The 126,212-nt window shown below is 34.4% G+C and overlaps 2 protein-coding genes across 6 annotated transcripts; both read left to right on the forward strand.

Annotated features, from left to right (window-relative positions):
* The first annotated feature begins 2,181 nt into the window (after nucleotides 1-2,181).
* On the forward strand, nucleotides 2,182-41,934 carry Gpo1 (glycerophosphate oxidase 1). Of its 4 annotated transcripts, XM_089239218.1 has the most exons (18): nucleotides 2,290-2,332; nucleotides 3,034-3,112; nucleotides 5,817-5,927; nucleotides 13,945-14,107; nucleotides 16,938-17,062; nucleotides 19,959-20,056; nucleotides 21,293-21,456; nucleotides 24,674-24,835; nucleotides 25,066-25,210; nucleotides 25,468-25,553; nucleotides 27,153-27,260; nucleotides 27,387-27,521; nucleotides 29,105-29,283; nucleotides 31,035-31,166; nucleotides 31,252-31,410; nucleotides 32,346-32,534; nucleotides 38,932-39,030; nucleotides 40,464-41,097. In XM_089239218.1, the coding sequence occupies exons 3-18, from the start codon at nucleotides 5,832-5,834 to the stop codon at nucleotides 40,575-40,577; spliced, it is 2,154 nt and encodes a 717-aa protein (XP_089095344.1). In that variant the 5' UTR covers nucleotides 2,290-2,332; nucleotides 3,034-3,112; nucleotides 5,817-5,831; the 3' UTR covers nucleotides 40,578-41,097. The 4 variants fall into 4 exon arrangements, with proteins under 4 accessions (XP_089095343.1, XP_089095346.1, XP_089095344.1 ...); XM_089239217.1 differs by lacking the exon at nucleotides 3,034-3,112 and having other exon boundaries at nucleotides 2,182-2,332; nucleotides 40,464-41,934; XM_089239220.1 differs by lacking the exons at nucleotides 3,034-3,112; nucleotides 5,817-5,927 and having other exon boundaries at nucleotides 2,248-2,332.
* An 11,756-nt stretch (nucleotides 41,935-53,690) lies between these two features.
* LOC149080182 (chitin synthase chs-2-like) lies at nucleotides 53,691-97,458 on the forward strand. 2 transcript variants are annotated; one of them, XM_089239222.1, is made up of 17 exons: nucleotides 53,691-53,893; nucleotides 71,754-71,884; nucleotides 77,362-77,603; nucleotides 78,451-78,623; nucleotides 80,705-81,678; nucleotides 83,224-83,317; nucleotides 84,233-84,435; nucleotides 84,535-84,614; nucleotides 84,711-84,822; nucleotides 90,690-90,843; nucleotides 90,996-91,206; nucleotides 92,244-92,444; nucleotides 92,532-92,926; nucleotides 93,210-93,374; nucleotides 94,061-94,616; nucleotides 95,269-96,030; nucleotides 96,648-97,458. In XM_089239222.1, the coding sequence occupies exons 2-17, from the start codon at nucleotides 71,781-71,783 to the stop codon at nucleotides 97,007-97,009; spliced, it is 4,788 nt and encodes a 1,595-aa protein (XP_089095348.1). In that variant the 5' UTR covers nucleotides 53,691-53,893; nucleotides 71,754-71,780; the 3' UTR covers nucleotides 97,010-97,458. The 2 variants fall into 2 exon arrangements, with proteins under 2 accessions (XP_089095348.1, XP_089095347.1); XM_089239221.1 differs by lacking the exon at nucleotides 53,691-53,893 and adding an exon at nucleotides 71,032-71,490.
* The last annotated feature ends 28,754 nt before the right edge of the window (nucleotides 97,459-126,212 follow it).

The following is a 126,212-nucleotide window of genomic DNA, read 5'->3' on the forward strand; positions in this document are numbered from 1 at the left end:
TCTAAATATTGTGTTTTAAAGATTAAAAAAAAGGACAGAGTACTCATCTAAAGATGAAGAAAGATTAAATTATTTATTTCATTAATACTGGAATAATTTCTTTCATTAATGTTGGAATAATTTTTTTCGTTAATGCTGAAAAATTTCTTTCATCAATTCTTGAATTTTCCTTCATTAATTCGGAATTTTCCTTCATTAATTCTGAATTTTCCTTCATTAATACTGGAATTTTCCTTCATTAATTCTGGAATTATTTCCTTCATTAATACTGGAATTTTCCTTCATTAATTCTGGAATTATTTCCTTCATTAATACTGGAATTTTCCTTCATTAATTCTGGAATTATTTCCTTCATTAATACTGGAATTTTCCTTCATTACTTCTGAAGTAATTGCTTTCATCAATTCTGGATTTGTTTCTTTCATTGATTCTGAAATTATATCTCATTAATTCTGGAATTATCACTTTCATTAATTCTGGAATTATCACTTTCATTAATTTTGAAATTATCACTTTCATTAATTTTGAAATTATCACTCTCATTAATTTGGAAATTATCACTTTCATTAATTTTGAAATTATCACTTTCATTAATTTTGAAATTACCACTTTCATTAATTTTGAAATTATGAATTTCGTCATTGATGAAAGTATCTTTCATTAATTCTGGAATTATCTTTAATTATTCTCATGAAAGGAATGCCACATGCGACTCATGAAAGGAACATATCTAAATTAAAGAAACAGAAATGAATCGATCTGCCTGTTTTTGCTTCAAAAAATGTTTGATTAAAGCTGCGGAATTTCTTCAATGTAATTTATATGGATCCATAATTAATTTCAAAACATCCTAAACCAGCGGTTCTCAACCTTTTTTGACTCGCGGAGCCCTTTTAAATAAAAAAATTCTATGGTGGAGCCCCTTAGGCCAATTTTTTAATTATTTATCAAAGTTACTGATTCATTTTTACTATTTAAAAATATTTATAACTATTTTTTTAAATTTTACTGGTTTTTTTTTATTTTCCTTGAATGGCCGCGGAGCCCCTGGAGAGTGCACGAGCACCGGTTTAGAACCGCTGTCCTAAACTATATGGATTGATGCAAGTGGATAATATAAAACAATGCGGAGACATTAATTTTCATTTTCGTGCTTGAGAACATATAAATAAAAAGTTAAAATCAATGTTATTGCATGGATATCCACCTCAAAAGTGGGTCTGGCTCATTATTTTATGTTTAATTTTCTGGGCTTCGTATCCTTAGAGAAGAAATATATTTCTTCTCGATGTTCGTATCTCTAAGCGAACTCAATATTTCGAAAATCAAAAATTGAATTCAGTTTTTAAAATTATTGATGTGGCGGAAAACCCTACTAAATTACCGATTTCTATGCTAAAATCGGCAATTTTAACATTGTTCTCTATGGAGATCGTGTTTGTTTGCACCGAGTCACGTGATCTTCGGGGGACACCGTTCTTAGAACTCCTTAATACGTATATGAAGGCGTCTTAACCGTTCTCAGCACTGTCAAGTGGGGAGACCGCTGACGTCATACTCCCTCCAGTAATATAAGCTCTGTGGAAATTTACGTATTTTTCCTCACATTTGATCATCTCGACTTTTTAGAGAAAAAAATGTCCCTTTTTTTTCAATTACTATATTGGATTTGTGATCTTTACTTAAATGAAAATCTTACTTTCTTGAATGAAGATAATTTTATAATTTATAAATTACTCTATGACAGTCAAGAGTATAAATATAAATTTGCATCACACATATTTGTCACGTTCAAAGTTTTTCGTGAAATACACTGCGACTTGCAATCACTGAGCTATAAGTAGCTTAGAAGAGTTGATCCACTTTGCCCAAGAATATTTAGAAGACACCAACGAATAAGGCAAATACACAAAAAATACAATTTTTTTTTTGACTTTTATTATTTTTTGTGTATTTGCCTTATTCGTTGGTGTCTTCTAAATATAAGTAGCTTTTACTTGTAGCTCAGTGCTTGCAGTAATTTACAGCGAATCCTATCTCCGAGTTAATTTTTTCGAGTTTTCGGTAACATTTGAAAAATTTCCATAAAACTTGAAATTACCTGAACACAACCATTTTTTTGCAATAGAAGAAATATTTGACAGTAAAAATGAATTTTTTAATCTAATCTTCATTTTCCTGGATTATTGTTGGAATGACCTTGAATGAGGTAAAACTATGAAACAACAACTACTACCATCAAAGGGCACTTTACTACTGTTTGTAAACTAAAAATATTGTTTGTGTAGCTGCCGGTTTCTTTCAGTGCGTTGTTTCTCCGTGAAGTTATTGAGTGAGTTTCTCCGTTTCAGCTTATATTTTCAATTTTATTATTATTATTACATTTTTGCTTAATTTAAACGAATGAATATATTTATAGGTTCAATGAATTTTCATTATTGCATTTTTCAACAAAAGAATGTTTTCCTTATAGTAATAGGTTTTCGTTCCTTGTATTTTATTTTCCGTCCGGTTGAATTTTTTCATTTTTAATCTTAGTTATACGATTTGTTGGAGCAATTATCTATTGGCATATCTGAATTGAATCCTTTTAGTTATGCAATACGTCTGTAAAGCTTTTGAATAATTAATTTGCTTAAGGCAGCGGTTCTCAACTTTTTTTGACTCGCGGAGCCCTTTCAAGTAAAAAAATTCTATGGCGGAGCCCCGTAGGCCAATTTTTTAATTACTTATCAAAGTTACTGATTTATTTTTACTATTTAAAAATATTTACAATTATTTTTTTTAATTTTCTTCGAGCGGCCGCGGAGCCCCTGGAGAGTGCACAAGGAGCCCCAAGGGCTCCGCGGAGCACCGGTTGAGAACCGCTGGCTTAAGGTATCCAGCTACCTTTCTCAGCACTTTTCTATAAAATGTGGAAAAGTGTGGTTATCTATGGAAAAATCCCTTGATGTCAAATTGTAAGCAAAATTCATGTGGTATTCGAAACATGATTGCAAAAAATTCTATAAATGAAATATTTTGTTTTCACAGTAAAGTGGTGATGCAGATTATGAATCAAAATGTAAAGGATTGTATGGTATGCCCATAATTTACACCCAAACCTGTTGATGTACGTGCATATTTTTTGAAATTTCATTTGACGTATCATGTATAAAACTCTGTTAATTAGCCAAGTTCATATGTCAGACCTTAAATTTTGGTTTATAACTTTGACACAGCTTGGCAAATCCCAGGTACCACGTCTCCTTGCAACCTGGAGGAGACAAATCACTTTGCCCCTGTGGGGGTCGAGTGGTAATAGTGATGGACATGCATAATAAGGACATGGGTTCAAACCCTACAGATCCCATAGTGGTGATTGGCTGAAGTTGGTTTTCTATTGTTCCAAATAACTTTGAAACTTTGAAGCACAAACACGAGCCGATCTCCCCATTAAAAAGTCTTGCCACAGAAAGCAACAGGCCTATAATTATAATTAGTCAATCATCCACTTGAAATCTAATTGCAACTATTAGCAATTCCTGTACTTGTGTAACAAGTGTAGGCGAAATAAATTTGAAATTTATCACACTGCACTCATAGTTTAAAAAATTGACGGCTGATGGCAGCACTACACATAACAAGCCCTACACAGAAACACACTTCACGTTAGGCTCACAACACATATACACAGTTTCCAGCATGGCTCAGATCTTTGACCGCCTGTTAAAATCTCTTCATTGAGACAGAGCGGTGGGCCATGATCTTGTTTGGGAGAAGATGGTCACCATGGCGATGGTCACCATTCGCTGCTGTGGTGGTCGAGTGGTCATAGTGATGGACTCGCATCGTGAGGATCCGGGTTCGAACCCCACTGGTGCCACAGTGGTGGTCGGCTGAAGTTGGTTTTCTGTGGTTTCCAACTTGAAGGCGTGAATGCGAGCCGATCTCCCTGTTAAAAAAGTCTCGCCACAGAGAGCAACAGGCCTACAACGTAACAAATATTCAATCGTTACACTTCACTCACAATTTGAAGTAGAGATGGCAGCACTGAAATATCAAGCACAACACTAGCTACACACTCAGACTGTTAGGTGCACTCACTTTGTTCCAGACTCTACCACGAAGCTGGGCTGGAAGAGATCTCGGCAATGGGATAAGTCTAGTGACAGAGCCTCTGGCGTTCATTCGGTCACCATGGCGATTAAGAAATTGATATTGGTGCCTAAAATTTTCTTTGTAGAGTTACTAAATTGCAAGCTGAAAGCAGCACAAAATGTTTGTAATTTATAGCAGCATATACAAATACAACGCCACAACAGGCAAAATGCCCAACGAGGTGGGTGAGAATGGTGCGAGGTGGTGCCAATATGATAGAGGGTCAGCACGCCCTGAAAAAGTTGAAAGAAACATTATTCTATATCGTTTTCTCTAAATAGAAATTTTTTTTTGGGCCCTCAAAATTTTTTCTGGCACTTAGATTTCTATGAGATTTGTTCCGCCCTCCTTTTAAAAGTACATGGCAAAACATCATATTGAAATTTTGTAATGATACAATGTATAGATTTTTAAAAATAATGTTTCAAACTGAAGTCGAATGTCAAAAATTACATTGCATTATTTGTAAAACATGTTTAAAGTTTTTATTCACAGATTACTTGATGTTAAAATGCAACACTAAAATGAGCTCAACTTTGGCTTTAAGTGTCACATAAACAAAACAAGTCCTGTTTCAGAATCACAAAAAATAGGCCTTTCATAAAAAATGAAAGTAAAAAAAATAAAATCTATATTTTCTTCCGAAATTACATTTTAAACATAGTGGTGTACCTTAAAAGTATATTTGCAGGTTACAGAGATACCTTGGCTAACAAAGATAATTCGTTTTGAATCACATTTTCTTATTGTAATCCTCATTAGCCCTAATGTGATTTTCCATTTTAAATCAATCAATTCGTTCTAGGTCGCCTACTGCCCAAAATTTAAAGGTAATGTTAAAAAGCTCTTTAAAAAACAATAGAGAAACTGACCATAGGCTGAGATGAACAACTTTACAGTTAAATGAAAGAGAATTTGAAGGAAGACAAAGCTGAAAATCTATTTAATTTTTTACACTACAAATCAGTTGTTCATAGCAATGCAATCGCCTTGTATATGATGTGGTTAGTCCATTTGTCTCTCTCATACATGCAGATGAGAAAAAAAAAACAAACACCTGGAATATCCAGACCATTCAGCCTGATGCTAAAAGTCTTACCATCTGCACTGAAAACATTTAAGTTAAACTCCCCTTCAGACTCCAGCTCTCTTTTTTAAAGGCATTTTCTCTCATTTCATCAAAATGATACATAATGGCTCAAAACCTTCCAGGATGAGAAATATAAAGGTATATCTGAAAAGAGTGATTCAGAGACCTACATAAATTAATTATGTTTAAGTTCCTAGCTGTAGTGAAGATGATTGGCACGAAAATTCAGCTCACAATGTGGCTGTGTTATGTTAATGCATACATCTATATCAACTAAAAAAAATTTATACTAGATATAAGTTACAGAAAACTGGCTATATAATATAGATGCTGGTTTTTTTGCAAAGAAAAATTCATCTCTGCCTCTATGGGGACTCGACCCCATGCCCTCTTGTATGCTGTATTATTTAAAAACTTTTAAAGACTACAAGCTGAAAAACTGTGAATAAACTTTGTTAGCTAAAAATTTGTAAACGGAGGTATATCACTGTATTTCTTCTGGCGTTATGCATTTTTTGTGTCTATAAAGACTGGTTATTTTAGAAACAAAGAAATTAATATTGTTATGCATGTGTGTGTATTTCAGGTCTCATACATAAATATGCGTGGTAGAAAGTGGCAAAAGATTGTTTTTGTGAGCAGTGGCAGTCTTTTAGCTGCTTATGGCTTGTACAAGTATGGAAGCCATAATAAACCGGTGATTCATTCATTATACTTTTCAATACTTTTATTGAAAGAACATTTCATACCTATAATGTATTTTTCCAGGATAAATGTTTACAGCTTTTTTATAGGCCTATAGGCAGAGTTGGATTTTTGATGCGACAAGTGTCAAAAACTGTCAAAAACCTATAATCAATGTGTTAAAATATTTTCTTTTGTCAAGTAGATATGTTGAATAACCATAAACATTTTTAGGGTGGCATGGACTTTAGATACCATTCAGAAAGTCGCCAAATGGGGCACCTTGGAAATGTTTATTTATCTGCTTGCCTGCCCCAACTGGATTATACTGCCTTCTTTGTTAGGGCTTTAAACCTGCTTGGTGAAATAATAGTGATAACAGGAGATGGGAATAGTAGCCGAAAACCCTGTATAATTACTATTGTATTGCAATATTAATAACGGGGCATTATAAAAAAAATTACATTTTCTTTCTGATTCAATCAAATGTGGTTCAGGTGTATCAAATTGACAATAATAATGGCTCGCAAAGCTGGGCCCTGCAATCATTTATTGATTCACAAATATTCCAATACATTTGCATTGCGATAAGCTGCAGCATTTCTTATTCATTTTTTTTATTATTTATCATTTGGGGGTTATTTATAGGGAGGTGTGTCATGACAAAGAAGCAAAATCTCATCTATGGTTACAGCTGTAGCAATTTTACTATGTTCCCTCTTATGACTTATTTGCATGCACCTATGCTAGCGATTGGACGAATCGTTTTCTGCGCTATTGCACTGTTGAATTTGGTCATTTCGCTTTCATTGCTTGTTGCTGCATTTCCTGCTCACAGTTCTGTTTCAGCACCGATTTTTTCCTATTGTTACGGTGTTAAATTGCTTCTGTTGGTCTGGCCTAGTGACATCAAACCCCACTGAATTTATTTTTCCGGTGAATTTTAATTTTGCATTTTTGAGATTTTTTAAAATTTGGTAGTACCAGTGTACTGTCCATCGATGCACATGTTGATTTAGCTTTATTACATGGATTATTACATGTGTACATGCCACAAGGATTATTCATATTTCTAACGGATTATTACAGTGTCGTGGAGGAAGGAGAAATAAAAAAAAAAGCTTTTTCATTTCCTTACATTATTCCTCAAGATGCTCTAGAGTTGCAACCTGAGGTCTTCGTGCCCATAGTGGTAACTTAATTCCATTTTCACTCATTTTTATGCTTTTTGACTTTTCCAGGTTTTCCAGTCAAGTTTTCGAAAAATTCCCGGTAATTTTTAAAGATTAATAATTAATAATAATTAATAATTTTTTAAGATAATAAAAAATTAAAAGAAAATAATTATAATCATAAAATTTATACAGTATATATATTAGTTATAAAATTAATATTTTAACTATCGTAACATCATAATCATAGATTATTAATTGTTGTATTTTTTATGCATGTATTTATGTTTTTCAAATCATCATCATCAACCATTTTCAATCTACTGCTGGATGAAGGTCTCCTCTAAATTTTTCCATGTTATTCTGTCTGATGCTTTAGCTATCCAGTTGATTCCAGCCACTTGATCTCGTCTATCCATCTTGTGTAGGGGGATGCCTTCTTGGATGTTTAACACTACAAGGAGTACCAACCCAGAATACTTGTGGTCCATCTGTTGTCCTGTCTTCTTGTAATATGTCCAGCCCATTTCCATTTTAAACGTTTAATTCTTTCCATGATATCATATACCTTGTGTGGCTGGTTTTAAATACACCTGATGGAAAAATGGAACACATTCAAGGAATGCAAGATTCCCCCTCTTCTGCAATATCACTGTCTGAAAACATTACCTTAAAAATATCTCTAATATCCTTAAATAATTATAGGATGAGTGAAACATCACTAATTTCAATATCCATAAGATCCTATACCTTCACTGTTTTTTCCTTTACGACAAAAGCGTCAAAGATGCAGTTGGTTTTGCTGCATCACAATTCTTTGCATTTAACTTTTACACTCTGCACTCTAGAGCCATTCGCTAGAATTATTCAACAATCTAGGGAAGATTGAGATCCTTGAAGTCCAGCAAGACTCCTCTGATTTCACATGCTTGGCATGGCTCTGAATAGCACCGCTGTGGTGGTCGCGTGGTCATAGTGACAGACCCTTGGCTCTTGAAATATTTGGTTGTCACCTAAATTTTTTCCAATTTATTAATCCCTGGTTTAAATTAAAAGGTGCAAAACAGAATCTTCTTAAAGGAAGAGAATAATGAATTATGTTCTAGTGCATACAATTTTAGCTGGGTGACTATATTCATAAAAAAATGGGACATTTTATTGATGGACAATTTGTGTTGCAACTATAAAAACATAATTTGAAGTTAGCATTAGAATAATTTGAAAGGAATACAGTAGAGTGGGGTTACTTCATGACTACAGGGGAAACTTTGTGACAAACTCATTTTTAAAATTCAAATTTGAAAATTTGGCATGAAAGGAGGTTTTTAAAATAAGTTTCTTCAACTTCATGTAGAGAATGATAAGTTTATAGATAAGCACAGTGTTTGGTGCCATTTTTTGAAAGATTTAGTTACCACTGTTAACATTGATAGCGGCTGATTGAGACACATCGTGCATCTGCAGCGAACTTCAACTTGCTGGGATCACTGAATGTTTCTTGCATCATGTGAGTATTAATTTTACTTGCCAAAATTACTGACAATGACATTTATAGCTTATTTTTGAAAATCCATTCATCATCGGAGGTATCACAGGTACTTAAGTAAAAAAACTTACAACTGTTGGGTAACTTTGTGATAAGTGTTTTCCAGACAATTGACAGTTTTGAACTTTTTCATTGCAGTGACAAGTAATGTTTCTGAGCATGACTTTGTAGTGGTGAATTGTGAGGATGACCTCTATCCAGGATAGCTGACTAAAATCAAGGCAAATGCTGATGAGCCAGCTGTCAATTGCATGGCAAAGAAAGAACGAACGCAGTGGGTTTGGCCTGCATGAAAAGATGAAATTGTTTTTTCAACTAGAGAACTTGTTATGACCATTAACTCTCCAAAATAAGTGGGGCATTGAGAAATTTTCCAGATTCCTGAATTAGAAGGAAGGTGATGAACATTGTATTTACCATAGATACATACTCTCTTTGTACATAATTTTTCCTCCTTCCTTTTTAATTGCATTTTGTGTTTTTATTGCAGTTAATGGGAGTACCTATTTTTCCTTTTGAATCTTTAAAAAATAAAAAATTATTCAGATAATGTGTGTGTTTCATTTTACACTTTTTTTTAAAATTCCTATGTGAAAAATGAAGAGAAAAAGTAGATAATTAGGTGGGAAAAATTAAGGTAGATTGCTTGTGGTATCTTTTTTTATAGTATGACATAATGCAAGGTAGCATTATGACAAAAAAATCAATGTGTTTTCCATGTGTGAAATAAGTCTGCCACACCAAGCTACCTGACTTATGGGGTAAAATTGTGGCAAAAAGGGAAATTTGTTATAACTTATAAATATATGTATCAACTTCAAAAATTTGTTTGTTCTAGAATTGAGATATAGAAGTATCAAAAAAAAAATTGTTTCCTATTTAAAAACCTATTTCAACGACTGAAAAAATTTCATAAATCAAAAACTTATTACAAAGTATTCCCATTCTATGGTAATACCACTTCCATGGGTGATATTGCTGACTAATTGAAATTTTCCAGGTGGTTAACTTATGCCATATCTGAGTAGTTTTTACATTAAATGTTTTATCTGCCATTACAGCAGACATCATCAGTGCTGATGACGGCAGGTATGTTATGGTGGTTCTTGATTGGTTGGGTGGGTTTTGGAGTCTTCAAATTCAAACCAGAGAGCAGAATTTGAAGATGTTAGTTTCGCTGCAATAGTGGACAAAGCATTTGCTGTAAAAATGACTAAAACATGGCACAACAACTTGAAATTTTCAATACGTTTGTAAACTCCAGTATTCAAAAAGCCTACCTTCTCTCTTCATTGATGTTATTGTCACCATATTTTTAGCAGAAAATCATAAGTTTTAGAAAATAAACTCGTGCAATGTGAAGCATCTAATGCTTTAAAACAAAAACAGAACTTTTTGGTTTCTATGTGTGTACTGTTCTATTTGTACATAGATATTAAGCTTAGTATAAACAATGATGAATCAGAGAATAGGGCCAACAAGTGGTTTCTTAAAAGATAATGTGTGAACATGTGCATGTGTAAAGTATCTGTACCTTTTTCATTGTACAATCCACAAGGATAGTTGGTAGTCAAATTCTTGCATTTTCATTCTTTTAATTTCTAATCTTGATTAACTGATTTTTAAAAAAACAACAAAATTCATGCAAAGAAATTGCATGGCTTGACATAGTTTAGCACAATGAATCTTTTCTAGCAGGCAGTGTTAATTTTTAATATATTCCTGTAATTGCCTATACCTTTGCCAAGTAGGTATGTGAAAAGACTGTTTTATGCATCATTTAGAACAATATCAGTGTTGTATTGGTTTTAACAAGGGGTGGTTTAAACTGATATATATTTAATATATCAGTCAATATTAATTTCGACCACTTCAAGCAATCGAAACTCAAACTTTATCAAATTTTTTCTCATTAATTCTTAGAACATAGTTACATGATACTGCTTTAATCTTTTGACAGTTTAATTAATTAGAAAAAAATATTTTTTGTTCATTAAAGCACTTGATTTTTTTCCTCTGAATTTGTGATATTCCAAATTCCTTAATTTACAGAATAAAAATTTTGATCCTTTTAACACATGATGGGTCGGGGGGAAAATGGTTCCAGTCCAAAAAAATCAAAATTAATGTTTTTATGGTTTTGTATAGCTTTTTCAACGATGTAAAACACCAGAGGCGAAAATGCTTTCAGTCCACTGTAATAAAGGAAGAAAGATACAGCACATGCACAGTAGAAACAAATTTGTGACATGTACAAAACACGGTATTTGAGTGTGTGTGTATTTGTTTTGCTTTACTGATGTGTAATTCGTGCTTTGTGCTTATGAATTTGAGGTTAGTTCATGTATAAAAAGTATCACTGAGTATAGATTTATGTTGTGTCCTAAACAAACAAGATTCCAGAGGAATGGATGCAAGTTATAAGAAACAGTCATGTTTATCTCCCTTCACAGTCATTGACTGTAAACAAGAAACTTTTAAAGCTTGCACAGATATTTTAAAGCCTATATACCAGTAAAAATACCCACTGCCGACAAGGCTAATCAGATGCCTTCATGTGGATAGATCTAAACCACGCTTAGAGTGTACCACCGTTACAGTTTCTTTGGTAGTTACACCAGCCATGAAGTTGCTGTTAAAAACAAGCAAAAAGCTAGAAAGGACCATCAACAAGAGAACATGCCTATTGAAGAATTGGAAATTTTGTACAAGGCCCCATTCTCTTGTGTGAAGTACAATGACCTATAACCTTTAACAAGGTTTCTCATCAATCCTGAAGATAAGAGCTTTCACAACAACTTGGCGTGGGATGGATGCGAGAGCCATGAGCAGCATGATAACGTATACTTGGAGTATATGAACAACAATGAGATGATTGAAGATAAACTTTTTTTTTCACTGAATATTTTTCTGCACTAACCACCAACAATTTTTCAATCTATTTTTAATTTAATTCATCCTACCATGATCAAATATCATAATTATTCAAATTTTATGCAATGTGATTGTGTGTTTGGTTTCAGAATTCTGCTCAAACTAGATGTTTGAGGGAGTGAAGCCAAGAAAAAAAAAATTTTTATATACAACCATTTTTTTATTTGCTTTTTAAAAATAGTTCGGTTTGAGTTTTACATAACTTGTACCATGATGTAAAATTAAAATAAAGTTTCTAAGATTGTAATTAAACCAGATTTTTAAAGAAAAACTTTGTTTTTCGGACTGAAAACATTTCCTCCCCCTCCCCCCCCCAACCCTTCATACACTATCAATTAATTAAATTTTTTTTAAACCACCTATTTTAAGGAAGAAAGAAATTTAATTTTTTTTTTTTTGTAATTTTAATGTTTCTTTTGACATGGGCAAGTCCAGAAAACATACAGGGGAATTTTTTTTTTCATTAATTTTTTGATTGATATGTTGAAACTAAAGGATCAGAAGGGGAAATAAAATTTTTTTTTTATAAAAATCTCTAAATCTGAATTTGTTAGAAGGTTAATAACTCAATTAAATTAATGGCTGAAAAAATAAAGTATAAATATTTAAATGTATATTAGTTAATTACATTTGAGTAAAGATTCAGTGATTATATATATTTGAGTAAATATTCAGTTAAGATTTAAACTAGAATGAAATTGAATTCAAGCCATTAAAAACAACCCAAATCCAAAATCAGAATGATCAATACAAATCAAGGTGGTTGTCATTATAGTAAAAACCAGAGTATATACACGACCCTTATATTCTAAACTGTCCAAAACCTTCACCTCATTACCATACATGAAAATATAATATGAAGTTAAAATATTTATAAGCAGATAAAAAATATTGTGAATTTTAAAAAAGAAAAGTTAATGTAAAGTTATATGATTAATATTAATTTATTATAGATTTTCTGCTTTAACCACCAGCTGGACAAAATGGCCAACAAAACATTAAGCACAAAAATCAAATGGTACTTCTATATAGGCAGATTTAAGATTTAGACAGTTGACTGCTTGTGGGGCTCTAATAAGTTAGTTTATGTGTTAGTATAGCATCAAGTCTAATTGGTTTTCACTTTGAGGGTTTGGACAGTCAAAAGTTCCTAGTTAACCATTCCTATTCAGAATAAAATTCAAGATTGATAAGCTCCCCTTAACAGGGAGGGTTGGCATTTTAAACCAGACACTGTCTAAAAGTGGTTTTAGCCGTCCTCTTGAAACTCTTTAAACGTTTCTCCTATTATTTTTATTTTATTAAAATAATCAGTAAATAATATTAAGCTAATCAAGTTATAATTAAGTGAATTTAAATAGGCCAATAGTTGTAGAGCCTGCTGTCAGAGCCACAACTATAAACAAAAATTTACTTTGTCACCGGGAGGCCAGAGTCTATTTTAGCATCCCCTTCCCACAATTTTGAATGGAAAAACAGTAAACTCAGTGCTCTTCCTGATCCAGTGCTATGAGCACTAGACCCCATGCCTTCTACTTGATGTGGCCTTGCCTGCTGTAGGAAGAAGGTGACATAATACTTTGACAGCTCTGTGAGAGAAACTACTCATTAAAAAATTAATAATGTTACAATATAGTCTTCAGTATTACTGTTTTAAATAGTTGGCATCTTAAAAATAACTAATTAAAAATGTGATCAATTGATTAAAATTTTTAAATTTTTTCATTAACCAGTTGAAAATTTCAATAAGTTCCTAGCCCCACTTGAAGGTGGTGCTGAAAATGGTCTCCTTCAACAGCCAATTTTTCAAAATTTTATAGTACTTTTCACAAAGTGACACTATTTATATGTTGAATCTCTTCAGCATCCAAATCTTTTTGCATTTTAGAACCTATTGAAGGCTAAAAGAGTAGAAAAATTAAACCAGCACAGCCAAATACTCAAAGATGCTTTATACTGAGGGATTCACAGCTCTTTACTTGGACACTTTGAGAAAAATGTTTCAGAATTTGCAAATGCATTCAAGTATGCTTGGGAGTCCACATTCAGCATTGATAATGAGCAGGTCTTGTTTTGCATCCTTAAATTTGAATGTATATAAATTTTCAAGTCATTTTCTCCATAGCACAAATTTAAAGGTGAAATCTCTAGGAAGAAACTCCCTGTATACAGTGGGTTTCACTTATAACTTTTTCCCATTGAGTATGACTTATTTTCATGGTCCCAGCTTTTACTAATGCTTTTTGAGATTTCCGGTTTACAGCATTTTCCCACTAACAATGTTTCTTCATGACAGGTTTTTGAAAAATGCAAGTGGGAACCACTGTATATAATAGTTTTAAATAGTGTGGATTGATTATTGATATTTACTTTTTTAGAAACTAGTTTATGCTGATAAAAGCATCAAAGATCAGCCGAAACTTCCTTTGCCGACACGAGATGAGAATTTGAAAGCTTTACAGACTACTCCTATGTTTGACTTGTTGGTAATTGGTGGTGGTGCAACTGGTTCTGGCATTGCCCTTGATTCAACATCAAGAGGTATGGATTTTAAATTTGTTGGTAATTTTTATTGGTTTTGTTTTTATATTATTTACAGTGGAACTTCAGTTAACAAACTTAATTCGTTCTGCTCAAGCTCGTTATCTGAATTATTCATATATTGAATCGAACTTCCCCATAGGAAATAATGGAAACTTGGATGATTCGTTACACAATTATTCATTCACACATAAAAATGACCAACAAAAACAGCATTCAGACAATAATGTAACACAATAATATAATGAATATTACAATTAAATACATATAATATAATAACTTTTTATAAATGAACATGCTGTACGATAATGTATACTTACTCTAAACGAGTCAATAAAGGAGGGATATCGTTTAGGAGGATTTATGGACTCAGTTGTTCGCATACTTATTCTTTTTGTGTCTTTGAAAAAGAACCTATCTACTGACACTTGCTTTTGTCTCCTTTTTAAGATTTCTCGGAAATGAGAAATTCCATTGCTGTTGTACAGATTTATTGCTTGCTTTGCTACAGCTTTATTTCATTAGTGCTTTTCTACAAAATTTTTCACAAATTCTCCCACATTCTAAACAACTTCCTAATCTGATTTGAAAAGTGAAGAATTTGTCCTCACTTCTTTCTTTCTCAGGTGGGACACCCTCCATAAACTCTTGCTGTTACGTGCAAAGATCCATCTACGGTCAACTCCAGGCTATGTTCTACCACTAGTTCTTGAATGTCATCCTCATGGACCTCCAGCCCCATGGTCTTCACCAAGGACCGAATCTCTTTGTCAAATGTTGGCTCCTGTTCATGAGCTAGGCCCCCTACCCAAAGTCATGTTTCAATAATGCCCACAGTTTTGTCGAAGCAGAATTTTTAAAAAAAAAACCGGTTGCAATGCTACATCTACTTTTTATCATAAACAGTCGTGCTCACACGTGTGTGTTAGTTTTTTGAGCAAGGCACGCTGACCGGAGACTGTATTAGAGAATATTACTCACAATTTCAAAGTACGCATAGATGAAAGAGAAAAGCCATCAGCTCAGTTGCGATAACGTGAAAATAAATAAACAAAGCTCAAATTTTTGCTCGTAATGTGAATCATCGTTTGTTAACCAAGTCAAAATTTGTTCACAATTTTTGCTTGTTATGTGAATGCTCGTTAACCAAAGTTCCACTGTACTTGAATTATTTTAGCTCTAGTCACTGGTTATTCAGAAAGTATCTGTATATGCATGTTGGATAATGCTTTTGTAATAATTTAGTGAAGCAATGGTGTATAGCTTTATAAGTGCATTTTTTTTCCTTGTGGCTAATTCAAAGTAGCCTATCCAATAACTTTTTCTATTGTTTTTTTGTAAACATTTTTTATTTGTACCAATACGGATAAGATCTTGCTGAGTTTCAACTAGGACAGAGAAAGACAGATATTCTCTCAAATGCTCTGAGATAGCTATGATTTGCTACAATGGTGTTGTGATTGAAACATCTTTCAATGATTTGTTTTCATTGGCGTACGCAAAGGGGGAGTTGGGGTTCTAACCCCCTCCCTCAAGCCGAAATTATAGTGTTATTTTTTGCAGGAAAAAAATGTAAAACACCCCCCCCCCCCCTTGAGAAAAAAAAAATCTAAACCCTCCTCCTTGAGAAAATTCTGCGTATGCCTGTGTTTGTATCTGCAGCCAAAAACTGAAAGCAGGAAAACAACCGTTTTGAAAATTTGTCTCCCCTTATCTTGTTAGTTTAATTATTCTACTTCATACAAAGAAAAGAGGAGGGGGTTGTTTTGTTCAGTCAGAGAGGCAGCATCTTTTACCATATTGAATGACTTTTTTTGAAAACTTTTAAAAGCCTCAATGCTTTCCACTGCTGTTCAAATATTTTGAATGAAAAGAAATTTTTCAAAAAGAAACTGTTCATATTGTAACGTTTCACATTCTGTATTTCTTTAATTTTTTTTTCCAATGATGGAGAGAATTATTTTCCTCCTCCCCACAATCTATCACCTTCTCCCTGGTACAACTTCTTGTGAAGAGAACTGTAATTACTGTTAAATTTTTGCAATAGTGACTTGCCTGCCTTGTTGGCAATGTTGGGTCTTGTTTAGTGTATAGGTAAATTGATCAAGGTATATGAATTCGTACAAAGAACATACAGATGCTCATTATGTTTGGATTGACAACCAGACATTAAAACAATATAAGCATTTTGGCGCGCAAGAGGCATGGGCGGACGGGCATGGGGGGCAATACCCCCCAGCATCACAGGTGGAGTTGACTGATCAAATCTATATGTGTATATATGAATTGACATCATCATGTCCCCCCGGACTTTCAGGTCTATCTTTGCCTATGACAGAAGAAAAAGCCCAGGGTAGATGCTTTAAAGACAAAATTCTCTCTCTTTTTTTTTTCCCCCTTCCTCTCAGGATTTTGGCTACACATAACTTTGATCCGTATAGATAGGCATCAATGAATGAAAGGTTCGCATTCTCTTGTGAGTGACAACAAGCCAATAATATCTACAAAGAACTTTAATTGCCACAAAATGATATCAGAAGACCTTGCCTGAAAGCGAATGTCTGGCCTGGTTTTGTATGTACACAAATTTCTAAGATTTGGTTAAAACTTGTAAATTTGCACATAGAACATTTAACTCCACCTAAGGATGAATACAGACATGTGTGATTTGACAACTGGATGATAAAAGATATAAATATTAAAGAATGCAGAGTATATATTGTGCTTATTTTTCTTTTATGAAAGATAATTTTTATTTTACTCTGTACATTGTTATTAAAATATATGTTCTGTCCTACTTGATTTAATAAAACCATTTCTCTCTTCTAAGGGCTAAAAACAGCTCTTATAGAGCTGGATGATTTCTCTTCTGGTACAAGTAGCCGCAGCACAAAGCTTATACATGGAGGCGTACGGTATTTACAAAAAGCCATTATGCATTTAGACTTGGAGCAGGTATCAATTCATATAAAACTTACACGTTGTATGTTGTTACATAAATGGATTTACCCAGAAATTCAATGGAATCAGAGATAAGTACATAGCCTATATGTAGCAGGGACATAATCTAAAAATTAAAATATATTGATTTTGAAATAAATTAATAAACATTGCAGAAATATATGGAAAGTTGAAACTTATCATATAAAGAATTTTTTTTCTAATAGACAAAGGGTAAAAAAACATTACATTTTAATGTGATTTCAAGTGATATCTAATTTCTTGCTTTCAAGCATCATTTAATTTCAGTAATTCCATCTATTTAGGAATTACAGCTCATCATTTTTCTAATGCTTCATAGCATACATGCTTATGCAAAACGTGAAAAAATTCATTATGTGTAACTTTTTCAATTCAGTTGAAGGCATTCAAATTTTCAGCTTGTATGTCATTCCTGTCAAATTTTAAAACTTTGTTTTTCTTTTTAATTATAGAATGATGTAGTGTTTATTCTGCAAATATCAAAAGCATTATTCAGTAAAGCTATATATAACAAGGTGTCTATAATTAAAGTTTGCATGTTCTGCACTGTCTACAGGGTGAACTAGCTATCAGAAAGCTATGAAACTTCGAGAACGTCATACTGAACAATGGCGGGGGGGGAATGATTAGAAAGAAATTAAGAGCAAATGAAATCAGTCCAAACCCTATCACTTCAGTTCATATATCCCTAGAATATTTTACACAAATTGTAGTGCACATGTTTATTTTTGTGCAAACATGTGACCAAACTGCTCAAGCATCATGACAGGCTATCTAAACATCTACAACAGAACCATTTCTATTTACATTTTTTAACAAAAGAATATGATATTGTTCTTGGCTGGTGAACTTTTTTTTCTTAAATATGAAAATATACAGATATATGTATGTATATAAATCACTATGTAAATATATATTTATCAGCATTAGAATTGAGAAATAAAAGTCACTGGTCCTACAGACTAGTGAATACAAACACATACTGGTTTACAGACATTGTGAGTGTTCTGCTAAACAAAATTTGCTCTGAATAATAGTTGAACATTCGATATTGAAGGACCAAACGCACCTCACTTTCCATCTCAAGGAGATATCAAAATGTTCCCGAAAGATGGGTGCATCCGGTATTTTATTAAATGAAGTATATATGTATATAAAGTAAAACCTCTTTTGCAGACACAGACGGGACAAAAATATTTATCCGTAAAAGAGGGGTGACTGCATCTGAAGGGTGTCTGTTGAAAGAGGTTTTACCGTATATTACATATCAATATAAATTTTTATAACAGAGTAATGTTACAAGAGTAAGGGGGGCCGTTCAAGTATTACGTCAGCAAATTTTTAAACATTTTTTACCTCCCACCTGTCAGCAAAATTTTGTCAGCTCTGCCCCTGCCTCCTAATGGTAGCATCAGAGATGTGAGGTGGCATAGGGTGACTCATGTTTCCCCCTCCCCCAGACAATCAAAAGTTTGTTTTAATGCAAAAAATATTTTAAAAATAAATTGAAATTTTGAAAGAAAATATCTTAATGTGTTATTTTAATCAATTTGTTAATTTCAATGCTATTTGAAGGCTAAGAACTCAAAATTTATTTTTAAAAACTCATTGTGACCCATCCTCTAAGCCATATATGCTGAACTCATGGACTGTGGACCACCACCTCAAACCTAATTTTGCAAATATTAACAAAGCGATCATTTACAGATTGCCTAACTGACCTTTATGGCACAATTACAGACCATTTAAGTGGTCCATAACACAATTCCAGAGCATTTAAGTGGCTCATGACACAGTTCCAAAACACTTAAGCGATGCATGACACATTTAAAGATCCCTTGAGTGACATGTGGTACAGTTTTAGAGCACTTAAATGGCCCCTCTGTGTGGTTATACATCACTCAAGTTACCCACAGCACATTCCCAGAGTACTTAGGTGATCCTCCATGGCATAATTACGAATCACTTGAGTGATGCATGGCTCAGTTCCAGAGCACTTGAGCTGCCCAGACACATTTCCAGATCAGTTGGATCCGCAAAACATTATGTCTCTGTAGGGGACTTATCAATAGGTAGAATGTTAGTTCAGGGGTACCCACAAACTAGCGAAAGGTTTTTCTTGTTTTTGATGTACCGAGTAAGATGCCATTAAGAATATTTCATATTTTTATAAAGGGTGGTTGATGACTTAAGCATCATCCAAATTCACCCTCCTTCCTTGTCATCAAAAGTCAGCAAATCAGAAGTCCTGCCCCCATCAATGCTTACACAATACTTCAATGACCCCTAATATATTACTTGTATTTTTTAGAAGAATGTGTCTGATATACCACCAAAGGGTGCAAAAACCATAAAAACAATTAGAGCTGCAGTCAATTGTTCGACGTATCAGCGATTCTCCCATAGGAGATCCTTCCGCTATCTATGTATCATCGCTGAAGGAGGGGAGGGGTGAAAATTTTCATTACTGGTTCCGCAGACCACCAGAATTTTTTTCTCAGTTGTCAGATTGTTTAATCAGTGGCCTGGGACCAGCGGACCACCTCATTTTGAATGCTGTATAAATATTTATATAGTGATTTTATACAAAAAGCTATGCTGAGATTTTCTGCCTTTAAAATGGTGTCAAAAATTCTCCCCACCTCCTCGTTAAAATGTTCCCAAAGTTTCCTAAGAGGTGCTCCAACTTCAGATACTGCGTATGTTATTTTAATTCAAAAATGCAACTTATCATTTATAATTACAATTTAATGGCTTCATAAAAGAGGATTACATGTAAGATAAGAGAATTTTCTGTGTTATGGATAAAATCATCAACGTAACATGCTATACATTGAAAAATTAACCTATTTCTGATTCAAAATTTCAGTACCGCATGGTAAAAGAAGCGCTACATGAAAGAGCAAACTTATTGGCTATTGCTCCTCATCTCTCATATCCACTTCCAATTATGCTGCCAATTTACAGGTTAGTTATAAACAATCCAACATATATCTGAGTAAATAACTTACTCATATTCAGTTAAAAATGCAAACATCACTCAAAATATGTGAAAACATTATTTTTTATTAGATACTGTGATGTTTGTGATTCCCCTTCCCTTCAGTCATTGGGATGAAGCAACATTATTCAATGTAAAGGGTACATCTAGAGCAGCCCCCCCCCCCCATAGATGTATCATAATGAAAATACATCAGATTAATATGTGTCAGGCACCAGTGCCTGAAGATAAAATAGTTATCCATATTCACACCACATTGATTCAAGACAAGCAAAATAACCTTTGTAACAGAATTTTTTTCACTCTTCGTTTGAAATAATAGTGATAATAAACTTTGAAGACTACTTTTTGTAACAGTCTGCAAGGTTTGCTCTTCAAAAACAACAAAAACTGAAATGCTTGTATAGTATAGCACTATTTTGCTGGGGTGGGGGGCAGTATCTCCGCCCATGGTTTTCTGATACTACAGCCTGTGGAAAACATTTGTAGCCACTTGTAACTGGCCATAATCTGTAGATTTCAGTCTAATTAGCTTTAATGAATGTATAAAATAACTGAGACATAACAAAGTGAATTTACAAATAAAAGGTGCTCCAAAAGGTCCAAAACAAAATTAATAAGTCAGTCTGAAATGAAAATCCATAATTCTCTAATTAAAGGTATCAATCATAACTATAACTATACTAGAGTGAGTGTATATAGTGTTTTCATTGACAGTAATATCTGTCTTCAGACATTGACCCATATTGAAGATCATGTTCCAGGCAGGGTCACAACTAGATACTTTTTCAGCCAGGGCAAAAACGCATTTTGGCACCCACACGTAATATAGAAGAAGCAACAGTTAAAGTGTGCATTTGGCACTCCCTTCCGTCCAGCACCCGGGGCATAAGACCCGCCTGCTCCCCCCTAGTTGCAGCCCTGGGTCCACCCCTTTTGCAATGTTTAGTTGCATTTGCATTATCTTATGCATTTGCATCTTAACTATGTACATGTTTCAGTGTAAAAATTACTTGTTTTGGTCTTCCATGACTTGCCCTTGTACTTTCTCCAAGACTTGAGCCTGTCTGTGTGTGCATGAGTGCACCACAATAGTAATTTATAATGGATGGTAATAATGTGTACATTGTACATAATTACATAGATATCATGTGTGTGTGGTATGACTTGAGTTATTTAGGTGAATTACTTTTTTTATACAGGTGGTGGCAGGTTCCATATTATTGGGTAGGAATCAAGGCATATGACTTTGTTGCTGGACGGCAACAAGTAAAATCAAGTTATTTTTTATCTCGAGATAAAGCTCTTGAACTTTTCCCAATGCTAAAAAAAGAAAAATTATGTGGAGCTCTAGTCTATTATGATGGTATGATATTAAATTTAAAGATATATCAGGGAAAAAAAAGTTGCAAATATTTGTTATTATTTAATCATGACAAAATTTTGAATTGATTTGAATGAAAGCCTTCCTATGTATATTGAAAATGTTAGAAAATTTTAATATTCAGTATCCATTGGCTTATCCCTTTCTGGCGCGGTGATTCTGGCATAGCGAAACCACCTTTTCAAAATTCCATCAAAAAATAACTAATTTTCGCACAGTAATCATTTAAATCCTATTAAATAGCTTAAGATTTAGATTTTCTGTCAGAGATGGCAGCATCATACTGTTTTGTTTTGCAAGTGGTAAAAAAATCTGCCATTTTCTCTATTTTTATGGTACTTGTTTTAAAATTTATTTCCTAATATAAAATTTTTTTTCTTCAAAAATTGATGGTTTTTTTATAGATTTTGCCCTATTTGTTGAAATCAAGCCATTCGATAAACTTAAGAATAGTTTAAAATCAAATTATGGAAGTTTTAAAAAGGTGGTTCCATACTGAGGACACCGCACACCTAGAGCAATGAGATACACCAAGTGACGTCAGTGTGAAACCACCCCTCTGAGACGAAGCGACCTTGTTTTTCTTCATTTTCTCCCCTCTTTCTTGTTTACTAGAAAATGGGTGACAGCAGCAATGGTGTTGAAACATCTCAGATGTGTATTTGTGGTGGAAATTTCGGGGGTTAGAATGGAAGACACAACATATGTTATTTTTTGTCCAGCACATAACCATTCTTTCATTCTAGTAGTTTTAAAGCAGCTTTTTCTTTTGATGACTACTTTCTATGCTCTCTCTACTGCTTTAGTTTTATTTTCTGGAATTTATTTTGCCTTGAGTCTCCCCCCCCCCCCCAACCGATTATTGGGCATTTATTACTTTTATTGGTGGTGAAATGCCTATAAAATTCCTAAGTACAGTTGAAGCAATATTATACTAAATTCAGAGCTTCTCTCTGATCTGGAGTCTAATGCATCTGATGATACACCAGATAAAGAAAATAAAACAAAGCTTACTGCATGGATTATCACGAAAATGATGCTGATGTATACACTGTCCAATGCCTGGATCCTCTCGACAATTTCATATGGTTCAGGAGAAAAAACCAAAATCCAGATTTCAAGGAAGAAGTGGGACCATCTCAGTAAATTCTATCAATACCGGATACATCGCCAATCTTGATGTTCTTATTCTTTTTTTCAGTGCCACTGATCGAAAATTTGGCATTTCGAATAAATTTATATGCCACTCAAGAAGGAAAATTTACACTGCCATCTCATTGAAAAAGATTTACCATCTGCCAATATGCTTATGTTGATCATTTTGGCCTACAAAATCGGTGGAAAGGGAATTTTTCAAACAAAATGTTGCTTTTCCTGCATTACACCCTAGGGAAACTTTCACTGTTCTAAGTGTGCGGTGTCACTGCTGTGCGACCACCTGTTGTTCGCTGGATTTTGATGAAAATAAAAGAATAGTTGCAAAACATATTTATATGCGTCCTGTGTATCAACTATATGAAGTTAGTTCAGCCAAAAACATTTTTTTTTATATAGTGCCCCTCAAAGGGTTATCAAATTTTTATTAATCATGATAATTAGGTTAAAATATTTTGTCTGATAGAAAAATGAAGTAGAAAAACTTACCAAAAACATACATTGCATCATTTAACACTGGTTAATTTATACCCTATGAATTTTGATGAAATTTTTAGAAAAGGGAAAAAAGTTTTTCAAATAAATAGATTTTTTTTTATAAACTTTTAGTTACCACAATATTAACCCTTAAAGCAGTTTTTAAAATTTCCCTGATCCACATTATAACTGCCTCAGTGGAAATCACTAAACCCTCTTCAAAATACTACATCTTTTTTCAAGGAGATTACTTTCTTCTGATTTCATGTTGTTGATATAATGCTTTCCCTCCCTACAACTCAAAGAATAACATAAAAAATAAAAACACAGAAGAGAAATGCTCTATCTTTTCTATTATTTATATTGTTAGCATATTCTTGTTACCCTGAAGGGAAGGAAAAGAAAAACTTTCTCCTTTTTTTTATTATCAAACTTTGAAGAAAGTTAGCTCCGCCTGCTGGCAGTTGATCTGATAGGTTGAAGGGAGAGAGTGAAAAACATGTTCATAGGTGAAGCATCATTAAAAACATGTTTTTGTTTGGCATTGCCAAAATAAGAGGGTTTTAAGGAGGAAAGATATCGCAGAATTCTCGAAATACATGAGGCATCGAGTTAGGCAAGCTATCCCGTCATTGCTGCTGCTGTAAGGGTTGTAGACCTCCAAATAATTAGATTTCGGAAATACAATTTACTGAAACATCTCGCTGCAGTGTTGAGCATGTTGAACATTGTCAGAACGCAACCCCATACAATGAATTATCATTTATTGATTCATTAAAAAATGCTTTCATTTTTTTCTGATTTAATCCAAATGCAGTTCAGCTGCATCAAGTTGGCAATAATAACAGTTCACGGAGCAAGCTCCTTGTGAAGCTAGGCCCTGCTATCATTTCTTGATTCACTAAAACAATTCTTTCATTTTTTTTCTAATTTAATTTAAATGTGATTCAGTTGCATCAAATTGACAATAATATAGCTCCTTATATATACTATATATTATACGTTTGGCGATAAGTTGCCAAACGAAACAGCCGGAGACACACTTTACTGTAAGAAATCTCCTATCCTATTCGTGCATGCACGTTCTGACAATGTTCAACCTACTCAACACTGCAGCTAGACTCTCGTCAATTTACATTTTTGAAATATGTAGTACATTACAGTTGCTGTCAAAACTGTGGTACTCTTCCCTGGGAAGGTGCAAGAATTTTTGTAAATTTCTAATACTACTCACAGTAAGTTTTTTTCTCTTTTTAAAAACATTAATAATAATGTGATTCCCTTGATAGAAATAGGGCATGGGAAGGTACATACAGGTTTTAGAACCTCGGAAAAAGTTTGAATATCCAATTCATGCATTACATTTTCTACAACGAATGTAAATAGTAATGAGTATCTGCATTCCAAATGTATGATGTGAAAAAACACTATATAAGTTATAACTGTATATTTCTGTTAAAGTTTTTGTCACAAGTCTAAAAGTTATTTTTAGTATTGTTTTTATTATTTGGGTGAATAATTTTGAGTAAACTGTATTGTAAACTTTTCTTATTGATTATTTTTTTAGGTCAGCATAATGATGCTAGAATGAATGTAGCTATTGTTATGACTGCAGCTAGGATGGGTGCTGTAGTTGCCAACCATGTTGCTGTAACATCGTTGTTAAAAAAAGATGATGAAAATGGTAATCAGAAAATATGTGGTGCAAAGGTCAAAGACATGTTGACAAGTAATTATTTTTAGAGTTACTGTAATTTTTTTAGGTATATTTTTAGTCAAAAAATCATACTTTTGTGAAACCAGAGGTTCATGCAACATTATTATGGGTGGCTGAAATAATTTAAATGTCTCATAGTATAATATATAATATAAGTTGTTTTTTTTCTTCCGTGATATTATGATATTTTTCCCAGTGCAAAAGAACTGATTTAAAATATCAAATTTATATGTGATATCTAGATAAAGAATGGGAAGTACATGCTAAAGCAGTTATAAATGCTACTGGACCTTTTACTGACTCAATCAGGAGGATGGATGATGAAAAATGTTCATTAATTTGTCAACCAAGTGCTGGTGTTCATATAATTCTTCCTGACTATTACAGGTCTATTTGCTCTCTTGTTTCTATTCCTTTTTTTTTTTTTAATTTTGTCATTTAATGCCATTTAGACTTGGGCTATATTTATAAGTAATAATTTTCAAAGTGTTATCTAATTGGAATAATTAAATAATTTTTAATTATAGTTTGAAATGCTGGAAAACTTCATCAATTTTTCACTTTTTAATACAATTTAGTTGATGGTGAATTTTATATGTGTATCTTCACACAAATCATTTAAATGATTGATTTGAACTTTTCAGTCCATCAAATATGGGTTTACTTGATCCTGCAACTAGTGATGGTCGAGTAATATTTTTTCTACCATGGCAAAAAATGACAATTGCTGGTAAGTTAGAGCTAAAAAAAATCATTATTTTTTTTCAGGATTATTGTTCAATGCCATGAATTTCTCTCATTTCAGGCAAAAAACTTAACATGTTTCCCAAAAAATAAGACCCAGTCTTATAACAATTTTTGCTTAAAAAAATGCACTAGAGCTTATTTTTGGGGTAGGGTTTATATTAGGAGCATCCTGAAAAACCATGCTAAGACATATTTTTTGGCAGAATATCTTTCTTTTTTAAGACATTTTTGAATGATCGTTACACAAAAATTGACAAAAAATTACAAATGCTGACCTTCATAAAATGTTTCTTTTGGTAGTCGTGGTCTAAATTAAACAAGAAGTTCAATTTACCTAAGTTTCAGAACCAACCAAGGCAATATGTTCATTTGGTCCTCATCATCGAACTGTGCCACTTGTTAACTTATGACAACTGCATTCATTGTCTAGCCATTCCAGCACCATTCCAGGTTGTAGTGTTGTGGGGAATTTCTTTCGTAAGGTTGTAAATAAATAGAATAGCTTACCACGGGGTCATGAATTCTAACACGATTGACACATTTAAAAAGAAATACAATAAACATATTGGGATAAATTGAGAAGCTATCCTTACTTAGGTAGGACAACCATAAATTTTTTTCATAATCAGTTTATTATATTTTATCATAACTAATGGTGTTTTATTTCTCTTATTGGGTTGCAGTATTTTTTATGTAGTTTAGATATATTTGACATCCATATTTTTTATGAGCATCTTTTTTTTTTCAGCCACCTCGTTGAGCATTTTGCCTATTGTGACCTTTGTATATGTTTTTGATGAATTACCATTATCAATTCATATAAGAAAATGTATATTTTATGTGAAAGTTTCTGCAAAGTTTTTAGGCATGAAGATTTATTTGTACAGTCCTTTTGTGCCTAAAAAAATCTCCCCCCCCCTTTGTGTGCCTTTCTTTAAAATGTATAATGCACTGTTAAATACACTTCTAAAGTTTAAGTTTTGTAATTTCAGTCAATCCCACATGCACTTATTGTAAAATCAAACAAAACAAGGTATCAGTTTTTTTTTTCTGTGCCTGTAAATCTTCTGTATAAAGACAGTGTTAAAAAAATCATTAAATAAAATTGCTAGGTAAGTAAAGATGGAATATTATATCATGTTTTTAAGCCAATAAATGGTTTTAATTCAAGAGAACAAAACTGCTCAAAAGATCTTAGGGGGAAAAATTTATAACAAATGTGTGGGATATACAAGCTACTCTCAGATTTGTTTGGATAGAGAGATGCATGGGAAGCTTTCTCCAGCTATTCACTAATTATAGGCATATAGGTTATATTGAAGTGTTTCATGTTTAGGAAATATCAAAATAAATGTTAATCATATTTTGATAGATTTATTTAAGTTTAATTTCATTTATTATGATTGGCATTATATGTTAAATATTAAAGAAATTAGTGTAATTTTGGTTTTTTTGCTGATATATTTTGTAGAAATATGTATTTTTAATAATGAAGAGATAAATTGTTTTAGATATGATGCTTGAAAAGTATGTATTTTGTTTCATCAAGTATAAATATATATAAATATCATTTGTTTAACAGGTACCACTGATAGACCATGTGAAGTATCTCATAACCCTTGTCCGACTGAAGATGAAATACAGTTTATACTGCAAGAAGTGAAAAACTATCTGACCTCTGAAATTACTGGTAATTTTTTGTGCATCTAAAGTTCTGATTGTGTGTCCATTGGTATTGACTCATTATCTTGAGAAAATATGTATATAGATTGTGTTATGTTTAATATTATATTTGCAATTAATATTTTCTTTGAAGTTCGCCGTGGCGATGTGATGTCTGCATGGAGTGGAATCAGGCCTTTAGTATTGAATCCAGACAAAGGGTCTACCGAAGCATTAGCTAGAAATCACATTATTCATACTAGCAACAGTAATTTGATCACAGTGGCAGGTGAATAGATGTATTCACAAAACAAGAACAATGAAAAAAAGGCAAATACTTTTTTCGTTGTTCTTGTTTTGTGATTATATCGGGCAAAGAATATTATTTACTCTTTGATATATTAATTCATGTATTTTGAATAAATGATTTTGAATAATTTTATCATGTACAGGCATACTCTTTTAGCCCCTTTATGTAAAGGCTTTTGACAATAAATTTGAACAATATATATTTTAAGTACCAGCGATAGATCTCTGAACCTGATATCTTTCATAAAATTTAAGAAATAAAAGGAAAAAAGATGAGTGTAGAGCAGATATTCCTTTATTTTTCCTTCCAGCTTCTCCACCCCTTCCATATGTGATACTGTGTTCTTCTTTTACTTGTCAAACCATAGCGAGGAAGAAAAGAAAAAATGCTGAGGTGAAAGAAAAAACCAATTCCCATTCATAGGGTTACCAATGAAGAACCTTGAAAGAAGGGAGAGCTTGAATTTATTTCTTCCATCTACTCCAGGCAGAGAAATCTTGCTCTTGTAAGGGAATAGGTTGAAAGGACATTCAAAGAACCTTGAAATTCAGTAAAGTCTTCAGAATCGTCAGGGAGGATCCAGAGTTTCTATGCTCTAGACTCTTGAAATGTTTTTAAATTTCCAAAATTTATACCATAATTGCAAAAAAAAACTTACTTTTGGAGAAAAAATATTTCCCAAAGCATTTCCTGGAGAAAATGTTAGTTGCCTCAAAATGGTATAACATGTAAAAGTTTAATCAAGCAATTTCTGTTCACTGAAGTTTTGCAGTCCCCAAACTTGATTATATTTCATAACAATCATTCACCTGGAATTCCATTGCTGTATCATAGTTTGCTGGCATTGCTTTTGATATAATTTATCTATGGCTTTTTTCTCCATGCCATCATTACCATGCTGCACCCTTGATTTGTTCATCATATATCTGTGATACTCTCACGTATGTAGGAATATTAATATACTCTGTTTTGTGAGCCTTCCTTGAAAAAAATTGGCAATGTTCCCCCCTTTGTAGCTACAACACACATTTTGAAAACTGATATTACCTGATGCTAATCCCATCAAGAGATTATGGCGTCATATTAAAAAAAAGAAGCTATCCAGATTCAAGCCGGCGACTATTTCTTTGCAGCAACAAAAATCGAAGCCATGGTTGAGGTCTGATACATGCCAGAAACTTACCTATGCAATGTGTGAAATTCATAATCAAAGTCAAAGATGGTCATAGTAAAATTAATTTTACAACATCACATGTTTTCTCATACTGTATAAGCAAATACATACTTAATAATAAGCAAATACATACTTAATAATAAGCAAATACATACTTAATAATAAGCAAATACATATTTAATAAGAACTTTTTTAGAAGATAGAAATGCAAATCACAGCCACGCATGATGCAAATTTGTGCTTTTAACTTGAGCATTCCATGAACTGTGCCCCCAAAGATTCTGGAACATTTCAATTATCTAAAACAAATGTGTATATTTATAATCAAAGATATTGTAGGATATTAATTAAATTTTATTATTTATTTGCTCTGATTTCCTTCCTTTAGGTGGAAAATGGACTACTTATCGTGTCATGGCCAAAGAAGCTGTTGATGCAGCAGTTCAAGCTTGTAATTTGAATCCACCATTAGAGTGTCAGACTGATGGATTGTTGCTTGAGGGAGCTAGGGGTTGGACTCCAAATATGTTCATTCGATTGGTGCAAGATTTTGGATTCGATAGTGAGGTATTAATTGCTAATATTGAAATATGTGTAAATATATGATAATTAGTATAATTGAGTGATGATTTCATGGACACCTCAAAAGCAAAATATTTATTATCCAACATGAGAAGTCTTTCAGTTGTGAGGCAATTTTTTTTAAATTCTTTTTCATTTTTTTTTATTAATTATTATTGGAAAAAAAATTGAAAGATATGTAAATTAATAAAAGAAAGTTAATTCAAAGAGAAATTTTTTCAATCATGAATAATACGTCAATAATCAGAAGTCTACCTCTTGCAGCCTGCATGAATTTTTTAAATCAGGGTATTTTTAACTTTGATTTATATGCCTTCCTCCATTTCAGCACCCTATGGCTTGAAATTTTTGGCAAACATCTAATGATTTCTGTTTTTTGTGTCTCAAAATTCTTATTATCTTCTGACTTCTCTGAGACGTGTTTCTGACAATCTTGTTTGAAGTTTTTCCCATCATCTTATTTATAATCTAATATTTAGTCCCAGCCTTACAAAACTTTTCCTTTATATGAATATTATGAGAAAATGATCAGTCACACAGCCTATAAGTTCACAACCTCTCACATTCATTATTTTAGTCATTTGATTTAAAAAAGCTGTTTTCCAGCTAAATGTTTAGCAAAGCAGTCTCCAGCATGGCAAGCCTGGGTTTGATTCTCGGTGAATAGCATAGAAGCATATCTATTTGGAATCAGCTTTGAGCTGTAGGTAAACAGGGTACCACTAAAATTAATCCTTATGAATATAGAGACTGAGGTATGTCGTGAAAAGAACGACTTGTTCAAATGTGTTTTATTATTTCTAATCATAGGAACAAGAATGAAAAGATAAATATAAATGTTAGTCAAAACAATGGTTGTAATTATTTGCCTTATAAATAATGCAATAATATAAACATTATTTTTGTCATTATTTATAAACTGTTACTTAACACTCAAAATGTGCAAATAATCAAGATGTACCTCTTTATACGTGCAACAGAAAAACCTTCCTTAAATTGCAAATCTTCAATTAGGAATTAAGCGGTCTACTTGGGTCAATATCTATAAGGGATGGAAGAAGTTAAAGCCTTAATTTTCATAATTTTTGGTGCATTGACTTGTTTATATAGTTTCACCTTCAGATACTTTGATTATGTGTTGCCTATATGCCAAAAATTTTAGTAATTTCGCATTTTAATCAACATATTTCTTTCTTGAATGAAGTTTTGGAACTGATAATATTCAAGTATGATTGAACCTTTTTGAGTGGTATACCATTGGATACTTAAAGCAAAATCCATTGAAATTGCTTTATTAAATTTTTTCAATAACACAATTATGAAAATACAGCTTTTTACAAGTAAATCTCTTCAAAATGTTTCTTATGCATATGGTAACTGAGGAGACAAAAATAAATATAAAAATTCAATATCCACTAAAGGAATGTTATTTTAAATTGTATTTAGAGATTTTTTTATTGAAAATGTACAGAGTGCATTAAGTAATTCATTCCACTGGAACAGTTGAACATCTACTTATTCAATATTTTTTTGCTATCAATATATCAAAACTTGGACCATGAAAAATTATGCACTTAACTGATATATCCTCTAGTCTGAAATCTATTCATAGAGGTTTAACTATATTACTAGTTTCACTTAACCATTAAATATTCTATTTGAAAGAGATAATCAAAAGTATACTAATCGTGTTACAATTTTACCTTTTCAAATTCTAAAAATTACTTCATTTGTAGGTTGCTCAGCACTTGGCTAATACGTATGGTGACAGAGCATTTGCTGTTGCCAAACTATCTTCTCTAACTGGTAAGCGATGGCCAATTGTTGGACGGCGTTTACATGAAGAGTATCCATATATCGAAGCTGAAGTAAGCAAGTTTATTAATCCTAACTTTCATAAAGTTTTTTTTGCAGTGAAAGATAAGCTGACCAATCATTTGAATGTTGTTTCAGGTTCGCTATGCAATCAGAGAATATGCGTGTACAGCGGTTGATGTTATTGCTCGCCGTCTTAGATTATCATTTCTAAATGTTCAGGCAACTGAAGAAGCTCTGCCATCAATAATATCAATCATGGCAGAGGAACTTAAATGGAGTAGAAGCAGGCAGAAGGTAAACTATGTAGCTTCCAGTGTAGTTAATGCATATTGTGTTTACCCAACTACTACTAAACTGCAAATGAAACTTCAAACATGCTTCTTAGGAATTTAGAAATGAATTTTTGGCTTCAAAATAAAGGGTCATCTTATACAAGGTATAAAATACACCAATATGAAGAAGTTTATCTCATGCTCCATACTCAGATGGATAAATCCTTAAAAGTATGATGACTCTTGGAGACTGATGATTTCCATCAGTAACTCCAAGAATACAAATTGTTTTTTTGTTCCTTCTAGCAGAATGACATTTCAACTTCAGGTTCAAAATATATTGTGAACGTGAGTAAACTTTTCAAGAATAACCTTATAAGGTTGCTTTTTAGTTAATCTGAGATTATCTCAGTTGCTATCATAGTTGATTAAAACAAGTGTGCTCATGAATATAATGGTTATTCACAGAAAAGAGAAAGTAATTCCTTTTTTTCTGACAAAACTCAAATTAAGAAAAACAATGGTGAATCCAAAGCTAAAAAAACATTGTATCAACAATGATAATGCATCAAGTATGAACAGGGTTGGGTGATCACCCCCTCTCCAAGTGAAATGTGATAATTTGTGAAATTTTCAGAACTGTATGATAATATTGCAACAACAAATTCAAGAAAATTTCGACTAAAAAACAGGTAAAACTGGGATATTTTTCAAAAAGTCTGGATGGGGGAAAAAAACAGAAAAACAGGACTGTCACGGAAAATATAAGACATGGTCATACCATACTGAGACTTATTTTTTAGCTATTTGTAAAATCACCCCGCCAAAACAGCAAGCTCTAGATCTGCCCCTGAGTATGAAATATATATTCTTAGAGGTGATATCTCAAGTTTTCACAATTTTTTAACTTTCATTCTTCTACTTGTAAATTGACTGAAATAATTTATATTTTCAAAGGAAGAACATGAAAAAGCATTGGAGTTCCTACATACAGAAATGGGTCAAAATGTTAACCATGAAGCAAAGAAGGCTGTTCCAGTCAACCTAACTAGTGATGAAATAAATAATTTCACAAAGAAGTTCCTGATGCTTGATAAGGATAGGAAAGGATACATTAGTATCAATGATCTTCGGGCTAACTTGAAAGTAATCTGATTTTTTACATATTACTATTTCAAACTAAACTCTAATGCCATATAGGGTCTAATGAACACAACAGTTGTGCAATTTCTGACAAAATAGTCCAAAAAAGTCTCTTTTATTGCTCTTCTGAAAGGTTTTCAAAAACTTATAATTAGAGCCCGGAAGTTCAGGCAAAATGCCATAAATGTCTTTTTTTGCCTATTTTCAAGATTTTCTGTAAAAATGCCTTTTTTGAACTTTTTCTGCCATAAATGCCTATTTTAATATAATTTTAAGTTTATTGGTGCATTTCAGAGGCCATAATATGTAAAACTCAGATATTTTGAGTGTTAAGAACAAAAGAAATATTTAAAAAAAAAATTCCAACTCTCAGTATTAATTTTCATCAGAAAGTCCCCCCTTCCAGCTCCATTCAAATGTGAATAAGTGATCTGAGAGGTATAGAACCTGGTGTTACCATGAGTCACCTTTGCTTTGACCGGATAGTGGTAGCATGGCCCCCACATCCTGCAGCAGGGCTTATAGGCTGAGGTATTAGGCAGGCCTCCTTGTCAGATGCTTCATGGTCCCCAAAGTAGTGAATTTATTGCATGAAAAAACAAAAAAAAAGGGTAAAAGAATCGTCCCGCATCCCTGCCGCCCAGCTGAAGCCCCACCCTTGTGGGGGCCATTGGTGTTAGTCACGGTGTTTCAGATGAATGCAGCCCATGGTAGAAAAGCAGAGGGAAAATAGAAATTTTTGCTTCTCCACATGTTTCCATTGGAGTGCATTGTATATGTATGGCTGAACAATGACTGTCCCAAGAAGTCATCAGTTAATGCGATGACTCACACAAGGTGGGGTAGGAGAAGACAGAGCTCTGGGGCCCCATGTTGTTTCGATTTTGTTTTTTACACAATGAATGTACTGCAAACAACCATGGCTATTTGTTTTACATACATATTTTTTAGTATTCGATTAAATTCACCTGAGTCGCTCTCAGGGGCAGTGCCATCTTAACACATGGGCCTACCTGGGCATGGCCTATGGGCCTTAAGAGAAGAAGGCCTCAGTAAAATAAGTAGTTGCATTTTTCGAGAATTCGCTAGGTAGGGTCTCAGAAAAATGACTTGGCCCAGAGGCCCATTATACTCTTATAATGGGTGTGTGGCCCCACACTTGGACAAGTCCTGCACGTGTGGGAATGTAAAAAAAGTAATTTTTTTTTACAACAGCAGAACAAGGTAGCCATGTTTCAACTATAGAAATGATAGTGATTATTCCAAATAATACATCAAATAAACGAGAATTGTTTGCAACATGAAGGAGCCCCACATGAATGAATGAACGCCAGGGGCTCTGCCACTGGACTTATCCCATTGCCGAGATCTCTTCCAGCCCAGCTTCGGAAGGAGCCCCACAGATAATTTTCTTTTCAGGCTCCATACCTGGTAATGATGGCTTTGGAATTGACCTGAGGGAACTCAAATACTTTATTTTGGGATTGAAATCAATTTAACTTGGATAATAATGCAGTTATTATAAACTATAACTAAAACAATAGACAGATTAAGTGCAACAATTTTTTCAGCTAGTTTTTGGACCCTTAATACCTTAGTTTTTAGTTATATTTCCTTCCTTCCATAAATTATGCCTTTTTTAGTACCTATTTTAGGTACTTTTAATGCCTTTTTGCCTGCCTATTTTGACCATTTTTAGTGCCTAAATTTCCGGGCTATACTTATAATAAATATCATCATCTGATTTTTGGTAAAAACCATTTTTACATCATCACCACATGATAGAATTCAAATCACTAATGATCTGAAAGATAAAATCTTATAAATAGTGTTTATGAACTAAAGGTATTAAAAATTAATTCATTTGAGCATGGTCACTGAATGAGTTCAAAAACTTAAGGGGTTTTATTTCACAAGTTTCTGTTTTATTGCTGGTACTTTTAGAATGGCTAAATGCGGAATGTGAATTTTTGTGAAACATAATTTGAGATGAATTTTCTATACCTTGGGAAAGGTATCATGAGATAGGTAACAAGCATGCATAACCCTCTCACTGGCATTGACAAATATCTTGTCTTTTCAAAAACTTTTGGCATGAATGTGTCATTTAAATCATCTGATGATACTGGGTGCAATTGCAAAATTTACATAATAAAATTATTTCAACACTGAGATCTCAGAAAGTATTCAGAATACATCAGCATTTTCAATGTGTGCGGGTAGATCTCATTAAGACAAATCCAATGATACCACTATGATTTTAATACCACTTCTGGTCTGTGCACCACTCTTAACAAAATTGTTTTCCACTTTATCTCGACATTCAGCAATATAGAAGCCAATATTTGCTACAAATAGAAGCCAATGGGGTGGCATCTGATAGACATTTTTAAGACATTTGTCTTAAAAATGGTACTCTAGTTTTAATACCACTTCTGGTCTGGGCACCAGCTCATGGCTCGCTTTCATAAGTAAATTGTTTTACGCTTTATCTTGACAGGTCCACAATGCAAACAAAATCCAATGCTGGTGTCTTATAGGCATTTCTGACTCGTATCCAGTGTATAACCACTCTATTTTTAATACCTCTACTGGTCTGTACACCAGGCTTGTGGCCCGCTTTCATAACAAAATTGTTTTCCACTGTATCTTGAGAGGTTCGCAACCAAAACAGAAGCTAATGATGTCATCTTACATGTAATTTTAAGACAAATCCAATGATGTCTTATTGGATTTGCATGTGATGTCCATTGCCAATGATGTCTCCTTGGAATGGCCCGCATTTGTAAGCAAAGTGTTTTACGCTATATCTCGAGAAGTTGACAATGGAAATAGACAACAATGGTATCATCTATTAGCTATTCTAAAGACAAATCCAACGATACTAATTTCATTATGCCAGTACCTACCACACAAAGAACATATTCACGTTAAAATTTGCGGCCATGTCTATGACACAGCCTACCCCAAGTTTTTTATATTTTAACAATGACAAGCCCAGATATTTTGTCAAGCTGTTTATACTATACTCCATGAAAGACATTTTTCTGTCCCCCTTATTTTGTACCTGTTAAAAATTGGAAGAAAGTCTTCATAAAAAAGATATGACATTTTACAGGTGGTTAGGTTATTTCTGCTGTGCTGATTAACCTCCTCAGTCCCTGCATTGCCTATGGCCAGGGTAGAGGGGGCAGGAAAGTCAACTTTGCCTTCTCCCCTCACAAAAATTCTAGTTATGGCTCTATCTGAGGGAGACACTAAATAGACAGTGCTTTATTGAAAGTCAGGCTAGAGAGCTGAATGAAATGTTCACAGAGACCTCAAAATTAGCTCTAGATGTTATAAACATTTGTTATAGTACACCCATGCTAAGTTGGCTTCTGACTATGGCAAGTAACATCATGAATGACTATTCCATTGACCAGCTTTTGTTAAAACAGTCGCAGGAAAAAGGAGCTGTTTAGCATTTTCCATTGCCATCTTTTGTGCGGTTTTCGCAGAGGTTTTATTTTTCCCTTGCTTGTTTATGTTTGTTAAAATATCCGAACTCACATGTCCTGAGATTGTTGTGATCAGGGCTCCCACATGAGTGGGGCAGCAAGAACGCCAGCCCAGGGCTCCGAGACAATTCTTAATTTTTTATGACATTGTAAATTTACTGTAGACTCATGAAAAATCCTCAAGGGGGGGATCGAAGACCATAACCAAAGAACCCAGTTAAATGGGGGTTGCTTGCCATCAACTCTATTCATCATAGGCAGAAATATTCTGGGAAGGCTAGGGGAGGGGGCACGATGATGGTGTGAAGACTGGGGGATGACGATGTCAATTCATATACATTTATATGCATATGCATTAGATCAGTATCTCATTGATGCTGGGGAGGGGGAGACAGACTCCCCTCTGTATCTCTGCCCAAGTTACATGTCATTATCAAAATTATTTTAGTTTTAAGCAATATAATTTTTAAAATCAGTTTTATATTCTTTCTCTGCAGCTGTAATCCAGTTTCTAATATATGAAATTGGCTGGAACTACTGGAAGGCATGTGCTTGAGGCAAACTTAAGGAAAAATGTGATCTATAAGATGTAATGGAAAAACTTTCTCTTATAATGGGATCTTTTCAAATTAGGGGCCACTTTCTTATTACCTCCCTTTGAGGCATGGATCCAGAAGAAGCAATCATCTACCTCTAAGAGCAGAATAATATTGGAAAAAACTGGTGTGTCCTGTAAAATAGGGGATGATTCAACAAACCCACAGAATAAATATCCCCGCCCAACACATCATCCTAGAACCATGCCTATGTCCCTCTTTGATTCTCAACTAGTCTTGTCCTTTGAAAGCACCGCACTTACCCACAGCAAAGCCATATTATAGTTTTTGCAATGAGTCCCACATCTGAATGGCCACTCCTGCAACACAATCCTAAGCGGGGGGGGGGGGGTGTCTGAATTTTTGTTACATGATTATCTCTGAAAGTGTTAAAAGAACTCAGATAAAGAATAATCTCTGTATGATCGCTAGGGCAATTTTGGTAGATGGCAAAATGTAAACTGCTTGAACAGGAGTATTTAAAAGTAACTATTTATATGGCGTCACCCAGGGCCACAATTAGGAAAGAAAATTTTGTCATCCCGTCCATTTTGGCACCCCTCTCTAACATTGAACAGAGAAACAGTAAACTCAGTACCCTTCCTGATCCAGGGCCCAGTAACAGATCCCCCTGTCCTGGTTGCGGCCCTAGTACCACCAATTATGTGTGAAGGCATTTCTTTTCTGATACAATACATTTGAAATCTATTATAAACAACAATTTTATTTCATCAAAGCAAATCTCTAGTTACACACATCATACTATTGATTTTATTTACAACTTTTGAGCCGAGCTTTTCTAACATTATAGAATCCAAAATTTTTAAGAACATATTTACAAAGTATACGATCAGTGTATTGTATTTAATAAATGACAAATTAATTCAAATAATTTCAATTTCATATAGACTCATTTAATAAAATAATCAATTTATATATATATTGTATGGAAACATATCTGAAATCATCTGTGCTGTTAAGCAACAACACTAAGCATTTCATATGGGTAGTACTGCAACACAATTTAATTTACACAGAAATAGTTACAAACAATTCTGATAGCAAAATTTAATTACTAGCCACAAAATATTTATACTTATATTTTATTTATTAATATTTATTCTTTCCTTTTTAATTCTCTGTATGAACTGCAACAGGATTCTGGTAGCGGCTGCAGTACTCTTTTGCATTTAACATATGGGAATCAAAGGCTCCAGTGCTTTCACCTCCTCTTCAAAGAATTTCACTTCCTTTGCAATGAGTGTCCTCTCTTTCGAATGAATAGTTTTTCCTTTTGATGACATTTTAAAGATTTTAATGAAAATAAGTTTTTTTTATTATTATAACTATCACTGTATAAATATACATTTGGCCATGGGCAGAGATACCGGGAAAGGGCATTGCCCCCCCCCTCCCCCCAGCATCAAAGGTTTAGTCATCTGCTCCAATGTATATGTGTATATATGAATTGACTTCATCATCATGCTCCCCCCCCCCCCCCGGTGATAATGACCATGCCAGTGCAAAGTTTGTCCCCTGGCTCTGGATTGATGATCAAAATCAGTCTTGCTTGGAAGCATGCCATTAATTGAAAATACATCTCAAAGCCAAACCAAATTTCTTACTCTAGAACAATTACTGGTGAGAAGAGGGGGTGATATGGCTACAATCCCAAAAACAAACCACAGTCAAGCCAGTGGAAGACTTCATTGTTGCCTTGCCCAAAAAAAGCTTCTCTTGTGAAATCAAACATAAAGACAATAATGCTCGTCTGTTGTTTTGATGTGTGAAGATGGGTGCGTAAGAAATTCCTTTCTCAACTTCAGACTGTTCACCAGGTTTTCTACTTGGAGGTGCCAAAAAGATTGACAACAGTGTGCAGAAAAGACCAGATTTGTGGAAGACAGGCAACAGGTTTTCCCATTATGACAATGCTCTGTATCACACAGCCATCACAATGTGTCAATTTTTAACAAGAAATTACTCCTGTGCTCCACCCAGCCTATTGACTTTTTTTTATTCTCACAGATAAAGAGGGACTTTAGAGGAAAGTGTTTTGCTAACATGGATGAGATGAAAATGAAAACAATGGATGCACGTTGTCCAGTTTTGCAGCAAATAAATTTAAAAAATATTTTGAACACTGGAAGACTGGAAAGTGTATTAACTCTAATGAGGGAGTGCATTGAAGAGAATTAAAGAATTTTTGTAAAAAAGTTGAATAAACAAAAATTGTAGAAATTTTTTTTTTACTTTTGGGTGCATCCGTTACCATCTTTATAAAGTTGTAATTTTTAATTTCAGAAACAAGGAGAAAAGATCTCTGAAGAAACATTGCATGACATACTGAATGAAGTCGATCTAAATAAAAATGGACTTGTTGAACTAGGAGAATATTTATCTGTAATATTTTTTTTTTACTTTTAAATGAAGTTAAAAATTAAAATGTATGTACATACTGGTGAATGATACAGTGTGGAACCTGTTGGCAATGGACACCCATGGGACAGAAAATTTTGTCCCCTAATGAGGAGTGGTCTATTAATGGATAGTAAAATACATTGTGAGGCCATTAACATAATTAAAACATTTTCTGTTAATGGGAGGTATCCACTAATGTGGAATGTCTGTTATTGGAGGTTCTGCTGTATTTTAGTAGCTCTCTCATATTATTTTTTGATATTGCTAAGAAATAATTTATTTTCAGCCAAAGTGTTTGATGAGCACACCAAGTTATTTTCTTTTACGTAGGTTTTAAGGACATTGTGGCTGGTCCATTTAATCAAGTCTTTTAATCTATCATTTGTTAATAGCAGTTAAAAATTTTAGTTCAGTTAATAAACTTGATTAATTGAAATTTGATTAAAAGTTTTATTAAGAATTTATAATTTAACCTGATTTATTTGACTAAACTGATAAGATGTCTTGAATTATGCTCTGATTTGTAACATTTCAGATAAGTGACTATATTTAAAAATATTTGAATCAATATTTTGATCAAATTTTTTGTCATGGGGCAATACAAGTTGATTCAACAAAAACTATAATGATAGTAATAATTTCAGTTTTAAATTGAGTTTCATGGAAATTTTGGACAAGACTAAGACTAAAATTTATTGTCTCTACTGTGAACAGAACTTTTCTTATTTGGGAAACATCGGCTCCCTTCCCCCACCAGTACCATTTGAGAGCAGTGTCAGGGGAAAAAGTAGCACTATGAAAATCAAATCTAGTTTCAAAATCGTTAACTTAAACTAACTGATTAAAAAAAAAACACTATCTAAGTTGTGAAATTCCAGTATATGACAAGTATGTTCAGCATAATAAATAGCTTCAAGAACAGGTAGCTTTTATTTTTTAATCTATTTCTATATTTGTTTATACATCCATTTAGTGAAATGAGTAGAATATATATTTTTTATCATCAATTAATATTATATAATTACCCATATTAAATTTTGCCATGAATGATTAGCATTTGAAAACATTTGATTAATTAGTCAATCAAAATTTTTCGATTGACTAGTTAAAAGTTTTAATAGATTCCCAGCCCTAGTATATATGTATTAGTTTTTTTTCTTTAGTGATCAGTATGATTCATAAATTATATAACAATTTATGATAATAAATATATTAATAAATCATAGTCAAATCAATGTGATAACATTATTGTGTCATATTTGTTGAAAAATATTGTGATGGTTAAATAAATATTTACATTTATAGCATCGTAAAATATTCTATATTGCTTTTTGTTTCTTTCTACAAGCTAGTGTTGTAGTTTGTATGTGTTATTTTTTATGAATTATCTATAGATTATGTTTGAAATATTTCAGCTGATGAGTGCTATCAAGACAGGTGATATTACTAGAAATAGGCTGGCTGCTGCTGTTGATATCCAGTATGCTGAAAATGTTTTATCTGTGGATCGTAGCGGTGGGGGAGTGTGAAGAGATCTTGGCTGAATATTTGAAGCACAATGAACAATTCTCTGATGGGTCATATATAACTTCTAAGTCATTTTACTGTATGTGTATTTCTTCACTATATGTACTTAGCTGATGAGCTTGTTGCTTTATTTTCCAATGTCCTGTGATCTAGTTAGTTTTATATCTATTTCTTACTTTCTAGTAAATTCCAATCTAATTTTACTTCAACGGGTTGTTTTAGCTTTTTTCGTTTCTTAATAAAAAAAAGGAAACTTTTCATTGTACATTTTTATATATGTACTATGTGTCAATTGCAGCTGGCAGCTAAGCTCAAATACTAGGTTCAGCAATTTAATCCCTAGAGTGGACTGTAAATGAAAAGGGTTGTTTATCAGTGCTGTAAAATTGATAGTGGTTAAAACCTCAGGGGAAGGGGCATAAGACCACTTTTAAATCTTCAACACCTTTGGAAACATCACTTTTGTGATCTACTAAGGTGATCATGAGGGGGTGTGCAGGACAAAATTGAAAATTGTATAGGAAACAAAAGGAAAAAAAATTAATAGATTTTATGTCATGAAAGTTTGTAAGGCTACAAATATCTTGGTGGATTGTCAGTTTTATTAATAAGAGAATTCCTTTATTAACAGATGACTATTTCATGCAAAAAATCTTGTAGAAACAATATTACAAGGTTCAAGGGGAGGGGATCTATTCTCTTAGTTTGTAACTAAGTGGTCCTCTGCTAACTAGCAATCTCTAGTATAAATCTTAATGCTAACCTAAGTTTCATTAGAACACTCATAAATTCATACATTATGTGTGCAAACTTTTTTAAAGTCAATTCTAGGAATTAAAATGTCACTCCCTGTATAGCTTTGCATTAGTAGTCATGTATGATCAAAAAAGGGGAAAAAAGAACACAAAGGCATTTCCTTCACAAAATCTGTGTGGCTATTTATCAAAACTTTATACATGTTGGACTAACATTTTCTTTATTTCCCCTTTTTTTGTTTAAAATTCTTAGATGCTGTGCCTTTATTAATTTTTATCTAGCTAAATTTTATGTGCAATATACAAGAAATATTTAGGATCAAATTTTTATGTTACATTTTGGAGAATTTGCATGGTTATTATATCTATATTTTGCTGTTTTCATCAAACTTGGTTCCAATGTTTATATTAAATATTATTAGATTATGTATATATTTTTCATTGCTATATTCTTCCTTTATATCTAACCAAGTGTTTCATTATTATACTCTACCTTTTTGTATATCTAATCAAGTGTTTTGTTATATTCTGACTTTATAACAACCATCCATTTTCTATGGTTGTAAAATTATTTCATGTAATAAATAAATAGTTCTGAAGGTATTGTCATTGGTTCAAACATTTCATCATGTAACTGTGTATGAACACATACAAATAAGGTATTATATAACAAAAACAAATGAAATTCTGTAGTAACAAAGCTCAGCAAACGAGCATAAAACATGTAAAAAATGTGTTAGATTATTTTGAGTGGTCATTTCCCATTTTAAATAGTATATGAAACATTGTTGTATGGCAGCCAGGGCTGTAACTAGAGGGGGGCGGGCAACTTCCCCTGGCAGCAAAATGTTAGTTATGGCCCTGATAGCAGCACTAGTGTTTATTTAGTCAATTAGTTTGTACAAGTGGGAAAAAGGGTGATACCACCATTCAATTGAAAACCAATAATCAAGGTGATTTAGGTTTTAAGGTTTGGGGAGAAATTTTTCAAAATGAAAACAAAAATTTACATTTTTACTGTGTTGTGTTACACATGAATGTGAAAAGAGTGAGTTCAGGAACTGCAATAAAAAAAAAATTGTTTAAATTATTCAAAGAACAGGTTTGGAAATTTTTAACCTAGACATTCAACTTTTCTCTGGAAAACATTTCAGTATTGATAATAGCACTGAGTGTCTCTTGATCGAAAATAAACTATTAGTTGTATGATGACTTATAAGAGATTGATTACCAGTTATGATCAATCTGCATTGTGTCATTTAGTTAAACTTGGACTAGTTTTCAATCTATGTACATGTGTTCCACATAGTTTGATGGGGGGAATCATCAGGACCTTGTTTTTCTACGTGGTTATAAAATCCAGCATTTATTGTGCCAGAGTGGCGTGGTGGTAAGATGCTCATCTACCACCATGAAGGTTGCTGTCATGGTCCGAATCCGAGGGAGGATATAGTTAAGATACTTTTCTTAACAAGCTTGAGGTGACCACCGATAGACAGTGCCTTCATTTCCAACCCATCTCATTAGTGGCAGTAAATTGCAATATGGCCACAGTTGGTGTTTGGTGAAGTAGCATTTATTGTAGCAGATGAAAAGTTGATGTTATATAATCACACAGAGAAGAACTTTGAACAAACATGTCAAAAAGTTGAATCCATCTTGGAAGCAGACTTCTATCTTTCAGTGTCAATTTGAAATCACTAAACCCCACTTCAAAATGTCATACCTTATTAAGCAAACTTTCTTCCGATTTTCAGCAAGTGCAAACTAAAAGATATAGGGAAAAGTTTTCCATTGACAAATCAACTTTACAAAATATCTGGGCTTGTCAATGTTAAAATAAGTGTCTTCTATCGATGTGAGATACCTAGTCATTGCTGCACTTTTTTAAGAGACTACCTTCTCAAGTAATTTGTCAGGCATGGTAGTCATACTGGCCAACTACTACGGAATTTCCACAGTTTCTATGGGTTTCTACCATAAAATACAGAGCTGCAGCAAATTGTGAAAAATTACGGAGATCTGTTTTTTTTAGAAACTTCTTTTGTTAAGGATTTTCTTGGATGCCATTATCCTATCGAGTACAAAATGATATCATGCAAAAGATCACATTTCCAAAGAATAAAGATCAAGACCAGAATAAGTATCAAATTAATAAAAATCAACCAATTGACGTAAAAAGCTGCTGTTTAACACTAAGATAACTTATCATGGCCTAGAGTTCTTTTTGATAAATAAAAGAAAGTTCAAATTTTGAAACGAAAAACTTGACATCTATTTATATAAAATTGATTTAATGTGTGTGTTTGTATGTTCTCTCTACAAATCTACAATTTCATTTTAAATTGTAAATTTGTCAATCTTTGCTAAATTTTGTATGTGTACCCAACAGGTCCCAACTCAAACTAGGGCTACTTTGAAAGTTCATCAGAGTCGGGCAGATGCCTGATAGGGTGAAAAAAAAAAACTTTCCATCAACAATAACTTTTGGATTGTCTACTTTTGTTACCTTGGTTTCCAAACAATGGCTTGTAACTTTTTTAATGCTCCCAGTATATGAAGAAAACATGGGCAGTACCCAGGTATAACTGCTAGTTTGATATAGAATGTCAGATTCACAATTCTTTTCCCAAATTGAAGAAAATTGATTTGGATTTTTAGAAAAAGCCATGACAAAAAAAAATTGAAGAAAAAAAACTTTTGGGGGTAGTGGGGTTTCTCCACTACCACCGATGAACATTGCCATTATGAAGAGGCCTGATTTTAAGGTCAATAAAATACTCGCCTAAAGTACCAAAGGATGTTTAGAGGTGTCACAAGTTTGATACCCGGTTTGTCCTTGTCAGAATCTTTCCTGACATGGCTACAACAGGAACAGTGACATGACCACATAAAAAGATTTCTACAGCAGGGAGTCCTACATCAAGAGGTTTGCGCACCAACCTCTTGGTGAGTATAGAAAAAAAGGCTACCATTTTTTTTAGAATCAGCAATAAATTGTAAGTACCGTTCTAACAATTTATTAATTCAAGATATACGGAAGACTAGATGTTGTGAAGATATTTATTGTTTGAGATGTTAATTTTTTTAAGGAAGGAAAAACTCATCTCTGCCTCTACTGGGAGTCGAACCCGGGTCCCTCAATTGCTGGACGAGTGCTCTGACCACTAAGCTACAGAGGAGATAGAGATTTTCCTTCACTAGAGCGTATATCTTATATTAACAAGTGAAGAGCGACATTTATGTCATAAATTCATTAATTAGCCCTTGTGTGCAGAAAATGACCCTTGTGCAACAAAAATTATCAATAAGTAATTTGCGTGTTGTGGCTGTAGATTTTGTATTTGAACAATTTCCTTCTAGAGCTCCTTCCCCACTGCAAAACAATAGCAACTTACCAGCACTATGAGTAACTCACCAAAATCATTGAAGAAATTGAAGGGAAAAAATTGATTTTTTGTAACTAAGAGTGCTCTTCTGCTGACTAGAAACCGCTAGTATAAATCTTCATGCTGACCAAAATTTCATTAGCACACCCATAAATGGCCAATTGAAAGGTGTCATATTCCCTAGCAAATAATGTCAGAAAACATGTACAGAAGCTAATGGCTCTGCTACTGCAAAAGCTCAGAGTTGAAATGGGATATCCCCCAACACCCACCATATTCTGAGGACTTAAGTGATTTCAAGAAAATTGTGGTTTCATGTAATCGGTGGAAAAGTGAAAAAACAAAGAAAAAACGTGTAGTTTCTATGAAAAAGGAATCTGCAAAAACATAAAAGGCAAGAGACATAATTGTAGAAAATGCTAATTGATAATGTAATTAGTAATGCTAATTGATAATGTAATTAGTAATGCTAATTGATAATGTAATTAGTAATGCTAATTGATAATGTAATTAGTAATGCTAATTGATAATGTAATTAGTAATGCTAATTGATAATGTAATTAGTAATGCTAATTGATAATGTATAGCTATTTAAAAAAACTGTTCTCCTTAATGTAAAAATCATTTGTCCAAAACTTTTGCAATCTTTCAATGTATGTCCTGTTGTTCATATTTCCTTTGTATTATTCAATGTATCATTATTATGATGCATGGTATACAAGTATCAATTTCCATTAGGTTTATCATAATGGGAAAAGTATTTTTTGATTCATTCAATTCAGATATTCAAATTTTTTGTTAGTTTCCCACAAATAAAATTTAAATTACCCCATACTCTTCGAAAGTGGTTTTTATATGTAGATGTCAAGCGAATCCAAAAAGTCAGTTTACTTTGTTGTAACATATGTACCCTATGATATTTCCTGCATATAATCTGCAGATGCAACTTTGAGGAAAAAATATCCTGCAGTTTGCATGTGGAAATTTTATCAATCAATAATGATGTCTTAAGATTGTTGAGATTAATTTGTAAAACATAGTTTCTTATGTGTGTGATGGAGGCAGATATTTTGAAAAAAATATCTGCTATATTTTACAAATTTTCAAAATTTTTATTCCTATTCTAACTTTTTATGAAAAAGCTACGGCTGATACACAATGGAGTATAATTTCCATTAAGAAAATCGGATGCTTTTTTAAACATGTGGATTACATGTTTAAAAAATATCTGAAGCTATTGGTAGAAAAAAAGGTTAATTGCAAATATATGTTTGTGGAAATGATTTAATGGATTGACTGCTGATGAATAATTTTAACTTAATTTTGAAATTGTATTCAACTTGACAGGTGGTTATAATGGTCATGATGCGATTCAATATTGATTTTTAATGGTTAGTGAAAAATATTGTTTTATATAAGGCCCTTTTTAAAATCTAATTTTCTATATCAAGTCAAATAAAATGAACTAAAAGGGAACGGATATCTACCCATAACAATATAAAAAATTATAGTAGACTGTTTAATGTTCATTTAAAATTGCTTGTTAAGGCAGCTGGTTTGTCATTGCTGGCCTAAATCATCATGGAACTGAAATGAGCTGAATTACTAATATTGTCAAATTTGAAATAATTTTTTGTTTTGCTTCTTTTTAAGATTTAGATTTTTATCCACTTAACTTATATTTTTGGGAATTATATTTGTGTACTGATGGCAAATAAATAACTACTCAAACTAACTTGTTTTAACTTTTTACTTTTGTAATAGCTGTTTCCAGTGTTTTAGATATATGTATATTCTTTTGCAATAAAATTGCAAAATGATACCATGCAATATTTTTCATGTAATGTATTAACATTTCTTACACATGGGGACAGGGAACAGGATTGATAAGTTCTAATAATTTCCAAGTTTCTATTTCAATAAATAACTAGAGTGAGATATTCACTTTAGAGCAAGCTAAGCTGTGTAAAAAGATGCAAAAAAATTGTTAAACTGCTCCCCTTCTGTAAAATTTCCCTTTGTGACTTCCCATCTATGTACCCTTTACCACCGGCGTACAAAAAAAAGAATAGGATGTTGGATAGATAGTTGCTGTTGGCTTTTTTAGAGCGCTTTGTAACTTAAAAATCGATCATAACAATTTCATATTGTGAAATCCCTCAACATCGTAAAGTATTTGTAGATTATAAAAGGGTACTCGCGCAATGGGACAGGAAGAAAAATGCATAATTAAATTAGATACGGGAGGACTAAATACTGATTCTTAAAAATAAAAAGTTCTTGCACCGTGAATAAACAATACAAACAGTATAAAAAACGAATGTGTAAAATATTTATAATAGAGAAATACATAAGAAATTGAGAGAATCAAGTAATTGACCAGAGATAAGAAAAACATCATTTTTAATTGTTAAAATAGATAACTTGTCATGAAAGGTGAGAAGTCGAAATTAGATGATCGCTTGCAGAATACTTCCATACTGCTCAATGAATGTCTTCTGGTGAGTAAATCAACTGTGCGATCTCTTAAAAGAGGAAGTATACGTGAAAGCCACGTCCTCGATTTGTTGCGGTCGGTAGGTACAGTTAATACGGCTAGAGCGCCGAGAAAGTCACGATGACAATTACGGATTTCTTATGTGGTCGGCTGAAGTTGGTTTTCTGTGGTTCCCAACTTCAAGGCGCAAATGCGAGCCGATCTCCCCGTTAAAACGTCTCGCCACAGAGAGCAACAGTCCTACAACGATAAATCATTCAATCATAACAGTTCACTCATAGTTAGAAAAACTATTTTAAAGAATGCTCTCCTAAAAGCAGCAGAGAGGTCCACAACAGGGCTGTCTACCTGGCTAGAAATTCCTGCCTAACAATTTGCCAGCTTACTCTCGAAATTTTTAATCAAATCTCATTTACATGAGTCACGGGTGTGTCTACGCATTGCAAGACAGCACTGGTCCACGGATGCTATAATCCATTCAAAAAATTAGAATGTAATGAAAAACGTAAAATTTTTTATTTCAAATTTGTATTATATTTCAATGAAAACATCATTTTACAAATTTCAAACAAGTGAAACAGATTTTACATAGTTTGTAGAAGAATATATGACAAAAGAAAAATTATACATTAAAAAATAAAAACGGGATGAATTTTTCCGAAAAATCATAAAATTATACTTTTTTTAAGTTGATTCAAATAAAATTATAACTAAACTAGAAAGAAAGGGTATAGGTTGGTTTTTCAAAACAAACAATACAGAAACATTCAATGTTTGGTGGCACCCCTCCATTTGCCCTAAGATCTCAAAACGATTTGGCATATTATTGACTAATTTTTTACAGTCATTGTCAGGGAATATTGGCGTGCTTTATTGGCCCACATGTACTTCAAGGTAGACAAAAGTTCATTTTTGTTTGTTTGGGGGAGAGGGGGGGGGGGTCATTGCTGCAGGCGTCTCGTCATGATGGCCCACAGATTTTCTATATATTGGGTTCAAACAGAACCTCCTAGAGATAGAAGGCCTCGCACTCAGCTTGTGACGTCACTAAGCAGTTCATTTTCCCTTAGAATATTCAGGGGAAAAAAATTCCCTGCTCGTGCCAGTATCATCGTTGTGAGGAAAAGAAATGATCGGGTTCAGAATTGGCGCTTTCTATGCCCCACATCCAATCACTACGCGGTATTTGTGAGCCAATCAGGAAGATTCTACGCCAAAATAAGAAGAAACGAAATAGGATGCTGTGTTGCAAAATATGGCAAACTTGCTAGGTAGTCTGAATGACGTTTATGGAAAACAGTGCAGAGGCCTTCTATCTCTAAGAGGTGATGGTTCAAATCGGGTGAATTTGTATGCCAGGAAAGCACTTTAACTTTATTTTCTTTAATCCAATACTTTGCCATGTTTGAAATATGACTAGATGCAGAATCTTGTTGGAAAGTGAAATAGTCTTCAAATAGTAGCATAAAATGGTCCAAGACTTCTTGGTATACAACTATAACAGTGTTTCCCAAAGTGGGCGATATCATCCCGGGGGCGATGGAATGGTCCAAAGGGGCAGTAGAAGCTACGAGTATAACATAGGGTCCTATGCAATAGGGTCCTATGGGTTAGCTTGAGTTGGGGGAGATGAGGAAAAAATTTCTCTGAAGAAGGGAAGCGGTGGAACAAAAAGTTTAGGAAACTGTGCGCTCTCTCTCTCTCTCTATAGTCCGTTTCAGGTTAACTTTGCAGTGCAGAGAATAGTAGAGAGTGTATTCCTTCGCCGCAAAATATAGTTCTCATATATCGGAGGCTTACGGTGATCATTTATGCAAAATATTTCAATTTTTAAATGATTGAAAAAAAAATACTGAAAAAATATTGTTTTGAATCGATCTTTATGTTCGTTCAAGAATTTTGAAGTAGAGAAATATTAGTTACCATTATACGTATAAAAAAGATTTTTCTCAGTGAGATTGGCGAGAAATCAGCATACCTTATCGCGACCGCGCATCGATACATTGGTTGAAAGGCTTTCGTTGTCATAGCAACGTGTGATGCGGTTCCCTCGTAGCTTCCCCTTCACTGCAAAGTTAACCTGAAACGAACTATAGAATTTACCGTTACATTAAAAAAAAAAGATTTCCTGGGCCCCCAGAGACTCACACAGCCCCACACCATAACGGAATTAACGAATTTCACTGAGTGTTTCAAACATTGTTTAGAGAATGTCTCGGGTTTGCAGTGCCAATCGCGGATGCCTTGATCGTAGCACATTGCAAAACATTGACTCGTCACTAAAAAAAGTACTTTTCCCAGTCTAGCTTACCCACCGCCCGAGTAGCGCGGTGGCGTCTGCCGCCATGAAGATTGCTGTTATGGTCTCGGGTTTGAACCCGAGGGAGGATATAGATAAGATATTTTCCCTAATGAACTTGAGGTGACCACCAATAGACAGTGCCTTCGCTCCCATCTCATCAATGGCAGTAAATTGCAGTACAGCGATCTGCCAGAGTTGGTGATGTAGTCTGTTTACCCCACACGGAAGCCTATTTTTGTACCATCGAACTCTAGTAGTTTTTTGCTTGGGAGTGAGAAGTGGCTTTTTCTTAGGCACGCGATCGAAATCCAAATTTCGTCTGAGTATGGTGGCGGATAATGCACAGTCACTCCCATTTCTTTCCACTCTGAATAATTCACAAACATCTGAAGTGGTTTTTCTGCTCAATTTTTTTCAAAACTCTATCTTGACGATTTGTAGTCGCTGGCTTACGACCACTATTACCATGATTATTCTGAAAACTAACTGACGCTTAAAATTCAACTTACACTTGATTGAGAAGATCTTGCTTTTCGGGCAATTTCCTGTTGAGTTAGGTTAGGCCTTCTCGCAACTTCACTATGAGGAGTTTGATAGAAATCGGAACGAATTTCTTTCTGTCCATTTTTGACGCATAGCTAACTAAAATCTACTTGTTAGCAAGTATTTACAGTAATAGCACATGCGCAATGAAAATTTTATGCTAATGTTGCCCACAGCGACAACCAATAACAAATATTCACAAATATTCCAATATTTTGAAAGTTTTTTTGCCTCTCCAGAGTATTCTAATTTTGTGAATGGTTACAACATTTTTTTAAATATTCTATATTGATTTTGAGTGAAGATGTACACTGCTGGCCACCCAAATTGCAACACCAAGAAAGACAAGAGATATCGCAACAATATTTATTTTGTAGATAACATGTTGACTAAGCATCAAATGATTAAATTTATAGACTTCTGTGAAGTGTGGTTCCTGCCAAAATCAGTAGCCAGAGTAGCCGCCATTGTTGGAGATCACCGCTGCCACACGCTTCGGCATTGATTCAAAGAGATTTTGGATGTGTTCTTGGGGTACAGCAGACCAAGTAGCTTCCATGCGTTGCCAAAGTTGATCTGGTGTGGCAGCTGGGGATGTAATCTGGGTCAATCGTTGAGCAACCATGGACCACATGTTTTCTATTGGCGAAAGATCCGGAGAGCGAGCTGGCCAGGGAAGCAATTCAATCTAGCGATTGACGAAGAACCTTTGGACAATGCGTGCCACGTGTGGTCGCGCATTATCCTGTTGAAATATGGCTGTGGGCAAGCCCTGAAGGTAAGGAAGGACAACTGGCTCCAACACCTCGGAGATGTAGCGCTGGCTTTTTAAAGTACCGGCAATGCGTACTAGAGGAGTGCGAGAGTGATATCCAATACCGCCCCATACCATAATACCCAGTGCAGGACCAGTGTGGCGGTGCATAACGCAGTTGTTCAGCATCCTCTCTCCACGGTGTCTCCAGACTCGAATCCGACCATTGTGGTGTTGCAGACAGAAGCGTGACTCGTCAGTAAAGACAATTTCATTCCATTGTGCCGTCCACATCCTTCTTTCATCGCACCATTGGCGGCGGAGACATCTGTGGTTCTGCGTCAAGGGTAGACGAAGCAATGGACGTCTTGCGGACAGACCACTCTGCTGTAAACGGTGTCGAATGGTACGCGCAGACACTGGATGATGCGGTACAGACTGAATGTGCTGTGCTATGGTTCGTGATGTGGCTGAGCGATCCGTCACTGCCATACGCACAATATGGCTGTCATCACGTGAAGTGGTGCACTGAGGTGGATGCGATTGAGCACGTCGGTCCGTCGTACCTTCCTGTATCCAACGATCACATATCCGCATTACAGTTGTTTGGTTTCGTCCAACATGACTACCGATTTCCCTGAAAGATAATCCACAATCTCGGTAGGCCACTATCCTTTCTCTGTCGAACTCGGATACTTGATCAAAAGATGATCGCTGTTTTCTACGAGGCATAGTTGATCGTTTTTTTGAAAAAACCACAAGAAAAACACAATTGCCGTACTTCAAATCGTCGAAATCTCCAAGCCTTAAATAGCGCTTTGAAGTGGCGCCACAGGCGCGCGTGATGTGCGTCTGCGCTGAAATTCTAATCATTTGCATATCTCACCTCCGCTAATGCATGTTGTAAATTTCATATTATTTGCATGCGTCCTTCAGGGTGTTGTATTTACGGTGGCCAGCAGTGTAAATAATATATGATATTTCCAAGTCTTCAGAACATGGTCGTTTTCTTTTTTTTTCATTCATTTACACTGTTCATTTTTCAAGATATCATTCATTCTTAAACATTAAACATCCCTTTTTCACTATATTATAATTTTTTGAATGGGAGTTGTACGATTAGAGATTGAGTAACAGCATTCGGGATTATGTGAACACCAATACTCATAAAGCATATTTTATTCTTTAGCACAGGTAGTTAATTACGTTCACTCCATTTCATCAAACGATCACAACATGCGAGTTGCATATAGGAAAAAGCTTGAAGTTCTTAGGAAACTTTTTAATCGTCAGTGTATAAGTAGCAAGGCTTAGGAATATAGAGAAAGGGACGTCGTATGTGAACGCACGAAACAACAGAGGTCCCGATATAGAGCCGTGAATGATTCTAGTGGTTAAGATCTTGCCTGCTAGATTACACGTGTCCAATTTTAATTTTTTGATACCTAGCTGAGAATAAAGCGGTCAATATGCGTATTTCCTCGTCTTTTCGAGGGAGGATCAATGTAATTCAATTTTGAAAAAAAAAATGAGATCCGTGGTTTCGTCTTTCTCTCTATCTCATTACATCTGAAAGTTTATTGTGATCCTGAGCAAAAACCACGTATTTAATCTCTCAACCATTTAAATAATTTGTGATCTTCTATAAATGGAACCTAACTTTAGTAGATGAGTGTCTCCTCTTGTTTTTTCACTGTTTTTCCTTACATTTTCAGAGGAACTTTGCTTTCGTACCAAAGAATCTATTTGACTGTTAGCCATCTCTTCTGATGTGAAGTACGGTTAATTCTAGAATTCCGAATTTAACAATAGTATTTTGAATGCTTATTACGAAACGTGTTTTTGGTTTTTCCCCTCTCAGATTCGAAATATATTCTGCGATAAAATTAATCAAATATAATGTGAAATGTTCCGATGTTTGTCGATTGCGCTACTGCTACATATCCTGGGAAATCACAGGGGAGAGAGAATATTTTGAAACCAATAAAACTTGATTCAATCTTCTGTCTTTTTTAAGACAGTGATGAATAATGTAATTATCGGTACCTAAACACAAATTAAAGGATGTTCGTGGCAAAAAGCCAAATTTTCGATTGTACGAAAATCTGTGCAAATTACCGGTAGTAAATACTAAACCTTCTCAGTCTCGAAGGAAATTTTGAATTTGCTTTTTACGATTATTTTGAACTATTGAACTGTCTAAAATTAGTTTCTGTCGGCAGATGAGTATGAATAACTTACGACAAAATGTTTATAACATCTAGAACTAATTTTGAGGTCTCTGTGTGAGCATTTCATATAGCTAGCTGGAATTTCTTTAAGTGCTGCCTACTGTCTCCTGAAGGCGACGCCAGGACTAATGAGGTTCATATATAATCTGTATACAAATAAATAGATTAATACACCTGAAAAAAGCCATAGGCAGTTTAATGTTCTTCTGTCATCTCGTATAGTCAGCAAGTTTTTATAATTTTTTGACAATGATGTATCATAAAAGAAGCCCTAGAGACAATCTACAAACATAATATTTTTAAGATGGGCAAAATTATTAATTTCATCCCCGAGGCTAATTCGCCCCAAACTTTTTATTTCTTAGCGGTATATTTTATTTATTTTAATACTCTTCAAGAATGAAGCTAAGGGAGAAGAAATCTGACAGTTTATTTTGCCGCACAAATATCGAAACCTAAACCAGTTGTTGGGCTCTCACTTTCCGAATAACGGACCGAGTAGCGAAAGCAATCAAGCAAGCATCTGACGTCACGCGTGGAGGTTTGACAGGAATTTGTTTTGGTCATAAAGGCTGTGTGAGGAGTAGGCGAGACGTTTTCTTGAGACCGCAAGTTACTTGGTTGTTGTCTCACCCGATAGACTTGTCAGTTGTCGAACAAGAAGGCAGTGCACCAGTTGCATCAAGGTACTGATCACCGTTGTTTATGTTGGACCGTTAACATCATGCATGCACGCGGTACCGCATAGCGGATAATGCATGGCTCTATGGGCTCTGCGAATTCAATGGATTACATCAATTTGAACAAATTTCACTAGAAGTAACTTGGAATTCCGAATTTTTTTGAGGTGAGTTTTGATTAATATTTGTTGAAAAAAATGTTAAAATCGTTTATATATTCAATAAAGAAACGTATTGCATGTGTTTGTTCGTATCTCTGATAAATGATTTGATACATAATTTATATATATTCAATGTGGATAAAATGAGCTATTATTTTCTATTAACGTTCAATATTTACGTAACTAATTACATTTCAAAATTTTTTATCAGATTATGAGTATTCTCTATACTCCTAATATTCTATTGAAAATAAAAATTACTAAAGAATGCGCGCGGATTGTGATTCATTTAATAGTATTGAATTTGCTCTACAGATCAATATGTTCTTTACTCCTAATGATGTTTCAAAAATGCAAACAACAAATACAGCGCAGTCTTTATATTGCAAACTAATATATAGTGAATCTATCTATACCACGAAAGTTTGAACGTCTTCACATTTTCGCTAACATTTGCTAAATATTGAAATTCATTTTGGTATAACAAATTTTTTATTGGAATGAAGCGACTTTGTTTTTCGAAACTCGAAAGTGTAGCATGAAAACTAATAAAAGAGAAATATTGGTTCTCTCTCTAAAACTAAAGTGCCATATGCCAGAAAATGACATTAAAAATTTAGGTAATATAACCAAGGACCATTATTTTATTTTCTTTTGATGAAATTCGTTGTGAATTTTTCTTCATTTTATAAATTTACTTATTTAAATACCATATTTACATATTTCCTGAAGAATGGCATTAAGAGTATCTCGAATAATGTTACCGAAAACCTTTTTGAATGGTGCTTCTTGAACCATATGAGGGGTTGAGAACCAAAGTGCTCAACCGCCGACCAGAGATGGTCCCTGATCAGATTTTTCCCTGCCCCCCCCCCATAGTGAATTTATAGTGTGAGAAACAAAAAAAATTGATAAGAATCAAATCAAAACAGGTCTTCAGCACTGTCAGCCCCACCCTTGTAGAGCCCGTGTCGAATGCTTGAAAAATAGTAATGTAAATTAGTGCCCCTTTTCGAATTGCTTCAGAAGTTTTAGTGGTACTTTTGTTTAGAAAAGGTTGAGAAACGGTAGTCTAAGTCACTGAAGCTCCCAAAAGATCAGTTTTACTTGAAATGATTTTTTGCTTGTGAGGCAATTTAGAGGAAGAACCTTTGTAACTTATTGCATTGATACAATAGTTGTATCTATGGTAATAGCAGTACATTTTAAGAAATAAATGAGTTGGACCACTTTGATATTGAGCAAAACTGATGAATTTTTGAGTAAGAAACAAATATGTGTTTGCAAAATGTTACAAAAAAAGTTACAAAACTAAGTTCTTTGTTGATTTTATGACAGTAGACATAGTTACTGTTATTTAGGAACATAAATTTTACCTTTTATTCCATTCATCTGAAATAAATTCCTCTTCTTCGTCTGAGAGGAAGTTAACATCTTCTGCGGTGTTGGAACTTTTATGTTCTTAAAATGTCGATGTTAGATAGCAGGAACGTACTTCAGCAAAGAAAGCTTGTCTTGTTTCTTCAGTACATTTATGATGCGTGCGAGTAGTTCTTGCTCAGAAAGTCCCATTATAGGGCGACGTTTGGTTAATTTGGTCGCACATTCAAGGTTTGTAAAAAGGTTTCGTCCGCATTCAGCCTAGTACATCATCTGAAATGGTTTCTCCTTTTCATACCGAAGCCACTGAATTGAGTGTCACTGGGAATAGCTTCTTTATCTATGTTTTCAGATCTTCTGACAATAGATTTTTCCAGTGGTTCTGTCAAAAAAAATTCCTCGGCTTTCATCTTACTACAATAAATTTATCCTTTTTCCTGGCAGATATGCCTTAGAATTACACCAATCACCATGTAAATAGGTTTGCCTTTAGAAGAAAGTTCAATTACACCAAAGTCTAAATCGTCGGGCAAATATGAATGACCAGAAACCATGAACTTTTTTGTTCCACAACATGTGCTGGCTTGCACTAGTTTCATTAAAGATAGGGCAACCTTTTCATATTCCTAGTTGCATGCAAAATGTAATGTTCTTGGCAATGCAAGAGGCAATTTCTTGTGATCCTCTTGATGCCATTCATTCAGCCTAAATGTACATAATAGCTTGTACATATCTGCAGGGTCATGCACACCTAAATTGTAGCAGTACATGTGACGACGATAATAAGCATCCTAAAGCATGAAACAGAAAGTTTAGGAAATGGGAGCGCTTTCTTTTTGGAGATCAATAGTGATTGCTAATATCTGATCTTTATGATTTTGTGCTACGATTTTTGAGCATAATGATAATATCAAGCCACACGATTTTATGCACACGAGGGTAGTCCAGGCAGGGCCGGATTAACCCATATGAAGGCCCTAAGCACTCAAGTGTTTTTGGTGCCCCCCCCCCCGTTTCCTTTACTTCTAACCTTTATAACGAGGCCTCATGACAATTAGATCTGCTTACAATTTTCGAGAATAAGTATGTAAATTGGTAAGCAGGTATTTTTAAGTGGGGGAGAGAGGGTGTTCAAAAAAATTATTTCTCACGAGACCTATGATGCCACGGCTTGGGAGCCTCAAGTACCGAGGAAGCCTCATGAGAGACAGGGCTGTCTTAAGAGCTTCATGGGCCCCCGGGCCAAATGATATTTCTGAGGCCCTACCAGGCAAATTTTCGAAAATCTCAACCAGATCCCATTTTTGTGAGGCCCCCGGGCCCATGCCTTAAGACGGCACTGATGAGAGAGACAATTTGATATGGTTAAAATATTGGAGAGAGTAAGTATGTGTGTCCGAGTGGCAAAGATGCTCGTCTTCCACTCTGAAGGTTACCATCAAGGTCCATGGGTTCGAATCCGGGCATAGAACATCAGAAGAAAGTTCTTTACCTGCCTAGCCGATCGATGGAGCCTTCATTTCCCACCCAACTCTACTGGTTGGAAATTGCCGTACTGCGATATATGACCGGAGTTGGTGTGTGGTAAGTATGTGAATTGGTAGAGCAGATATTTATAGCTAGGTAAGGGGCCTCAGAATAGTTCATTTTACCCGGGAAGGGGGACAATGATGTTGTTGAAGACGGACGGCCCTGGGCTTACTTTATGGAAATTCAGCGAAATCTCAACACAAAAAATGATATTTAACACGAGTTCTTGTTCGCAATTAACTTAGTTTCTCTGCTTTTGTGTCTGCTTTTGAAAAATGACGAATTCAGTTATTTTCAAGAAATTCCAGAATTGTATCAAAATTTTCATATGAATTAGAAAAATTGTTTAGGAATTTTTCTCAAGGTGAAATTTAGAAAACGCAAAATCTGTCGGTAAAAATAAACTGTAGTAGACCTATATTCCAAATGAAAGGGATAAATATAGGTCCACAGTTTTAAAACTAATCAATCTTAAATCAAGAAACAATGATCTTCGATTCGATTAAAAAAACGGCATCTTCACTGCACACTTAAGTACATTGATACACAGTATACACTTATTTTATGAATTATGCTATCTATGTATAGAATAAAAATATTAAAAAAAATTGTAAAAATGTTTCGAAATATCAAATGTTAATTAAAGTTAAAATGAATGCGTTTTTATTAAAAGCAATCAATCAATAATGACAAAAATATCGTCATAAATTTAAAGGAATCATCTGGAATTTTGCAGCGGAAGACTCCAAATGCACTTCACAAATTTAAAATCTTTTACATTTTTTTACGCAATAAAATTTGAAAGATTTCGATCATAATGATAAGCCTCTCAACCCAGTAAAAACCTTCTACGGTAATTTTTTATATAAAAATAACTTTGAGGAGTGTAAAACTCGAAAAAATAGTATAAATACCAATAGAGAGAGCTAGACAAAGACAGCCGCACCCCAGATGGAATTTGAACCCGACCTGTACTGCCCACATTGCCAACGAAATAAAATAAACATTCATTTATTTAAATAAGGTTTGTCAAGAAGTTTTGATCTATCCACTTCCAATATACATTCCCAGTTACACACATCTTTGAAATATTTTACGCAGAATAGAAATTGCTGAGAGCAAATTTGAGTACGCTAGCGTATGTTCTTAGCTCGCAGTCCGACCATTTGTTTTATTTTACAGTAATGGTACGTTCATTAGTTTTAGTGAATACTTTTTGGAACAATAATTGTATTTTTATGCTGAAAATATTGAGGTTGCTATTCAACCTTGAAGATATAATTACCCCAAAATTTTCCGGTTTTAAAATGCCTGTATTAGTTCCGGTTGACTAAAAAGAGAATAATTTTTGCTCGCTGTTTTCTATCTTCATATACTGTATAACCCACGTAAGCCAGATTCCGTATTTCTTAAATAACCGACTAAATCAATAAATAGATAAGAGAGAAACTGCCGCAGGGAGCCATTACACGCATAAAGTGTTCGATAGTTATTCATTCATTTTCAAAATTCAAATCGCGCATACAGTAAACTCAGAGTAGTTCACTGTGTAAGATTGAAAATATTGCTAGAAGCTAATGATTGATATATATATATATATATATATACACACACACACACACACACACGTGCGTCTGAACTTCGATACTATAAACACGTTTAAAGTTGAAATAAATTTAGTACTCTGCAAAGATACATTTTTGAGTTCAAAAATAGTAAAAAATTAGCATAATGCATGCAAATATTCGCAAACAAGATGTAGCTTCCCATTCTTCCAGCAGCTAATTTTTATTGAACAATGACATTCCTTGCATGACATGACATTGAGGATTCGATACCAGATTTACCACGCCTCACATTTTTTCCAAGACACCGAAGCGTCCGTAAGAATAGACGGATCTGGGTTTCTTTATTTTGAAACTTAAATTATTTCAACAATTCCTAAAATCGGCAACAACGGCAAAAAAAACCGTAACATCAGCAGGTTGTCACACATGGCATTATTCAAAGTATCCTTCGTCGTTGCCAGTCTTGTACGAATATAGTTTTACGAAGTCCATCTATAACGAAATTATTAAGAACTCTATTTCAGTTTGACTAAATTTTCCCCTCTGTTTTTGCTATAAATATATCATAAGTTAGCCCGGTGTTCATATTTTGTATCCGGCATGTACAAATGCTTTTTCTTTGATATGAGCATACCTTTAAGATATACTTTTGCCGTCATTTTGCAGTTTTGCTTCCGTACATTATTTACTTTCAGGCTTATATTTTCTTTTCTGGTGCTAAGTAACTTTCAGACCTTAATCATGGACATGTTTTTTTTAGTTTTTCCACTCGTACATCAGGTTTTTACAACCTTTCATGATTAATTTTAAATCGATACCTGTTCCATTTAATATGGTGCCATTTTTTTGTTTGTCTCCACACTTTCAGTAATATATTCTAATTTTCTAATTTTAAACTTTGTTTTTAATTCAGTTATACTATAAGCTAGATTATGATTTTTAGAAGAAGGCTTCATTTTCTTTTTAATTTCGTGATACAAAATAAGAGGAGTGAATGAAAATCGAATTGGATTTAGAGCGTATATGGTTTAATGTGTAATATAGGAAGAGGAAAATCTAATGTAGCGTATAATTTATCAACATTATATAGAAAAAAATTGAAGTCTTGAAAAAAAAATGTCAAAAATGACAAATAAGTTATTCAAACGTAAAGTAAAAAAAGAAGATTCGACTGCATTTTCCTTTTCTCATTTTTAATCATAATAGTATATTTTAGAAAATGTCTATAGAAACTTTTTTTTATATCCTTATGCTTTCACTAAATTTTATTACGGGTCCCTCAAATGAGGGCAATATTTTTTATTCATTATCCTGTAAATATCTGTCAGTTGTTATTAGCATGTGAAAGCTTTTCACATCACGTTTACCGTCACATAGCATAACCAACATACAGAAAAGCATTGTGTAGACAAGAGAAACACGTTTTCGTGCAAGATGAATCCATTCTTTTCATTCATACCGAAATAAACACGACACGCTGGCCTAGTTAATTCCGGATGAACTCGTTGCAGAATGAAAGATTTCTCTTTTTCTTAAAAGTTATGTTTTTTCCTTCATTGCACACGTTCACTCTATAATATGAGTCCTTGCCACTTGACCTACGTTGGATGGTACTCGTCACCCACCAACAAACGGATGTCTTGTCTATAGACTCACGTAATAACCTAAAGGCATAACGAGTGGTTTTCACACGCCTATCTCAACACTTTTGCATCATCGATATCGAATGGAACTGATATTCCAATCCTTTCGAAACAAATATGAGACATACTGTCTTTGCGGATGATGTGGTTGGAATAACTATGTGTTTCTTAAACCAAGAGCATTAGTACCGTTTTTTCCATCGGAATATGACTCAAAATATGTGGATCATTGAACATAAAAAGATGGTTTCACAAACCTAGTTGCAGACAGGAAGATGTTGTGAATATTTTTGGAATTTCGTATAGATGGACATCTTCGAGCCTTGTAAAGTTGAAACCACAATATTGCTCTTTTTAGGTCTACGGGAGAACATAAAAGATTGGGTTGCGATTGTTTGAAAACACCATCTTGTTTGAACAATTTTTTTTTTCATTGAGATCATAATTATTGTAGTATTTTTTTTGCGGTTTCCACACTCGATTTAGATCCCATTTTCTACCGACGATCAGACGGGACTTCTACTCTGTACTTAGGGTACAGATGTAGGGTGATTGCTGTTTCAGGGTTATGACGAATATATGGAATAATAGTATAATAATAATATAATTTTGACGAATATATGGGGCAGCTCAAGCTTACCTGCCACCCGGGTGCAAAGTTTCATGTACCGCCCCTAAAGACGACCCTAGCGGGTGACTGACAGGGCTTTAGGTGTAGGTGACCCTGGGATTAACGTGATTTTTTAAAAAACAAGCATCACATCATTGTTTACGGAACAAAATGTCCCGCTTTTTAAGAAACTGTCCCTCATTCTGGTTCAGGATTATTTTAACATTCTTGATTGCGCCAGATAACTTGATACACATTATATCTCTTATTGATAAGTCATCATTACCATGCCCCCCATCACAACCTGCAGCAGAGCTCCCAAGGTGGGACCTTTGTCGATCCCCTCTGTAGTGAATTTATAGTGTGAAAATAAAAGAACACAAGAAATGAGGAGAATCGTCCCTGGCTGGAGCCCTGTCACATCCGCCTTGTATGTGGGGGTGGGGGGGTGGGGGGGGGGCATGATTACTATTTACATTTATCCCGTAAAGAGGAAGTATATAAGACTATAACGAGGCGACTCTTATTAAGAAATTTATTTTAAGTTCGTTTCTGGTACTCCAGATACGGACACAAGGATTTTTCCTTTGCTTTTATTTGACCGTTCCAGAAAAGTTACTGGGTGAGGGACATCAAAATACCCCATTGTGACAGAGTGCATTCTTGTTTCTGGTATTACGGTCCCAGATCCTGTCTGTTCACTAAAGTTTTCTCAACATCCTTGTCGTTGAAGTACGGCTCAAAAGTGATATCGCATGTGGGTTTTTAGCATTGGAATTTTTTTAAATGTTGGTTTCTAACTGAAGCCTAAGATGCCATCCCTTACAACTTGCCGCCCGGGTGCACCGCACCCACTGCAACCTCACTTAACCTCCTCCGTGATTAGTGTTGTAATAATTTTTTCGAGAAGATTTCAAAAATATGATCACTTGATACATTTCAAAAATTGACCACCATGTTAACTGTTAAGAAAATGCTTTACGAGTGGTAAGGAAACATTAATGTCTTGATGATTAATTGATGAAATGACATTAATTTAATTAAAATTAACATTAATAAAATGATATTAATTGAATTAAAACTGACATTATAATGAAATAACATTAATTTCATTAAAATTATCATGAATTTAATTGAAACCGGCATTAATGAAATGACATTAATTTAATTGAAAGTGGCATTAATGAAATGACATTAATTAAATTAAAATTGTTATTCATGAAACTTTAATGTCAAATGAGCTAAACTTCTTTTGCGAATGCACATATTGCTAAATAAAATAGTTTAATAGAAATCTGGTTGAGGTCACTGCCAGAATTCGAAGCATTCATTTTCTTAATTTGAATGTTTAATATTTTGTATTTTTATACATTATATAGATAGATTAAAGCCTAAGGCAAAAATTTTATACGTTTTGAAAATATCAAAGTATTTTTCCTGTTTGTACAAATTGGTTAGAAGTTTCATGTTTGAATCGAATATAACAATACCGGCCACACCTTTTTTCTTCATCCTATATATTAATCTTATTCTCGATAACGACAACAGTTTTCATGAATACATTGTTTTAAATGTGACCTTCTGACACTGAAGTAGAGACCTTGATTGGATATGAACGATAAAGAAGAATCGTGGAAAAGCTTTAGGCGAAATTCAGTGCAAACTTGGAGACGGAGCGAAACTGACTCTCTTGAAGGGAAATTAAACCGGTTGTAGATTCCGTTAATGGTGATTAAGACGAAAGAAATTACATTTAATTATTGGTTTTTTTCAATAGGATGTCTGATACAGATAACTTCAAGGAACACCTCATCATAATCAAACGACAATATTATTGTTGCCTTCGGTGTAGTGGGAAAGATAATTTACGTCAAAGACATAAATACCATCAACAGAGAAAAAAAAATTAAAACTATATACTGAATTTCATTATTGCTGTCATCGATCTCTACACGTTCACGAACTGGATTTTCTTCCTCTAACATTTTGAAGAAACTTAATCATTTAGAAACAACCTTGGGATGACAGGGCAAACGGCGTCGTTTAATTGCGGGGTTCATGTTGTCGGAAAGGTATCGAACATTTTTATGTGATACGAATTAAAATATGTATATACCGTATATTTTAACTAAGTATTATTGCTAATTTTTTTGTATCCGAAATACAGTTCTATGGAATTGTCCCATGTATTAAAAGGAGTCGCTTACTTTAAGAAAACCCGATATGAAATATAATTTACGGAATTTCTAGGAACAAGCACTGCATGGGCGTATGCACTGCCGTGTGCAAATAAACATAAAAACATGTTTAAGTGCCGTATTGAACGACTTTTTCAGTTTAGATTCGTCGATGAATGGAATAGTTTTCATCCGGGGGTTATAAATTCTAACACAATTGATAGGTTTAAAAAGATGTACAATAGACATACTGGGATAAATCGAGAAGCTATCCATACTTACATAAGACAACCATAATCTTTTTTATAGGCAGTGCATTACATATTGTTAATTGTTAATTTTTTTTATATATGCTTTTATATTGGGTATTTTGGTTACGTTTGACATCCATATTTTTTATGGGCATAATTTTCCCAGCCACTTCGTTGGGCAATTTGTCTGTTGTGGCTTTTGTATTTGTATTTATTCTCCATGGGATTACTGTTGTTTTGTGTATCCTAAGAAAATACATTATATTAGAAAATGATTGCTAAATCTCAGAACTAATTCTGAATAGTTGAAATGCAGTCAATTAATCAATAACCGGAGGCATCCAATAATGTTAAAAGTTTACTTTTTATTTTTTTATAGTTTTGCTTCTCAAAAAAAAAACTAACCTATTCACCGTAATCTTTTGAATCTTACGGATCTTGTTATAAAATCTTTAATTCCCGAATAACTTCGAAATTTATAAAAAGTCAACTTCAAAAATCGTCCGAATAACGTTTTCTATTTGACTGTTTGGATCAGCGATGGTATTTTTGGTGTTATTAAAAAGTGCAATTTTTTGAAATAGGTACTTCCATGTGTAATCTAGAATTTAAGAAAAATACATTTATTTAAGATGTGTTATCGTCATCAAAAATATTTGCAGACCTTGATACATTTTTTATAGAGAACTAAGCCTTTTAAATGAATTGTTACTTTTGAATTTTTTATTCCAATAATAGACAACTACAGTGTAGTCGTCAAAAGATATCAGTATATCTTACGATGAGAATTTTTCTGAAATTCACTAGTTTCGTTTCAGTGGTCTTGTTGCGATAGGTATATTTCCTATTTGTCGAGTAAACGATGTGTGTGAACTGCGAAATGATTTTCTAAATACTGCGCTCATAAATGATTCTCTAATAGGGTTGTTAATAAATGGAATAGCTTATCCCCGGGGGTAGTAAATTCTAACACAACTGACACGTTCAAAAAGAAATACGATAAACATGTTGGGGTAAATCGAGAGACTATCCATCTTAGAATAAGACATCTATAAATATTTTTATGGGTATTGTATAATATTTTATCATGTATATAGAGTTTTTAGTTTTATGATTGCATTTCTAATTGGGTTACTGTATTTTGAAATAAATGACATCCATATTTGTCATGAGCATTTTTTTCTCAGCCACCTTGTTGGGCATTTTGCCTGTTGTGGCCTTGTATTTGTATTTGATTATTGTAATTTCCATCGAAAACACAAAGTTTTAAAAATACAACATTGTAGTCTCTTTATGAGCACTAAATGAAATTTTCATTAATGGTTCTTTGAAAGTATAAAAGATGCAATCAGAGTGCAAATTAGGGATGTATAATTAAACATTGTAGTTGTTCCAAAATTCTATCTAACTGATCATGTGTTTGATAGTTACAGTATAGAAGTATTACCTAAGAATTTCTATACTAGCGGCTTTTTCAGCTAGTCTCATCTTGATTGCGCGTCTTTGTTCATTTCTTCATGATGTTTTATTCAGAGAACGTTATATGACTTTGAGCATAAGAATAAACTTTAATATAACACCGTAAAGAATGAAAGCAATTTGTGTGAGAAAGCTATTTTGCACAACGGCGCCTCTCTTGCGGAACGAAGTACTTACTTTACAGAAGGACGGATGCTTTGTGAAGCATTTTTTCCAAGGCAAGGTCGACGAAACTGAACTTAGGTGAAAACTGGTTCGTTGAGGGGTGCCGGATGCATTCGTAGGTAGTCCATCGGTAGGCAATTGAACGACCTTGCACACATATTACTTTTCTTTTTCTTATTTAGCCAAAGATGAGGCAAGGGCGGGGCAAACAAAGATGTTCATGAACACCAAAGGTCTAGTCACGCAAATAGATCAAACCCGTGGCAAAGAGTAATTTTAAGCGATGCGTCAGCGGGAAAGACGATTTTGTTTCGGTGTTATTTGCCGCGAGCAATTTTGTTAGCTACGGTAGCTAACCTTGTGTACTTCATCGAAGTACGTATATGTTTTGTTTCGAATGAAATCTATAATTGTAAACGCTCTTTTGTTTATGCCACTCCTCCTAAACAATTTCCTTCTATGAAACAACCACAAATTACCAAACAAAGTGATTAATATGAAAATGTTTTCACGCGGAATATCAGCTGAAACTAAATAATTTCCTTCATTATATTTTTCTACCAAGCGTAAGTATTCGCTACGCACGCAAGGAATTCAATTTCCTTTTCATTAGAAACTTCACTCAAGCGTTAGAAATTTTCTTAATGTTTAAGAAAACAAATGCCATTTGTGAAAACAATTGATTTTTAAATCAAGCTAAACTAAACAAAAAATTTCTTCCTTTTCAGTTTTGAGAGTGGAAATACAGTGTGTCACAAAATAAAAAATCTAAAATTTAATACGGTCCCCGTGTGCTCAAGAACACAGTTACAAAGTTGTTGCCCTGTCTTTGTTGATGCCATCAAACCAAGAGCAATATTCACAGAGATATTCGAATTCGAAAAACGGAGGAAATTTGAGAAAGAACAGCGATAAAACTGTTTTCGAAGGTTTTTGGCAGCTGGCGGATGCGAAAATGTATTTTGGAAAGAGAAAATTCAACTGCTCCTGCGGGGAATCGAACCCACGTCCTTTCACGTTCCGGGTGAACGCCCTAGACCACTAGAATACCGAGGTAACGAATATCTTAATCTTTCCTTGGGCTCGTGCGCACTAAACGGGACCGTACACGGACGGTCGGAAAACTCAGAATTGCTGACAATGCCACCAGATGGCGACATATCTGAGGATGATGTTAGGTCAGACCGTCTATGTACGGTCCCGTTCAGTGCACAAGAGCTCCAAGGAAAGATTGAGATATTCGTTGCCTCTGTAGTGTAGTGCGTTCACCCCGAAAGTGAAAGGACGTAGGTTCGATTCCCCGCAGGGACAGTTGAATTTTCTCTCTTTCAAAATATATCTTCGCATCAGTCAGCTGTTAAAAACCCACGTATGGACATCGGAGAGTGACATCATCCTCGGAAAAACCGTTTTGCCCGCATTCAATGCTGTTCTTTCCCAAATTTCCTACGTTTTTTTAATTCGAATACCTCTGAGAAAATTGGACTTAGAAACATAATTTTTTTTGATGGCATCAGGAGAGACAGGGAAAAAACTTTGTAATTGGAAGTTAGAGCACAGGGTGACCGTATAAAAATTTAGATTTTTTTATTTTGTGACACACTGATTTCCACACTCAAAACTGCTACAGGGTAATTTTCGAACGCCTGTTGAGCATTCTATAAATTGGAATCATACCTCTACGAAGGACGGTTTATGAGATAAAGGCCGTGCTAGCACTTACAGGACGCCCTGTATTTATTTGGAAAGTAATATTCAAATATATTTATTTTATGTTGCGATTTTTGAGGCTTTGCACGCCTTCAATAAGGCCCGGTATAAGCAGTACAATTTGAAAAATCGATTTTTTAAAAATACTTTTTCCGGCTTTCAATACGTGTCATAAAATGCTTATATAATGAATAGCTTATAATATGAAAAGGAATTATAAGCTAAAAAAATTGAGAATTTAAGTGTAAATTAAATTTCGTAATTCAGAGGGAGTAAAATCGAGTCTTGTTCTCGAACCACATCTGGTTCAGGTCTTGTGTCATGCAATGATAAATTTGCTTTAGAAAAAAGAATCAGGTTTTAAGTGAGAGTTATTTCTTAAGGAAAGATATGGTCGGAACCGGTTTTTACCTGCTATTGTGTCGCACCCACTCAGTAGGTCAATGCTTTATATCTTTCGATAACTTTTTTTCTTAAATATGAAGGTGATGTGGCTATATGAGTGAATTGGATATTACGTAAATATTACATGTTTTATAAGTCGATAGTTTTCCAGCTCAAAGCAATTATCATTTTTTTACTTACATTATACGAATATTTCTTTTAAGAAAATTTTAATGTAGTAAATAGTAATAGCTATATATGAAACAAATAATAAGTAGCTGCAACAAAAAAATTAATATCACAAATTATAACGCGCATTTGGATATTTGGCGCCTTTCATTGAAATCACTTTTCAGAATTGAAGTAGCTTTCGGCACATTGCGCGTACATTTTCTCTGTCTCCCTACATGAGTGATCTAATTATCATATATCGGGGGCGCGGTAGTCCAGGTCGATAAGGTACTCGCCTAAAGGAGCAAAGGATGTTTAGCGGTGTCGCGAGTTCGATACCTGGTTCGTCCTTGTCAGCAAAGCTTTTCTGACACAGGAGTACAAAAGAAACGGCGACATGACCACAGAAAAAATTGCTACCGCAGGGAGTCCCCCATCGAGGGGCTTAGCGCACCAACCTCTCGATGAGTATAAAACACAAGCCTGCCGTTCGGAATCGGCAAGAAATTGTAGGTCCCGGTCTAATTAGCCCTCGTGTGCAGAAAATGACCGTGGTGCGACAAAAATGATCAATGATTATATATCAGGGATATTATTATTTATCTCGGGGGACTTGATACAAATCATTATTGAGCTTTGAGTCACATTACTTTCCAATTCATCATTAAAAGAAATATTAAAACGTAGAATTTTTTTTTGTATTTTTGAAAAATAGTTTTTGAAAGTTACATTAAGAAATGTAGTTTTCGTCATTTTTAAAGCTCTCGTTTCTGTAACTTTTTTAAAGATTATGTTAAAAATTATGTGCCGCCATTGATTAGTTAAGAATTTCTTATTCTGTTCAGAGGCATACATTTAAAAAAATAATCACATGCGCAGAGGGTGCATAGGAAAGTCCCGTTTTCCTGAAATAACTCGCGAACCGTTGATCTTAGAAGCATACTTCCAGTTAGGAAAAAGTTTCCAAATAACATGTAGGAGGGGTTGTATAGTTATGAAAATGAAAAACTTTTTATTTGATCACCCGGTCCTGATAAACCCAATTAGAAAGTGATTTCTGAATTAAAATATTTAAGTGAGTATTCCACTTAAAAAGATGGATTTTTTTTGGGCTCAGGAGAGACAGGGCATCAACTTTTTAATTGGGTTTTGTAGGACATGGTGACGAAATAAAAAGTCAATTTTTCTATTTTAATAACTACACAAGCGACGCCTCTGAGGTCTACACGTTATTTGAAGAGTTTTTCTAATTGGAAGTATGCTTCTAGAATCAACGGTTCGCCTTACGCATCTTGTGTGTACGCAACTCTATCTATCTCTCTCTCTCTCTTACAACTTCTTCTTCTATTAAATCAGACAGAGTTGCCATTTTTTGATTAATCAGCTACAGAGTATGTATTTGTTGATGATTCTGTCTAACAATTTTTTTTTAAGTTCGGTTGCATGTTAAACACAGGTAGACATTTTTGTTTCTTAATTTTTTATTTGCACGGTTATTTCATGGACGCCAGTCCCCATTTTCATTTTTAAAATGCATTAATTAGGTTAACTAAGTGGGATATACTGCACTTGGTGCTAAAGAAAATCAAGTAAAGGAAAGATAATATTTCTGGATATTTAATGCCGAGATGAACTTGGAAAGAAAAGTCCAATCGTCTCTGACGGGAATCAACCCGACTCTCCTGCAATCCGGACGAGCACGCTATTCATATGCACCATGGGAAACACGAATTTGCTTTTTAGACATGTCCTCTCCACTTGTCAATACAAGATTTAAAGTTGGCTTTACATTCACACATAATCGCTAAATTCATTGAAGCATCACGGTTATGAAATAAAATGCACGAAAGAGTTGGTGAAATCATCATTTGTTGTGTGTACATTTTGACAAAAAAACGAAATAATAAGCCTAACATAAATAACTATGACATTTTCGAAGTCTCAGCTGTATCAATCACAAACACCCACACTGTAAAATATCAATTTCAGTATGGAAAAATAAAATTTAAAATATTTTTTCAATCAACATTGGCGTGAAGATAATGCGTGCTCTTTCACAATTTAGGCTAGAATACACACGCTACTATGTAGCACTAAAGCATACCACTTTCGAGCATACGCAACCAGTGAGTTTATTGGTTGCATTCGAGAAAATGTTACCAATAAGCTCATTGGCTGCATATGATTGAAAGTGTCATGCTTTCATGCTACTTAGTAGCATGCGCCTTGAACACCTTATGGGTATTTAAAAGCAGACAATAAGACCCGAGATACATATGCTACTTATTAGCACGAAAGCCCGCTACTTTCGAGCAGGTGAAACCAATAAGTTTGTTGGTAACATTTGCTCGAATGCTACCAATGAGCTTATTGGTTTTATTTGCTCGAAAGTAGCGCGTTCGTGCTGCTAAATTGCGTGTGTATCTCGGGCTTCATAGTTCGTTCAACTGCTCTTGATTTTATAAGCACTCCACGTGACACTTCCAACCGAATATATATATATTGTATGTATCTTTTTAAATTACGAACTTTTCCCAACAAATGGATTCACTTATTTATTTTGATCAATGTACTCATACATCTCTTCATTGTCCCACTTAGACAAAATACATCGTGATCATTTGATACATGATTTGAGATTACACAATCTTCTCCATAGCATGTTACCATTGTAAAATCAATTGCGCGTGATTTGTAAGGATCTTTTATGCAGATACATCGAACAGAAGCAATTAGATACAACTACAGATACGGCCTACATTCTTAATTAGCATCTGTGTTTTACTATGCTCAAAAAACAATGCTTATTCATTGATTATATCTCTGCAGTTGCTATCACAAACACGAAGAATTGTTATTTCCTGCGGATGTTCTTATCTTCAGAGAAATCCAACAATGGGGATGGTTGTATCGTTTAGATTCTCTAGAATTATAAGTTACAAAGAATATAAGAAAAAATGCGGTCCTTGAAATAATTTCCAATGATGTTGAGTGAAAACCTACGGTGGCTAATGAAGGTTACTTTAAAACTGATATGTGTACTCATGTTCAGATCAAGATCCGACTGAATACATAATTCATTGCACATTAAGAAATATATTTTCCATGAACACATGAATCTGATGCGGGGAAAGAGCGTAAGAGTAATTACGATCACGCACATGAGCCAACTAATGCTCTTTTGAAATGAGTATTCACGATCGAAACTACTGAAGCAACTCGAGTATCAAAACTGAAAATTCGAGTCTGTAACTATCGTATGCAAGAGTGTGTAATTAGGGCCGCAACTAGATGCTTGGTCACTCGGGGCTAGTGCGCATTTTGGCGCCCCCTTGTAATGTTGAAGGTAAGGTTTGAGAATTAAATTTGCGCCCCCTCTGGTCCAGCGCCCGGTGCACGAGACTCGCCTGCTCCCCCTATTTGCGGCCCTGTGTGTAAGTCTAAAACTGAAATCTATCTGAAACACCAAGGGAGAAAATCGACTTGCGTCATAAGAACTGGCTCAAACTGAAGGGAAAACTATAAAATAAATCGTTTTAGTTTTTAAAAGTTTGATGAATCACTGAAATTTTTCTTCACTGTCATTAATAACAAGAAAATTCCTTCAAAAATAGTATGACTTTTTTTCAAGGTTCTTAGTTGTAAGTCATTCGATCTAATTAATTGTTTTAGTTATAAGTCACCGGATCATTAAAGACTTGGTTAATCAGAAGATTGCACATAACTTATGTGAGCAGTTTAAAAAATAATTTTTCCGTTACTAAATACTTGTTACAAGGGAAAGAAAGCTGTATCTCTGGTATATTGGTTAGCGCACTTGTCCTGTATGCAAGAGGACACTGATTCGATTCCCAGAAGAAACAATTTAATATTCATTTTTAGGGGCTCGCATCGGTATAACATCCAGGAAAATCTGTTTCCTAAATAATTTTTTTCCAGTTTCAAGCGCACACATTTTTTTATAACATACATCAAGTGATTCGTGTGAAGGTACGAATACAATTGTGTGTGTGCATATATAGAGAGAAACGGGTTTGTTCAATTTTCATGTGAAAAAAAATCATGTCTTTGGTCATGCGCAACATAAAAGAATTTTTGTTGACGGGCGTGTTTCAACTGTATGGGCTAATTTGGTTAAATATTTTGTTAAAGGGTGGGGACGAAAATGAATATTTATGACAATATTCGTTATAAATGAAAATAAACAATAAATATTAGATAATTTATTTTATTGAATAAATAAAGTTCTTTAGCTCCGGTCAATTGTTTATGTCATAAGTGTAGTGATCTTAGTCCATATTAACGAATCGTTGCAAGCGACTGAATAAGTCATCAATCGTATGAGCTTATTCGATTGCCTATTGGGCATGAGCTCTGATCTGTAGGTTTATATAAAGATGTACCGATTAAAACTTCAGTCCAACTGCTAAAACGGAATTCCGAAGTGTAGCTAGACAGTCGATAGTAAGACAGTATTGATGAAGAAACTGTTCCCTTTACAGCACTCCACTCGAGTGGCTGGCTCCAGTGCTGAGGTTTCATATTTCTTTCGTATTCATTACGTGTTTGTTTAGTCCGCATGTTAATCGGTATAAAAAAAATCGCATGTTATGGTATTAATTTATCACTAGTTCAAAGTTAACATTTTGCGATCACCGAAAGTGGAATGTCGTACTTTTATGGTTTAAAATGCAACAAAGTTCTCATTCGTTGGTGTAGCAGTTTTTAAAAACTTTTTTATAATTCAATTAAAGTTATATGGAATCAAAAATCATGCAAACCAAATGTTTGTTTGTAGGAGCTAGCAGCATTAGTCAAAGAAAGGATGGCTCCCGTGCACATGAAAAATGACCTCCATTTTCCGGACGACGATTCCCAAGACGAGGATGACGATGAAAAGACTCCGCTCAACGAGAATACGTATGGAAGGTGGGTTTTTTTTTTTTTCATATTTCTTCACGACAATCGTTTCATTGAAAAATAATTCATAGTGGAGAGACATTATATTTGATCGTAACAATGCGCTTTTTAGAAATATCTCATATAATTTACTGAATTCATGTAATGCATTCATAGTAAATCGCATTCGATGCAATATCGTCAAAACTACTGACTGGGTTTGATGTAAATTATTTTCCCTCGTGTAATGAATTTTTGCATTTTTAGTTCATTTGCTATGCATATCTTGCATACAAGCAGACGTTTCTTAAAAATATTTGCTATTTACTGCACGATTTCATAAAAATCTGGGGAATCTGTTACTTATGCAAGCGAACAAACGATCGTTCACAAAAATCTGTTTCGAAACATGAATATTAATATATTCTGGTGTCTTCTCAGACTTTCAGAAAAAGTTTGAACAATGGGAATAAAGTCTAGTTTGTTTAGATCAGTTTCTCTTGCTGTGTGGAATTTACAAACGAGTCTAAATTGAGATGAAAACGAACATAATACGAATAATTTAACATTCAGCTTCTGCAAAATCTTGATCAATTTTAACCGTAAGAAACGATATTGTTCGATAGATATATTCTATTGTCTCTATTGAAAAATGCTTCTTAATGTTAGCTTGAGAGATGTTCTATTCAGATCCGATTTATAAAACAATGGCATATGTGGGAGGTCAAGCCACGCAGTTACAAGTTAGCATCAGATAACTTTGTTCCATTCTTCAAAAGCGTTAGGATATAAAATAGGTCATAGAATTATCTTCGCTTTTAGCTATATGTAAAAAATGACCAAACCTACGCTTACCTTTTTTATTTCTTAAAGGTGTTTTTTTTTGTCTTGTTTCAAAGCCACTCCCTGAACTAGAGCATTGTTTCTAGTTGTTGCACAAAACATTTAACTCCCTTTACTATGTTAGAGTTGATATCAATTATCGAATTCCTATCTAGATTAACAAAATCGTAAACTATTGAAAATTCGATCGTGATTTTTATTTTTATTACAAACTTGTAATAGCGGTTGTGGTATTTTTTTTGTTTTCGAGAAATAGAGGGCTGGACTTGTTAAGCAATGTAACGTTGCAAAACGAAGCAAGTATGAAGATATGTTACGAACTAGTTCATAATTTTTTCAATGAAGTGAAGTCCCGATGGAACGATACTCTACGGACCAAAGAAGAATATCGTTGTGAAGGAATGATAGCCCTATCGAGACACAGTATTATGAAAACGCGCCACCAAATTAACGCGGCTGTTGATTTTCTAAATTTTTATTCTTAGTACCACCAGAAAATGCGTCAATAAGCATTCATTCGTAGCAAAAAATTGCGATTAGTTGATTTAATTAATTCGGTACGTTTTGCCCTCGTGAATGGGTTTTAAAGCTTTACACACTTCATTGTACTTCTCGGAAAGTAGCAATTCCGATCACTTCATAAACGCTTCCGTTTATCAGATGATGCGAAATTCCGATGGTATTGGGGGGGGGGGCCCACGAAAGAACAAATTGGTGACGAATTTAAAAATGTGTTGAAGGGGATTTTGAGGTATAAAAAAATATCGTTGCAGTGGTTATAAATCGCTTCAAAAAATCGAGCCCAGGACAAATATGAAGTTTCCGGACCCCATAATATTCTTCGAGGCAGAGACGTAAATATAATACAAAAAGCAGATAATTTTGGGGCCCCGTTTGTTAATGCCAGAAACGCCCCCCCCCCCCCCGTAGAGATTTATCATAGTAAAGAATATTTTTGTACCAAGAGGTTTAATACTAAAAACAATGCTATTTAAACAATTGAAGAAAAAAATATCGTCGCAGAAGAATGTATCGTTGTAGCGAGGTTTCACTGTCTTCAAAAAGTTTTCCCAGGCATATACATAATTATTTTAAATTGGCTTTGTTGAAACATTTGCCACTCTCTAATCATTGGTCCTGAGAGTTTAGTTCACAACGGAATTTTTTTTCAATACCTTCAAAAAAAATTCGCTTAATCAATAGGGCTGGGGGAATTGATAAAAATTTTAAACTGGTCAATCAAAACATTTGTCTAATTTTAATAGAATACTTTTAAGTACCCCCTACATGGGGCGTATAGTATTTATAACCTTATAACAAACTCATTACGCAACTTTTTTATATTAATTGATGCTATACGAAAATGTATTTCTCTCACCTATTCACTAGATGTAAACAAATATTAGAATAGATTAAGAAATTAAGGCTCCATACTTGAAGTGATGCTGAACATTATCAGATCCTGGAATTTCTTCACTAGGATATTGCCATTTTTTTAGAAAATCAATCATTTCAAGATAGTCATTGATTTGAAAAAGCTACTTTCGATCTTCATATTTTTTTTCCCTTAGACGCTATCAAATGGTGCTGGGAAGGGGAGCTGTCGTCTCCATTGAGAACATTTTTCGTATTCAAGAAACAACATATTTGGGTCTTGCCTTTCAAAACTGAAAATAACACTTAAACTGAAATCCCAAATTTTCGTTGAATCGACTTGTATTTCCTCCATGTCGAAAAATTTGATCAAAATATTAATATTTTTAAATATGATCACTCATTTAATGTTACGTATAAAAAATATAATTTAAGGCATCTAATCGGTTTCGTCAAACAAATAAAAATGCATTTTGAATTAACAATTGATCGGACCAGTCCTATTAATCATAATTTATCTTGGTTACTATAATATTTAATTTATATTTTACTTGGCTAGTAATTCTTTGATTCAGTGAGAAATGGTCGTTCAAGACGTTCGTGCACATAACATTTGGATGAAGCTTTAACATTACGATTCGTTAATGTAAATGTTTAGAGGAAAGGACATCAACCGTTCACGAACTCTGACTAGATCATTGCTGTGTAATAGCCCCGGATGCCCAGCTGACGGGTTCTTTAACTTCATTACGTACCTTTCCCAAGGTGTAGTGGACCAAGAATCTGCACTATTCGTGATGATACACACCCACGACACTGCTGATGCTGCTTGCATAATAAAATGTTCTATATAGTGTCGTGGGCGGACCCGTTCCTTCGTACCCACCTTACTTCAGCGAGAGTAAATCACAAGATATGATGCTCTCGTATTATCAGATGATGCGAAGCTATTTTGAGACGTTATGTGTAATTATCAACCACTTACGTCCTTTTCTTCCTTGTAATTTCAATGATTTTCGTTCCATCAGCTGTATTAAAAATAACCCTAGACTGTCTGCTACGATAATAAGTACGAACGTGTTCATTCCACCTCAAATTCTGAGACAATAACATTCATGCGATGTTCTGTAAATTATGGTTATCCAACAGTGCAATTAGTTAGCGAAAGTTTTCTTTTGCCGCGTAAATTTGACAATTTTTATTTGGAGAATTGCACATGAATGGTATAGTTTTTCGTATTTTGTAAATTATTTGAATAAACCATCGAATTATAGTGTAGTTGAAATTGATGATAGTAAACACAAGATTTGTTTCTGAAACTGCGATCTAGGGCTGTTGCGATATAGCTGTATAGAACTTTTATTAAAAAAATGCAGATATGAATATCTATGGAAGAAAGTGATGATCCCATACATTAAAAAGAATATTTTACCAGAAATGTTGACTGTAATATAAAGAGGGTGTGTATTTTATAGATGGAAGTGAATCATACGTATTACAATGACAAGGTAAGCCAGATATTTGGGTGAAGCCGTAGTTTCGCTATAAGTCTAGAATTTCCAGACCAAAGTTTTTAGGCGTATGGTCATTAGAGCTATTTCGAAAACACGTAAATGATCATACAAGAAAGTTATATGAAAAGACAAGGGTGTCGTGCTCTTTCTGGAGCTGCAATTTTGTCTATTCAAATGTCATTCGGGAACTCGAAATTTTAAGTCTGCCCAAAACTTTTATTTCCTCGTCAGTTTCTTTTTTTAAACACTTTGATAAACATCGAATTTTTATGACCTTTAGCTTTACTAGTAAAGTTTTTGTTCTATTCAAGTCAGCAGTTATGCGATTCTCCTCTGAATAGCATGCTTGGTTTAAAATGAATGGGAACACCACGTATCTTGCATTGCACTTTTGTCTAGTTTTGTTTAAAAGAACTTTGCAATACCGAAATTAATAAATTCTAAAATGAAATCTAATGTAGAAGTTGAGATGAAATCACAGCCGGTATCAAGAATTGCTTCGATAAACTTTATATTAAATTAGTGAATGCTGGACATTTAGTATTTATACATTGTTGATACAATAGTTCTAGTTTTCCCTTATTGTACACGTTGTCGTAGTTCACCCAAATACGAGATTGCGTTTTGTTGGATAGAAGAATCATAGAAAACTTGCAGTATATTTGCTTGCGTTTGGAAACTACTTATTGCATGCGTAAGTTTAAAATACAGAATTTTTCTCGCCATTGCTCTCGTATACTTTTTCATTTAAAGAGAAACTGCTTGAACTTCTAAATCCTTGAGAAATCGTTCTCTTGTCACAAAACTGTTTTGAAGACTTAAATTGATTTTTATATTTTTAACCTTTTTTAGCGGCAACCCCGAGATATCTCGTCAAATTTTGATCTACTTTATTTCAGCTACCCCGAAATATCTGCTTGTAAAAATGCATTGAAGTTCTTATTTACAGTAAAAGTTTTCCATCTTCCCCCTTCAATCAACTGCCAGTGGGCGAAGTCAGTTCTCGTTGAAGGTTAGATAAGAGGAGGGAGAAAGACTCCCCTTTCTTTAATTCTTTCAGCCACTGTAAAGAAATGTGCTAAGTATAAATTATATAGATTTCTTTTCCAAAAGTATCTTTCTTCCTAGAAAGCCACACGTCATGGCAGTGTTTTTCTATCGGTAAAATAAAAATATATCGGGGAAATAAAAGCGATGGAGGAGTAAATCTTGGTGGAGGGGGGTGGTTATATCGGCTCGCAAAATCTAAAATTCTTAAATAGGTGGCAATTTGTGAAGGTTTTGCAATTTCAAATGTTGCAGTTACAATGCGCATCAAGAAAATTTTAAAACTGCTTAAAGGGTTAATCGAGATTTGGTTCATTTTTTTTGAATTGTATTTTCAGATATATGTCGATCGCTCATATCGACCATGGAATGATTTAACCTTTCCGCCGTTCCACGCGTGCACTTCACTTTTAACGGTTTTAAACGAATTTGAAGGAGTGAATTCTTTTTTCAAGTTAAGATCTGAGGTACATATTTGTACCTAACTCAAATGGTCATACTGAAGATATCGACCCAAATTAACTTTAAAGATTCTTTTTAAAGGGCATTTTGATACTAATTTTTTTTTTCAATTTGTTTGTTGTTAGTTTTTCAATTTGTATATTTGGCTCAGGTGTGAAGAGGTTACGGTTAAAATATATTATAGGAACAATGTAATGTTGACGCATTTAAGTTTATCGACATGTTACATAATTTTGTCGCACCAAAAACTGATTTTATTTGTTGCAGTAGACGCAATGGTCAAGATAGTAAAGCTTGGGATGTCTTTGTGGTTACGCCTCCAGAAGAAGGCGATGAAACACTAGTTTCCAGAGTCGTAGATATTACCTTGAAAGTGTTCAAGCTCGTTATTTATCTTCTTACCTTTTGTGTTGTGCTCACTTCTGCAGTCATTTCTAAAGGTCTCGTATTATTTATGACATCACACATCAAAGGAAATAAAACCACCACGGTTTGTCAAAAAGGTTTAGGTGAGTTGGATTTATGCATTTGCTTTCAAAACTGAGTTTTTTTTTTTGCATCATAAATATATTAATGAACTTCATTGTCTCTACTGTGAAACAAGCATTTTGCTGCTATTAATGAGAAATTTGTTTGAGAACTTAACCTATGTGAAGTAGATGTATAAAAAATTCTTTTCGAACTGATTAGTTATACTGCCAGTTACTGTAATAAAGTGTGGCCTGCAGATTTTATTCTTAAAAATGGTATGATTGTGAACCAAAATCATTTAAAAGTGCTCGCTCATTAAAAATTGCCAAAGAAATTTTCTGGTCCAATGAGAATTTACGTGCAATGCGATTTTTAAATTAGACTTGTTTCTCTATCAAAGCATCTGTGCCAGAGTGAGCTCTTTTCATAAATATCTACAATTTTACTAATTTGCATCCACAATGATACTTTTACAGTACGTAAAAATCAGTTTCGTTATGGACGCACTGTGATACCAGATAGAACTAATTTGAATCCTCCCTCTAAATTGTGCTAACTGATCATTATTGTCCTCAAAACTGGACATTTTTGAATATGGACATTATCGCCGAGTATGCATAAACTTCCATTTTTAATAGAGCTCCTTGAAATACTAGGTTGACTTGTCCTACTTTTGTACAAAGATGATGTATGTCAGTATTATCGCTATAACCACTCGCTGTTTCTTATACCATTTTCTTTCAACGATTTCTGAGACATTACTTAGAGCGGCAGACCAGTTATTTGTTCAAGATGAACGATGAGTCCACTCCTTTATAGGCTCCTTACAACAGTCTTTTAAAAACTTCCCACTGCAATATTTCTATACTTTTTTTTCATCTGCAGGTTTAGACAGAGAAAGAGATTACGAAGTTTTGTTACCGGAAACTGAAAGAATCGTCTGGATCTGGATTTTGTTTTTCATTTTGGTTGTGCCGGAACTATTTGCTCTTTTTCGTAGCACCAGGATATGTGTGTTCAAATCGTACAAACGTCCGAAGCTTTTCACCTTTATCGCTGTAAGTTTAGAATTTTAATAAGATAACTTAAATGTGCTTATAAACACATTTTATTATTGCACTGGCTTCAAAGATTTTGGACAACCTTGTGAATTGCTCCAAAACAAATTACGAAATTCAATGCAGAACATTATATACCACAGTAGACTCTCGACTTATGTATTAATTTTTAACTAATTTTTTTAATTCTCCGTGATTCCAAGCTGCCCAAAAACCGGTTTTTTGCTACGCAAAAGCGACCATTAAAATCTCCCGCGCTGTGCTAGCCACGCCTCAAAACACGGCCGGTTAGAGCGTAAATGGAGGGACATGGCGTCGTGGAAGAGGGCTAAAAGGACGAAGCACTCAGTCATTGACATCGAGGACTTAAATATTTAAAACCGACTTTTCAGCTTAATCTTAGGTCTACCTTTTGACATTTGCGTTAAAATTTGTCAATGAAGAGAGAAATAAGTTTTTTAAATTTTTATAATTACGTGTATGGGTGTGTGTGTAATGTTTTGTTTATTTTAAAAGTGTGTGCGATTGTTTCCTCCAATCAAATATTGAACGTTTTAAGATAAATTATTGGTGTGCGTGCGCACACACCTTTCAGCCGAACTCATCTTCAGTTTTCTATAGCCAATGATGCTGAACTGTTGGTATTTTCTTGGAACCTGAATCCTCTCATCTCCCAACTCTATAGCTTCGTTCCACTGTACAATAATTCACTTCCAAACAATTATACATACTGTACCTGTGAACTACAGATGTAAGTAGGGGTGGATCCGGGTACAGTTTATGTAGTTATAAACGATTGACAAGAAAACAAACGCGTGAATAGGAGCAGCTTTATCTGTCATCTTTCTTTTGGTCTGAGGAATTCCTCTTAATCCTATGGGTATGCCTTAATGAGAGAGGACTGAGTCTTGACATCAAAAAAGTTATAACTGTTTTTGACGAGGGAGGGGGGAAGGGGGTATCATTTGTTGCTAAATTTCAATTTATTCGTTTGCGTTATCAAATTAGTTTCGAAATAGATTTTCCGAACTTTTCACATTTCGGAACACCCTTCGGTCTTAATTCTTAATGTGTTCGAATAATCGAGGTTCTACTGTAATTCTGTAATAAAATCTTAACGTGCAGTTCAGTACATAAACATTTATTCAATACTCGCCTGTATTTAGAGGTCGGAAAATATGATTGAGCAAGTGTTTTGGTAATACATAATAGGGTGTTATTGGAAATGGTTGTGTTTTTTTTTAATATAAAGGGCAGGAACTTGTACAGGGTGGACAAAAAGTCCGTAGAAACTCAACTTAAAAATGAATAAAAACTGGAAAAATAAACGGTTTGCAGGGTTAGCATCGCTAGGTCACGGGGAATTTTTTCAAGACAAAAAAACAGCCGATAAGTGGCGCTGACGTACACAAATCAAAGAAGATGCGCAAATAACGAACAGAATGACTCCAAATCGTTTATTACAGCAATGTGTTCCACAGGGATAACGCATTGCAGGCGAGTAACGAATGCAGCAACGGCAGTGCGCAGCAGATCAACATACTGTTTGCAATGGTGAACGGGTTGTGGATTAGGAGCGCAAGTTCTTATAATCGTCTCATTTGCATATTTCCAACGAAGTCACTAGTACCAGCGCCGCCTATCGGCTGTTTTATTTTTTCGTCTTGAAAAAATTCCCGTGACCTAGCGAGATGCTAACCCTGTAAACCGTTTATTTCGGCTATTTTTTAGGTTTTTATTCATTTTTAAAGTTTCTACGGACTTTTTGCCCACCTTGTATATAACTCCGCAACATTAGGCCGGATAGTCCAGAGTCAACCGTACTTATAAAAAAAAAAAATACGATTTTTAATTTAATTTAATTAAAAGTAAATATAGAAAGACGATAAAATTGCGTTCAATAACTTTTTAAATAACTTAAACTGAAATTTAGAAACTTTAAAATTTTTTTAATTTTGGAAATATGTCAATTTTTCCATATTTTTTAAATGGGGTATGGGAGAGAGTTCTATTAGTATGTATGTGATGGCTGATTTAGATGAATGCCAAGCTAATTCTTATTAAAATTTTTCTTTGTCTAGATATTTATCGCTGAAACAATGTATGCCACAGGACTGGCATTGTTGGTGTTCGTGGTGTTGCCAGACTTGGACGTAGTAAAAGCTGCTATGTTAACGAACTGTGTGTGTTTTGTTCCAGCTCTGCTTTCTCTTCTGTCTCGGAATTCAGGAGATACGAAAAGGCCTTTGAAAGTTATCTTGGATTTATTAGCTATAATATTTCAAGGGAGCAGCTTTGTGATATGGCCGATGATGGAAGGAGGTCCGCGATCGTGGTTAATTCCCATATCTGTTTTGCTGGTTTCAGTCCGATGGTGGGAAAATTACTTGGATAAGAAGTCTCCCTTTGCGTTTATGAGAAAACTAAGTCTAATCAAAGAAGATCTCAGACGAAGTAGATATTTTACGTATATATTCGTGTCCGCGTGGAAGATGATAGTCATATTTTGTGCCATGTTTGGATTTTTACACTTGACCATGGAAGATGCTTCATTAATATTTAAAGCATTCACTGCCAGCTTTCGTAATCATCAAATAACTGTCCAACAAATCAGGAGGTTAGTACTGCAGAGTAACTTTCCTGACATTCCTACCGCCAGTCCTTTAGATGAACAGATCGTAGTAAATTCCTATTCTATGACACCCATATACGTAGGTCTCATTCAAGTCAGCACTTCTTTGATATGCTACGTATTTGGAAAATTCGCCTGTAAGATATGCATCCAAGGTTTTAGTTTCGCTTTTCCTATCAGTTTGACAATACCAGTAAGCATATCTATGCTTATAGCTGCTTGCGGAATTAGAACAGAAGACGTGTGCTTTTTCGAAGAGATTGTTCCCAAGTATTTATTCTGGACCTGCCCTCAAGGGAATTTTTTTCAAGACTTCGTGTCGAGTCAGTACGCCTGGATGTGGCTTCTTTGGTTGTTATCTCAGACGTGGGTCACAGTGCACATATGGACACCAAAATGTGAACGTCTGGCAAGCACAGAAAAGTGAGTTTTTGATCATTTTAAGAGTTGACAACTATACGCATAAATTGTATTGAACACATTCTAAGGTTAATATATAAAGTTTTCTTTATTCTTTTAACATTCATGCGAATTTAAATGAATAACTTTGAATAGGAGAATTTTAACAATTAGATTTTTGGTTCTTATACGTCACGTTCATTCTGAAAAGTTGAAGTATTACCGTTAACCGGGACTACTTTTCCAATTGTTTTAAAAACCAGTGAAAATCGCCAAAAACCAGAAAAATATTTTTACTAAAACACGTTGCACATTAGTATCAACTATTGATTGAAAAGAAAGGTGCAACGCAATATTCAAAAATTAAAAGGTAAATTTGCCACGATTTTCATTATAATCAATTATGGACTGTCTTATACATTGAGTTAAAATTCATCTGGTACGTTTGGGAAATAAAAACTTCCCTCTGTTAGTCGTACGAAGAAATAAACTGTCTCATTGGAATTGACTACCAACAAAATGCTTGACACTTTTTCGCCAAGAACTTTACGACAACTGCAGTTTTAAGAACCGTACAATCGACCTCCTGTACCACGTTGATATTCGTCATTTCATGTTCGTCCAATGTTGAATCGTGCCCATCTTCATAGGAAAGAAGCGGGAACAGCAGGAGCGACTAATTCCTGTCCAAGCTTCTTAAGTAGGTTCTGCATCTTGCCCGAGTTCTGATTCAGATGCGTCATTGCAAGGGAAAACACAATCATTCATTACTGCGGCGATGGCCATTCCTCTGATTGGAGAGACTAGTAAAAGGAAAGAATCCAATTCGTTGTACAAGTACTCTGAAGGGATTCGCCCTTCACGTGCTATTAGTCAACGGCTTCTTTTAGTGCCACATCAATTCTGTCTTCTCGTTAGACTTTGACTGCAGCGTAGTATCATAATTTTAATACCTGCGTTAGTACCAAGTTGAAATTCCGCGTCTTGGCATCTGAATTACCTCTTAAAGACTTCAAATGCACGATTTTAAAAAAAAATTTGCAGAAGTTCTAGAAAATGACGAAATTCTAGGCTAGCAAAAAAGTTCCCGATTTTTCACCTAGCTCCCTGGTGTAACATTGCAAAGTTATGATTAAACCTAAATGTGCAACATAAAATGTACATCTAAAAGTGATTATGAAACATATGCTGTATCAAGCAAAATAAGTAGTTTTTACTTACCTTTGAATGAGCAGGGTAAGAGACTTCTGTAGACTACCGAAAACTCCTATTCTAAAGTCGGAAACAAAAACGCTGATTAAACCTGTATAGACCTGTAAACAACTGGCGAAACTGAAAAAGCGCAAAAAGGCTATCATTCCATGTCTTCTCTGTGCGATGAAATCATTATCGCCTCCACTAGTTGGTTCAAGAACTTCGCAGGGCGCAAAACATTTTTTTAAAAACTGGCGAAGTTTCCCCACGTGGCAAAAATGTCCCGGGTGACGGTAGTCTTTGAAATAATATAACTTCTAATAAATGGTCACAAGTATGTATATCTTGCGACAAAAAACTTTTATATATTTACAGATTATTTGTGAATCCCATGTACTGTGGTGCTCTGATAGACCAGTCGGTTGCAATGAACCGTAGAAGAGACGATGAAGGAGAAATAAAGAGCGAGGTATGCATCTTATTCAACTTTATTGAGAATTTGACGCAGTATCAATTAACTAGTGATGGGCAATTTCCTTTATCTGGGAATTCACTCCTTCAGTTATACATCCTTTTATGGATACATCACGGTTCAAGACATACATGCTCTACCGGTGAGCAAATGCTGCCATCATTGGGCTCTTCCATCTCATCCGATTGGGGCCCGTGACCTCAGACCTAAGTTTGTAAAAATGAACTAAACGGCACAATTTCAGATCACTGAAGCGACCCGTGTTTCAGCTCCACATCACTTAGGGCTCTCTCCAAATCGCTCAAGCGGCACGTTCACATCACGAGTGATCCGCGGCATATTTACAGCTCACTGTTTCGGAACATTTAAACGATTCGCGGCACATTCACAGATCATTCAAGTGGCCCACGACACATTTTAAAAACCACTGAAGTGACCCGTGGCCCATTTCACTCAAGTGACATGCGACGGCGCTGTTCGAGATCACTAAAGTGGCCCGCACTCTCTAACAGGTTGAGCACCCTTGGTTTAAAACAATTTCGAAAATATCGGGGCTTGATAGACCTGTAGCCGATTCCGAATGGCTTTTTCCAGCATCTCATTGAGATTATTATGCCAACCACTTGACGTAAATTTTCTGCGGCAGCAGTTTGTTTTTAAAGACCGTCTTGATGTTATCTCTTCCACAAGCGGTAGTTTACCTGTGTCAGAGAAATGATTGACACTGAGAAAGTTTTTTTTTTTTTTTTTTTCAAACTCGTGATAGCTATGAAAAGGAAATGTGGAGCGAACGCAGTTATCCAGGTCGATATTATTCTGTCTATAAATTCTTTAAAACGAGATCTAGAAATGTACCGAAATAGATATAGCTATCATTAGGAATTGGTTTTTTTTTTTTTTTTTTTTAAACAGGATTTAGATCTTGAAGGAAATGAAGAAAATGACATATCGCAGTACTATGAAACTATATCCATCCAAACAGAAACTTCCAGTAGCCACAATGGTAAAACTGCCACTGTTCGCAGCTCCGACCACATAACACGTATTTACGCATGTGCAACAATGTGGCACGAGACAACTGAAGAAATGTTACAGATGTTGAAATCTGTACTCAGGTAAGAGATGACTGTGTAAAAAGGAAAGTTGCTTCGAGATTTTGAATCTCGGAAAAAATTTTCGATTAATTTTTTTTAATGAATCTTCAATTTTGACAGAATGGACGAAGATCAATGTGCCAGACGGAATGCTCAAAAATATTTGAGGATAGTAGATCCCGATTATTATGAGTTCGAAGGTATATCTTTGATATTGTCATCTTTTGCACGATACATTTTTTTTAGCCATATATTGACATTAAAATGTTTTACCCTAATTTCTAATTTTATTTCAGTACACATCTTTTTCGATGATGCTTTCGAGCTTTGTGATAGTGATACAGAAGAGGAAATGGTAGTAAACAGATTTGTTAAGCAACTGATTCAAGTTATGGATACTGCTGCGAGGTAAGAATTATCTTTTTAAAAGTTTATTTCACTTCAGTTTTTAAAACACATCTTGTTCCAGCTCTCATTCGTCGTAATTTCTGAAGTTTGTTTTTGGTTTGCAGCCGGAATCTAATGCAATTCCATTCGTTATTTTTCAACAATTTTCCTTGAGCTGTTTCCTATGTGCCGAGTCGAGACCTAATTTTCAAATGAATTTGGTCTATGCTTTCATTTTTTTTCTACTATGTCTATCAAAAACGATTCGAATAGATTTTAATAATTCAGATTTTTTAATTTTTTATGCCGTTAGGTATGCAAGATTTTAGCTTTCCATGTAGCATATTAATGAATATTTTTTAATGGAATTGAGTGATAGTTTATTTCTGGTTTGGTCAAGTATTACCGAATGGCTTTTTTTTTAAAGCGGAAACTGGAAATTAAAAATAGAAAACGGGTTCACGCCCATTTGAGGAAGTGTTATATAGCGAGCTCCACCTAAATCAACTGATGTTGAAGGGCAAACTCTCATGACTTTAAATTGATATTTTTTCCCCTGTAAGCGAATTTGTTTTTAGCGGAAAAGAAGTTGGAATTCGCATTGCTCCAGTTTGAGGGAGAAAAGAAAACCCCTCAAAAAAAGCTGAGAAGGTCACTAGTTGTTTGTCGTGACCTATTTCTACAAATCTTTTGTTCGTTGAACAACGAGACTGGATTCGGGCCATTGGTTATTGTACGGGAAACCAATCTTTTTTTCGAGATGAGATTGGTGGCCCAACCAGTCCAGTAGTACCTAACCACCATTTCCGCTCTACTGAACGAGAAAGTGACTAACGACTTGAACTATCATCTGGATATGAGCAATTGATGAACAAAAAAATAAGTTATGATCGAATGCCAGAATAGCGTTAAAATCATTTTGTCGTTATTGCCGAGAACATTGCAAACACATGAAGTTTTCACCATGGTTTTCCCAGCTGAAATGGACTTCATGGAGCTGTGTCCAATTGCTCTTGATGATGGGGATTGATAAAATACAGTAATATCAGACTCGAGTAAACTGGGGGGGGGGGGGGTGGAAGTTAAGCGATTTTCTGAGAAATACATTCCTCAAATTCAGGTGTTATCGCGTTATTCCATTTTTTTTCATATTGGTCAGTTTATAAAGTCCAACGTTATTACCATTCGTGAAAGAAAAATTCGTTTAATGAAGATCATTAACAACAATGCACCTGATCTGGAACTCTCATCCCGCGGGAAAATATTTTCTTGCCTCGAAACTGAAGCAGCTTATTTCTTTCGGTGGACCATGGTGTTATCAAAACATTCAACGCGTGCTACAAACGACGTATATTTAGATCTAAAGCAGAGTCAACACCCGCTGCGCTACTCGACACCGCAGCGCGCAAAACTGATAGTGGCTCAAAATAGTGTGTAGAACTTTGAACGGAACAAGATTAGAGTAGCGTGTTCCGTATGGAGCGTTCGCTAGTACCGATCAGTGTCGGACAGTGTTGTAAGAAAACGCCGTCCGAATAAAATGCGCGCGAATGAGCTTGTTTCTTTGGTGTACTGACTCCCAGTGGATCGCGCTTCGACGAGAGCGAAGATACGCAATGTGGCTCTCTGCACTGTCTACATCGACTGCGCTGTGCACAGCTCCATCTCAAAAACCGGTCTCCCACTGTGCAGCACTGCGGGTGTGCACCTAGATTTAGTAAACAGAATACTGCGTTTTTAACTTTAAAGGGCCTTGGTTGATAGCGCGCAAGTTATTTCAATTTATCAATGGCTTCATAAATCCTTTATCGATGGAACATTTTTTTTTTTTTTTACTAAAATAGCAAATAATAGCCGAAAGTATTGCTGTACGCATACTTTCACGTGGTTTAATCAACATCCGAAATTTTGGATTTAGTTTTTCAAGGGGCTCCGCAGAAAGTCAACTGCCATATGAAGCATTTTGACGGGGTTCGCGTGAGGTCATCTATCGGTGAAATCAACACTGGCGAATTCACCGAACTTTGTCAGAGGTTGTATTTAGACATTCAGTATACGTTTCACAATTTACTTTCTTTCCAATTAAAATGCAATGGTTAGTGCATTACTATCGCTGACAGTTTTTCGTTATTGAACTTAAACTTGATGTATGCTAGTTTTATGGAAATCTTGTATGCTTAGAATTAATTGGTCTGAGGTATGGCAGTTTCAGAATGCCTAGTTTAGTTTTTGACGTTAATGAGTCTTTTAAATCACCATTCGCAATAATTGAGCACTGACGCAATAATTTAAAAGCTCGGGAAATACCATTACTTTCGACTTTTGTATCAGATGGAAATTGCAAAAGCGCATTCAATATCGCTCCGGTTTAAATTTCGTAAAAATTTGTTTGCTATCTCTAGCAGTTCAAAATGAAAATGGATGTCACTGGTACCGTTTGTTAGCTATTCCAAAGCCGAGATAATGATATACTTTTATGTCATTATCTATCACGCTAATCAAAAGTATTTGTCAAAACTTGCGGCCGTGTCTAAGTCCACCCGAATTTTTTTTGCCTACACGTTGTACCCAAAAGAACCGATTTTACCAACTTGGGATTTTAACAGTAAAGTAGTATTTTCCTTGCCAGAAAAAATTACCAAATGGTACTTGCATTAACTATTCCATATCTATAAAAGTTAATTCTTTCAAAGTACGTACTTAGCATTATTCACAAAAGTTTGGGAAATTTTTGAATTGAATAGTTTAACCCCTTCACTTATAAGCTACTGGCAATGAATTCAGATCTATATTTGGCGAATCGGCAATAAATATAACCTTTGTCCTAACCTAACCGCATGTTAGAAGAAAAGGAAAAATAAACAGTATAAGAGCACATAGATAAGAAAGTAGATGCGCGAAGTTGATTTCCCCCCCCCATCCTCACCCCACCTGTTCTTTTATGGTGCATTCTTCTAGTGTGTGTGTGGGGGAAAAATCATTAATAGGAGTATAGAAATAACTTTCATAGGGTTACAACAAAGCTTCGCGATGTGAGGAAAGAAAGCCGCACTTGATCGAACTTATTCCTCTGGCGTTTGGACGCAATATTATGTTCCTGATTGTGAAGCGGTTAAAATACACCGACGTAAAACCATCTTTTTAAAATTATTTCTTGGGCAATAGTATATTATTTTCATTAGATGAAGCAAAAGCATATCGCCGGAAGCAATACGGCTGATAGCAATTACATCCAGCGATGCCTATTGGAATGTATATCTTTTTGCCCAAGGAGATGAAAATACTGACATATAACCATCTTCAAAATTCATTTCATCTGAAAGAATCTACGCGAAGTACCGTGGTATATTGGATTCTTCCGATATTCTGGTATCGAAGCATAGTGAAATTTTTAATTCTATACTTTGTTTCTTTAGAAATGTTATCTCCAACGTCGCTCTTATCGAACGACTATAAATTTTCGCGATTTTTGATTTCCTTGGCATGATGTGAATTTGGGAAAATTGTATTAAATTTCATAAAAACAGTATAAATTTTTACTTGATTGGTCTTCAGATGCTTAAACAAACTGCCATCCCGATTATATTCTTTCTTTTTCGATAAATGAACGCATTAACTTGTTATTACACTCGCCTATTTCTGAGAGCGTCGATATGCCCTTTTTACCGAATTTTTTGAATGTTTTGATAATCTCGTACCTTCGATATCGCAAGAGCAATAACTTTAGCTTGCCCCGATTTTCTTTTCTCTCAAGATTATAGAACACTAGTTTATTTGTCGTAAATCGTGGTTATTTTAACAAATGGCTATTTCAACCGTATCATAAGGAAGTACTCCAAACACCTGATAAATTGAAGATTACGGAAGGTGGTATTTTTTTTTTAACAAGAATAGGATTGAACATTGTGCTAGACAGTGCGTAATGTTTCAGGTCGAATGAAGTAATAGTTTACAACATGCTGTTTTAATGCATCTGGTCTTGGTGTGACAATTTCATTCGCAATAACTCGCTAGGACAATACAGGAATAAAATGCGCACTGTTTTTTTAGTTGAAAGATATTTGAAAATTCTGCTTTTTTCCTCAGCCCAATACATCAAGAAAATACCTTTTCTGGACATTATGCCGCGTTGAACTCTGAAAAGTCATTTGGCCTCCAGCGGGAATCGAACCCAGGTCCTCTTGCAAACTGGACAAAACCACTACCATATACACCACTGGAGGCACGACCCTGCCTTCCTTATTTAATGAACTGTGGCTTTAGTAAAATGCTTTACTTCAGCGCCTAGTCTCCCTTAACTTCCTCAAATGGGAGGGGAGCCCAGTGGGACGCGGTATAGGACTGAGAAAAAGCAGTCTTATTATCTCTACCGTTCTACCTGGGGGGGGGGGGAAAGGCTGCTGCTGAAATTGCAGTTCATGGGGTTAAGGGAGATTACTAATGCCTCTATTTCAGCTCCTCATGACACGGTGCGTGAAATAAGGAAGGCAGTCGTTTCTTCAGTGGTATATATGGTAGTGCACTTGTCCGGTTTGCAAGAGGAAGTGGGTTTGATTTCCGGTGTAGACAGATTTTAGAATTCACCTCAGCATAATATCCAGGAAAGGTTAATTTTTGATATTTATAGTTTCGTCTTTCAGAAATTGGTTTATCGTGTAAAATATTTCGTTTTTCTGCTGATAAAAAGGACTATATTAGCTTTCGGCATCTAATATAACTGAATTTTACCAATGTACTCAAGATCAACGAGGCCAGAATAAATTGAATTTTATAATACTAGATTTAAAGCTCCGCCAAGAGACATTTCCCTCAGAATGATCACGATTTACCCCGAAATAAAATAAGTTCGATATTTATAGAGAGGGCTTGGAATTTTCAAATAAAGTTGTATGGATGACACGAGTCTAATTTGGACCGCATTTATATAAAAGGAACAAAGTGCCATTAAATCTCTCACAAAACTGAGAAAAAGCTATTTCAAGTTATGTTCAAGTTATGTAAGAAAAACTGGTGGCAGATGGCAGCACTACACATAACAAGCATTACAGAGAAACAAAAACTTCGTCAGGTTTCACTACACGCACATTCCCGCATGTACCGATTCGTTGGGGGTTCCGCGGGGGGTTGTGGGCGGGGTGCATGTGTGGTGTAGCAGTAGTAGGTAGGGCTCGTAGGTAGGGTAAAAAAGGGCTCGGGGATCCATGATCTTAAGTCAGCCACCTCGTTGGGCAATTTGCCTGTTGTGGCGTTGTATTTGTATTCAGTTATCTCTTTAGTTAGGCTGTGATGCCGTGTGTGCACTTGAACTACCGATGTCACTTGGTTCCATTTAGATTTTAAAAGAAATCCCTCTTTTTCAAATAGTTCAGATGTCTGCATATCTCAAATGTTAAAAATGGCGCTTGGTTCCTTTTTTGTCAAAGCCGTCCATTTACAAGACAAATTTCATTTTCGTGACGTGAATAATTTTTTTTTTTAAATCTGACGATACTGGGAGCATTCGCAAAAAATTGCGTGACGAAATCCTTTGAAAACTCGTATCTCGCGAAGTACGCAAGTCAAAAACAGTAATATCGTCGGATGCACGTTGCAAATATCCAATAATATCACTCCGGTTTTTATTTATCTTCCCGTCTGGGCACTACACTCGCTGTCCTGATTCGTAACAAATTGTTTTCCGCTACATCTCGAGCAGTTCACAGAGAAAATAGACATTGGAATAGCTAACAAACGATACCAAAGATACAGCCGATGGTGATGACAGAATTTAATTATGGCGGTACCTACTACGTGATTCCAGGGACAAAATACGTATTCACGTCAAAACTTGCCGTGTTTTATGAGTCTACCCAGATTTTTTTTTTAGTGAATGTTTTTCTTTATTTTAGCAACGTGCATCAATGTAATATTCGTTTGAAGCCTCCTAAGAAAATACCAACTCCTTATGGCGGAAGACTTGTTTGGATAATGCCTGGGAAGAACAAACTGATCGCTCATTTGAAAGACAAGGCAAAGATACGACACAGGAAAAGATGGAGCCAGGTAAATAAGAAAGCGGTTGTGTGTATTATGAGTTCCCGGATATATTTGAATCAATTTTCAGAAAGGGGTAAAACATTGATATTTTTCAGGTTATTGGATTCTATAGTGGTTCATTTCACCCAATGTTTGATCGTGTTTTATCTTATCTACAGGTGATGTACATGTACTACCTACTTGGTCACCGTTTGATGGAACTTCCTATTGATGTGAATAGGAAAGCTACAATGGCTGAAAATACTTTTGTTCTGGCTTTAGATGGCGATATAAACTTCAGACCTCACGCTGTGCAACTTTTAGTGGATCTTATGAAGAAAAATCGGAACCTTGGAGCAGCATGCGGCCGCATACATCCCGTCGGAACAGGTTATAAAATATTTTGCCCTACCCAGATATGCTAATTATGTAGGTCATTGATTCATTCGCAAACGTTTGCTCAAGCATCCCAGTCACGATTCGCATCTTTTCGGTTTTGATTTTAAGAGAAGCTTGAGAAAGTAGTTGAAATATCTTTTTTTCTTTGAAAATTTCATCTTACGCAGACAGTATAATTTTTCTTGCTTTGAAAAAACTTGTTAGATTTCTTCTGGTGGATCTAGATCAGTTTTTTTTATTTGGTGTAATTTAATATTTTCAGCAATAACCAAATGTAAACAGTGAATTCTAACTGAAAAGAGCACGCCCAGTATACAATAAAATCGCGAAACGGGATATTTTGTGACCGAGGGTGAGGTAAAAGAAAGCCGTGGAAAAACAATTCGATCGATCAATTTCGCCCCAATGAGTATAGAGATCCAGTTAAGCACGTGTTGGTATAGATTGCTATACATGCCATTCTCGAAGTTTAATGCTTCGGGCCGTTATCTGAGAATTTCAAGTACTATACTCTCAAGAAAACCTATTTATTCTTTTTTGTTATTACAACCTTAAGTTCTGTGAGGGTCACCGTTGTTCGACGACGAGTCGATTTATTTAACCCTAGAATACTAACTAAAAAATGATCAAAGCTACATGTTAACTGCCTATACCTCTACGTCTGAGACGTAGTTGGTATTGTAGGGTTAAAAATTTCTACTCGGACCACGCCAGAGATCGGGGCGAGCACGAATACCCTTAGTACGGAAGATTTTATTTTCCTTCCTCTTTAACGTTAATCTTCCCACCCAATTTTCATTAATCTAAATATTTAACAAGGTCTTTGAAGATTCTACGTCTTTCTCCTGAGAGGTGCTTTTAGCTGCAACATAACAGGGCTCAAAGTATCAACCAGATCGAGCACTCACTCGAATCGAAAACTGAACGAACGAGACGTAAATTGACTACCAGTAAATGATTCATCATTTAATCCAATTCAATAAATTTTATCTAGATACCATGATTGATCATATGGCTTTCGCTTTTAGGCCCGATGGTATGGTACCAGAAATTTGAATACGCAATCGGTCATTGGTTGCAGAAAGCTACTGAACACATGATTGGCTGTGTACTTTGCAGTCCAGGATGTTTCTCATTGTTTAGAGCTAAGGCACTGATGGACGACAACGTCATGAAAAGGTACACGGCAAAATCTGATGAGCCTAGACACTATGTTCAGTACGATCAAGGTGTGTATCGTTATACTTCTGGTGCAAAACTATTTTCTTCCATAACCTGAACTGTGGCATAATATTCTGTTTGGTTTTTTTTTTCAGGAGAAGATCGTTGGTTGTGCACTCTGTTGCTGCAGAGAGGTTATCGTGTCGAATACAGCGCTGCTTCTGATGCGTATACGCATTGCCCGGAAGGTTTTGGCGAATTTTATACTCAAAGGCGTCGTTGGGCCCCATCTACGATGGCAAATATCATGGACCTCCTATCTGATTATAAGCAAACAGTAGCAATAAATGATAACATATCTGTACCTTATATTATATATCAAGGAATGTTGATGGTAGGAACAGTTCTTGGTCCTGGAACGATTTTTCTCATGTTGGTTGGAGCTATGGTAGCTGCTTTCAAAATATCCAACTGGTACTCGTTCACCTATAATATAATTCCTATACTACTCTTCATGCTCGTTTGCTTCATTTTCAAGAATGATATCCAGGTAAGTATTTTTCAGTTTGCATGTTAATTTAATTTAGAAGTTCGTTATCTTATATTAGCTTAGAGATAAACGGATATTTTTGTAGTCAATTTTCAGTTTGAGTTAAGTTTCCTTCAATTTTTTTTCCCCCCCATTTAAATTGCATTTCGTGAATTTACATAATTCATATCGGTGGTTTGGATATCAAGGGAGGCTTGCTTTGAATGAGATTTTTTTTTTTAAAGCGTTTAATTGCAATATTTTTCAAGCTTTAATACCAAATATTGATTGCATTTATTTTCAGATTATGGTGGCACAAGTAATGAGCGCATCATATGCATTGCTGATGATGGCTGTGTTGGTCGGAACATCCATTCAGTTGTCGGAGGATGGTATCGGATCGCCATCATCTATATTTCTTATAGCATTATCTGGGAGTTTCTTTATCGCAGCTGTGCTGCATCCGCAGGTAGATTGAAATTCATTGTCAATTAGCACACTACTAATTTTTTTTCCTTCTGGCAGATGACAATATACGAGATTTTTTCAAATCTTTCATTTTTCACTTATTCGAACAATTACCATCACCTTGATAAGTTGAGGTAGATATTGTAAAACTGACTTGCAATCGAACCTATATTTGAATGGGAGGGGGGGGGGGGTTCCACTCTATCCAATTTTGGATAAAAAATGTTTTGAAAGAGGAAATTGCACTCCCTGGACTAAATTAAAGCTTTGACACAAGACCTTGGTTCAATGATTTACTCCAAACTGTTGACGTCACGCGCGCGCGAACGTCATATTCATGTTAGTCTTGTAGAATGTGCCGGTGCATCGACATATTTTTTCCTGGCAATTTTTTTTAGTAAAATTTTTATTGCTGGAAAATTTGTTGAAACTATTCTGTAATTGTTCTACATGACGGTGGAATACTATATCAAGTATTATTTAGATTATGAAAACAAAGGATTTTCACAAAGATTTTTTAAAACTATACAATATAAATTACATTGAGAGGCATGGGAGAGCTTCCTATATTTTTAAAGATATTTTGCTCTCTTAATCTAATATGCAATTTTGTTTTAAAATTTAATGCAGCTTTTGCATTAATTCAATATGAATTTGTTTTCCTAAAGGTTAATATTTTTATTCTAGGAATTCTGGTGCGTTGTTCCTGGTCTATTATATTTCTTGAGCATTCCATCCATGTATCTGTTACTGATTATTTATTCGCTCGTGAATCTAAACGTCGTCACCTGGGGTACTAGAGAAGTACAAACAAAGAAAACCAAGAAGCAATTGGAAGATGAGAGGAAAGAGCAAGAAGAGTTGTTGAAGCAGAAGAAGAATAAAGACCTATTGAGCTTTCTTGGACTAGGAAGCAATGATAACGAAGAAGGAAGCATTACTCTCAGCCTCGCCAATCTTTTCACTTGTATGTTCTGTACTTATCCGAAGCCTAACGATGAAAAAATGCACCTGATCAAGATAGGTGATCAGCTGGAGCAGATGAACAAGAAAATCAACACTTTAGAGAGGCAGTTGGAGATAACGCATCCTATTCCTTTTCGAAGTAGGAAGACATCTGTTGGTGGCCGCGGATCTGTTAGGGCTAACTCAGAGACTGGGCTATCAGCAGTTAATGAGAGAGATGACGACGAAGAAGTCGAGTTCGATTCTGGATCTGAAGCACCATCAAGTGAAGGTTTAGGTAGATATTCATTTTATCGTGAAAAATGAACTAGTAGTAAATGTTTCGCAATTCAACATGGCGTTTCGAAAGTTCTTATTCCTCTAGCAATAAAGTTGACCTTTTTTTCATGATCACTATATTGTGACTAGAATACTAGCGACATTTTTCTAAAGTTTCTGAAACATTTGAAATATTTCTGTTGGTATTGCCAAAATAATTTTATTAAACCAATTTGTAATCTGGTACACATCAAGAAAAAGGTTTTTACATTGTCCGTGACAAGAATGGATAAAAGCATAAACTTATCCTACTGCAGAGAAATTTTCGTTTGTTTCGGTGATCTCTACTTTTTACAATAAAACAAGAATAGACTAGTCTGAAATGAAACGCTCAAAATGATTGTAGTCGGCAATCTGAGCGGAAGTACTCGTGGGGGATTCTTGAATGGAAATTCCTTTTCTGGAGAATTATTTTGCAGGGACCTTAATTCTAAATCGTACGAATTTGTTGCTCAAAAATTCAGGGAAGGTATTAAATGTTCAGCTCAATGATGAAAAATATCCAAAATATTATACGAATTCATTTCTTCGAAAGTATACTACTAATCTTTAGTTGCGCTGTAATTAAGTTCATTTTCAGCCGTTACTGATTTTAATTTGTTTATTTTTAGAACCGAAGCAAGAACGAGACGATTTAATCAATCCTTACTGGATAGAAGATAAAGAATTGAAGCGCGGAGAGGTTGAATATCTCGCAGGACCGGAAAATCAGTTCTGGAAGGATCTGATCGACAAGTATCTTTACCCAATCGAGCAAAATAAAGAACATCAAGCAAGAGTAGCTACCGAACTAAAGGAATTGCGTAACAAAGTTGTTTTTGCTTTTTTCATGTTCAACGCTCTTTTCATTCTCATAGTATTTCTCCTTCAACTTAATAAGGATCAATTGCATCTTGACTGGCCGCTTGGTGTCAAAACCAATATAACATACATTCCGGAAACTAGTGAGGTCCGCATCGATAAAGAATATCTAGAACTGGAGCCCATTGGCCTTGTTTTTGCAGTTTTCTTTGCTTTGATTTTGGTGATTCAGTTTGTGGCTATGTTGTTCCATCGTTTCGGCACCTTATCGCATATTATGGCATCTATTGAAATTACTTGCTGCAACCAAAAAGTTGAAGACATCAGTGATGACGCTTTTATCGATAAAAATGCAGTGCAAATAGCCAAGCAACTACAGAGACTTAGAGGTATAGATGACGATGAAAAAAGTGAAGATTCTTTGTATGGAGATAGACTTGCAAGGCGGAAAACTATACAAAATCTAGAAAAACGAAGGCATCAACGAAATAGAATAGGTACCCTGGATGTTGCCTTCAGGAAGAGGTTTCTGAACATCAATGCTCATGATGGTGAAGCTGGTGGTCCTTTAGGTAAGCAGAAAAATCTCATTGGTAGATATCGCAATGCTTTGTTCTGGATGTATTTTCCATTTTCATCCGTTAGTGGTAGAATCCGCGAATGGCACGCGAGTTTTCCTTATCACCTGGCACCGAATAATCCGAATCTTTATGGATGAACGTTGATACGGGACAGGTAACATTTAAAGGGGAATGCAAGAACTTGGTTACAAGATTTTGAACTCTAAACTCCGTACATCTACGACGTAACCTAATCTTGGCGACGGTTAATCAGATGTCAAACTTTCATCTCTAATTTGTACTTAACTAATTTGGGCAATCTACTTAACCAAAGCACGCAAGGGGGAAACTGGATGTATGGTCTCAAGTTATGGCAGCCTCTAAGTTTTTTTTTGCTGCCACTAATATTAGTTTGAATTAGGCCGAGACTACACTGTAAAAGCTTAAATTATCTATAAAAATTTTGAAAAAAAACCAATAAGCATATTGGTTAAATCTTGAGTAAATGCAACCAATAATTTGATTGGTTGCATTTACTCAAGTTTTGTAAAATATATTTCATAAAACTTTTATAGCGTAATTGTTAGTGTATTATTGACTTTTATAGTGTTATCATTTTATATTTACAGCGACTCCTGTTCTCAGTGGGCTTAACAGACTAGGACGCAATCGTGAAACACTGCGGGCCTTAGAAGTACGAAGGAACAATATACTCGGCAGTAATAGCAAGATGGTGACTTTGGGTGCTAAAAATGAGTTTAATGTTCGGAATAAGAATAAAATGAATGGTGGAGGTCGGAGCATCGAGAATTTGTTCCAAGCTCAAAATGGTAACATCGATCCTGGTTTTGCCAATTCAGCTTTTGACAACAGTTCTGACGAAGAAACAGGTGGACGCAATCTTAAAATGCAGATTTATGGATCAAAGACGAGCCTCTCTAGTTATAGAGAAGAATCTGAAGTCAAGCGACGCAAACAAAGTCATTTATGAATTATGCCAATTTATTGGTATCCAATCGTATGTTAGACAGATGCCCAGATTGGGTGTGAGCTTTTTATGTCTAGCAATCTGAGGTTGATATCAAAATGCCAATTTTTATTTTTTTTTATTTTTTAGAAACTGCATTTCAAGTCGATTTCTGCGAATTCATTTGAAAATTCAATTTTAAGTTTTTATTAACTGCGAGAGCTTCTGATGAAGTAAATGTAATTTATCTCGTTTTATTTGATAATTTAAGCTTCGGTAGAGATGAATACGTATTGAATGTGAATAGTTTTATTGTTCATATGCGTTATCATGTTTTTAATTAAAGAATCGAGCAATGATTTTATATTTTTACTGGAATATTACATGCTCACGGCCAAATACTGTGAATGTTTTTGCGATTTAGACATTTTTAATAAACAGTTTTTTTTTTTTACAACTTAGCACAAGTGCTTAAATTTGTTTTTCATTACTTGAATGCATTCTGCATCACTTTACGTGTTTTTTTTTTTTTCCTGTCTATCACAAAGGTGATTTCATGAATTTGTATATTGAGAATTCATAAACTTGTCGTATAGTAATTTAAGAGTAATGCGTGGCTCCCCCTAATGTATACTAAGCTTTAACGCAGTGGTTTTCAAACTTGTCAACTGCGGCTCTTCAGAATAGTTCAATGTTTTCCCTTAACCACTTTGAACCATAAATAGGTAAGGAGAAGTGCCCAAACACCCTCCTCAAGCAAAACCCTTAAAATTTAAAAACTGATTCAACTATAAATTTTCAGAATTAAGTAATTCAACTCCATACCTAATAGTGCTGCAAGTGTGATTGTACTAAAATTTTTTTTATAACCAAAAGTCACGACTTTGATGAAAATCCCTAAATTTGTAACTCCACCCCCCCCCCATTCCAGTTATTATCTACATTTATTTTTATTGGAAAATTAAAACTTAAGATCTGTAATAAATTTATGAAAAGATGAAAACGCGTGTTTGTACATAAGTTTCCTTTTGACAAAATAAATCTAAATTTAGTCATCCAAACAGATCGCAAAGTTTTTTTGTTGACAATGAATGCACATCTCGTTTTTTGTGTGGGGCATCACACTTAAATCATTTCGAACACTTTACTAGTTTTAATATATCTAGTCTTTTTTTTTGGGAGGTTTTGTCAGTATTACAGGTTATATCTTTAATGATGACTTTTCTTGGGCTTTTGATTAGAATTTTCTCATTCCCTTCCACAATTTTCTTTTCCATTGAGGATTTTATAGGTGTTTTATGGGGGACTTCCTGTCGCCAAGAATGAGGTCCCGGTTCTGGATGATAATGCTAGATGAACTTTTCTTGTCTCTTATAGACCCATTTCGATTGATATATGATCTAAGTAGTCTGGGGAAAAATATCGCAAAAGGGCATGAGTGTTGGGACATATTTATAGAAATTCACAAGCTATATATAGCAAAAACTGACTGCTTGTGACTAAACGACTACAGCTACACGACTATGACGATTGCCAAGCAATATCCTAGTAGTGATTTATAACTATCAATCGCTCAGTGATGGAAATCTTACCGTAAATATCTCTTCACAAAGTTTATTTCACGCTGTAACAAGTTATAGCAAACTATTTTTGAAAAATTAAAGCGTAAGTAGAGCAAAGGGACTTCTCGTCATTGCAAGTAGTCGACTGAATGGTGAAGTGTTTCGTGGCACCACAAACAGCTCTATACATGCAAATTATGATGGGGGGGGGGACGAATTTACGGCAGAAGACTGATTTCGGGCACTTTCCTTACGCAAGTCCATCTCGCCGCTACGCCTCTGACAGAGGTTGTCGACATTCGTAGGAGCCGCGACGCACAATTTGAGCACCACTGCTTTAATGAATTATTTGATGGAACGAAGAGCAACTTCCACACCCTCCAAAGTGGAAATAAATCTGGTATCTAACACATTTGTGATCCGAGCACTTCTAGGTATAATATAACCGGTATATGCTAAAACACACGAGTACGACATAATGTGGATGTGGAAAAAAAACATCAGTCACTGAACTTGCTTCATGAAACTTGAAATCTACTTTGAAGATTTTATTTTATCCCTGTATTCAATGATCGTTGAAATTTTAGAAAATGAAAATATCAAATTTTTCATTATAAATAAAATGGGTGACATTTCGCGCATCTGTCCACTAAATGCATGTAAACGATTATAGGAAAGATTAAGAAATAAAGCTGCCCACTTTTTTGATGCAATTTAATATGCTGAACATATTTTGTCAAAATCGAAACCTGGAATTTCTTTACTCTGATCTTTTTTTTTCAAAAAAAGTGGTTATTCGCCGCAAAAAATTGTTCATTAATAGATTAATAAAATTCAGTTGGATACATTTCCCTTGTAAAGTTGTTTACTACATCGCACTTTTGTGTTTTACGTAGAAAGTAGCAACTGTGATAACTTCCTTAGCGCTATCGGCGATTCTGTGGAGCAAATTTACCGATGTTATTAGACGCCTTCAGAAGAACGAAAACAAGTGACCAGGTTTACATTAAATTCGGAGCAAATTATAAGAAAATATTGGGTATAGAGATTTTTCAAAAATCTGAAAATATCGTAACGATTGTCGTAGTAAAGGATATCGTATCGAGAGGAGTTTAACATTGGACTAAGAAACTACCAACAATAGTCTAAAAATATATCGTCGTAGTGAGGTTTCACTGTATCTTTCATCATAACCAGGCTACAGTATTCGAATACAGAATACTTTTCCAGCAAATATTCAGAATTACCACCTGAGGAATCTCGTCATCAATGGCAATTGAGCTATGAATGACAGTTTCTTCAAGTCCTGCTTATCCGAGAAATTTTACTGAAATTCAAAAATGAAAAACTACTACCATTCACTATAGAACAGTGTCTCAATATTGCATATATTTCATCACAAAAATATTCTAAAATGCTTGTCGTAACCCCGAAGAATCAATAATTTTAATGAAAAAATATCAGTTTAAGGGGTGTCGCACGATCACTGAAATCGAATTTTCGAAAATGACTTCAAAAAATATTTCATTCAATTGAAATAAAATACTAAAAAAATTTCGTTTCAATCGGCTAATTTTTTTTTCATATAATAAAAGAAAGAAATAATGAATTATAGTGTAAACGTATACTAGAAAAAACACTTTGAACGCGATTTTCTCAGATTGCAGTTTTTGAGCTCATCCGTAAGATTTAAAAAACACTACTGCTCCAAAAATTTTTAAATTTTCCACAAGTGTTTATTTGATATGTGTTAGTAAAATGGACCTCGAACTTGGATATCTGATCATTCGTTAGAATTTTATGAATTTTTAAAGTTTGAAAAATATATATAAATTTCAAAAATCTAAATTCAACATTTTTTTAAAATACTTCCCTTTAGTCAATTGCTAAATCCGAGGTTTGTTTTACTAACAAATGTCGAATAAACATTCTGCAAAATTTCAGAATTTTTGGGGCAGTAGTTTTTTTTAAAGCTTACGGATGAGCTCAAAAACTGCAATTTCAGAAAATCGCGTTCAAAATGTTTTTTCCAGTATACGTTTACATTAGTGTTTCCCAAAGTGGGAGTTGCAATAGTCCAGAGGGCGATAGGAGCTACGAGTTCACTTGAGTTGGGGGCGATGAGAGAAAAAAAATTCTGAAGGGAGCAATGTGTGTGTGGGGGGAGCAAAAAGTTTTTGAAATTATGGTTTACACCAGTGGTTCTCAACCGGTGGCCATATGGCACCCTGGCGGTACTAGGATACTTCAAGGGGGCCACGGAAAAAAATTGAGAAATGGTCCATGACAGGTGGTTTGGAGGGCTGCAGAGAGCTGAGATGAAAAATAAAGGTGTGAAGAAATAAAGCTTTTATGTTAGTGACTACACACTTACAGAATCCAACAAAACCACCCATAAAACCAGGGCAATTTTAGGGCATGGACCTACCCGGACCTCACCGCCTACATTTTGCAGCAGGTTCCCTAGGAGGGGGGTTTTCTGCAGGCCCCCCTATATTAAATATTAGGCCCCCCGAGCTGCAGCTCTGTCAATCCCACTCTTGTGGGGGGGGGGGGGGGTCATATGTCCATAAGTGACCCCACCTCATGATATTTTGTATAGTACAATAAATTTTGAAAATAAGTAGGAAATATGTAGGCTGTTTATTTCCACCAAAGTGTTGTGGGACTACCATAGCATCACTTTACCTAGGGGGCCCATGATGTTGCGACAGCCCTGAATAGAACTCGGACTAGCGGGGAGCTCAATAAATTCTAGCCCAGTGGTCGGAGACCAATCTTATTTGCAAAATTTTCGTTCAGTATAAATTCACTGAAAAAATCCAATACATATAAAGGATCTTGCTTCTAGATGAGGGTCGAAGACTCTGGGTAGGCCACGTGGTTCATGGGAGCCACGAGAAAAAAAATGTGGTTCAAAGGGGGCCACGGGCAAAAAAGGTTAAGAAACACTGATTTACACTATAACTCATTATTTCTTTTTTTTATTATGAAAAAACAAATTAACCGATTGACACGAAATTTTTTGCATTTTATTTGCAATTGAATGAAATATTTTTTGAAGTCATGTTTGAAAATTTGACTTCAGGGGTCATGATACCACTTAACCCAACACCAAAGTTCCTTGATATATCAATAACATCAAATCAAAAATTTATCTTCAAACACAATTTTCAGATGGCAGCACACGTTGACTTTTTGAGATTTCTTTTCTGGCTTTATGACTTGTCGTTCCCGACAGGTGGAGACACTATCGCGTCCCCAAAAACAAATGTTTCAGCATATTAATTTAAAAAGTTTTCTTAACATTTCCAAAGCCAATAAAAGTCAAGATTATTAATTGTTGTCCTTTACTTCTCTTTCATGGTACGGAATTTAAATTAAATCAACATGTCTGAGGAAGTGCGAATCCCCTTCCTTCACGCAATAAAATTTGTAATAATTAGAGCCCGAAAATTTAAGCACTAAAAATGGTCAAAATAGGTAGACACAAAAAGCACTAGGAATGCCTTGAATAGGCACTAAACATTTTTTATGGCTAAAAGGAAAATTAACTGAAAGCTACGATGTTAAGGGTCCGAAAATTGGCTAAAATCTTGTCTTCACTCACTGAATCTACTGTTTCAATAATATAATAACTGCATTATTAGTCAAATTAATTTGATATTATCATGCTAAAAAAAGTGTTTGTGGTCCCTCAAGGTTAGGTCGGAGTTCGGTTCAATCGAATACTCGATATCTATTTAGCTAACATGCAAAAAAAAGTGCTAGCCGAAATAAAAGAATAATTATATCAAACTCATAACGTTTTAAAATGGAATTATTTAAAAAAGAAACATCTTTTAATAATAACGCGACACATTTTTTTCCTTTTAAAAGTTTAAATATTAAGCTTTGTATTCGATCGGTCTGCGTCGATGCTTGAAAAGATCTCTCAAATTCTGGACATGATTTTTGAGTATCTGAAATAACTTGCCGTGATTATTTGCGGTTTATTTATCTATGGAATAAAGAAAAAAGATTAAATCAAAATAACATGGGATCTAGGGCTAGAGCCCCGTCAGCACTAATACCGCCCTATTGCAGCTACGATGTCAACAAACGGGCTATTAGGTAGGCTGACCATATTTCTTCGAGAGAAATACGGGACATTAGGATTCCGAATACGGGAAAATACGGGACATTGCCAATTATTGCCAAAAACGACGCCAAAACCAAACAATGTTGCCAAATATTGTTCCAATTGCGGAAAAATCACAATGGCGGGAAATGATGCATTACTGGAAATTGCAGTGGATTAAAATGTATTCCACGAAAAAAAAAACGTTCATCAAGGCAAATGTGGGAGATTAATATTCTCATATATAGTTATAATTATCATAAAATAATTTATGAGTTGAAGAATAATGTCAATCTTTGACTTCAATAAAGAATAAAAATTCAAGTAAGCTTCGTGTAAAATACGGGAAAACAGGGACATTTTTGCCAGAAAGTCGGGACGACCAAAAAAACCGAAAATACCGGGACTGTCCCGGGAAAAACGGGATGTATGGTCACTCTACTATTAGGGCAGCCACAGGTCAGCTATTCAACTACAACGCAATGCTGCATGAGCAACACACGTGGAGAAACAAACTTATAATTCTGTGGTGTTTGACAGAACATAATAACTCCAAAATCACAGTTTTGAAATATAAGCATTTTCATTGTCATTTAAAAATCAAAAATGAAGCATTCACAAATAAGCATTCACATGTAATTGAATGAATTCAATACTATAGAAATTTTCAGAAGACCAAAATAATATCGATTCCAACAATAAAAGTGTATTTTCTGAAATCTTTTTTTACAAAAAATACTATGCAATACATACGAAATGCCATATATAAGTACAATAAATTATATTTTCTAAAATAATCTTTCACTTAATTAAAAACAAACTTCTCTGAAAAATTGTTTCTATAATATAAATGACAAGTAAACCATATCACACCCTGGTCTGATTAGCTCTCGTTTGCATAAAATAATGAATGTGTGATCAAATGACCCATTTGAAAAATTATACCTTCTAATTTCCTGTAAATTCATAACATGCTTATTGCAGATAAGAAACGATAGACAAATTAGTAGAACTGTCTACGAAATTGTCTAACTTGTTAGCACTCATCATATTTTTCCGAAAAAAATATTAAAAATGACGTGAGATTAAAATAAAATAGACAAGAATTATAGATAGATGATAAAATTCTGTGGTGTTTGGTCAGAACATGACAACTCCAAAATCACATTTTTGAGATATAAGCATTTTCATTCCATTCAAAAATCAAAAATAAAGCGTACACACAAATAAAAATGGAAATATCATACATCAGCATATTGTTTAGCTTCACGCACGTATTTGTGCATTTATCTCACTTCTAATTAGTTATAACTAGCAAGACGTACTTTCAGATCAAAAAGCCATTTTTTTGGAGATATCATGTTCTAAAGCACTTGAGTAATACTGAAAAAGAGACTAAAGTGTACCATTATCCCGTACGTTACAACTGTTAGAACGGTTGCACGCTGAAATAACTTAACATGGCTGGCGTCTGTGCCTTTTATTCACTATGCCGAAGATTTGCATACGGTTTCTTCTTCTTCTCTAGGTTGCATTTGCATGCATGTGGTGTTCTTTTCTCCCGATAAACTTCAACAGGAAAGTCGTTTTAACGTTTGCAGAGCGGCCGTTTCGAAACGAGCCAGCGCGTTTGCGTTTCATGTTAGACCATGCCTTCTTCGATGACAATTGTTTGTTCTTGTTTGTACTAACACCTCTTAGAGTTTTCCCCATATTTTCTGAATCACCCTGCATAATAATGTATAGACGAAAACTTGAGGACTCATTTAGACTTATTTCACATGTGAAGTATTGTTTGAGTGTTATAACTATAATTTTACTTGGCATGCTGCTCAGACATAACATTATTTATGAGAAAATACTTTTTTAAGGTTTACCGACACACACACACACACACATTTCTTATATACCTATCTCTCATCATATCGAAATGGGTCAAAATGACCAGCACGGCAAACCTAGTGTTAAGTATGTGAGGAACATACCTATCACATTTCCTTGTGATTAAAAAAAAAGTTTCGACTGGAGCTGCTGAATATAAAAATCGGGACAAGCATTTCTCGAGATCTCTTAAATTAAAATATAGACGGCAGCACCAACCAACATGCATAATCACACGAATTTTAGTCAGAAAATTTAACAGAATTCACTAACTTCTCTGTCAAGAATTAGCACCACTACAATAACTAAACTTAGGACTACTCTCAAGGGGTCTCATACCTTTTAACATGTGAAAGACTATGCTCCAATAAAAATATTAAAAATACTATTTAACCCTTGATTTCTTTCAAATTTTTTACACATATTCTTGATGATATGTGCTATCCTATGCAAGTATAAAGTTTTACACATCTTTGATATTTAAGTTTTTGTCAATTTTCAAAAAAATACATTAAAAACAGCTTGTGTGCATGATAAAATATCATGACAACAATGTAGTTGATAAAAATGTAGTAGAACAAAGCGTAGTAGAATAAAAATTGATTCAAAATAAAGGAAACTGTTCAGTTCATGAAATGAAGCGAAAGGTTGAGATTTCATTGACTCAATTTTATTTAAAATTAAATTTTAAAATTTAAATTTCCAAAATTTTTAAATTTAAAAGTTTATATTAAATGAGATTGAGTCAATAAGAAATCTCAAACTTTTGCTTCGTTTCATCAACTAAACAGTTTTTTTATATTTTGAAATACTTTTTATTCAATTACATTGATGTCATGGTATTTTATCATGCTTGAAAGCTGTTTTTGACGCATTTTTTTGGAAAATTAGAAAAAAATTAAGCATCAGAGGAATATGTAAAATCTTCTACTCAGGCATAGGATAGCACATACAATCAAGAATATGTGTAAAAAAAGTTTAAATAAATCAATGGTTAAATAGTATTTTTGATGATACTTCTATTAGATCATATTTAAATCATTATACATATATTAAAGATATGAGGCCCCTTAAGCCTGATCCACACCCGCAGCGCTATACCGCTCCAAACCATTTGAAATAGGGTTTCTGAAGTGTGGCTGATGGCGTTAAAAACCTATTTCTCAGGGGTTCAGAGCGGCGTAGCACTGCAGATGTGAATAAGTCTTTATAGCACTAGAACACATTTTTTTCGGGAGCGAATACGTATTTATGCGAGGTTTCGAACTTTTTTTAAGCTGTTATTAATGATCAAAAAGGAGTTTGTTGTTTGAAAATCAAAATACGGGACACACAATTATCCCAAAAAATAATTTTTGGGCCCTAAAAAAGTCTATGAAATATCTGACAATTTTTAACGCTAGTGAAAAAATATTTAAAACCACAAAATGCCAATAACTAGAAGTTCCCCGGAGGAAGATTAATAATTTAGTCATTTTCTGTGATAAAGCCGTAAAAAATGCTCAAGATGAGAATTTTCAAAGACGGATAAAACTGATGGATTGAAATTTAGTTATAAGGTAGATACTGCAACTCAGAAATTTTGTTTTTCTTGAAAATTCATATGTTTAGTACCAGTCTGATACGAATTCTATATGCGTAAATAGAACACATACAGTAATACATAATGCCGCATGGGGTCAAATATTATGGTGGATACCTGGTGAGCTGAATTTGGTTTGATGCTGCCCACATAGGCGCCGGAACCTAAGGGCTGGTACTTTCCAAAATATCAAAAAAATTAACAGAAAAAATGAATTGGTGTAATGGTTTTTTTGACCATGTATATTCAAATATTGTATACACTAAACCATAGAGAGTAAAGAATTAAAAATACATAAATGATCGGAGCTTCTAACACTCTCATCAATGGTATGTTTTAAGTGTTAATTAATATCCAACGAGATTCATTAATGAATTGTAACTTAATTATAAATAAATCTGATATCAACATCTAATACTTGGAAAAAATGACTTGAATCACTATTATTTCGAAGCATAAATCTACCGATATAGTTTTGTTTAAAAAAGAATGAGCTTAATAGATCGTTGAAGAAATTTACCGGGAAATTTCCGTTAAGAGAGATAAATTAGTAATTGAATTACGCCCATTTCCCTTTAAGGAAATTAGTTCATTCATACAGTACTCATAGACCATTTACTTTAATTTCACTCACAACGTTATTTAAATTCACAAAATAATTTACGACATAAACTGATTTTATTTCTTCACAATCTAAGTATAATTGTTTTTATTTTCAAGAAAAGAGCTATTTTTCCAAACAATTCAAACAAAATGAAATTTTTTCATGTGATTTATTGCTACTAGACATCGAAATTGTTTCAGTATACGAGAAAATTGGAACATTTTGAAACGGTTCGGTTTGTAAAATTGCGGTTAAGTGGTGAGTGAAAAGTATATACGAGACCTATAAAATATTTTTACAATTGCAATAGATATTTATAGAACATAAACGTTAAGATTTGCTATATCATGATATCGAAATAAAAAGAAATTCCAGATTTTAAACTTGGATGTTTTGTTCCAAATAATAATAATAAAATGCTTCCTTCAATATCATCTGACCATCTGTCAAAAACAGAATGCAAAATACCTTTTCGGAATACGGTAGCAATATCACTGAATTTTTTTAGAAGATACGGAGGTTTCATCCATACCGCTCATGCTTCACCTGGATACCTATTTCTAGTCAATTAACTTTTAGCTGTTTATAGTAATTTGGGAGATAATATAGGCCTATCTGTAAATAAGTTTTGTGTAACTCCCCCATAATTACTTTCGCAATAACTATAACCGTAAATCCGAAAACTGCCAAAAAAAAAACGCTGTTGGTCAGACGGAATATAGATTTTTCCACATAAAAATTTCAATTATAGCTATTCATTTGAATATTTATTTCAGTTTAAACGCATTGGATATGATCAATGGTATTTTGTTTTATAATTTCTGGAATGCCTTCAACATGAGTGCCGTCTGCCGTAGACGAAAAAACATTATTGCACGTCCGTTGCCATGTCGTTATAATTACCCAACAAACAGAAAGACACAAATGATTTCTCCTTTCTATGATTTCTTCTACAAAGTCATACTTTCTTCCGGCTTTGACCGGTGGGATTACTTCCGGTTTGACTCGCGAGATTACTACTACTATTACTTAACCGAATAGGCATTCCATAAACATTCCTATTGAAAATCTCTAACGAATTGGTATATCCCGGAGCATGTGTTGTGTGCATGTGAGTGTTATATGTGGTTTTACGTATTTATGGTGTCAGAGTTATGCGCGTTTCGTTTGTAGTGGTGCTGCCATCTGTCTTCCATATTCTGAAGTGAAAATAAAAAGTTCCTGATTTTTTAATTTTTATAAGTACCGTGTGTTGAAGGTCCACATGCTATCTGTGGAAAAAAAAACTTTTTCAAATTCAAGACCGACGCGCATTTGCCCCTCAATGTTGGAAAACCGCTGGAAATCAACTTCAGCAAACCATAATTGTGTCACCAACGGGGTTCAAATCCGAATCCTGGAAAGTGGGTTTACTACTAATAGAACGCATATGCATCAGTACACAGTCATTTCTGTACCCGAGTGGCGCAGTGGTAAGATGCGCGTTTTCCACTAGGAAGGCTACCGTCAAGGTAGAATCCAGGCATAGAACGTCAGAAACAAGTTCTTCACCTTCAGAGCCTGGGGCGACCACCGATAGATGGTGCCTTCGTTTTCCACCCACTCCACTGGTTGGAAATCGCCGTATGGCGATATATAACCGGAGTTGGCGTGCGGTAAAGTAGTACACACATATCTGAGGAATTTTTAACATCTTCTGAGGAATGTCTAACGAACAGGCGCAGGTCGGAAAAAGGTCACATGTACGTGTCACTAACGTATTTATGCGTGTCTGAGACGTGCGTGTTATTTGTTCAACCTGTTGCCATCTATATTTCAAATTAATTACATTTTTGCGTATTGTGAGTATTGTATTGCAGGTGTGCCTACGCTCTATAGAGAGATACTATTAATTAGAAAACTATACATCTCTCAAAATAAGAGAGTGAGTTATAAGAGGTACGGGAGTGCATAATAGAGACTAGTGACGAAAACAATTGTATTGTTTTGTTCTACACCACATATACTCTCTCTCTCGAGAAGCGAGACAAAGGCGAGAAAGAGGCCATTCAACGAGGCGCGGGAGATGAACAAACATTTTGTTTTCACCTCGATCTGCTGATTGGTCCGTTTCTCCCTTTTTTTCTTTTCCTCTTCCGCGGAGGGATCATCATCACATCCTTACATTTCGGAAGCCCTCTGGTCATTTTCTCTATCCTCCTCCTTTTTAACTGTGTGTGGACATCTTTTCCTCCACCTCTATGCATTTTTTTCTTCCTAATCGCAATTCTTGGAACACTCGTACCTCTTCACTCCACTATGAGCGCAGCCTTATACTATCGTGTTTTGCATCCGACGGTTCTCAGCAATAGAAAAATAACTTTCCTAGAACAGAAAAAAAGGGAAAAGGACTTAACTAAACTATACTTATCTCTTCCTGTCTGCTTCCAAATTGTGAATTAAGATTCTATTTTTGGCGACTTTCCAAGTGAAAAATTGATATACATTTCACTGAGCAAGAGACAGAATAATAAATCTAGTAGCGATAAAAACGTATGCCGATATAATTTTAAAACATGTACCAAAACCTTGTGGCTGTGCGGTAACAAACTTTTTGTTATCACAATTTAGAAGAAAATTCTTGGGTATATAACAGTTGTTTATATAGTAAAAACAGTCAACCTTCGAATTACGAATGTCTTGGTTTGCGAATATTTTGGTTTACGAACAACAATAATTATTCTATTTACGAACTCGTCTCGGTTTTCAAACACGCAAAACGGTCTGAATTCCGAAGGAAGCGTATTTAAGAAGTCTGAGACTGCATTTTTCTTTCAAAAAGTATTTGGTTGAGGAATTATATTTCATTAGAGTAAAGTTACCGCCACGAAATACGGTTCCTCTTATCCAGCCCATGGATCGGTAGGGATTTCAAACTTTACGAAGCTCCGAAGAAAAGAATTTTTTCAAAGATGTTTTGCAGTAATATCTGACGTCTCTAACAGTCAGTAACTTCTGGAAAAATTATTTTATCTTCCTTCAACTCCATAGATCTTATTCACAAAGCTTGGCAACAAGTATCGTATAGAACCATCAATTTTGGCTTGCAGAATATTTTGTAGCCAGATAGTGTTGCAAGCGGAAATTTTGAGGATCTTTGATACAGAGATTATAGATGATATATGTATTCGCGAAAACAGACTTCACCACACATGACATCGTTTTCATTCCGTTTGCATTTCATCTCTTTCGAATGTTATGTTAATTTTTCGTTATATTAATGGTTATGCTATTGGTTTTACCCAGAAGATGTGAAAAAGTTCTCACTGGAAAAATCTTCTGAATCCTACAAACGGATTAATTTATTGTATATTGATTCCTATGGGAAACATTACTTCGGTTTGCGAACAATTCGGTTTACGAACGGACGTCAGGAACGAATTAAATTCGTCAACCGAGGGTTGACTGTATTTAAAAATAACAAGCATGATGCAGTTATAATTATACAAATGTGAATATAAGAACAACATACCGTATTTTAACGTGTAGAAAGAAACCCTTGATTTTTTTAACTTAAAATTTGGGGAAAAGCTTTCATCAATGAAATTTCCATTTTAAATTGGAAAAATAGTGATATTTTTATTTACCTTAGAAACCATTAAATTTTCTTTATCACTCTTATCTGATACATTGCAATGAGCTGCATAAGCTAGTCATCATGAGCAGAGTCCCTATCTTTGTATAAGAAACCCCCACTACTTTTGGGACCCAATTTTTCGCAAAAAACGGTTCCTTATACACGTTAAAATATGGTAATTCAAATTCCTGAAAGTAAAAGCATGATATAAGTAGAATAATACCATTTACCAAAACTTCTATTTTTATGAATCGTGTGAATATGTGGATGTTTTATGGTTAGTCGTTATTTCAATGACTTTGATCGTTCGAACAGTAGGTAAATTGGAATCCAAATGACATATTACTTTTCAGGGGAATTGAGTAACAAAATCGTTTTTGGCAGTTCGAAAGATCGTCGTAATGTGGTTCATGTAATAGTGCAAATAAACGTTTAGACACAGCAATCATTGACAGAAACAGCCGAGTAACTGTCGCGTGAGCTTCGTCATGGGTATATTATGCATAATGGCTCTTGATTGAGGATTAGCGGTTCCTACACAAACCGAAGTAGATTTAACGCTATAGTTTGTGGATAAATAAATCAGTTTAAGAGGGGGCGGGGAAGCATTAAATGTTATACATGTTATTGAATGTTTACCACTCTCATCGTTGTCCAATAGCTAATTCGTTAACCGTTAGGTCTTAGAGGAAATTTTCAATTACACAAAAAAATGTTTTAAATGTTGTCTGACATCATCGTAGCCGTCGTTTAAGTAAAAAATATATATACTTATGTTAAAAACTAAGGAAGTTGTTTTTTTATACAGTCCCCTGGTTCTATGAGTCATATTTAGTGGAATATATACAGGGTGATTCAGAAAAGATGGGAAAAACTTTAAGAGGTGGTAGAACACACGCACACAAATAATAATAATAATTTTATTTATTTATTGATTTTTTTTGTTTTTGTTTGTACTACCACCTCTTAAAGTTTTTCCCATCTGTTCTGAATCACCCTGTATAGACTTACTTGCTAAACAACAAAATTAATTTTCAGAAATAATTTTTAAATTAATTTTTTACTTAAACGGGTTCATAGATGATGTCCGATAACATGTGAACAATTTTTTGTGATTGGAATTTATGTCTAACGGTTAAAGAATTAGCTGCTAGACAACGATAAGAATGGACACCTCTATATCCCCAATAATCATGAAAATAACGATGTTACAGTAAGCTTATTTAAAAAAAAAATGGTCTCGGATACGCGATTGACGGGCATATAAGATTAACCATGTCATGGAAAACATTCATATCATGCATATTGATGTATGTCTACATCATGATTTAGGTATATGGCACCAGTTTTATTCGTATTTATTGATGAAGAATGAATATATACGAGCAATGTGATATACAGATTGATGTAATTTACATACATTATTTATGACATAGAAAGATATACTCTTGACACATATGCTGAATAAGTTTGTAAAAATAAGGCAAAAAATAAATATGTTAAAAACTGGAGTTTTCTTGACTTGATACAAACATGGGCTGCACAAAGCCGGGTATAAAACTGCCTAATGTATGTAGATGTAGAAATTGCATGAAAGCAGATGTGAACCGAGTAAAATTAGATGCACTCGAGTACTTCTATTTATTAATATTCATAACTCTTTTAGTGTTCATGCATACGTACATGTATATAATAGTATGCATCAGTAATTCAAGCGTTTCCAGTACCATAAATGCATTTGAGTATTGAAAGTAAATTTATGTGGGTATTCAGTGATACATCTGAATCAAATCAATAAAATTGAAGGATATGCAAATCTAGGTTTTCCGAAGCAAAGAAGTATCGATCGCATTGCTTCCGCTGTTTTTGAAAAATCACATTGTACCGACATCAGGAGGGAAAGAAATATATATTTTGTCGTAAGTGAATACAAAAAACTACCTCCACAACTTTCATTTTTTTCCATTTCCTATTTTTTTGTACGTGTTGGTGTTTTATATAACGCCGTGAAATAATGCTGGGCTTTAAAACAAATAATATAAGACGTATACAAAAGCTATAAATGTGCTATTTCATTGAATTTTAATTTTACCATGGACCATATTGCGTATATATACCAAGTTTCAATGGAATACGCCCTCCAGAATGGGCGCTACATAGATCGGAGTAGTTTCAGTATACTGACACTGCTCAAATCTATATAGCGCTCGTTCTGGTAGACGTGTTCCATTGAAACTCTGTATATACGCTATGTGGACCATGAAAAAATGTGAACTGTGAATAAAAACTTTTCAATCTGATGGTTGAAAATTAAACTAATTTTTTTATGTCATAAATCTCTCTCGTGGTCTCATTAAGATATCCTAAAAATTTTACTGTAATCGGATAAGCAGTTTTTTAGAAAAACTACTCAGAGTACACGGAAATTTTGATTATAACCACCCTGTACTTTGAATAGAACACTATATCAGTATTTCAAACCTAGCGTATTTCCGATATACACATGCACTTATTCTCTTTTCCTTTCTTCCAATCTCGTAAATCGTATTTATATTTTATCGATATAAGAGTTTTCTGATTCTTTTTTCATCTGAGAAAAAAAAACGATAAATAGCTCGCATCACATTTTGACAAAAAGTAGTTTCATGAAAGCTTGAGCCATCATTACTTAATTTTGAGTATTCAATCGCTTGATGCTTCAATGCATCGAAAATGTTTTTCAGGGGAAAAAATGCCAAATTTTTCCCGAGCTTATTTTTTTTAAAAGCTTCTACAGAGTGATTTATGGCTCTTCTCTTTCTTATCTGACTGGAAGGGATATGTTTCAACGCATGAATGTTTATTCAAGTACAGGATATAGGCTGTTTAGGATGCTAGTCCGTGATGAATTTCTCCAGGCGCAATGATGTGCACGATTTCCGCTGAATCTAGTAATAAAGTAATAGCTCATTAATTAGTCTTCTCGAACAACTGAGATAACTAGATGGATAAATTAGTGGTCGGAATGCTTCCTCGTTACCAAGCGGTGCTTGTTAATGAAGCCGTTCCGTTATGAAATTTCCTATTTCGGTCATTTAGATGACCGATTCATTGGATTCAATAGATAACAACTTTCATTTATACACAGTAAATACAGTTAAACTTTGATCTAACGATAGTGACGGGGTCAGTAAAAACAATCATTAATTGTGGATATTATTAAATCGAGACAAAATATAGCTGCAAGTGTTTCCCAAATATTCATAATTTATTATTACTTGCCTTTCATTAGGAGATGAAGTTCGATCAGCGTATTTAAAAATATTCTATATTTTCAGCCACAAGACTTATTTTTTTACCGCTTTGAAATCCAACATGTGCAAAGGCAAGACGGTAAATGACAACGATTGCGAAAAACGAAAACAACCATATAATAATTAAAAAAAAGATTGTTCACGTCATTTTTCGTTCAATGAAGGTTTGACTGTCTTTCTATAGGCATGATAGCTTTTTTTTCGGGTTTCTAACGTTAGTTTTTATTTTAACAATTGAATATTATCACTAGTGCTTTGGATTCACACAATGGCATCGCAACAATAGTTCATTTTAACAATACAATACCTCTCCCTAATTGGAATTTTAAAATACGGTTTCCACAAAAGTGTCTGCCAAGAAGAGAGGTTCAAAAGAACTTCGAAAATACATCTTCCACTCCATAAATTAGCAATATTCTTTTTTTATGAAAAACATTTAGAAAAAAGGAAAGAAAAACTAAAATGAATGGGGAAAAACACAATTGGGATGAGGAGAGAAAATAAATGCAAATATATCCATGATAGTGACCCAAGAGATGTATATGATCTGTCCAGAGCCAAGCCACGAAAGGTTTCAGCGTTGGCAAACACATGCTACTGAAACACAAAATACTCAAAATTTATAAATATACATTAATGACACAAGTTTATTAAACTATAGTATGTGGTTAAATAGTGTGATTAATAAATAATGGTATGGTTAAACAGTGTGATTAATAAATAATGGTATGGTTAAACAGTGTGATTAATAAATAATGGTATGGTTAAACAGTGTGATTAGTAAATAATGGTATGGTTAAACAGTATGATTAATAAACAACAGTATATGGTGATAATTTCTTTATCTATTTTTTCAAACAGTAAAACTTCGGAAAATTTCCTTGTTCAAATGAAACAATATCGAAAATCTTTCAAACCTAAAATATGATTAAATAAATAATGAATCACATATACCGTACTCCATTAGTACTTCATCATACATACGCACTTCATAAATTTGTTCTTAATTGAATAAACTGTTCAGATTCATTTATTTATAGGTTTATTCCTCCAATTAATTGACTTTTTTGACACACGGGATGTCAAAAAATATTTATCTTTGAGTTTACGTGCTTTTCTTTATGAAATTGATAACTTTGTTCGCTTTCCTTTAAAGTTTAATTAGTTCCAAAGTTTTCGATAATAAAGAATTCCAAAGCCCGGTTAGAAATGAGACTTGTCGTTTTTAACAAATGCCACAAACAAGTGTGCCCATTGTTTTCTCGCCCTTCGCTGAATGGATTTAATTTTAAAACAATCAAATGCAGTTCTTCGATCATCGATTTCGTTTTTAACTTATTGGTTTCTCAAAGTTTGTTCCAAATACTTCCACAGTTCAAACAACTTCTTGTATGCACGAATGCAGTCAAAACAAAATAAACGAAACAACCATTTTCTGACGATGAACATTTTTGGTGGTAATTGAATGAATTCAATACTATAGAAATTTTCTGAAGACCAAAATAATATCGATTCCAACAATAAAAGTGTATTTTCTGAAATCTTTTTTTACAAAAAATACTATTCAATACATACGAAATGCCATATATAAGTACAATAAATTATATTTTCTAAAATAATCTTTCACTTAATTAAAAACAAACTTCTCTGAAAAATTGTTTCTATAATATAAATGACAAGTAAACCATATCACACCCTGGTCTGATTAGCTCTCGTTTGCATAAAATAATGAATGTGTGATCAAATGACCCATTTGAAAAATTATACCTTCTAATTTCCTGTAAATTCATAACATGCTTATTGCAGATAAGAAACGATAGACAAATTAGTAGAACTGTCTACGAAATTGTCTAACTTGTTAGCACTCATCATATTTTTCCGAAAAAAATATTAAAAATGACGTGAGATTAAAATAAAATAGACAAGAATTATAGATAGATGATAAAATTCTGTGGTGTTTGGTCAGAACATGACAACTCCAAAATCACATTTTTGAGATATAAGCATTTTCATTCCATTCAAAAATCAAAAATAAAGCGTACACACAAATAAAAATGGAAATATCATACATCAGCATATTGTTTAGCTTCACGCACGTATTTGTGCATTTATCTCACTTCTAATTAGTTATAACTAGCAAGACGTACTTTCAGATCAAAAAGCCATTTTTTGGAGATATCATGTTCTGACCAAATACCACAGAATTTATGCAACAGCTAATCCCATTTGTGTTCTTGTGGTTGAAAATGTGCGTATATACATTCAAATCACGATTTTTTTATTCTGGTGAAAAAAAAAACTTCCAAGCATGTCGTATAATGAGATGACGTGAACTGAGATACTGTGGATTCGTTTGTATTTATGATCAAAAGCATCAAGTGAGATGACTGTCAAATGATTCCGATATGATACCTCACTTGCGAAAAGTATTTTTAGATCGTCATCTCAACTCAATTCTAGTGGAAGATTACAGTAGCGACGTCTACCTCTCTTATCTGTTACTTCTTCTTGCAGAAACGTTAAATGACAGGAGAGAAAGAGGACTAATGTCACCGGGAGCGTAATTAACTCCTAAAGTATGATGCCATTCTTGAAAGACATCAGGATAAAACTCCTCGACTAAGATTGTTGTATGCATATTCTGCATATTATACAGGGATTTGTTCCCCGAGAATTATTTCGCTCGTTCTCTTCATAGCAGGGGTTAATGATGGATACAATATTTTAACATTGAATCTCAAAGTACCCGTAAATTGTGAATTGCGCATAACATCTGCCCATTATTTCCTTTGAGCAAGTTTCTGGCAAACATAGTGAGCTTACCAAAATCTTTGAACTGAAGTTTCTGATTAATTCTGTATGAGAAATGATTAGTCGCATGATTTGATCCTTTTCGCGCATATTTTACGAGTAGGTAATTTGCTTGTATAAAATCATATAGTTCATTCGAAAAGACAGAAGAGCTAATTTGGCTTTGGCTTACGAAATGATTATATTACCAGCTATTTTCTCCTTTAAAATACATCCATCGCATAAACAGTTGCGCTGTTGATACGTTTTCATATCCATTTTCCAAGTTTGACATGATTTTGAATTTTAATGCTAATGAAAGGAAAAGGGGTACGTACACCACGGAATGAAATCGTCTGTTTTCTGATACACGACCCCCTCAGAGTTGGAAATATCAGTTCGAATTACATGAGAAGCCCATTCTGAAACACATTATAATAATATCATATAACGTATCGTTCATCATTTCAAAACTCGTTACGTCAGGAACGTATATAACAGATGGCGTGAAAGGCGTTGGCACTTTACACTTTGGCTTGAGTCGACGACCCTTGGCCAAAAGCAACGATTTACTTCCTTTCAGATAAAGATCCCACTGATCATCCCACTCATTGACGGTCGCTTCTACCGTTTACCTTCACCAGTGTTAGTGCTCACATAACTCTAAAGTTCGAGGACTTCTTGGGTCTTTACCTTCTCTCGAACATGCTAGGTAGGTGTGATGGAATCGTTCCAGCTGATTATTTTTAACGAATGATGAAGAATAGATATAATCAGTTCATTATGCATTTATTTTTTTTTTAAACAGCGAGATGCATGCATTAAATCATACATTCCCAAACATCAAGATGATGTTCAGAATTTACAGATACAGTATTTAAGTAAAGGAAGTAATAGAAAAATTTCTTTCATTATACGTGAACAGCATTTCCGGAATCTTCACGAGTATTGTAATTAGTCTCAATTATTTGAATCAATTGGCATTTGTTACAATCTACGACTGATTTCGTTCCAAACTGACAGGATTAAATTCATCGTGATTGACGTACTAATCGAATGTTATGAAAACCGATTCTCTGTATTTGTAACTGCTTTAGCTATAATTGAAGAGCCTGGCTTTGAAACTTTAGATCCAAGATAAAGAATAAATCCAATGATGAATGTGCAAACAATCCAGATTGATTCATTTCCTATAAATGCTGTAATCGTTTGATTCTACATTAAGCTAAAATTAATAATTAATGTTTTTCAAATGTGAATTTGTTAAGATTAAAATTTAATATAAGTGCATTTTGTTTGTTGTGATTAATGTCAAATGATGCTTGAACATTTTTAAAACTGATAAATCAAGTTCTTCTTATCATTTATATTAATTAAACAATATACTTGATGATTCTTTTTCTTTTCCTTAAAAAAATTCCTTTCCTTTCAAAAAATTTGGTACCTTCTAAAAATGCTTTGAATCTTTTTACATCAAAAAGTTCAAATATACTCTCTATCTGCATTTCTGTATCCGTTGTTTTTGTTGAGAGTTCAGATCATCCCTATATGATCCAACTCTTTTCACTTCACCAGCTACCAAGATCCTATGTTGTTGTATTCATTTATTTCATTTTCTTGTCTTTTCCTTACTTTCATTCGTTGGCAGAAAATAAATGTATGGGTCTGTTTGCAAGAACGCATTCATACAAAGAGAACTGAAAATCCTGATTCTTATCTCCAACGCTTCAGCCATTATCCATCCAATATGTCATCCAGCTTGTTAGCAGATTTGTACTGCAGGGGTATCGCAGATCTTACGCCATTCTCTCTCTCCCTGTGTGTCTCTCTTTTTCACCTAGACTTTTATCAATTTCTTTGGCTTTTCTGCAGGTTGTGAAGCCTTAATGGATTTTCTCCTTCACGCGAGTTACGATCTGCTTCAAACGAGAGAAGCCAAGATCTGCGCTTAACCACTTGGTCCCTCTGTAATTCCGACAGCCGAAGCGAGATTATCTTGGGTACCTCGATTAGGAGCTTCGAATTCCTCCTAGATGTGCTTCCAATGATGATTGCATCTTTTCTCGATTATCCGTTTTACGTGGACAGCATTTTTTCAAGCACAGCATTCCTCCATTCTTCAATCATAAATACCGAGGAAATCTGCAATTACTATATTTATTATTTTACTGATACCGTTTATTAGTAGTTTACAGAAGGGAACTTTTTTATTTGGTCACACTTAACTGTCAGAGTAATTATTTTGGGCGTACTATGTTATAGAGAATTTCGTATGGACATATTGAATAAATACTTGATTACAACTCATCAAATTGAAATAATTTTCAAGTTTATTCAAGATAATAAGAGAAAAAATTGAACTTTTTAGTCCTCATGAAAGAAATACCTCGGAATTTCAATAGTTACTTCATTAATTATTAGTCTAGCAGCAAAGTAGTTAGAATACACCAAGCCTTTGTTCGATTCCCGGTAAGTTGGTATTTCAGCTGTAGTTGTTCGAAAGTGCCACTAAATCTACTATGATTTAACCGCACATGTGCGCCTCCTGTATATTCCTCTGTTGAATTTCCAAAGAATTGGCACATGTCGGAATATGTGTTTCGAGTGTATGTACGATCTAAGGTATTTATGTTGTCAGAATTATATATATAGTCAAATCCCGTTATAACGAACTCCAAGAGACCAGAGAAATCACTTCGTTATAAAGGAACTCCAGACTTTTGCATCGTTACTATGTAAACTTATCTGGGGAATTAGAAGAAAAGTTTTCGTTAAAACGAGATTTTCGCTATAATGGTATTCGTTAAAATGAGATTTTCGCTATAATGGTATTCGTTAAAATGAGATTTTCGCTATAATGGTATTCTTTAAAATAGGATTCAACTGTATATGCGTGTTTCTACTAATGTTGCCATTAGTCTTCTATATCGTGAAGTGGAAATGACAAGTGCTTGAACTTTCGTGTTCTGTAAGTATCGTGTTGAAAGCCTGCCTGCTCTCTGTGGAGAGACTCTTTCAAAGGTGGCACTAAATTGCGTTTCTCGGTCTAATTAATTCTCATGTGTATAAAATAGCTGGGATGCAACAAAAATTATCAAAAGAATAAAATTTGTAATATAGTTAGCTTTAGTTTTCAATATTCATTATTTCACACATCTCTGTAACCTCCATTTGAAAAGAGAGATTCCTCACCATTTCTCTCTGCTCTTCCTCAGACGTCATCCCATCTATAAGCGCTTGCTGTTGCACGCAATGGAGATCAATCAGTTCATCTGTGGTCGATTCCTAGAAATGCTCCTCCACTAGTTCTTGAATGCCGTCTTCACTCACCTCCCGTTCCATGGTATTCCCTCCAAGGATATAATCTTTTCGACATCTGGTGGACCCTGTTCATGAGCTATTCCCTGAATGCCACGTTGAATGATGCAATGAGTACATAGTTTTGTTCAAGCAGAATTGAAAAGAAAATTTTAAGCGCACATACGCGTGGTTAAAATGCTACATCTAGTTTCGTATCGTAAACAGTCACGCTCACGCGAGTGTTCATTTTTCGAGTGAAACACCCTAACCGGAGACTGTGATAGAGAAGATATTATCCACAATTCCACAGTAGGTGCGTGGACGAAAGCGAAAAACCATCTCGGTTCAGTTGTGATAACGTGGAACTGAACAAACAAAGTGCAAAATGTTTATTCGTAATGCGAATCATCACTCGTTAACCGAGTCCAAAGTTGCTCAAAAGTTTTTCTCGTTATGCAAATCACTCGTTAACCGAATTTTCATTGGTTCACTAAAGGGAATAAGTCGCATACGAACTATCATCATTGTACCGAATGTATTTCAACTCGAGATTTCTCGCAATCAAAATCAAAAAACTTTACGAGGACTTCTTTTTTCTCATCCGAACCGATGATAACAATTGAAAAATCGCTGGATACCTATTTAATTCTGATTTCCGTAATTCCGAAAATAAATCTCGAGAGAATTAGAACAAATAATAATAAGATATTGTTTATACGTATACCATGACTCTTCTCAATGCATCGAAATATTCTTTATATTTTACTGTTGTGGTCATTCGTCTGCTGTAGGTCAAACCTCCGACAGAGGAGAGAGAGAGAACAACAAGAAAAAATGAGGTGACCTTATGTATTGTGTTTATGTTTGGTCCACTTCCTTTGCTCTGTTATGAAAGACAAAAGAATTGTTGAAATATGAAAGATACGTATTCAAAATCTTGTTTTTTATGTCTTCTCGATGGCACGAAAAAAATTCGTCTACAAAAGATATGATTCCAATATGGTTTGATCGCTTCATGCATAGCTACAAAAATGACCGAAAATAAGCTTTTTCTACTATAAATCAGGAAAAGCTTTAACAGCGATACAAGCGAAAGAAAAAAAAATCAGGTTATTTTAACAAAATATTCCACCATACGTAGCTAGATAATAAAGTGCATTTTGTGGATACGTTTCTACAAATCTTTTGCTGGAAAACTATGTTCAACTTTTGTCTGACACGATATCAAGTTTACTTAAACTTCTTCTAATGAAACTTTGTATAACTGAGAACTCTTCACAGGAGGTCGGCGTGCTAATCAATCAACCACCAGGCGGTATTTCAGAATCTTTCGACTCGCCTAAACGAAGGGGGAACAGCTAGAGATTTACTTACTTCCGATTAAGTGATCATTTAGTCGTCCCACGGCCATTTTATATGCATAAGATTAATTGGATCGGATCCACAATTTAGAGACGATTTTAAAAGGCTATGATTTCGTTACTTTCACCAGGTATCATTGTATATATATATAATTCAAATTTTTTTTTTTTGAAAACAAGCATTCACGAGTACTGAGTGTAATATAAATCACCGATACAACAAAACCGTCATCCTACAATCATTGTGTTAGTAAACATGGTTTGCCTCCGATTTGTGAAGCTCATCAAGTTGAAGGTGTGCCAAACATTTAGCTTTCAGACTGTCTGAGATATGCTCGATTGATCGAGCGTTAAAACCAGTTGATGCATCTTTTGCGGTAAACATCTAAGCATAGACTAGGAAGACATGAACCAACGCCGACATGGTTATTATAACAGTTTTTAATGCGTATTACAAATTGTGTTATGCTAATCAAACGGATCGCTGGCATTTTTCTGCTGGCTAAATTGCTCTTACAAATTTTTAACAATTATTATGCTTGTAGAACTTAATTATTGAACAACCGTAATTAAACCGAATACTGTCTTGAGTCAGATCTGGTATACTTAAGGTTTAAAATCCTTTATCTTTTATGGGAATAGAGATTATACAGATAAAACTCAGCAAACACCATTTTATGGCACCGAAAACTGGCATGACTTGAGTTCAGATTTTGAACACTTTTTGTATTATCTCTCTTATGAATTCATATTTTTTACTAAAAGTTGCACCACTCGAGAGCGAAAGAAAGAAGCTTTTAGTTATTTGTTTCATATAAGGATCATTTTTTTGTAACTTATTATAATGTAGAACTCTAAATAGTCTCCCATACATATTCAATTGGCAAATCTATGCATTCATTCATTGAAAAACTTTGACTCCTTGGTGTGTAGAAACTCCCCGATGAACGTATTAGCTATCTTTTCTCTGTGGTGAATCATTTTTATATTAGAAAAACTTATTTTTTTGATCATGAAGAAGAAGGATACTACATTCGAAGGTATAACAGTAATTGTGTCTCGAAGGCTGATTTAATCTCTACCTTCACTCTATAAACTTGTTCCGTGGAAAAAAAACAACCCATGCAATTTTCATGGAAACTATTGCTTTTATAAAGGATTAGGATGCCGAAAAAATCTAGAAAACGACCCAAGCGTGATGTCGGAAGATGTTCGTAAGAAAAACGGTCCGATTTGGAAATTTTATGATGCGGACACGCTATGCCATCACAGGGTCTGCCGCTCTCATCACTCACGTCTAGGAAATCGTATAAGGTCCGATAGTCAAATTTTTTATTTTTTTTTATTTTTCTAAGTCACTGCAATAAAAATATTGTGAGTGATAAACAGGGTGTTTCGCGGAGGGTGTCCTAAAAAAATAAAAATTCTACGGTGGCTAACAGAATTAAATTAAAATATATAAAAAATGAGCTGTGATCATAAAATTATAACCGGGAGAATTTAAAAATTGAAATTGTTGTATGACTCACCAATTCAAAATAACGTCCAGTAGTAAAATTTTCGGCTCCCTTTGTCGTCTCAAAGAAAAGTGCAAATTTTACGTATTGCCATTTTTTTAGTAGGGCTTATAAAAATTGAAAATTTTATATTTCTTACAATTATCATTTTATTGAGGTACCATCTGTCACAGCTGTATTTCCTTCTTTTCGCTGATCGTTTTTTATATTTTATTTTAATTTTAGAATCAGCCGGAGAGTTTTTATTTGTCTCAGACATTGCGTGAATCACCCAGTATATTATTTATCAAGTTCTCGGCAGTAAGGAACAATGCCAATTAATATTTCTGTTAAAATTTCGAAAATATGTGGAGAATTTTCCAATCCAAATTTACTTTAAATATTTTTATTCGTGATGAATGAACACGCGTACGAACATCTGGTTGATTAAATTTCACAAGTATCCACCATTAAGGTAGAGTGGGCATATTATCTCGTTAGAAAGCATCTTTGTGTACGTATTTCCTGAATTTGCACCTCCGTGTAATACTTTATGACCATTCAATAATGATGATTGAGTTGATTTTAGTGTCGATAACATACTTTCATTCAATTAGAATTTCAGAAATATCTTTTTCAGTAGTTATTTATGTCAATTTACATTTCTATTGCCAATAAAATTAATAGCAGAACCAATTCATATCTAAATGGGAAAAAAATCATTCTTAGATAAACAGTATATACGTTACGGTTGTTAAATGTGATATAAATCCCCAATTATACATAATAGCCGGCTATTATGAAAAATCGCCGAGCAAAATTTAATAAATTTCACTAATTTATCACACACATTTTTACCGGTGATTATGCATGGTACCCAAGTGTCGCATCATTGGTAAACAGGATAAATATGATATACATGATAATTCATACACATGTATTGTATCATTATGTCGGGGTACGATCGTAAAATTTGTTATCATTATATCGGAGTCCGACTATATTCATCACACACACTAGACTCATTTGGAATTTTTTCATATTTATCAAATTCACTAATTAAAATAGGGTATTATGCACAATCACAGATAAAGGCAATAAATTTCAAATATTTATCAAATGTATCAACTGCACTTGGATATTATGCATAATCGCCAGTAAAAGTGATAAAATGTTTTCAGTATTTATCAAATTTATCAATGACTCTTGGGCATTAGCCGGGATTACACTGTAAAAGTTTGATGATAGCTCTTTTATAAAACTTGAAAATGCAACCGACAAGCGTATCGGTTACATTCGAGAGAATTCAACCAATAGGTTTATTGGTTGTTTTTTCAAGTTTTTAAGATCTTTTATCAAACTTTTATAGTGTAATCCCGGCCTTGCGCATACTCGCCGGAAAAAGTGATAAATTTATTAAACCTACCAAGACGATCAGTATGTACAAATATAAGCGATTTATCACATTCATCGTAACATATATGCCTGTTGATATGCACCTTAATCTCAAGGGCTGTGATAATATTAAATTTCTCATTAGTACACATTTAGTCAACTTTAAAAGAATTGAAACCGGAAATAAAAAGAAAAACGGATAATGCCTAAACAGCATTGAACGAAATTCTCGGAAACAAAACACACACATTATAAATGCGCTTAATGAAAATGAAGTCTGAAACTGTTAAGAAATCTTTTAAAATGTTTCTCGAGTACTCAGATACATAATCTCATAGAATTCTTTTTTCGCCTTTTACCGTGATTTTCTGCTTACAATCCGTGGTGCATATAATCCGCAGATGCCAATTTCACTATCTTTGGAATAATATCACCTTACGGTCCGCAGCGGCATATACTCCGCATGTGAAAATTTTATTCATCAATAATCAAACTTGTGAAGGAATTGAAGGGGTAAATTTTGTCATGTTTTTGTCGAAAAGGTGTAATTTTTTTTTACTCGCATCTATATACACGCCATCGATAAATCTTTAAAAAATCATTTTTTCAAATTAATTTTTACATCTATTTCTATTTCACCCTCTCGTAAAAAAAAAGCCACAGAGAGAGAGAGAGAGAGAGAGAAGATGCAGTGGTATAAAATCGGCACTAAGAAATTACAGGAAAATACAGTAATCTTGTATGTTATGCGTGATTTATTTTTAACTATAGATTCTGTGTCAAATATAAAATAAATATGAAAAAACTGTTACAAATTTATAAGTAGACTAAAAAGAAAATATATCGTAGAGAAAAGCATTCACTTGATCCTTTCATCCATAGCTTAACCCTATGGTTCACCCCATAAAAATGTATTGCATTTTTTTTTCACAAATACAGATGTAAATATGAAAATTGTCACTGTTACCATATTCTTACTTGAAACAATAAGTCAGCACAGGAATTAATTAGAATAAATTTTTTAATCACCTGAAATGAAGAAATTCCACGTTTTAACAAAAAATGTTCAGCATACGAGTATTAAACTGCTTCAATTGACAGCCTTAATTCCTTAGTCTATTCTTCTACTTGTTCGCATCTAGCGAAGAGGTGCGCGAAATGAATAAATTACATTTTTATAGCATCAATTGATATTGTATAGTTACGAAAAATATTCGATTAATCGATTGAAGGTTTTTGATTCACTAGTTAAAAATTTTAATCGATATCCTGCCTAATATATATAATCCTAATATATATATATATACAAGGTGGGCAAAAAGTCCGTAGAAACTTAAAAAATTCATAAAAACCAGAAAAATAACCGAAATAAAAAACTGTTTGCAGGGTTAGCATCGCTAGTTCACGGGAATTGTCTTAAGACAGGAAAAAACTCAAAAACAGCCGATAGGTGGCACTGACGTACACAAGTCAAAGAAAAGATACGCAAATTAACGAACAGAATGCCTCCAAATCGTTTACTACAGCAGTTTATGTTCCACATGACCACCACCGCAGGGGATAACACAACACAAATAGGCATACGCAGAATTTTCTCAAGGGGGGAGGGGGTTACGTTTTTTTCTGCAAAATAACACTATAATCTCGGCTTGAGGGGGGATTAGAACCCCAAACCCCTCTCCCCTTTACGTACGATAATGGCAACACATCATACACATTATGTGTTATGCTAACCCAGCAAACCGTTTTTATTTCGGTTATTTTTCCGGTTTTTATGAATTTTTAAAGTTTTTACGGACTTTTTGCCCACCCTGCATATATATTTACAATTCCCTCAATTTGATGTAATTTTATAGTCTCTTAACACGTGAAAATCCAGCATGTCTCAAAAAATAACATCAACAATGAATCATCTCTTTCTCGGTGAAAAAGTATTGTACTTATATATAGAACCGTATTTCATACTGAAATGATATCAAAAGATGTACTCCCTAAAATACCAAAAAAATTATATAATGGGTTTTTGGCCATGCATTTGTTATGTATATTAAAATATATACACGTGAGAGCTAGAGGGTTAAGAGAGATATTTCTATCCAAGTCCATGTTAATCACGATCCTGTGCGTGCAATATTTCGCCAATCTGTCTTCAATTCTCAAAAAGTCTAGCTTGAGAATCTGTAAATAAAACACATATCCTAATACTCATCCTCCGCCAAATAATTGT

Source organism: Pholcus phalangioides, unplaced genomic scaffold, assembly GCF_987345545.1.
Source record: "Pholcus phalangioides strain wild (caught in Gottingen) unplaced genomic scaffold, Ppha-v1.0 ptg000011l_1, whole genome shotgun sequence".
Taxonomy (NCBI): domain Eukaryota; kingdom Metazoa; phylum Arthropoda; class Arachnida; order Araneae; family Pholcidae; genus Pholcus; species Pholcus phalangioides.

Excerpts from the sequence above, each read along its gene's own strand:
- Gpo1 (XM_089239217.1), top strand. The coding sequence starts at position 5,832 with ATGCGTGGTAGAAAGTGGCAAAAGATTGTTTTTGTGAGCAGTGGCAGT. Across the intron at positions 27,261-27,386 it reads TCTGACCTCTGAAATTACTG|TTCGCCGTGGCGATGTGATG; the intron begins GTAATTTTTTGT and ends TTTTCTTTGAAG. Across the intron at positions 32,535-38,931 it reads ATCTTCGGGCTAACTTGAAA|AAACAAGGAGAAAAGATCTC; the intron begins GTAATCTGATTT and ends TTTTAATTTCAG.
- LOC149080182 (XM_089239221.1), top strand. The coding sequence starts at position 71,434 with ATGAAGAAACTGTTCCCTTTACAGCACTCCACTCGAGTGGCTGGCTCC. Across the intron at positions 71,885-77,361 it reads AACGAGAATACGTATGGAAG|TAGACGCAATGGTCAAGATA; the intron begins GTGGGTTTTTTT and ends TATTTGTTGCAG. Across the intron at positions 84,615-84,710 it reads CGATTATTATGAGTTCGAAG|TACACATCTTTTTCGATGAT; the intron begins GTATATCTTTGA and ends ATTTTATTTCAG.